At 43.2% G+C, this 117,404-nt stretch overlaps 2 protein-coding genes across 3 annotated transcripts; one reads left to right on the top strand and one right to left on the bottom strand.

Moving 5' to 3' along the window:
- Positions 1-42,000: 42,000 nt before the first annotated feature.
- TXNRD1 (thioredoxin reductase 1) lies at positions 42,001-84,558 on the bottom strand. The gene is made up of 15 exons (XM_086479526.1): positions 84,480-84,558; positions 71,005-71,114; positions 68,672-68,794; positions 63,933-64,005; positions 63,699-63,818; positions 62,775-62,917; positions 62,540-62,655; positions 60,530-60,755; positions 57,683-57,775; positions 55,877-55,953; positions 54,201-54,357; positions 51,201-51,308; positions 49,148-49,243; positions 46,840-46,974; positions 42,001-43,671 (listed from the first exon to the last, which is right to left on the bottom strand). Exons 1-15 carry the CDS (start codon positions 84,556-84,558, stop codon positions 43,603-43,605), a joined length of 1,725 nt encoding a protein of 574 aa, XP_086335652.1. The 3' UTR covers positions 42,001-43,602.
- A 12,148-nt stretch (positions 84,559-96,706) lies between these two features.
- NFYB (nuclear transcription factor Y subunit beta) lies at positions 96,707-114,228 on the top strand. 2 transcript variants are annotated; one of them, XM_086468312.1, is made up of 7 exons: positions 96,707-96,739; positions 106,297-106,390; positions 106,891-107,021; positions 108,891-109,088; positions 111,130-111,211; positions 113,589-113,668; positions 113,882-114,228. In XM_086468312.1, the coding sequence occupies exons 2-7, from the start codon at positions 106,297-106,299 to the stop codon at positions 113,912-113,914; spliced, it is 618 nt and encodes a 205-aa protein (XP_086324438.1). In that variant the 5' UTR covers positions 96,707-96,739; the 3' UTR covers positions 113,915-114,228. The 2 variants fall into 2 exon arrangements, with proteins under 2 accessions (XP_086324438.1, XP_086324443.1); XM_086468317.1 differs by lacking the exon at positions 96,707-96,739 and adding an exon at positions 96,745-96,767.
- Positions 114,229-117,404: the final 3,176 nt, after the last annotated feature.

Raw genomic sequence — 117,404 nt, 5'->3', positions numbered from 1 at the left:
AGCTCTTTTACTTACACGGATTTCTCAGTCAGCAATTCACTGTACGCATGAATAAAAGGCCACCCGCCTCCAGGAAGCTACCACCATAGAAAACTGAAAGACAGTCCTTTCTGGAGCTAGGCAGATGTCTTGCCCCCTTCCTCTTCCCTCCAAATAAGAAAACCCCCAAACCTAACATGTTCCCGAAGCTGAAGAATCTGCTGGTTTTCTGAAGTACCTTGTCCTGCATCTTGCATTTTCTATGGTGATGCCTTAGATAATGAGGTAATGCCTTAATGCCTTTATACCTGTGCAACCTGAAGTACCGAATTAGAAGGAAAGCCCATGTTCTTGCAGCACGTAACTCTTGATTCCAGGTAGATCTCCAGTGCCCTTTTTCAAGAATATACGGGTTATCTTTTTTTTTTTTTCTCTGATTCTAAAATACTTTGTACTAGATGTCAGTCTGCTACCCAGCTGGCTTCCTCCTGTATTTCAAAGAGGATTTCATCTGTCTTCATTCTAGATGGAACAAGTTTATTACTTCTTGGGCTGCATGCCTCCCAGGTGATGCAAACCAGACTGACAAGAGGCAGTATTTCTAAGAATGTGACGTGTATTATCTGAACAGTCATATCTGAAAGGCAGTGTTGTCTCCACCTCCCCTAGACCACAGGTTAGTTTTTTGCTTTCTTTGTCCATTAAGGAATTACAGCTTCCTCCCTCCCTCACGAAACTCACTAGTAGTTTTGTCCTGTGACAGGAGCAGATTCTTCCCTTCTCTGAGGAGAGTTTGAGAAGCTGGGGAGCAGGACAGCGCTTCCAGGGCTAAATGTGGAGCCACTCCCATCTCCGAAATGCATGTGGTACCTTTATTATTATCTATCAGTAATCTTTATTATTACCTTTATTATTGACTATTTGTTATTATTATCCTCAATAGAAAAACATCCAGGCAAGCCTTAGGAAGCTCCTCTCTAGTGCAGGCCTTTGCAAGAAACATTTTTGCCACAATGGCACATACCTGGTCAGCAAGCACAGTAAACTGTGCTGCTAATGTCAATTTGCTGACAAGACCAGATGAACATGCTCGTGTCTCTTAAAACCAAGAGCAATGCTGTAGGTTAAAATGACTTCACAATGCTGGCAAAAGTTTCTGTTCTAGAACTGGCTTGATTTAAAGATGGCAGAATACGGGACCATGGTTAAGTTAAACAAGATGCATGAAAGGACAAGCACACATTTGGCTTAACTAAATTCGTAAGGAGAAGCAATCAGGAGAAACCATATATGATGTATTTCAAGATTAAAGTAGGACCTACAGGCAAAATCTGTGGTTGATGCAATACTAATTGCAAAGTTCTTAGTTAAAAGACTTGGAGGAGATAAGCACAGAAGCAATTTTTTAAGCTTTGCTTTCAAAGGTGCAATTTCTAGAGGTGATGGAGGCTTACGCCTCTGCCCATGGTGATCAACAGCTGTAGTCGATCAAACCCAGTGGTCCAGCGCTGTCCAGGACAATGTCACTGGCTTCAGAGGAAACATCAGTAAGCCCTGCAACAGGTAGCAGTGGCCAAGCCTGCCAAAAGACTGACGTTTGCTTGCGACATTTATTAACTAGAGCTTGGCTTTTGTCCTGCAATGCAAATGGCTGCACGTGGGGAACACCTCCCTGACAGTCAAATCCTAGAAAAGTTCCAATGCATCCCTTCACCACAGCTACAACCAGAGCAGCCAGCTCAAATTCCTGGGCAAAGCAGACGCTAAAGTATTTGCCAAGTTCCACTGAAGTTCAGCGCTGCTTTTTTTTTTTTTTTTTTTTCACCCTATGTACACTTCCTTTGCAGTTTTCCCCATTGCTAGTTAAGGACACTTTTTATGAAGTGAAATTATTGGAGTCAAACTTAACAAATGTAAGGGCCAAGGCAGCTGCAAGGCAAGCTGTTCTGCCCATGGAAATTCCCCTTGTATTAATTGCAGTTGTTAAAGGGACTTTTAAATGGACAAGGATTTGCCCCAGCAATAGTGGTGCACCCTTAAACTGCCCTGAAATTCAGACCTCTTTTTCGACTGACCTTAGGGCATCATCTGAAGTGTGACTCAGAGCAGCACACAGAGGCTGAAATAAGGAGGAATTACTGGCTTTTCATAGAGTTGCTCATCCTAATTCTATTCTCAGACACCAGGGATTACTCATGCTCTTCAGAACATATTGCTGGCATCCTGCTATGCTGCTCATTAGACACAAGGGTCTCAGAATAAAACCTAGTAGCCAGGAAGGCAGGATGCGGTAGCTGCTGGCTAGCAGAAGCAGCACACCACCAGATCAGTACAAACCGCATATACTTTACAAAACATAAGCGTGCTTGCTCCATTCATCCTGCAGCACTTTCTCAGCTAAAATCCAAGCAAGCTACTTCCAAGAGCAAATTGATTTGTCTCCAAGAGTGGCTTATATGTTACTCTGGGGGAAATAATCCAGCTGAATAGAAACACACACACATACTTAAAAAAGAAAAACCATCGTTGCAGAGGAAGTGAAGAGAATCATAGAAAAAAATATTATTGGGGGGGAAAAAAGGAATAAGGAAAATATCTACCCCACCCAAAAAAAGAAAAAGGAAACTGGGAAAACAGTTACTTAGATTGTCGCCATTCTACATTTTGAATTAAAGACAATATAATGTGCTGTGTTTAGGGATTTTAAAAGTGCCTTAACATGACTGGCTTTTCTGAAACAGCCTCAAATTATTTATGATTATGTAAATAAGTTGCAGGTGTTTTCCGTAAAGTGTTTCTTTCCAAACAATTATTATCGTCACTTCTGGAGTAGATCCATCTTACCAGCTCTTATATTCCATCCAGCTGGTCTCCAGCTGGTCAAATGTCAGTACCTGGTTAGTCAACAGAAAAGAATACACATTTACATGGCACGATTCATGTGCCCTATTTTGGACACCTAAAGTGCAATGAGATGAATCATGCACTAAAAGTGCCCATCGACTGAAAAGCTCCTGGATGTCTAGCTCCGCTACAGACACCTATGTTGTACATGGGGAAGGTTGGGTGAAACAAATCCCAACACAGGTTTCTAAATCTCTTTTTGTTTGAGGGAAATGGTGCCCAATCTCCTGTTTTCTGTACTCTAATGTTCAGCATTATATCCTGTTTTCTTGTCACCTGTCTTATAAAATACCTTGCAGTCAAAAATGGCAGCTACATTCTTCATTGTTACTTGAGCATGTTATTTTCAGTAGAAGTTCTTTTAGATAAATAATATATCCCATCTTTTCCTATATTTTTTCTACACAAAAAAAAAGTCCAACTAGGTACAAAGATAAACATTTTCCTTTATAAAATGTTTCCCATTTAAAGTTTTAACCCTAGCTCAAAATTCAGTACTTCCATGCAAGATTTTAGTTCATTGTGATCCCCAAAAAATCCTTTTTTCTTTCCCTTTTTTTTTATTTTTTCTTTTTTTGTTTTTAAAACTGAAGATAAACATGTATCCTGGAACTTATTCAGAAGACCATTTTAAGTCAATAGGTGCTGGGAAAATCCTTTGTTATTTTTCAGTAGTGAAACAAGTGCTGTGCATTTTTTCATTCTAGTTTACATGTATAACTACTACATGTTCAATTTACACACATATTTGATTTAAATGTGTGCTTAAAGTCCTTAGGACTTACGTGTGTTGAAGATTTTCCAAAATCAACAGCAAGTCAACATGGTCTTACATGAAAAGTCACATACCTCTTACGTTGTTTTGCTTTTCCTACGTCTCATTCCTCTAATGTTTGCATAGGAGAGAAAATCCACTGAAGCCAGAAATACAGGTGTAAAAAACAGATCCAAGGTTGAAAACAAGCTTTTTGTACCCAAAGGACAATTGCACTACTGAAAATCATCAGTCTGAATGGGAGAAGCAGCAATTGATGCTTACAAATAGGACTTTTCTCACTATCTACACTACAGTGACCTTAGGCTTAAGAAGTGCTATGAGGTGCTTAACTGAAAAGCACTATGGGATTAAAAGGAGCAGTTTAGAAACACATTTAAAAGAAAAGCATTTTCTAGAGCTAATTAAATGCTATTTTTTTTTCTCTTTCACCATCCCTTCTCAATTAAAAAGTGTGACTTCAGGGACTCTTTCTATTTAAAGGATGTCTAGGTGACATTACCAGAGAGGGAACAGAGATAATAAATCACACAGCAGCTGGTGAAATAATATTATCCAACCTGTAAAGACATTTTTCCAAATCACTTCACACATTCGTCACTCCACCAGTATTACATCTGTATAATGAGTTTCTCCTTACCTTTCCCCTCTGGTGTGGCTCCACATTCTTACGAACCGCCCACACCGGAGTTACAATTCCAACTGCGCTACGAAGACTCTGCAAAGGAAAACACAACTCAGCTCCAGCAAAGAGACCCTATAAACCCTGTTGATAGTTGACTATGGAAAAAACACGGCTTTCATGGTAAAGTATATCTTGACTGAAGGAAGGGAAAAGGTTTGAGTTTACCACTGTAACTGCATTAAGAAAAATCAGCACAATTAGAAAGGTTACTCAGTTTTAGTAATTTGGTAAGTCTTCCTTCAGCACTCTGGAAGGCAGAAAGGGATATTTATGTCACCTTTCTTCTGAACAGCAAGTTAACAACTTCTTTCAGAGCAACATCAGCAACTACAGCACATTTTCTTGATCCACTCTGGTATGGTTTCAGATCTGGTTTATGAAACATGAGCCATAATTCTGTCAAAGCTTATCTCCTCCTGGAGATGGGCTAGGATAACATATCCATATTGACTCTGCAACATCTATCAAAGGCTGATGAGGAATGAATACCATTAAGCTGTCTGTCTGACCCTGCACGGGAAGAAGAATGGCCATTTTCTAGATATGATTCATTGTTCAAATAAAAAAAAAAAATCATAAATGCTTTCTGGAGGCTCCATGCTGCCTCATTACTTTCTTGTAGTCAGTACTTAAGTAAGACCAATAGTGAATGCATATATGTGGTTTGGACTGCAGAAGTTTTACAGCTTTGATGACTTTCAAACATGCGTTAATTCCCTTTTCACTGGTCTCAAAATCAAATAATGTTGCAAATGCATGGGTCCCCCAGCAAAAAAAATAGCTAACCCTGAGAAGAAAGTTTCTGACAATGCAACTGCAAACTATCCTTTTGAATGGCACAAAAAAGACTTCATATCACTTTATAAATAACAACTACTGGTACAGTGTCCGTTTGAGTGCAAGAACTTGAAACTCAGACTATTGAAAAGCAAACTGATCTACTGACAGAGTGTCACCCTTTCAGTAAATCACGTGATACGATTGAGCCAGCATTTGGGACAACCAAGGAGAGTGAGTTTTTGTTAGAGATCAGCCACTGGTGGACCGAGAGATTGCTGTGTTGTCGGGAAATCCGTTCAAGGAAGTTTGCATCACCACGTGATGCTAGTTGTTCCTTCTCACCAAGACTGGAGATTTCTATTACTTTTGTGTGTGTCATTTACCAAATCAACTTCCTATGTGGCCATACTGTAACTGAGTGGGATGGGTTAGCCTTGGCCAGCTGCTAGACCCCCACCCAGCTGCTCTGTCACTCCCCCTCCTCAACAGGACAGGGGGTAGAAAATAAGATGGAAAAGCTCATGAGTTGAGATGAGGACAGGGAGATCACTTACCAGTTACTGTCATGGGCAAACAGACTCTGCTTGGGGAAGATTAATTTAATTTGTTGACAATTAGAAATAGAGTAGGATGGGCAGAAACAAAGACGGAACTAAAAAAACCCCCACCTTCCCCCCAAACCTCCTTCTTCCCAGGCTCAACCTCACTCCTTCACTCCTTAACTTCCTCCTCCCTCAAGCGGCACAGGGGGATGGGGAATGGGGGTTGTGGTCAGTTCGTGACAGTTCCTCTCTGCCCCTGCTTCCTCTTCACATGGATCCCCTGCTCCAGCGTGGGATCCTGCATGGGCTGCAGTGCAGATATCTGCTCTGACATGATCCTCCATGGGCTGCAGGGGGACAACCTGCTTCACCATGGTCTTCTTCATGGGCTGCAGGGGGACAACCTGCTTCACCATGGTCTTCTTCATGGGTTGCAGGAGGACAACCTGCTTCACCATGGTCTTCTTCATAGGCTGCAGGGGAATCTCTGCTCTGGTGCCCTCAGCAGCTCCTCCCGCTCGTTCTTCACTGACCTGGGTGTCTGGAGGGCTGTTTCCTTCCTTTTTTTTTTCCTCACTCCTCTCTCTCACAACTGCTACACAGCATGTTTCACCCTTTTGTAAAATACATTGCCACAGAGGTGCCACCAGCTTCACTGATGGTCTCAGCTTCAGACAGCAGTGGATCTGGTTTGGATCCAGCTGTGTCTGGCATGGGGGCAGCCCTCATCTCGTCTCACCTCTCAGAGGCTACCCCTGCAGCCCCCCCGCTACCAAAAGCTGGGCACATAAGTCAAATACACTACAGAAGTAGATATGATCATCCTTTGGTTGTTTGGATTATAAACATTTCCTCCCCTCTGTTCCCACATTACCACCAGTTTGTTTGTGAAGTAAAAGATTAAACAGACCTAGTTCAAACCACAGCCTGCTAGCCCACCATGTAACTAAGGGATGGGATTTAAGGGAGAAAAAAAAAAAAGAAAAAAAAAGAAAGAAAAAGAAAAATCCAAAACACAAAACCATCTGTGATTCATTCTAAGAAAAATGTAAACCATGACCAGAAAACACTTTAGGGAAGTGGAATTTAGCAGTGTGTGCACAGCTTTGGATACACACAACTTTTACTGAAATGAGATTTGAGGCTTTAGAGAACTGAAGCAGTAGCAATCCATGCCACCGGCACAAATCCTGCGTGAGCTGGGGAACCACACCACCCCTTCCTCCAGAAGGGCTCAGCAATAGCAACCAGTGCTTCTGGTCTTCTTTAGGCTAGCAGCTTCCCTCCAGAGCTTTTCCTTTTGAAGGCCAGCCACAGGTTTCTTCTGGCATTGAAGGCAAAGAGTCCTCTTTAAGGTGTACGAGCCATTATGGTAAAACATGCTCACAGGTACTCAGGTATGGGCAGCCACCGCTGTGTTTCTGAGGGCAGCTGACCACAGGGGCTTTGGTCCTCGGTGAGGAGGGAATATACTGCAGCATGCTAGGAGATTGCCTTTCCCCTTCCAGAAGCAAGTGAGAGTAAAGCGGCAAGTGGAGGCTTGTGATGGCACTCGCTTTGAAGAGTGTCTCCTCTCCATTCGGTAGGGGAGATTTCCCTAAAATACCTGGAATTTTGTTTCTTTGGTTTGATGTTAAACTTGGTAGTTTCAGATTCACCACAAGGTAGAGGTCTGATGGAAGAAAGGAAAACCAGGTCATTTCTTCAATAACTAAGTCCAGTGCCAGGCCCTACCTTCAGCTGAAGCTGCAGTTGTGCTTTTGATGACTTTATTTACAAATAATGTTAATTTTTTTAACTACCTCTAGCTGTCACAATGCTAGCAGCAGGTGCCAAATCCCCATATACTAAAGCAAATATCAAATAGCTTTGCATTTAGGGCAGGAAAAAAAAAAATAATTCTCTCTCCAGGGACCCAATCATCCTGACAGTTCAAGTTGCAACACACACCTGATGAAATGATTATGCCTCAAATTAAGCCTTCTAATTTGTGTATAAAACTGGGTCACAAAGCTTATTTCCTCCTCCCTCACCCCCCCCCCCCCAGTTCCTATACATGTCAGTGCACTATATTACACAAAGCAAAAAATATGCTGAAGGGCAGAGCTTTGTAGATGGCTCTTCAGCATATCTCCGCTGTGTGTTAAAAGCGCGGCTTGCGGCCAACTTGAAATCTGAATCAAAACAAAGTGTATTTTACCGAGGTGCTCTTTGAATCCGTGATTGTTATGCTGCTCACTAACCCTAACGCTATCAGTACACTAACTTCTATCGCTGCCCAACAGCAGCAGACTCAAAGTGCTTGAAAGTCACCATCTGACACCAGGAAGAATGCAGTGATCTTACCTCCGTCTCTTCCCCGCTCCCCGCCCCCCCCCCCCCCCCCCATTTGTGTTACCAACATCACAAAAATCTTGTGGGGTTTTTTTTTCAAGTATTTCTCAGTCCCTTGAGTTATGCAAGCAGTTTCTAGACCAGAGTTTGTCAGCTAACTTAAACGTTGTTATTTGTTTGCAAAATGTCCATTACAATGTGCAGTAGTCACAGAAGATTTCTGTTGTGTTTTTTTTTTTTTCCTCCTCCAGGTACAGGTAAAAAAAAAGGATTTTTTTAAAAATAGATCTAAAGTAATCTGTACTTGTTTAGAAGAATTATCATTATACTGTAAACTGGGAGAGAAAACGTTTGTCACACATACTGACAAAGACCCCCAGCCAAAGTCTCTTATCACTCAACCCTCCAGACAAACAACTGATCGTTTTATCCGCCCAACAGATGTTCCAGCTGCTCAGGTTAGTGGAATACCCACTTCCATCTCTGCCCAACAGCAGCAGACTCAAGCTCTTGAAAGTCATCATCTGACACCAGGAACAAAAGGTCAAACCATAGTCTAGACAGAAGCTGTAAACTGGGATGCTCAAAAGCCATCAGTCTGACAGAATGAAAGAGGAACCCAGTGAGTTTTTTGCAACAGATTATATGCAAATTAGGCATTTTATCAAACATCCCTCCCGTTAATTTAACAAACAATAAACACAAGTCAGATTTTTGACACACACTACAATCTGTATAATGTCATAATTGTTTAGGCATCTTAGTTTATCCAAAAAAAAAAAAAAAAAAAGGCAGTTTTCTCTCTTTCTTTCTCAGTACAGAACTCAATCACCTTATGTTAGGAAAGCAGGTCCAAAAGCATGAGTGAAATGCACTAAAGATACACACCTTGATGAAGACAGGATCAACTTAACAGAAGTTACTAAAAGAGTTCTGGAGATTCATTTAACCCTGGGACTAAATTCAGGCTTCTGTTTGGAAACACCAAGTTGAAAAGCCATGACAAAACAGAGAATTAAGCTATACATCTGTTGCACTTCCATTCTTTTTCTTTCCAAACCCATCACAACACTGCTAGTATCACGCCAGCATCGGGTAGTACAGGCGTCCCAGTCAGATCTCTGACTCTTTTTATTTGACCCCCTCAGGGCCCAGATTTCACCCCACCTATTTTACGGCTCACAAGTAGAATAGCAATCTGAAGGTGATGAATGAAAAACGCGGCAAAGCATTCAAGATTTACACTCAGCTAGTGCCTCATCATGTTTCCACTTGCTAAGCTCTGCTGTGGTGTCACAGAGCAGAGTTGAACACCTTCTGCATTTTGCTACATAGCTCTAATATGCATGCAGCTCCTATGCCCCCTGCCTACTTTGATTACTCCTGCTTTTGGCAATTAACACCAGGAGATTAACAATTGGCTCCAGGACAATTGACTCTGGAGGCAATTAGCCTCTCACAGGCACCTCACTAGTTGCCAATTTCATAGAGGTGAGAGGTGCAGGGGCTATTAATGAAATGCATCAGGAAGAAATAACTGAGCTGTCAGTTAGTCTTGGGTCTCATCCATAATTCTGCTGAAGAACAAATGCCATAATTCTACATCCCATGTGAATCACAGAAGGCTAAGTAAAGTCGCCTTAGAAGGACTGCTTTCCTTTGCCACCAATAAGGGATTCATTGGATGCTCCTGTTATGGTAACACCCATTTAAATTTTTCCCTGTTTTATACAAATTAGGTGGTAGCAAAGTGAAATGACTAGGACACGGCTATGCCAATGTGAAGTCATACCATTCCTGTCCAACTTCTAAAACACTGAGTAGACACATCTCTCTTGCCAGACTTGCGTTGTGTATAAAAACAGATATCTTCGCAGATGAGTGCTGTTTGCAATGCTGTGGTCAGTTTATAACCAAATCCAAAAATATATGAGCTGTTTCGGAAGCAGATGGTCTACTTGAGCCGTTTAAATAGCAAGAAAAAATGTAAGAGGTTTTTTTTTGGTGTTTGTAGTACACTATGAGCTCAGTTCAGCAATCCTTAACTGTTTGAAACCTTATTTATATTGGTAAGAGTTGTGTGTGCATGCATCCTTTGAGAATAAAGGAGATGGCTTCCAGGTTTTTACTGTTCAAAGCGCAAAGAAAAACACTCCATTCAGCAAATCCTTGTGTTGGAAAACCAGGTAACGTACAAGTAACACAATGTTAGCACAGCTGTATACCAGAAGCTTCTGGAGGGTAAATCTGTGAAAGGAATTAGGCGTTTTATCCCTGCAGAGGGATCCTCATGCTCCCAGGGAAGAGAGAGAGATGCTCAGGGCTGACAAGGAATAGAGTGCTGAGCTGTCCTCAGAGGATGCTGCAGCGGAGGCTGCATCTTACATCTTGTCCCTTTCCATGACTTCATTTTGCAGCTATGTCCACCTAGGACGCTGCAGTTAAGTATATTATCCAATAGTAATGTAGGTGTTAACAACCCCTGCACCCAGGACTGGAGTTTAGGACACCTGTCAGCTCTAAACACCAGGGTTAGAAGTCTCAGCCCTTTATCAGCTTGTCTGTGAGGACAGACAGCGGGAGGTAGTGTCATCAACCTTATTAGAGTTGAGATAAACAGGGTCCACCGCTCTCTGCTTGTCCACCATGCCAGTCATCTCATCATAGAAGGCTGCCAGGTTGGGTAAGCATATTTTCCCCTTCATAAATCCACGCTGACTACTCCAAATCCTCTTCTCATCCTTCATATGTTGGCAAATGGTTTCCAGGATCTGCTGCTCTATTCCTGTCCCGGGTATGGAGGTAAGGCTGACCAGCCTGTAGTTCCCTGGATCGTCTTTCTTGCCGCGCTTGCAGATAGTGACGTTTGCTTTCCTCTAGTCTTCAGGAACCTCTGCTGATCAGTACGACCTTTCAAAGGCAATCGAGAGACACCTGCCAGCTCCCTCACCACTCCTGTATGCACCCCATCAGGTCCTATGGATTTACGAATGTCCAGTTTGCGTACATGTTCCCTAACCTGATCCTCCCCTACTGAGAGTTAGTCTTCGTTGCTCCAGACTCTGCCTCTGGTCTCAGGGGGCTGGAATTCCTGAAGGCAACTCCTACCAGCAGAGACCAAGGCAAAGGCATTGAGTACATACCTCAGCCTTTTCCATGTCCTTTGTCCCATTCAGCAGCAGGACCACATTTTGCCTACTCTTCCTTTTGCTACAGATGTACTAGTCGAATCCCTTCCTGTTGCCCTTCATAGCCCTCAACGGAGCTTTGGCACACTCTGTGTGTCTATGTTCTTCCTGGGTCACCTGCCCCTGCTCCCACATCTTGTACTCTTCCTTTTTATATTTGGGGTTTGTCTGGAGCTTCTCATTCATCCATGCAGGCCTCCTGCCACCTTTGCTTGACTTCAAGCGTGGCACAGGTGTGGGCGCCGCCAGTGAGGGAGTGCTCCAGGAGCAGAGTGGGTTCCCTTTGCTGAGCTCAGAGAACATCTCCCATGCCTGACCTTCCAGATATATATTTAGACTCGTCTCTGCACAGCAGCCTGGACATGCTCTTGAACAAAATGGGGGAGGAAGGTCACTCTGAACTGAATGAAGAGCAAGGTAATACAGTCTGCCAGAGAGATTCCTTTGAGCAGGACCAAACGGTTTAAAGAAGCTGAAACACCTTTTGAAAGAGCAGTAGCAATTCTGCTTTTCCTGCTAGCTGCAACACAAGGGACAGCAGGATGCTCCGGCTGAGGAGCTCTGCTGTGCAGCAGGCGAAAGGGGCAGAATTTGAACAGTTTGAATACACATTGCAGAGGAGGATGCACAGTTAAGGCTGCACCCATTTGTCCTATGCATGAGTCTGTTTCCTGGAGTTCATTGCCTGCTATTCCACTTTCTCCCACTCTAAAAATGTCTCTTAGTTTGAATAATCCTCCTTCAATAGATTTTTTCCTGTTAGCAAATTAAAACTAGTGCTCTAGAGGCCAACAAAAAGCTGTCTCTTAGTGCAGGTGGGGTTTTTAAAAGGTGCTGAGCATTTTATTTGAGAATTGGAGAGGGAGAAACAGTCACATAAAAATTAAATTACACCTATTTGATACCAGTCATCATTTTATTGCACATAAAACCTGAAAAGCAAAACATTTAAACTCTTCCACATTTTCAAGTCAGTTATCATGTAAAATATTGTGTTTAGCATAAAATATATTCCCAAACAAAATATTGATCTACCAGTTACCCTAGACAGAACCGGCATTTCAGTTTAAAATCTTTCAGTTACAAAGATAAGAAAGTGAATTCAGAATCCCCATATGCATGCTGGGCTGGATCTTCTCCAGGCCACAAGCAAGGGGTGTACCTGGGTCTGGTACCTGATCTGCACAGAGAGCAACAAATGAAACCCCGCTGCCAGTGTCCTCGGATTAAACTGGTTTGCCTGCACCACAGCAGGAATACAGCAGCTCTTCATAGCTTGATTTGTCAACCATGGTATTGCCTGTGAAGTGGACGTTGAGGAGCACAGTATAAGGTGGGGTTGCACACAGGTATAACACGGATGGTTGAAAGGGGCTGTGTGGCTGTTGCTGCAAATCACCTTGTTAAGCACTTGCTAAGGTTTTCATCTACGTAAAAAAGCCAGCCATTACCACCCTCTAATCTCTGCCAGAATTCATCCCCTCAAGGAAGGTGCTTGGGAAGCCTCCTTCGTTTGTGACAAGCAGTTCACCTAGGAATATATGGACGATTCAAACTCCTCAGTGACCAGTGCTAAACAGCCTTTCACTATACAGCCTAGAAGGTCAGAATTTCAAGGCAAGACACAGAGCTGGAAGGAAGCATGGCAGCACAGAGAACGGCAAACATTCCCCTGAAAAGTATATAGACGTATAACCAGCAGTGTCTGTGTTATGTGTTAGCTCGTCCGAATAATTGACTGGACAGAGTTAGCTAAAATCCAATTCAAGTTTTATTAAATTCAAGCAAGCGATAGCAAGCAAACAGCGCTGGGCGGCCGGGGAGTCCTCGCTCCACCAACGGCTCACGCCTTCCCCCCTGGAGTCCTTGTTTTTTATACTCTTCTACTTCCTTGTACCACGTATACTTCTGCTGCTTTCTGCGCCTGTGCATTGTGTTGCTAGGGGGTCTTTCTCTGCCTCCTGGTAGTCGTAAGGATGAAGGCTGAAGGTCTTCCTCGTTGCCCTGTGGGTGAACTTTTGCAAAAATGTAATTACTCAACTCCCCTCAACTAGGGGGTCTTGTTTACTTTGCCGGATGTCCTTCGGTTAAGCTATCAAGCCTTGCGAGCACATAAATCTTCTATACATAAATCGTCCACACCCTCCCATACAGGTTTAATGAACAAAGCACAATATGTTACCTATTACATCTGGACGGAGGATCCATACAGACCTGAGAGGAACTTGGAGCAAAGTCTACTGAAAACCTGTATTCCCACAGAAACAGATACAGGTACCCATTACCTGACAGAAGGCACAATATACCACACTAATTCCAACTGATCAAAGCTGGCTCCCTCTATAGAAGACCATCTAGAAGTAGAGAACGGGCATGTCCTTTTCTGGCATGCAGAGCTCCCAGGCAAGGGTGCTACCAAAGAACGATAGCTACCCTTCCATGTGTGCTGGTATTCCAGCACATCTGTGACACACAGTTTCAGAACAGGAGCACAAAAGCAGTGACTGAAAAATAGAAAAAAAAAAAAAAAAAAGAAGGGTTTCAAAGTGTTTTAATACAGCCAAAAGTAAAGACCTTTCTACAGAGTGGTCAGTGTGTGTGAAGGGAGCAGGATGCCTCTCGTAATAAGAAAAAGTTGGTGTGCATTTTTATACCCAGGAATCAGTATAATGCCTGATTGCCTCACAACAAAAGTCATACCAGAAGCTTAAGGGGATGGGGCAGGGAAAAGCCTTTGAATTTGACCCTGGTCAGAACAGGATTAGGACTTCAAGGCCACATGTGTGGCTGAAAAGCATAATACTGATGCATACAGCACTGGTAAAACAAATAGTCTGAAGAGCTTTGAAGAGCTACTGCTGCCAGTAGAGACCAACTTCTGTCTTCTAAGCGTATTAACCTTTTGAAGCTCTGATCCAGGTGCTGCATCAGTTCTGTGATAATTCTTTCTCTCACCATCACATGGACATTACACTCACGCTATTCCATTTGCTAGCCAGGTCACAGGATGCCGTGGCTCTGAGCTTGTTTATGGTTTGATTTCACACACCCCTCCTCCATTTTTTCAGTCTTAAGAAAGCTCAGCTCCTGTAAAGAGGCCAGATTTCTTTCAAAAGCGCTTAAGTTCCCAGAGTCTCTTCTTGTTCTCAATGGGAGACGAGCCCTTTAGAAAATGCCAGATCTCCATTTAGAGTGTGCAGCTCTGTTGGAAATCTGATCCTTAGCATTTCAGATAGCATTACATACCCACATGCTATGCTTGTTGCAATTCGTTTTGCAGCTGAAAAGAAGCCAAATAATATAGGACTGCATTCTTGATGAGTGGTCTGAAACTGGACAAAGCATGCTCCCTTTTATCAGCGAAAGGAGTGCAAACCAGCTATCTCTCAAGAAAGCAATTGTATTAGCGCCTGCTTAACCTTTGTATTTAGATAAGAAATCTTAGGTATTTTGTGGTTGTGAGTACAATAACACCTGCACAATCTCTTGATTACACTTATCCTCATGTCACCCCTGTGGGGTAGTGTTATCGCCTTCATCTTACCGATAAGGAGTTGAGACAGGGAGATGGATTAAGTTCAAAGTCACCCAAGGGAGGCATAGGAAGTCTGCACTAAAACTGACAACTAACACAGGATTCTGCTCAGCACTTGCCGATGGATGTGGACTCTACACAGAGGAACTACAAAACGCTGAATCTATGAATTTTTATTCCAGAATTAAAAAACCAACACATTGACCTCATTTGATTACTTTAAGGAACATATTTATAGCTAGTGCCAAGAATGACTACTGCATTCTAGAGAGAATCCTAATACCAGATACAAATACGGAAACCAACAGGCAGATGGAGAACTGCAATACGGGTCTCTAAGAAACCAGCAACAACCTTTAGTTTAATACCACAAAGCTGCTGTGTTTCTTTATACAGCATGTCAGTAGGAAAATCCATTGAAAAATGGTTTTGTAGAGTTGCGAAGGGAGAGGGGGACTGTTGTTTATCCGTAATGCCTTTTAGGCACTAGTCCTATGAGTCCTTACACCCCTTTTCAGCCCAACAAGCAAAGGTGCTTACAAGTATTTCTCAAAGAGATTCTTCTTTCATGTAAAATACTTACAGAATTGGATTCTTTGAGACTAGAAACTATGATTTGTGAGCTGGGTAATAGTAATGGATTTTTTTTCCCTTGTGTGAATGAAGCAAGCTGATATTAGGAGGACATTAATAAACCTTACTGTCTTCTCCAGAAAAGCTTTCTGACCTAACTTATCTAAGTGTTCAGCCCCTTTCAAAACTTTTTATACCTGCCTTCACCTTTTCCTTATTCATCCCCCTGAAACTAGAACCTACCACACTCTAAGGGCATAGTTGTTATCATTGCTGCAGGGCTTCCTGATCTACCAGAGATGCTGTCCTTCAGGAGTCTTTGTAACAGAGGTCCGGCCCTGGAAATGTTTTTCCACACATGAAATCACTCAAAAGCATTTGCCCATTCCACTTTCACTACTCTGTTTCAAAGAGCATTTCCTTCCTCCTGCTTTATGCACGGGGAAGATACCACACACTGCTGCCAGTGTGACTGTAGCCCTCTGGGGCTGCTGTTTGCTCACAGCAGATTACTTGTCTACAAAGCATTTCCTCACCTGGGTCACCTCTTTAAAGGGAATCTCTCCAGCCTGGGTCTGTAATGTTTCTGTATAACATTTATTACATTGCTATTCACCAGCATGAAATCCATGCTCCATATGAGTTCATCAGCTATAGCACAGCAACTTCCTAGACATCCTGCTATGCCCAAGGTCCAATTCTTAAAATCCAATTTTCTCCTCTTTAAGGCTGGCTGTCACAGTTTCCATTTGAGACTAATTCAGTAGCTCAATTTTGGAATCTGTTACTCCCAGCAATTTTATCAAGACTGGTCTAATAAAGGCAATCTTTCAAAGGCAAGTTGGTGCAACCCTTTGTTTCTCTGTCAGATTCGCAGGCAAATTATTTATGTTCAGTACACACTAAAAGGATCTCCAATTCCGGACTAGCACAGAGTGAGATGTTATCATCATGCCCTCCAGGTACTGCCTTTTCTCGCCTACAGAAGTATCATTAGCAGGCTAATATTGCTAGTACTGTCATCAGCAGACTTTTATTCTGCTTCTACCTCTGCTACTAAGATGCTATGTAAGGCCAGTGCTTCACCTTGTGTGCCTCAGCTCCTTGACTTCCAAAGTACAGATAAGGTGGGTATTGTCATATGTGGCCACCAACGCCTCAGGAAGACTTCTGGACTAACCAGAAGTGGCAGAGCAAGTCAGAAGACAGCATTTAAATGTTTCCATCCCAATGAATTTGCTCGTGTTAACCTTAGCTATTTCTCCTACAGCAGCAGCTACCTGCCTTCTCGGGCTATTTCAGTATCACCCACTATCAGTAGCAGCTTAGAAGCTCTTTATGATCTGTGTCATCTGCTCTCCAAGTAATACTGAACAGAACAAGTTTCCTGTCTGTTTTCTGCACTTTTGCAATCAATGTTCATCATTGCTAATAACCCATGGTGTCAATACAGATTTCTAATCAGTGAAAAAGACCACCACCAGTGTCTTGCACTGGATATACCTTGAACAAAAAGACAGACTCTCTCCCAGCAGGTTTACAATCTATGGGTGACCATAGGTCAATATGTGGATGCACAGAATTCCAGGTAAAAGATGATAATTAGGTAAACGGCTCTCCCCTCCCTCTTCCATACCTCATGTGTGAATTGTGAAACCCCTTTCTTCTCCTGAATATCAGCCCTAGCTTGATACATACAACACGCCAGACAGTTTTAGTCCTGACTTCCTCAGAAGGGACCATCTCAGCATGTTCCTGACACCTACACAACCTACTTAGCTCGGGGCAGATGGGCCACGGCAGCTCCAGGACCAGCAGCTGCTGCAGCGATCACATCACCTTACGATTAAAGCAGACAAGGGCGGAAGGGACTGACTGCTCTTCTCTCCCCACCAGAGAGGAAAGTGAGAGCTGCAGGGCAGCAACACCCATGCAGCCTGAGGGGATGCTATATTAGATTTAGATGAGGTAAGGAGAGTTGTGCTGCCCCTTCATTTAACTTTTGATGACCTTGACTCTCGAGCAGCTCACTATCTTCTACCCGCAAGCAGATACACACTTACAAATGGGGTGGGGGGAAGTTCTGAGTGCTGCTTCTGGGTCTTAGCGAGAAACCGGTGCTGAACTTCAGCTGGAAAATCTGGCTTACTAAAGAGATCCCCACAAAGGCAGGAAAGTGTGATGCTTCTATACCCGTAAGGCAGTTGGGATTTTTCTAGGCTCCCAGGGCCAGTCCTACATATAATGAAAACCATAATGAAGACCAGAGACCCTAAGGGTGAAAGATCACAAAATAAGGACTCAGGCCTGAAAATGAACTTGGTTTTGCCCTCTTGCCTACGCAGAGCCAGATCTGGTGGGACAGGGACAGGAATTCCCCTACATTGAGCTGCTCCCAGAAGGGCGACCCTGGATCACAGCTAACTGAGCGGCCTTTTGCCAAACTGCAGTTCCCTCCTCCTTTGCAACTACAGTGCAGCAGGGTCAGATCAAGGCTCCTTCAGCAGCAGGTACAAGGCTGAATTTTGCAGCCCTGAGGAGCAGGAGGCAGAGGGGACAGCAGGGTTTCCCGCCTCAGAGGTGCTACGGGGCACAGAGGAGGTGGCACACGGCCTGAGGGAGGGGGCAACCCCCGTCCCCCGTGCCCCACACACCCTTACCACGGCCCATTTGGCTCCCTGGGACTCAGGCACACGCTGGGGGCTAGAGGATCAAACTATGGCCATTTTTCTTCCTCCAGTGGCTAGCCAGCTGCCCTTGGCAGCTGCTGGCATAGCAGTTAACAATAATTTGATAAGAAACCTGCCTCTTTTTGATCTGTTTCCCAGTTTTTGGCGTGCTTTTGGTCAGGAGTTGCCTGAACAAGCAGCACAAAAAAAACCTCTGGCAGGGCCAGGCTTCCTGCAGGAATAAGCCAACAGGTACCTCAGCTGGATGGTAGCAATCAGAGAAGTTCCCAAATCTCCTGCTTTATTTACTCACACTTTTTCCTTTGTATGAAGCACAGTTAGAGGAAAAAAGAGCTGCAGGTGAGCGCTGCGGCAGGGGCGCTTTTAACAATTTGCCTCCCGTCGCTGTCCTCCCTTCGGTGCAGCTTCGCTTGTGTCCCCCCCCCCCTTCACAGCGGGCAAAGGAGCTCTCCAGGCTTTTCCTTCCGCCATGGCAAACGAACTTTCGGGGGGAGATGTTCACCTTTCCCCTCTAGATTTATAGCAGCTTCGTTATCATCTCGAATTATAACCGCTCGGCCGGCTGAATCAGCTGAACGCGTGTGGTGCGTAACCCGAACACCTCTGGGGCGCGGGAAAAGCACACAACTACCGGAACGGTAGGCCGGGCCGGCCGGGCGGCGGCGGGCTCCGCGGCGGGGATGGAAGACCTCGGGGGAGGCGACCCGGGCCGGGGCCGGGCCCCGCGCTGTTGCGGCGCCACCTGGCGGCCCGCCGGGGCGGTGCTGGCGCCTGCCGGTACCGCTTCACGGCGCTGCCCCCCGCGCCGCCCGGTGCAGCGGGGCACCGCTCTGCCCCGCCGAGGGGCTTGTTAGCGACCCCCCTGCAGGCCGCGGAGCTGGCGTGTAAAGGCGCGTTGTACCGACGGTTTAATAGCGGCGGTAACGCTGCGTGTGCCCAGCGCGGGGAGTGAGGTGCCGGGGGGCTGCAGGCCCCTGCCACTGAAGCGGACCCACCGCCGCCTCACCTGTTCCCCACCTGGCTCTGGGAAGTCACCCCAAAACCGCCCGCTGGGTTTTGAGTCCCACCGCCAGCCCTGGCCGTGCGCTGTGGCAGCAGGTGACAAGACATCATCGGGTCTACGAGGTTCACGTGTCGGTGGCAACCATGACGGGGGTCCCACCGGCCTCTCGTGGGAGCGGGGTTGCTTACGTGACAAGGGTGGCTGCGGGTGGGGACAGCGCACGGCTGTGGGAGAAAGGCCTGTGGCGAGGAAGCGCTGGACGTCCTCCGCTCCTGGACGGTCATCGGCGTGGGCTCACCGCCTGCGAGGGGAGGCCGGCGGTCGAGTGCGACCACCACCTTGTTCTGCGATAAACTCATGACGGTCCCACCAGGAGGTGGAGAGAAAAGCCGGTAATTCAGTGTCATTCGCTGGAAGGTTTCTCCTAAAATCTGAGTTGCTGGGCAAACAGAATGAACGAATGAAGAAGGGAGGGGAAAAAAATAAATCTCATCTGCTTTCACCTCCCTGCATTCTGAAATAATTATCCACAACCTGAAGCTTATTTCAGTGATACAGGAGCTTTGCCTGCTTGTTTTACCTAAGTAGTATTTTACAGCAGGGAAGACCTGAAGGCTTTTTTCCACTTGGACAGAGGCTGAAGCTGCAAAAGCAGTGGTACAACAACCCTGTGCAGAAGGTATCTGTATAAACAAAGCTTTATAGTAGAAACTTCCCTTAGCCTGTCTCTTCTTTTTGTCATTTTACATTGATAAATACACTCAGATGGTCCTTGCTGTCACATCAGAGCAGCTCAGAGTCAGCATAGCACCAATGATCTTGTGCTCACCTAAATCTGAGCAGACTACCAGCACCACCACATTTCAGCTGCTCCACACCGAAGGCACAGAGGCACTTACCAGGCTCCTCAACAGGTACTGTAACATTGCTTTAGAGCTAAGGGGCTTTCTACCACATGTACAGCTCAAAAAAGGAATCGGTGGGTACTCCCTGTACTTTGAGAGTACACGTTCTCTTGTATTGCCAATTTAAATGTGATCACCCAATGTGGCCTTTGTCTGGGAGTTTTGGTAGGGGGTGGGGTGAGGGGGTTGGCTGGAAATACTTTCTTTCTTGCCCCAGACATTACAAATCCCTTGAAAATGTTTTCTTTTTTGTATTTTTCTCAGGGGATCACTGCAGAGATCAGGAAGAGATGCCCAAGACGTATCTCTGTCCTGGGGCTGTACACTCTGCTACAGTCAACTTGAGCTCAGAGCACATGAGCGGGCTTTGCCCATAAGCCACAACCAGGGCAGAGGAGCACAGGGAAACACAACGCCGAGAACTGACATGTAATGGCTTCAGGATACAGAAAGGGGTGTGGGAGAAGCCCACACCAGAGTATTTTAGTCTCCCTGGCAGTTAGTCACCTTTGCGAGAGAGCACCCTTCATAAACAGAATGTTCTCCAAACCACACCATCATACAGAAAACACACATTTAACAAAATGCCTTTCTTAACCAGTTTGCTGTTCCCACCTTTACCTTTTGGCAGGGGGGAAGGTAGTATTTCTAAGGTAGACTACTTCTACTGAAAACTACAGATGAGCCCTTGTCTCAGCAGAAACAGAGAAATGTCATTGAGAGGGATGTGTGATGAGTTACAGAGGTTTATTCTGAAGAGTGGAAGGTTTTTCCAGGATTGCCATTTCTTGTCAGAGATTTTATTTGCAGGGAGGCTGCAAGACAAATACCTGCGCTACAGTGGGCATCCCTGCATTTGTCTAGGAATTTTTTTTACGTAGAGTTCACGAATGCAGAGCTGGAAAGGACCTGATCCTTGCAGGGATGGACTAGATATACACCATGTTTGACGGACAGTTTTCTAGTTGTTTCTTTAAGACCTTTTCCAGCACTGAAGATAATACAAGTCTTTCTGGACAGTCTATTGCAGTGCGTCTCTATCATTTAGGGACAAGTGTTTCCAGATGCCTAAGCACAGTTGCTGGGACAGAAATAAGTGTGCATGCATGGTGTGGCCAGTAACAGTGCATGGTCTTGCATCCAGCAAGGCTCCCGGCCATCTCAAAACTCCAAACAAATATGCAACATTTTCAAATTCCACTTGGCAAAATTTCTGGGCACAAAACCTGTAAGGATGTGAAGTGCACGCCATACCTATCCCTGCACATTTCCATTGGCGCTGCAGAAAACCACAATGCCAAGTCAAAAAAATTGCCGTTTTACCCAGTATTATCCACTTTAAGGAAGAGATGATACAGTTTTCACAAGTCTGTGCATTTGCAGCATAGGCTGAGTGCCTGCAGACTGCAAGCACAGTAACTCCTCTTACCCGCACAGCACAACTCCCACGCAAAGGACTCCTCAAGGCCGATGCAAGTACTGCTGTCTGGTCCGAAGCCTTAGCAGTGGGGGGAAGCGAGCAAGTAGCAGCTCCTGCTGCCGGCATCACCGGGTTACCCTGTCCCTCAGCTTCATGCTCTGCCTTATGTCACCCTGTGTTAGGGCCTTAGCGGTGGTCCCCTGTGAGTCACCTCTGCCTAAAGTGCCTTCTCCTTTCAGCACTTTGAGCTACTTGGTTTTGCCATCCTGTCACCAAGACCTTTTGAGTAGCTGTAGGTCCCGAACATACATCACTGAAAAACAAGGGATGCTATGTAAAAAGTATCTGCCACATCAAAATTTCTATCATATCACCAGCAATCAAAGCAGCTGTTTATAATACCCACCCCTCCAAAAGCTGTATATTTATTTGTGTTTATACAGACACCTATTTTTGCTTGTTCATGAAACAGGTGTGGGAGAGAATTCAGTTATAATGTGTGAAATTCTCTACAGCGTCTCAGTTTAAACTCTGAACTGACTATTCTCTGAGGCTACATTGTTAACTGGAACAGCAGCCATGCAGGAAAGGTAAACTGTTCAGCTGGCCAATGCTTGCATGATCAAATAATTAATCAGCTCGAAGGCAAAGTTAGATTTCCAGGAACCCTGTTTATTTGGGATTAGATTTGGGAGCGGAAAAGGTCAGACAGAGCTACCAGCTCTAATAACTCACTATACTTTCTTCTGTCATTTTTATTTAATTTGTAGCAAGAAAAATAAGCTTCCATCTAGAGCAAGGTAAAGGCATTTTCTCTTTCTTGTTAAGGTCCATAGGGCAAAATCCTGACATACTTTCTTAAACCTGCAGTAATTATTTTTGGCTTGGTCCCAGTTTGGTTTCTAGCAGATATTTGCCTGCAATACAGAAGCCCCCCTTGCCAATGGCAAATGTATTCACTCTCTCTCAAGAATCACCAGGCTGGATAGTCAGGACCCCCTAACTTGCCATTTATCATAGATCTGACCAAGGTAGGACTTCCACCAAGATCTGACTGTGGAGCTTGTATATAGCTGCTGAATCTGGCAGGATCTGTCTCACATGAAAAAGGAATCAATCCTCTTATGGTATTTAGGATGTGGAAAATGGGTGCAGTTTGGAACAGCGAGCCCAAAAGCAGTTGACCCATCCCTGTGGAGATTACAAGCTGTGCTGGCGATATAGTAAGCCTCTGGTCCACAGAACATGCTCACATGATTAGTACCTCTACGTTTCCTCGGGATGCCAGTTTCTGACAATGACTTACACAGATGTAGAGTGCAAAGCCTGTTAAATGCAGAAGTTAAGCCCAGCTTCAGATGTCCTCAGCTACTTTGAGAGCAGAGATGAATAGGAGAAAACCCACAGCATGCAAACTCCCTAGAACTTTTCCTTCTGTTCAGGTGACACCTTCCATCTCTTCCCAGCACAACTTTGGCACTGTCACCTGTGAGTGGCTGAGTCCATTACTGATGCTTATATACGACTGTACTGTTTGCTCCAAAGGGCAAATCCCCCATGACTTCCATTACTAACAATTTGAGAATTATTCTTCTTTTTCATAGCTACTTGATTAAAAATATTTATTATTTCCTTGCAGCACTTAAAAGCTAAATAGACAAGACAGACCAAGACAAGGCAAGGTATGGGAGCAGATTGAGATGACTCTCCATGGTCACCTAGCAGGTCAGTGTCCAGGCTGAGAGGATGCCCATATCACCTTTAGAGCACCTCCAAAGAAGCAGCTCGTGTGCAGCAGGCAAGATGGTGAGTTACAGGGCACAGGCACACCAACTCATGACACGGTTGTGCTTGAACTGCACGAGGAGTGAAGTAACCTGCCTCCCAGACACACGGAGCGCACGCAGTGCCTGCACAGCAAGCGAACGCAGAGCAAAGCGGATGCTGCAAGTTCACAGCTTAGCTTTCCTGCACGCTGACTCCCCCAAAGAGACAAGCCCCAAACGGCACCGGTGCTGACATGCAGGTCAGGCAAAACCCAGAATGCAACACTCGGAGCTCATGAGGATGCCGGAGTGGATCTGTGGCCCAAAATGTCCTCCCCTCTGTTTACTGACAGGCACAGCCTCATAGGATTCTTCCTTTAATATGCAAGTCCCTTAAGATGCGTATGTCAGTGGATAAAGAGGGCAAGGTGGGGGTGTAAAGGAAAATACTTTTATCCTACAGCTTGGGAGTGGTCCAGCTAAATAGCAGGCTTCTGTATATCAGATACACAGGGCATCAGTAGAACTGAATGTAGTTCACGCATTTCCTACCAGCACTAAGCTCAGCTCTCACTAGCACGTTCAGTTCTCTCCTCCCCTGAGAAAGAAATCTTTCCAGTTTGTTTGTTTTCTAAACAAAAAATAAAAACTAGGAAGAGGGATATTTCTAAGCTCCCTATTCACTCCCAGTTGTTTACAACTATGCTGCTGGGACAGCAAAGTCTGGTTGTAGTGACTGGTTGCACTATGAAACTTCCCAAAGACAGATATCTCTTTTGCCAAGAATAACTTTTCTGTACCAAATTAATTTCCATAGTGAATGTACAAGAAGGAACGGAAATTTTAGGAGTATGCTTGAGAAATTAAATTACAGACTCACAACAGTTTTTGGAAATTTTTTTTTTGTCCACTCACTCCTGTGTTTTAAAAGTATATAAGGCCACAGCATAACCAGAGTACTGTTGCCATAATTGTTAAACTTCGAGAATGGCAAGCAGATTGTGTCTTATCAGGAAACGCCTCTGAGGTTATATGTAAATGATATACGCATAGAGCTCGACAAGATGTTTTTTGACGGCAAGCTCTCAGCTACCTCTTTTCACTCTTTATGGTTCCAGCTAATGTCATTATCTTTGAAAAATAGCCAGAAAAAGATAAAGTGTATTGCTTAAGGCGCCCAGCTGCAGTAAAACCAGGAGTCCTTCTCTCTTTTGCCACGGATCAGAATCTTTTCCACTTCTTCCTCTAATTTACAAATTCTTTTTTAGCAACCCTAACTCCATTGTATTTATAGAATCGTTAGGTTGGAAGAGACCTCTAAGATCATCAAGTCCAGCTGTCAACCCAACACCCTCACGCCCACTAAACCATGTGCCGAAGTGCCACATCTACACCTTTTTTCGAACACCTCCAGGGATGGTGACTCCACCACTTCCCTGGGCAGCCTGTTCCAGGGCTTGACCACTATTTCAGTGAAGAAATTTTTCCTAATGTCCAATCTAAACCTCCGCTGGCGCAACTTGAGGCTGCTTCCTTTTGTCCTCTCACTAGGAACAACCAAGAAACAGGTTGCTTGCTATGATCTTCTAGTCCCTTTCAAAGATATCTACAGTTGGCATTTATATGAAAGGGAAGGAAATAGAGGGTCATCTCGGATCGAATTCATAGCTGGACAAATTTAGGTGCGTATCTGCAGCTGCGCTGCTGAAATGGGTTGAACATGCCTGAGAAGCGGGATGCTGTGAAATGGTGATTTTGTTTTTGGTTTTGGTTTTGGTTTTAATTGATGTCTTCCCCTTGAAAAATACAGAAAAGTTCTTGTTTATCTATCACTCAAAACAAAAACCAAACTCAAAATGCTTTGCAGAAAAGTTTACCAATTCATAACAAACAGCAGGTCTTGATCATTGGCTAGGGCAAATTGGTCTAAATTCTGTCATTTTCTATCAGCTTAATGTAAAGTTTATATAATATAACAAGGTACTGTAAAATTTCTTCAATCTAAACAAAACTATGGTCAAAGGAACAACTATTGCGCTCCCTCTTCACAGGTGGAGAAATAGAGCACCAAGACAGCGATAGCAGTGAGTTCATGGGGAAAAAGGTCTGCCTTGAGCTAGGAAATCCGCATGGACCAGCTCTTCCTGACTTGAACAGAGCGCTTGGTGCTTCTGGATATGCGTGTGGGGGCTTGCTGCAGTGGGTGAAGATATTAAACCACTGTTTACAGTAAATGTGATGCAGGGAGAATGTTCCCAATGTTGTGTTGTATGTCTCCCACCCTGCTGAGTGATGTGACCTCACGTGAGGCTCAGGACACACATGCTGTTTCAGGTCACGTTGTGGGTATGACTCACAAATTATTTGACTGAGATTGGTGAGTTGGCAAATGCCTTCTGTGAGGGCTGAGAGGGCCAAACAGGAAACATCATGTCCCAGTTGGAAATCTGGGACAAAATAGCATCTCAGAAACTAGTGAGGATGGGAAACAGTATGTTCCAGGGTGCCCAGGTCCAGCCAAGAGACATCTGGTGACCACAGTGTGACAGGCTGGGTGGTCCATGTCTGGGATCCCAGCGGGATCCCAGCTATTCACACCACTGGGCCTAACAGATTCCTTGCACCCAACTCTGGGCTGCTGCGCATGGTGATAGTTGGATGTCCACACAATGTCTGGCATCACTACAGAGATTCCGAAGTCACCCACCTGACTAAGGAAGAGCAAAAAGGTCTCTCTTCTGTTCTAGTCCACTGACATGGCCACAGGGAACCATCCTTCCTCTGAAAGGAGCTAGAGAAGCCGAGAGGTCTGGCACGGCAGTATGTCAAAGGCAGTGTTTTCCCTGTGATTTTTATGAGTCTCCGAAAGAAGGAAATTAGAAACTGAAGTCTACACTCTCTCCCATTTATAAATGTGTCCATAATGTGTACATTGTGTTGTAGGTTAATGATGCAGTTCTCAAGCAAGATTAACTGCTGCTTCAGACAGCCATCAATTTTTTATGATTGCAAGACCATTTCCCTACTAAAAATGAATGTTACATTCCCCAAGGGATGGGCTGTATTCAGCATCAGTCAGGTGTATAGGGTGGGAAGATGAGAACAAAAAAAACCCAAACAAACCAGGAAAGCAAAAGACACAAGCTAGTTCCTCAGCTCCCACACCAGGGAACAGCTACGTGACTTTCCTCATTGTCACGTCTTAGCATCCTGAATGAGGTTAAATGTGCAGACATGTGTATGTGCTACTGACCCTCGCTGATGGGGCCAGCTCCCTCTAAAGTGGTGCTGTACGTGTTCAGTGCCCAATACCAGGCAACAGCGACTTTGCACAAGGTCAGCACAAGTGCCATCCTGCCTCAAGAGCCTGGGACATTGTTCATGCCTGAGAAAGACGGTCCAGGGATTACTTAGGGCTATAGTTGATGTTTTTATCAGATTTAGCCTATATTTGGGGCAGATTCCAAGAGGCTGCCTGTAGCTGCATTCGCAGAACATGGGGAGTCACCTCATCCACCAGTCTATTTTAAGACATCTGTGTAAGAAAAGTGGGAAGAATTGTCCTTTGTAGGTGCCTCTCTCTCTCATCCTTTCTCTCTGTCCGCCAGCTGTAGAAGGGAGCCTGATGCCTAGCCTAGATTAGAAGCACACTTTTAGATGTTTCAAGCAAGGGGAGATGAATCCTCATCTGAAGTACGAGTCTTTGGCCCAGTAACTCTGACCAGGTACAACTGGTGGGCCTGAAAGGATGCCAGTTACCTTCATTAACAATAATCCACATTTTAACCTGATAGGTAAAACCATTACGACTCAGTCTGAACCTTTTCAGACTAAGCCAAAAGACCACAGTGTCTTTGTAACTATGTGCTTTGATTCAGCTTTGGTCTGGCTTGTCCTCACATAGCTGATTTTGACTGTATGTAGAGAAATAAGTTGTGTCTGTGCAAAAACCTTGTATCCTAATAACCACATCTTTGTTTTGGTTTTAACTAATGAAATGAGGCAAGTTGAAAAAAAAATAAATAAAAATCAGGCTTTGTATCACTGACCAACAGTTATATTGCCATTACCATATGTGCAGCTGAGATCTATATTAAAAATGGGACTGGAAAAAGTTCACTGTGAACATTGCGAGACTAAATAGGTTCCTAATTAAATGCAATCCAGCTACTCTAAAAACTGTTCTGGTGTTGGTTCACTGATATCAGCTGAACGGCCCTCTGAGAAAGCCCGTGCTTAGGCTCATGCTTAACTGCTTTTCTTTCACCCAACTCCCACCCGTGCTTGCAGATCACAGCTGAAAACTGGGCCTCAACAACACGAACATTTTCTAGGCATCTCCCATTGTTCCACAGTCGCAACTGCAGCTATAGTTGAGTTTTGCCATTTGCGACTGTGTTGAAGAAAGCATTTCTGGGCTTGCTTTATTGCAAGGATTTAGGATGGGAGTGTCCAGATATGAACCCTTAAATGTATAGCTGCCTTTTGCTACAAACCACAACAGCCACTATTGAGTTTACCTTTCTGCTTCAACATCTGCATGGTGCGATACAGCTGGATTATCTTCCAGTCCCCTAAAGCAATCTGAATGTGTTTCTTAATAAAGCAAGGATGGGCCTTGAATTACTTTGCATAAGAAATGTTGTTTTCCAGACCGAAGTCAACAAGGACCTTTTCCGTTAAGCCTGAGTTAACAGACTATAGATAAAAGTAAGCTGATGCATCTACTAGTACTGCTTCCATTAAGCAAACAATTCAAATATTTATGAGGAAGGAAAATATTCCAGTCTTTACCACAAATATGCTAGGTCTCCTAACCTTCTGTAGGGAAATACAGTAAATTTTATGAGCATACATACATAACTGCTCTGAGCTCCTACAGAACAATTATTTATGGGGCAGAATATCACTCAAATACGCCACATTTGGCACATCAGAAGTATTTCCAGTGAACTGTGTATAGGCCAAGGACTAATTGTGCAGGTTATTTCCCTTTCAATAAAACCCACAGACCAATTATTGTCTATTTACTATGGGTGACAATATCGGTAATGTCTGTACCTTCAGTTTTTCAGAAGAGCCAGCTTGCGTATTGGATGGTTGGTATGAGTCCCTCATAGGAGACACGATGGCTTTCAGGGCTGGCAAGCACCCACCGCATCACTGGACTGCTGAATCCTCGTAACACCAAGCAGCCAGGCCAGGTCATAACCACAAAGGCCGTGGACCACCATGGAGGAGCAGGGTGATTCACTGCCTCCTTCTTAAACACCCCAGCAAGGAGGAGGGCAAGGCCATAACCAGCCAGACCATTTCTGAAAGAGCAAATATTTATCACTGCTTGTGCCAGTACAGCCTCAAAATACTGACACAAGAACTGGTTGAAAGAGGCATTTCTTCCCCTGTATTCCTTAGCTATTTGGAGAACAGCAATCACTATATTTTAAAAAGCTGAAAAGCTTGACACAGTAATATTTAAATGCAGGAAGGGTGCCAAAATGATAAGTGCAGGGACTCAAGCTTTCCATTCATATGCAGAACAGGTATAGTGCAAACTGTAGCAACACAAACTTCATCTATCTCTGTGGTCCTGCCATCTCCAGAGTATGGCAGCTCCCCCCAGGTGCTCCGACACAGCAGTAACATTTTCTTATTTTGCAGCACATTGGAGATAAAATTTGATTAATTCCAAGCTTGTTTGCCTACTCTGGCTCTGTGTTTGTCTATGTGCATAAAGAAACTCAAGCTTACAGAAAAAAACCAAACCCTAATGCAAAATAGACATACAAAAGTCCACAACTCCTGAACTGGCTCCCTTCCATCAGCCTGGAGGGAAGGGAAAACGTCATTCTTGTGTACAGACGACAAGAGTTACTCTCTTGTTTGTCTAATAAATACAGGCAAATGCACAATACAGGGAACTGAGACCGTAATACAGTTTTGAACAAGCTAAAGACATCAAACTGCACGTGCCACATGAGAACCACGGCAACTGCACTAGTAATTATTTTCATGTTTCATGATTATACCACAAGATACTTATTCCACTAGCTATTATACTCAAAAATTGTCACCATGCAGGGGGAAGAAGGGAATAGCTTGTATATCCATAACGTGATCACTGCTGATATATCAGTGTATGAAAACAAATGAATGTATTTTCCCTGAAGTATCAGAGTAAGAGCCTACACATCAAAACCATTTGACTTAGTCTTATGAGGAGAAAAGCTATTTTTAAAGAAATAGCATTAGGAGGCAGAAAAGGAAAACAGAATAACTTTACGGTAATTTCAAAAGAAAAGCAGAAGGCTCAGGTGAGGATATGTCTCATAACACACTGGCTGGTCCTTGCACCAGCAAAGAAAGGAACAGGAGAAATATGTCCGATTTCTTCTTTGTTGTACTTTTAATTAAATTATTTCCCCTGTACTTTTATTTAGGCTATAAATATTAAATCTTGGCATGCTCTTTGCTGGAGGATCCTGGCACGCTCATTGTGATGTCGCATAAGCTTGTAACTCAAATGGCAGATTCTTTCCTCCCCTTCAAGTAGCAGATCCTTTCCTCCCCCCGCTCAAGTTACAGGGAAGGCATACTGGAATTCAGGCCTGTTTGTCTCTTTCAGATGAGCCCCTGCTTTGCTTCTCAGCTTGCTTGGAGTATAAGAGGTTTAGTCAAGGAAAGACAGAGAACTAGAAGGTTAAAGGGGAACAAGGAGAAGAGAACAGCTTGATTGACTGGTCCTTCAAACACTTTGGCTGTTCTGAATTCTAAATATAGCAAGGATTAATGAGTCAGAACTGTCCTTCAACATTAAAATTGTCATTAAATTGTTAATGCTCTATCACTGAACACCACAGAAGAAACACAAGGCAAGCTCACGCATCCACCTTCACATAGCCATAACCTAACCAGTCTCCCTTTCTGACAGGTAAGTTTAAACTTACTTGTGATGGAGCATGCTGGTGTACCACCACGAGGGACAGGCAGGATGCTCCCAGAGAGCAGCTAACCAAGCCAACAGGGGATGGCAGTACAGGGAAGGAGAGCAGAAGAAAGTTCTTTGAGTTGTAACCATGTACCTGGTTCTTCCAGATCAAGTAGGAAAGGGCACAACAATGATTTTTACCACCAGCTCACCATTTCTCGCTGTCATGTAGGTTCTCAGCAAGTATGAAACACTTTGTGAGGGACCTCAATGCTTCTGATCCAGACAGTTTCTGAAACGACAAAAACAAGCCGGGCTGCAAAGCGGTAGTTTTCGGGCTGGTCTCACGTGTCTGTGAGCCTGAATACTCCTGGGTCTGGAGGGATGGCTTAGGGGCTCTGCTAACCAAGCAGCAAACAAAAAATTAACCTATTTCACCCAGAAACTATTTTCTAAATGAGGAAAGAGACTAATGTGTTTGTCTTTAAAATAATCCATATAATGTATTTTGAAAAAAAAAACAAAACCCCAAAATCATCAAACCCAAGTGTCACAATTACAATTCGTGTACGATTGCATGTAATCAATCCTGATCAATGCCGACTTAACGCATATGTGCACCCAAAGGCCGCTGCCTTCATCTTCTTCTTATCTTCTTCTTCCTGATATGAGGAGCAACTGAAGAATATCCTTGCAAGGGAAGAAGGGTAAGTAATCTTGATGCTTTTTTCCTCCTAAATCTCATACTGGTTAGTAGGTTTATTCAAAGCTCTCCTTGCTAGGATTCAACGTGTCAGCTTTCAGCACCAGTGAAAACTGGACTTACATAAATAACTTTCACACGGAGTTCAGTCTCCTGTCAGCTGCCTCATTACCATGCCTTACAATACCGGGCAGGTCCATAGGAGGCAGGACCAGAAGGAAGTTCCAGAATCACCAAATCCAGGCCTGTACAGCTGTAGACCAACAGCTCATACACCATTGAGAAAACATCTATCCTGATCTCCTACTAGGGACAAGATTCAGTATCTAAACATGGATGCGCATTTTGTACCTTCAGAGTCAACAGCTGTGGTATTCAGATCCAGACCCCCTTGAGTTCAGGGAAAAGCAACATTGGACTTAAAGACAGCCCAACTCTATTTCTGGCCACATCTGCCCAATTCACATGCGTTCAGCTGGACTGGAGCATATTCCTCACTGAACACCATAACCTGGCACTGCTGTGACAAACAAACACCGTCACAAAGAAATAAGCAAGGAAGACAACAGATACAATCTGTAGCAGTACAAATGATAAAGTCTGTCCCCAGATACATATTAGATGACATTTTAAATGTCTAATTAATTTGTATCCTTTTCTTTTGACTCTGAACCTGTGAAGGGAAGTGAGGCAGAGAGAAGTTGAGAAGGAAGAGAAGGTTTCACCATGGATGGTCCATGCGCTTGACTTGTAAAATCAGCCAGAATTCTCCACCTTTGCAATCCAGTTGAGGTAACGTACAGCATCAAAGGTGGGTTTTCATATTTGTCACCATTCTGTACTTATCACTGCAGAGGAAATGGAAATACAATAATGAGCAACATAGCCTGTAGCCTTGGAGCTAATTACGCACCTTCCTTCACAAAGTAAGTGGAAAACACATGAGCTTGGAAGATATCCACAGAGCAATTAAACACACACTTGTCAACATGTCACAAGTACTGTGTTTTTACAGTTGAAATGAAAACACAAAATGCCATCTGATTGAACTTCGGAATAATTAGCACATCACAGCACACAACCACGACAAGTACCTGTCAACAGCTATCAGCAGAGCACTGACATTTTCCACTGCGAATAATAATATAATTTTCCACTTTTGAATAGTAATGCTATTTTTTGTCTTTTGAAAAAGCAGCATTGTTTAAAATAGATACAAATATATCCTCCATAAAACAAGATTTCATTCTGCTAATTTAACACTCAAACGGAATTATTTCATAGGTTTTGTAACCAAAGTTCTAATTTCACGTGCAAAAACAAATGAAGATCTAATTCCATGTAGCGCCTGGAGGGAGAGAGGATGCTGCCTGTGGGACGCTGCCTTTGTTAGCCAATACCTAGTGCTCTCAGAACTCTTTGTCTGTATGCCAAGCTGCATAACCAGGAATGCTCTGGACTTGTACTAAACTGGTGATTTCTCATAGGAAACACACCAATATTAAAATATACCAGTCAGGTCCTGTGGGTGATTTTCAGCAATTTTCAGGCAAGTTAATAATGACAGCTCTTCTGTGCTCCTAGAGTAGCTTGTGAAGAGAAAGGTAAGAAAAAGCCAAAAAAAGTTTCTGTAAAGTTTTATTAAAGTTATAAACTGCTCTACTGGTCCGTTTTCTGTAAACAAGTTGGTTATTAATAGATGTGATTTGAAGTGCATGTTGAATTGCACAGACTGGCAAGTACAGTCTCACCTTTTTTGGGTGGCTGTGTACAATTTTACACTTGTTGACTATGACTTTAATTAGCAAATCATATGAGCTTAGACAGTTTGGTCTTTAGAGTCCATTAAAAGACAAGATTGTCTCTTACCAGCAAGAAAAAATAATCCCACAAAGACAAGTTCTGAAAGAAAGGCTGGAAGAAATCAACGTGGTGTCGGCCTTGGGTACTGACCATAGGGCAGGACTGGGCAGGAGTCAGATCTCTTATCTGATGCAGATGGGAGTGAAATCAATACGTTGATTTGCCTGATGAGGATGTGGTTTTCCTAACTGCAGCGCACTGCAGCCTTCCTCTCTTGCAGCTCCGCCTGTGCTGTGAAACAGCACAGCACAGGGAAGCACCAGGCGGAGGTACCAAAGTTAGCTTTGAGAGCCCTGGGCGTGGGCGGTAGCAGCGGTATAGACACACTGGCTGAAGACGCTGCCCAAGCTGAGAAGCAGGTGTAATTTGGAGGGAACTGGGTATTTCTGCATGATGCTCTGTTATGACATATAGTTTTGCCTTACATGAGAGGTAAAGCAATTCCTGTAGCTGTTCCTAACTTGGCTTGTCTGCCCACCGGAGCGACAGCTTTTAATGCCAGCTGGAATGAGATTGGTGCCATCACAAGAAAAATTCTCTATTTATATTAACAGGATTAAGTAACTGATCCATGGAGACAGCTCATCTCCACTCAGTGCGCAGAAACCCGCCTCCACTGAAATATGTACAGTTATATCACAGTCCAGAGCAGTCAGTTCTGCAGCGGCTTCACACCCCCTGGAGTGGGATTTGTCCTGTCTTTAGCCATTTAAAAGGTAGGGGTTCAGTGGTAGTGGTGGCTTCTGCTATAATCTGTGGAAAGATACCAGTATCTCCAGACAGCAAGACATCTCACCTCTCTCAGACATCTGCATCTGCAGTTTCCAAATCGTGCAGAAAGCACAGGATGACCTAGAAATTTGGATTGCACTGGTACTGTTGTATGCCAAGCCAGCTTGGGTCTTGGCTGACACTGGAATCGTAACAAAAATAACACAAAAATCTGCATTGTCTTTAAACGGCTCCCACTTCTGACTCACCTCAGTGCGAGAGAAGGCCTCTCCCGACTGTGTAAGTTTTATACCACTGGTGCCATTGAAGGAAAAAGCAGGTTTGCAGTAGAAAAATTGAGACTCTTAGTACAACTTTCTACTAAACAACATCATCCTCTGAGTATTTGCTGTCAAGTTTGGTGATTGGGAATGGGCATGGATCAGGTGGATACAGCTGGTTCCCTGTGCCAATCTCCCACGTCATGTAAAGTTCAGATAAAATTTTATTTAAAATGTAACAACAAAGGTCTTCAAGGACAAGATATGTGTCTCTGTGTCTCTATCCCCTTGAGCACTAATCCACCAGAAATAAAGGGCCAGATGGTACCAGAAGACTGTATCTGTGGGACTTTAGGCTCAACAGTGACCATGAGAAGAAATCACGAGGAAACAAGCTGTTGAAATTTCCAGCAACTCTCCACAAATCTGCAACGTCCACAGAATTTCTGCAGTGACTGGAGTTCCTGTTGTGGTTGCCTGCCTTGCAGCCTGGTGTCCCAGAACAGAGATCGCCAGCCCCACCTGTTGAACACCACCACCACCTCTTTGAAATTGTGGGGCAGGGCCACCATCTCCTTAACTCCAAGTCAGCAAGAAAACTACCACCTATCCCTTGGCTGAGTGGTAGGAAAGCAACACTCAAAAACGAGAACCTCTGCTCTACAGTAGACATGCTGATTACAGATGGGGCCTTAACCACACCAGTAGAGATTTCCTATTTGTTTTTTATTTTAGAGCAGTGCAGATTTAGAGATTCATGCCGTATGGCGTCAAGAAGCTTTTGTGGAAGAGCTTTCGAACAAACCAGTTACTGAGCCACCAGGCTGTGGAGCCATAGTCATTCTGGCTCTAGATAGCCCACCCACACTATCCTGGAGCTGCAAAGAGTAATATTGTTCAAGTTAAATAGCTTGCTTCCAAACCACTATGAACTGGAAGACAGAGTAAATATTCCTTAAAACTAAAGTTAAATGGGGATGTACTGGCATTCCACCAGCCAAGGTAAAGAAAGTTCCCACTGCACAGGTGTTAAGCATTGAATTTTGCCCTCTCTGGAGGTGAAATGGGCTGAAGTGATCTTTTGGATTAGTTCTGTCACCAAAAGTGTTGACCCTATGCTCCTGTCCTCTCACTTCAGCACTTGTTCTACTGCTCATCTGGCTGCTTGATGAGCTATTTCAGTCCTCAGACAATCATCCTGGGAGAGGGGAACAGAGGGCAGAACACAGCTTCCTGTTAACAATTTGTATTTTTCATGGATTTGATTCTTAATCTATTCCACTTTTTTTGTTTGCTGGGGTTTTTCCTCTTTCAGAAAAGAAGGGAAGGAAGACCAAAAAGAAAACCCACCAGATCGAGTAATAGATGAACACAGAGCCAGCCGGGAAAAGCCCCTTTCCCCACAAAAGCACGTCAGCAGTGAGCTCAGTAGGTAACCGAGCTTGCAGTTTCCAGCACAAACCACCCTCCAGAGACAATTATTATAATCCTTCTGTGTCCATGGTGGTTGTCGTCGGCAACCGGGGCAGGCAGATGGGAGATTCCCCATCAGCCGCATACAAGAGCTTCCGCATGTAGAGGCAGCATTACAGCTCTCTTGGCTGAAATATCTTCGGCTGGATAATGCCATTTTTGCATGCCAGAGCTGTCAATTCAGCTCATGGCAATGCTGGAGAACTGAATACTCTTTAGCAGCAGTACAAACACACCTTGCAACATCTGCGCCGTACTAGAATGACTCCAAAATGTAAAAAAAACCACCTTGTGCATAAACTGCAGGGCTCATAAGCTGCATAACTCTCATAGGAAGCAAAGCTTTCATAAACTCCAACACTTCACTAAAAAATGCTTCGTATTATACTTAAAAGAAAGAGCCTTGTCAGTATTGCGTGTTGCAGAGATTTAATGAAAGACATCATTTAAACCAATTTAGTTCAACTATTCAAAAAATCCTGGGGGGATATTTAATTAAATTTCAATACAATTTGCACAGGTTTAGTTTAAGTTCATCCCTTATTACTGTGGGCTGCTCATTGAGAATCTAAAAGACATGCTCTTGCCTCGGTTGAGAGAGGCTGAAAGGTGGGATCTCCTGTGACAGTGCCCCAGCTCGGGAAGTTCAATGCTGACCCTAGGAAGTGGCAAGCAAAGATGCCATCTGACGGACGGAAAGGTCTGAGTGGGATGGAGGTATCTCCTGGGAACAGGCATAAGTAGAAACCTTTATGGTTCAGCCATCACATCACCCTCCCTCCAACTCATCCCCCAGGCAGATAAGACAGCATGGCAGAACTTGGGAGTGGAAAGCTGTGAGACATGAAAACTTTAAGCCTCGAAAAGACCAAGGAATTACAAATCTGTTTTGTGAGGCTTGAACAAACCAGACCTCAAGGAGGGGAATCCTAAGCACGGAGAGCCTATGTCACAGGTTCCTTTAATGTGATATTCTGTCTCCCAGGACCAGGCGATTAGTTAAATATTATATAAAAATACCACAGTGAATATACAGTGATACTTCCTGTAGGTTTTCCTCTCAAGCTTCCAGCACTTAAGAGGTTTAAGTGCATCCTGCACCATAACCTACAACCAGATCATTATTTTACAAACCTCCCACCCTGCCTGCATACGATTAATCTCTTTTTCGACACAGATGTATTTTTAGACTACAACATCCTGTGGCAATGACTTCCATTTAGTTAGTGTAATGCAGAAAAAATCCCAGCCTTCCTTGACTGCTTTAGCTGTAGCTCTCATATGGTGAGAAACAGCGAATCATTGCTCCTTGTTTGCCTTTCCCACAAGTTTTATGATTTTAGGACTGCTAGAAACATGTGCTAGGAGAACTCCCCAAGACAAGTCTAAAGCAGTAAAAACTTGGTAAAGAAACAAAGGGAGAAGATAGAGAAGCAGATTAAAGCAAAAGTAAATATATACCAACACAGAGTTTTAAAGCTCTGCAAGATTTAAATACGAGTCAGCACCGTTCCTCTTGTTCTAAGAAAATCTGTAGCATCTCACATTTCCTGAGTGCATCTCTTTTCTTCTGTCTAATTCATATGAGGCAGCATGTCTAAAACAGAGACATTACTTTAAGGTACTTCATTGCAACTTCCCCACCAGTTTTGTTTTCAGGTTTCTTTGATTTCCACCATGACTTTTACCTTCAAAGGTACTTCAGAGCATACTCAGCTGATGGTTCGTGTACACATCCCCAGCCTAGTCAAGAGCCTAGCTCTTGCTTTGACAAGTATTTTTTATTTTTATCTTCCTAAATTGAAAGGCACACATGCACACCCCCCGATGTATTTCCCATCTAGCATCCCAGCCTAACGACTGTTCTTTAATTGGCCCAAGTCATAAAACCGAGCCAAATAGCTGTCTGAGCACAGAGCTGTGGCTCACATACATTTTCCATTGTTTTCTTTTAACATTGCACCTGAGACAGCGGAGAAGTAAACGTAGGCTGATACCCATCTGTTAGACACATAAAAATAACACATTTAATGGGATTAGCAGTATCTCTGCTTCATTTCCTCCTCTGGCCTTGCAGTAAGAGCTGCTCAGAGTGGTCCTGAGGTGAGGTTATCGCAGAGGTAGCCTCGATAGGCCACCTTCACCCGTGCCAGCCCTGGGACAGATTCTGCCCACCAAACGTCCTCCAGAAATAACCCACAAGTCCAGCACTGAAGCCCTCAGGGAGCACTGCTCATATCAAAGACAGGCACATTCCTACCCTTCCTGGGTTGTAGCTGACCCTGCTCCAACATGTCCCTTCAAGGGGAGCGTCCCACCATGCACAGGAGACATTACACAGCCCGCAGACCAAGGGATGGAGAGGTGGAGCCAAGAGAGACCAGCACATTGGCCAAGGGCACCCCAGAGTCTTGGCCCAGCCTCCACAAATGCTCCACCATGTTGGGTCAACATGGCATGTACTTGGGCTGGAACTACAATGGCCATTACTCAGCCTGATTAAATGAGAAGTTAATGGTGAAGCGGGAGGAATGACTCCTCCAGAGCAGGAGGGAATTAAAGCCCGCTGCTGGAAGCAAACATTTTGAATCAAACACCGCATTACCCCCCTCAGTTTGACGTGCGCTTAACGAGGCACCTCTTGGGAGGAGAGGAACAAGGCACAGAAACAGGAACTTTCAGCCCACGTGATCAACAGCCATCTCTTGCCCCTTGTGAAGCACTGAGCCCCTGTGCCCCCCAGCAGCCCCAGGGGCCAGGCTGGGAGCAGATCGAGCACCCAAGGGGCAGGCACCAACCTGACTTTAGGGCATCCAGATCCATGAATCCTGCCAGAGCTCCGGGAGACACAAAATGCTTGTAATTTGCAAGCTGTAAAATCCAGCTCAGCTAAGCTGAGGTTCTTTTGAATTAGAGAAAACACTGTACTAAGAAAAAGCAAACACTTGTGCAATCACTATTACCCCTCTGACTTCAGCTACCAAAAAGAAACCTCGAGGAACCTCGCTTAAGCTATAAATGTGCAATAAGCAGCAATTTCAGCGTGCGGTGTTGGTGTGACCAATGCAAGTTTAACAGTTTAATGCAAACATAAGCCATTAATTTAGGGTGGTTATTTTTAGCAGCTCTACAGCTAAGGGAGAAACCGTGCCTGTGGAGCCAAGAAAAACACAGCCAAGGACACTGCAAGCCTCTGCATCCTGCCTTGTCACTGCCACCACAGAGCTGAACTGCCGTGCCCTCTGCCGCACCCGGCTCCACCATGGTCCCCTGCACCTCAGGGGAAGTGACTACAAGTCCTGAGCTTTTATTTTCAGATACACTGGTGGTGGTGGGACAACAAGGCTCCTCATAAGAGGCAGTTATGCTACAACGCTAAATGGCGTTCACTTCTGTCATGCAGTTTCTCTCTCTGGGATCTTCCTTCCTTCCATGACGCAGCAACCCCAAAGTGTCACACAAGGGAAAATTTGCCCGGAGAAACCTTGTGTCACCCCATCCCACAGTCCACATATAGATATATACATATAAGTGTGTGTGTATATATATATATATACACACATACACACACACAACGGAGCAGAAGCCCCAGAGTAAGAAGACCAAGTCTGGGTCAAACCCAAATGCATGTCACCACTTTTGTTTGCCTCGTGTCACACCACATGGCACACGTGCACTTCTCGTTCTGGGTGGTATTGCCTGTCAATTTACACTGCCATTAAAAGGGAAATCAGATCTTTAGGCTAAACATGTTACCATTTGGTTTTGAGAGCAAGCAATAGGCAGAGCTCCATTTACTCTATGCCTAACCTAGAGTAAAACCTATTTTCAAGAGAAGTGCTTGCTCAGACAAGTACACACAGAAGAAAGAAGCTGGGTTTTAGCAGCATATTTGTCCTATGTGCCCAGGTCAGCTCCCGTTAAAGCCTAAAGATGGGGATGGACACTTGTCTGGGCCCGTGGCGGCTGGCTGCAGCACGGCATGGCCTCAGCAGCAGAGGATGCTCCATGGAGGGGTCTGGCCACAGCATGGCCTCCTTGGCACAAAGCAACCACTTGTAGGCACCTGATGGTCAGCCAACGTGGTGGGACAGGTCAGGAGTCACTGGTGGTCCTGAGCAAGGCCAGTCACACAGCTTTGCCAGGGGAAGGAAAGCCTTCCCTCTGTCCTCGTATATACTCCCCCTGTGCGTCAGCTTAGCTTGTAATTTGAAGGGGTAAAAATGGTGTGGGAGAACTCCCTCAGACTAGTCTGTAACTAGGAGGATTTCACAGGAAGAGGGAGATAAAAAGGGCAATCGAATGAAAAAGAAATCGCATGTATAAAGTCAAATTCTGCATGATGGAACATGGGTCAAGAACATTTGGCAAACAAAAGGAAAACAAACACATAATTTTTCCCTAAGATAAAAAGAAAAACCCCAACCCAGCAGGGCTGTGGCTGGAGCAGGGGAGCAGAGCGAGAGGGATGGGAACAAGGACCATACCGGGGCGGAAGCGAGTCCCCATGACCTGCTGACTCCCCAGGTCCCTGCAGCGGGTGCAGCTGCTCCCCCACCGAGGTGCAAGCTCACCTGTCGGCAGCATCTGGCATCCCCCGGCACACCATTTCTGCAGCAAGGTGACCCTTGTGGGCAAGCCGTAACCTCGCTGTGCGGGGCTGAGCGAGGCCTGGGAGCCCACGGGCCATGCATTTCACCAGGACGACGCAATGGGTCAGCAGGTCACAGGCATCTTGCCTTGGCGGACGCGGCCGTTCCTCTGGGCACCGGCGGTAAGTCCTCGGGATCAGCCGTCTGCCCACGCCACCTCCGAGACGCCTGGCCCCGAGGCCTCGCAGTCCCTCAGAACAAAGCCAAAAGGGCAGCTTTCACCCAGCGCAGGGATGGAAAGGGGCTTCCCGGTGAGCGCACCCCAGCAGCCTCCCCCCACCCTTCGGCAACAGGCACCTTCTGGAGCCACCTTTGGGTTCGGTCACAACACCCCCACCTCGCAAAACGCGCGGTTCGGATCCGCAGGCTCCCACGAGCCCTGCAGCACGGGCCTGGCCAAAAGGCAGCCCGTCACTGCAGAGACCCTCCTGCATCCCACCTCACACCACGGCCCCCCACGACACCTTCCCAGCCTCTCTGATACATGCCTGAGCCCCTGCTCCGCTCCCACCTCCCTACCAGCACTCCCCAAACCAAAACCCTGTGCGGACACAAACTGTGCCTCCGCGATGGACATCTCTCAGGACCCTTTTGCCATTTCATGCATGCAGGAGGGAGGCTAGTGGTGTGGCAGATCCCTTGGCGCCTTCTGTTTTGTTTTGTTTTTTTTTTTTTTTTTTAGGTTTAATTTATCTCTGGAGGCCAAACAGGCCTTGGCAAGAAAGCAGTCTCACACCAACCCACGCAGAGGACAATCAGAAAAGCCAATTGTCAAAGGGAAAGGGCTTCTGAAATGTCACTCTCAGCAGAGCTGCCATTTTACCACTAATGTTTATACCGTATTTTGACCTGAAAGGAGTCTGTCATTGTACGTAAAAGATTCAGCCATCTGGCCCCTTCTTCACGCTCTTGCGTTGCACAGCGTGCACGAGCAGCACACAGCCACGGCTTTTCTCCCACAGTCATCCAACAGCTGCCACGTGACATCGCAGAGCAAAGGACGTGCACGGCCAGAGACACAATCACTAGCAGGCTTTACGAGTGCGAGGTCTTTCCACAAGGCACAGCAAGACACCTACCCCACCGTGAAGCCTCCAGCACCCTTGACATCTTCAGGAGATCCACCTTGTCTGAAACTGGTCCTACCCCATCGTACGGCTCTGCAACCAGAGAGTCTCCTGTGCTGGGACTCTGGGCAGGCAACAGGTCTTGAAGGAGGGAAGGCAGGATGCAAATTGGTATGTAAGACTTACAGGGAAGTTAGGAATGCTCCAAGAACTCGCAACAAGGGGAGAGGGGTAAAAGAGGAATGATCAGCTCGGGGAGTGTAAAAAAAAAAAAAAAAAGAAACCACCAACAAAAAACCCCCAAACCAGTAATTCTTGGCACCATCAGTGAAACTCTACTAATTCCCTGATAAAGTTTGTGAAATTTGCTGTCTGCATTTGTATCTGTAATACCTTAGCATGATTCTCACAATCTGGTAGGAGTTCCAAAAAAATGTTAATAACTAATGAATATGAGCTGAACGTAAATACCATTTAACTTCTCAAATTTTCTAGTATATGCTTCCAAAGCAGGCATTACCCAATGTATGCTTAATTTGATAAAAACACTAAATACTTTGCTTTGGCATTTAATACATCCTCATGTGATGTTCTAATAGATCTCTGTCATCATGCACAGACGACAGAAGTACAGACCTGAAAATGTTTTCCTTCTGGAAAGATAAAAGAAAAAGCCCTACAAAACTAAGCCTCAAAATTTTAAATTTAAAGTAAACCCAAAGTAATTAAAACCAACAACTACTGAATTGCAAGCCACTAGTGTAAAAACGCACATTATTAATGATGACACAACCCACAGGAACAGACACATGCGGGTCCAACCTTGCAAAGCCAAGCTCATACAGATCTTTATATCCAACACTCCAGGATCTGACTTTCCTACAGACTTGCTTGAAAATGCTGCTACCCCTGTGCTTAAGTACGAGCAGCTACACTGCCGAGCAGCTCAGGAACCTGTACTCTTGGGTTTTCAGAAGTTGTATTGATGTCGGCTACTGCAAATAGTGGAAGGTTGGTTTCCCAATTCATTTCTTATTTTTAAGTATGTCCTTATTCAACACGCAAAAAAAATGCACATAAAATAGCCCCAAACCCTGTTTCTCAGAGAAATGTCTCCCTTTAAAATTTGAAAGACAGAAACAAATCACAGGTTTATCAAGGTGCCCTCTTCTGGCCTTTAAAATAAAAGCCGGCTTGCTGTCACCTGGCTTCTCTGCTTGGAAAAGGCATCAAAATGAGCATCTGTTTGTGCAAATACTCAATTTATTTAATAAACTGGCCAGAAAAATGCCACCATGGACCGCCTTTAATAACACACAAAATACGTTTAAAAATCCTTCAGTTATGTATGAGTTTACAAAAATAACTTACAACACTATTCTAGAAATCTCAGTAGAAATACATTAATTTGTTACCGGGTAGAAGTTCAGGCATAAGGCATTCTGCTCAGAGGGCCGGAGAATTTACCCCCTATTCACACAGCACTACTAAACTCCTGAGAACCATTTAATAAAAGTAATCCAAACCTTTTTGCTCAAACAGAGGAAAATGAAAAAACAGATCAAAAAACACATTCATTTCCATTACAAAGAGGCATCTTCACCATTTCTTGATAAACATGTACGCAGTTTATCCAACACAGAAGGAATATTCAAGAATTTGTTATTTTCTGTGGAAACTTCTGTTTTAAAAGTACTGTCTTCTTAATTAAATATAAACCACAGCGCATACAGAACCATATACAGCTTTTAGGCTGTATCTACACAGAAGATTTTTCACTATTGGTTTTTGGAGGTTGGGTGGGGGTTTTTTTCGCTGCTTTGTTTTGGGGAGTGTTTGGTTGGTGTTTTTGGTTCTACAGGCCCACTAATCCGAGGGAAAGTCTCAGTACTGCTGTGTTCAAAGTGGCCAATTTAGACCTGAAACAGTGCAGCGTATGATAGCTCACCTGGAAAGGAAGAATTTATTTGAATTTAATAAAGTTGCATGGAACTCCTGGAAGTATACATCATTCCACACCGGAATTCTGCCAGTTCCAAACTGGATTAACCATAATCACATAAGCTGCAAGATAAAGCTAGGAATCCGTATCTGTGTTATATGCATGGTTGTTACTGTCAGGGAAAAAAATAAAAAAGCAACTTTGTGTATAACAAAGCCTTAATAAAAGGTATTTTCCATTCTCACTAAGGAGAACATTTTCACAAATAAGTTTCTCTAAAATAAGTCATGGTGGGGTCGGTTTGGAAGCCAAGAAATACATTATTCTAGATGGTACGATACTTTTTTCCATGGGTATCATCTTCTTCATGGTCAAACACGTAGATACAATTTCCCCTCCACAGGCGGGTGAGCCGGCAGGATGCACGCTCACGCGGAGACCTTGCAATTGCTGTGTTATAACCTAGTGCACAGGGGCACTACACAATTATCTGAACTTGTAGTAATTTTCTTGAGTTCGGAAGTTCTTCGCTCAGGTAAGAAACTAGAGAGGAATAAACCCAAAACAAAACAGTTGTTGTGCAGCTGTGCTAGCAGTTCTTCCATCACTGCCCACCAGGCAACGCAGGCTTCAGGCCATGACTTCATGAAGGCATTTCTCAGATGCCCTGCTAAGCACCAGCTCCACAGTCAATACTCCCATTGCGTTGCTAATTGCCAGCCAATCACCGCAAGTGACCAGCTCCCACAGCGCCCTTCTCCTCGGGATGGAACGCCCTGGTTAGGATCCGCACATTTCTGCGGCCGTGGGAGGATGGCTTCTCCCCAAACATTTCTTCTGAACTGCGCGAGCCAGACACTGCGATGAAAGTCCGTCTCTGGCAATAACAAGAATGGGAGGTCTTTAACCTCAGCATCCAGTCTGAAGGATACTTTCACCGGAACGCTTAGTCACGGACAAGGTGGTGAATATCTGAAGAGAAAGAAAAAAAAAAGACTTTTAGTATGGCTAAAATTAATCTTCTTTTCTGGAAGATCAACTTGGGCATAACGCTCGAAACCCCAACCATTTCTTAAAGTAACAATAATGAAAACATACATTTAAAATCCTTGCCACTAAATAGCACACACACATACAAATACCCTCTGTTCTCTTCATTAACCTTATGGTCTTCCTTTTACAGTGGAAAAGAAAGAATTAAGGAAGTCACATGGCTTTATACCACCTTTTATCTTAATTCTTCTAAGTTTTTACAGTGGGAATGAGCTCAGCAACAACAAGCTCTAGTCTGTACAACTAATGAGTGTCTTTGTGGCTCAAAAGTAACTTTTTTGTTGGGACAGCGAAGTTAATGGCATTTGGAAAGAACATAAATTTTGCCTCTGTACCTTTCTAGATACTACAGAAATGTGGAACTGATTGCTGATGTAGGTATTTTGTCTGCAACCTGTACCCTCTGGACAACAACTAAGAAACACTTAGTAAATCTAGTTTGAAAGAGTCCAATCCTTACTGCTTTGAAGGCAGATTAAAGGAAACAGATTCAAAAATAAATTTTTTAAAAGTTAAAAGGTATAAAAATTGAAGAAGAAAAATTCTACAAAACTGCTTAATACTAGAACTTTACCATGCAAATAATTGCATAGTTTTGCATAGATACAATATAGAGAGGAAAAAAGGAAATCAAACCCACTTCTATCTAAATGGTTCAAAGTTGCAATAATTAGCTATCATCAAAGCCATCTCTCAGGGAGAATAAACTTAGCACAGAATAAAGTACATACACATTTCATTTATGCAAATAACACTGAAGTACCTAAAGATAATGGGGATCTGAAAGCCCTACAGTAGTTCTCTAAGTAGAAGCTTTGCTGCATTAAGGCTGCTAGCAGCTCTTCGGAGAACAACATCAATAAATGATATACCTCTTCCACTTTCTATAAGCACGGAAGGCATTACACACAAATCAGGAAGACAAATGCATGTCTCATACATATGGCAGAAGAACAGCAGTATATTTAAACTATAGTGCATGACTTGAGACAGTTTCTAACTCTTCAGTTCTGATCCACAGACTAACAACATACAGGCATCTTCATTATTATTATTTCACTTTGGAAGACAAAGATGAAAAAGCACAAAATTTATCCGCTTTCCTCTTGGCCTGACTGCAAGCTCCGGGTGTGCCAGCCAGTTCCAACGGCTGCAGGGACCACACAGCTCCCTAATTCTAGTAAGTCAGCTGGGGAGTCATTTGATAATTACTGGAAACATGAGATTTTTGACAGAATTCACTAGTTATTCAAGCAAAAACAAAACTTTAGATCCAATGGCTGGAAAGCCACCATTAGCTAACGCAAAGAATCATCCCAGCTTCCAGAAGACAATTCCTCTTTGTCACAGATGCTCGATTATACATGCCTGTATTTCACACAGCACAGCACAGTCTAGGCTGAGAGGCAATTCTCTGTAAGGCTGAGGTCCTACCAGCTCTGTGCTTGCAAGAGTGTGCTTTGCCTTGCAAGAATTTCCATTCAGAACTCATGTTTTCTGCAGAATAAAACGCTGCTCAAATAAGAGAAGTGAAATCTGGCTCTAATTTGTAAGCAGTGAGAAATGGGACCTTCAGTCTTAGTCTTCTTCAAGTTGAGTAACACCATGTTTCACAGGAATCAATTAGTACTGATGTCAACATTTGACCCTGCAACACTGTCCCTTTCCTGCTCAGATCAGACTACATTTTCCTCAGCTTTTACAGGGATGCAAGATAAAAATAATGCCGATATTATCCATCATTGTATTCATCCAGATATACACAGTTCCTACAAATTCCAAGCAATTTTAAAGCATTTTTTTAATCAGAGTACCATCTTGCACTTTGATTTTTGCTTACTGCTGAAGAGATTAAATTAAGTAACAGGCATAAAAAAAAAACCCTTTTGAAGACTGGCACTAAAAATGATTGCTGTTCCCTGGAGCTTTTAAATAGTGTATTTCTCCTGAGCCAATTTCTTCCTCCCCCACTCAAACAAATATGATTATCTGAAATTACCTCCCTAAATTATGTCTAATCATCATTCTATTCAGTTTCAATTTTAGCAGCTCAGATGTCCAGAATAAATTATGACTATCATCCCCTCTTCTCACTGCATATGCTAATATCCCATTTGAGTTCACAAGTCTGAATGCCTCCCTCAGAGTTTCCCCTCCTTGGGGCCCCTGGTAAGATAAGGACCTGCTACCCCTCTTCAAAGGCTTCCAAGAACACCATTAGATGATGCTACAGAAGAAAAACAGAATCTGTATTGAGGATGCTTTGAAGATGACTCAGATTGCTAGCAGTCCATTCCGTTAATGGAGTTCATATTACATGGCTTATACTGTATCACTTTGGAAACACAGAACAAGAGAAGAGGACTTTACTTCTGCAGATCAGCATCTTGGTAGCTAACACAAGCAGGTAAAAGCCTGAGGGATTCTGTACAAAGATCTACAAAGGTCATAAACAGCTTGCAGGGATCCTCAGCTAACATAAACTGGTCCTAATGGTACTCAAATCAGTGGAGCATCTCTGATTTACACCTGAGAGGAGCTGTCCCCCACCTGCTACAGAAAATTAAGTTCTTTAATGAAGAGGAACAGTAAGACAAACACAAAAAGAAATGTTTGTGTGGCCTCATGTACTTCACTTCAAAAGTGAAGGCCTACAGAGTAAAGGAGAGATCTTTAAAAGGGCAGAATTTAATAGAAAAATTGTCATGTAGCTGGTCCCCTTCCACAGCACCAGTTTATAAGCCTATTTTGAGTACATGTCTAAGAAAATTAGCTTTGACAACCACTTTAGCCAAAATAGTATTTGAAGACTTCATAAACGATCTTTGAGTAGGAAGAAAATTCTGTACTTCCCAGTAGAGAGCATACAGGATTAGGGGAGACCATAAATATTTCACAAAAAAAATCCCAGATTAAACCTAAATGTTAGATTTCTAAGTATCAAAACCAGATCATTTCCTCTCCTTCCCTCCCCGCTACTTTCCTCCAAATTCAGACCTCTCTAATAGGGCTCTGCTATTCAGATACCCAATACCTTACCCCAGAACGCTACGGAAGCTGGGCTATGAGGTGACTTTATATACAAACCTCTGCACAGACGGGATGAATTCCTATGGTGCTGTCCAGCTGTGCTTTTGTCATCCCACATTTAATAGCAGCTGCAAACCCCTGGGTGACTTCTCCAGCATTTGGACCAAGGACATGGAAACCAATGACTCTCTCCTAAATACCGAAGACAATCAAATGCAAGCACAGTCAAGCATTCAGTTCTCTTTAGACAACGTGTAAGGTTTTCTTACTTGGAGTATAGAACTTAAAACAGCCCACAAAATGTACCAAAAATTAACGTAACCACACGAATGTGAACTATCATTAGCGCCAACAGGTGGGAGGTAGTCGGTATAATTTTGTTCTCTCTCTGGAAAGATTCAACTAAGAACTCAAGAATCAGCTTCATTACAAAGTTTTGTGCAGGAGTCCTCCATTTACATCAACAGCACCCAAATTTAACACACACCACAGTCTATGCTTGGTTATTGTGTGCGTCCTAATTGCAAACAGGATTCAGGTTTTACTCAGGCAAGCCATTCCGCTCATTCCAACAGAGTGCTTGCTTAAGTAAAAACGCGCACCTTGCACGAAGGTTTGTAACATCAGGGCCCACGCTAGGTGGCTACGTGGCGTGCACCTATTGAAGAATTCCCTGTTTGATAGTTGCTTACGGGAAAGGGGCACGAGCTGAAGTTCTGGCTAACGAAGTGTATTACAACCAAACTGATGACTACTCTTGTTGCAGCGTTCACTGTCATTGGGAGATAATAGACCTAGAGACTGGCAAAATAAACTGAAAGCCCTCCAGTTACAAGGAAGCCACTATTACTTCACACTTCTCATACCTCTACTACCGTTCAATTGCAAAACACGGCAAACTGCACGTATATCCTCAGCAAACACTCAACAGAACAAGCTGTACTGACTTGATGTGCTTTTCTTAAAGAAAAGCTTGCTTCTCTAAGAAAAGCAAGTCTCCTTTAGCAAATGCCAGCTGTCGCGGGCTTTAGTGGCTTTCAGGGCATTAATCAGGTTTTGCTGAGCAGAGACATAGCCCACTTGGGTATCAAAAGTTATCTGCTCGTCCCACTAATGAGGTTATTTGTCTTTCAGTAAGCCTGAGACTTATCACAGGGTTTATTTACAGAAGAAAAGCTATAATTAGTTAATAAAATGGAATTATCCTTATTTTCCTTTAAAAATATGGACATATAGAAAAATAAAACCATAATAATGATAGCAAGATAACAACAGTTTAAAATAGTTTCTGAAGTATTTTTCATCCAGGGTAACTTTCAACTCTTCCCCTAGATGTTAAAACATGTTCCAAATTTTCAGGAGAAGAAATGGAAACAAATTAATGAAACACTTTAAATCACCATTAAGCCTTTTTATTTCCTTAAGGAACTTTGAATTAGGAACATTATAGACCCATGGTTTCAGCTTCCACACTATGCAAACTCCTCCAGGAAGAGGAGATGGGCAAAACCAGACAGATTCACATTTTACAAAATGGTGACGTGATGCTTAGAAAGACTGCAGGAAGCTAAATCTGCACGTAATGATGAAAGAAAACAGGTAAAATAGATCAAAAATATTCTTAGGACTAATAATTCTATGCCACTGTCTTAACAGGAACACATTTTAACAGCATATTATCCTTTGTATAATTCATATTATTCAAATAAACTGATTTTTTTATTAAACAGATGATGATCATCAGAGAGGGGCATACCAATTCTTTTAACCAATTAGTAATTTTGCTTGTGCTTCACCAGGTACTGTACATTTCCACTGCCAGGAAATTTTCTCCTACTCCAGGGATAATCCTGGCATTATCACCCTAAATGAGATTTGTGCAGCCAAGATACATTAATCCTGTTAGAACGAGCTCAAAAGTTTTATAGACATACGTGGATTTGCAGAGGTTACAAGCTGTGATGGTTTCTGAGTGACCTCAGTTTCAGAGAGAAGAATCTCCCAGAAAAGAATGTCCCAGTTTGGGGAGAATAAGATAAACCGATAAAACTTCTAAACAATTTTTACATGCATTGATTCACTCACGTTTCAAAGTTAATGAACAGTCTTAGAGATGTGTAGTTCTTATGTTACATATATGTAAGAAATACCATATAGCAATAGCAACGTCAGGATTTTCCATTTTACGAAGGGTCATTTTTGTATACACAAAAGTATTGTAACACTATAAAGATTTATTACATTTCAAAAGGTAGAAAAATTTAGATTAATTTTGTTAAAAATAACCTATTTATAGCAGTGGTATCAACAGTCCCTATGATGAACGTATAGCTGCTGTTTTCCCTAGAAATAAAAAAGCACTTACATTATCTTGAACATTGCAAATTATCTTTGCATAGCATTTGTTGTTGTCTCTGGATGGCACAGTCCATTCCAGTGGCCAGAAATGGCTATGGTAGACCTAGAAATGTAACACAGGTTAAAAAAAAAAGTTGTGTAATTTCACAGCAGAGAGCACAATCTTCCAAAACCTGCCAGATTATCTCAAACTTGCCTTGTCCACCTCGAAAGGCAGAGCTTTACAACTGACTGTAATTGCTTTTGGAAATCACACATGTAAAAACTTTCAACAATTGTGACGCAGCCCAAGGATGAACCATTATCTAATAACTCTTCATTAGCCAGGCACATAAAATTTGGAATACTTGAGAGCAGGGTGAGACTCTTTCCGCTTGATGAACACCAAAGCACTAGCGTCACCCAAAAATTAAAAAAGAAAGAAGCCATAAGTGTATTACACTTCCAGGATGCAGTTCACCACACTCTCATTAAACTAGACAAATACAAGCTTCCCTCACAGATGACTGTATTGTCTCTGGGTCTACGCAGGACCAAGGCAAAAATTTTTCTCAGAGCAGAAAAATGGACAAAATAGCCTCAGAGCTCGGGCTCAGGAGAGATGAGGGCATGACTTTGCATGCTCTCTTAGATTATCTATCATTGCAAAATGGAAAGTACATTTAAAAAAAAAAAAACACAACACCCCCCCCCCAAAACAAACCCACTTTCTTCTGTCTGCCCCAGCCAACACCACTGGATTCCTAATAGCAGGCAAGGTTGCTCACCCACCTGTATGGCACGTATCTCAGAAAAAGACAGGGTGTTTTGAGGCACAGCTCTACCCAGAACTCTCAACTGCTCCCATGACAAGCTAACGTTAGATTGATTACTATTTGAAAGATGTTTTTAACTGATCACAACTCCAGTAAAAATATGTCCCTTCACAAACTGGGAGAAACAGCGCAATGTTTTTCCATATTAATGGAGTTACAAAGCATTTATAAGCATTGCTCTCTGAAACTGAAATTTAACAGGTCTGAATGACAGAGGCAACTCCATAACCCTACTGAAGCTCGCAAAAGCCAGTATGGTGACAAGATAGAGAGGTCAGTATAAACTAAATTAGGACTTAGCCACAATACAAACGCTTCTGGATGCATTATTTTCAAAAGTGTCTTTGAAAATGGGAAGCGCATTTCCACAAAGAAGGGTCCAGTGTCACAGATGTGACAGCAAGAATTTGACTCAATAACAAAAATTTGACTGTGTATATACAAACTCTGCGGGAAGAACAGAATTTAAACCCCTGCCCCGTAGTCAGGTTAACAGTACTTGACACACTGCCACTTTAAGTCATATTTACGTCTTTTCTCCACAGTCTAAGTCAAAAAATATAATTGACAAAGCTAAGAGGGAGACAAGTTCTCAACTTTATGAGCCACCACTTATCCGCTTATTCCCCAAATAATGCTCCTCAGGTGATCTTCATGGGACATAAAAGTTCAGTTTATGGTCAGCTTCCCTCACGTCATGCTCTATGTGGTCTATTTTGTAAGAACAGCCTTAGGCACTAAGTGCTTATGTACGTCTAAATTTACTCTTGACTAGCAATTCCAGTGAATCAAAATGGATCACTCACGTGAGTAAAATTAAGCACATACCTCCTTCCATAGTCAAAATAAACAAGAAAAAAGAAGCATAAAGACATTTGGCTTTACTAAGTAAAAATCACCATGGCAAGGAATTTGCCACTACAAGAAACTCCACTTTGACACCAAAACCAGTGTATTGTTTCCAACAAATAACCAGCTTTAATGTATCCTGAACTATTTGCAGAATATTCCACCTTTAAGCCCTGTTTGCTAAAAGTAGAACATATCTACAACTAGAGCTATTGGAATTGGGGACTACTTTTATAACATGTCTAGGAACTGCCAAGGAAGACAAAAATGTACTTTTATTGTACAGTCACCTCCTGCCCTTACATCAGAACACAGAATGCTATTTCAATCGACTCTTAACATTATTTTAAATTACAAATTGGGAACTTAAAATCCAGATGAAACTAAGGCATTTACCTCAATGTTTTCCTCCCCGAACTTCTCCACTGCTGCCTCTTCAGAATACCCACAGGCTCCATACTCCAAAGGAGTGAATACAGTAGTTGGAACATTCACATAGTCACACTGTGTGGCATTCAAAACAAAACAAAACAAAATCAGCACACTGAGTAAATATTCAGCAGTCTGAAAGACAGGAAGAAAAGTTGGATTATTCATAATTCTGAAAGCTACTTTTTTTTTTTTTTTAAATTGTTTTAAATTAAGCTACAGTTTCAGTTTTTTTCCTCTCAGACGTGTTAACTAGAGCAAGAACAGAAAGACAGGTTAAAGCCACGCTGACATTAGTATGCATAGATTAAAAGGAAGAGGAAATTTAGTGCCCTGTTTTAAAAAAATGTGCCAGATTACAGGTCAAACTGGAGATAAAAAGCAGGCTGTTCAACTGCTTCTACAAAGCATGCTCTTTTTAGCTGGGGATGCTGCAAAGACACCACCACCATCCAAAACCCATCATCTTTCTTATCAACTGCGGCCTAGGCGATGCCAAAGAACCAAAGACATGAACTACAGCCATTTGGAGGGGACAGCTAGAGCTAGAGCCGATACCGTGCGCCCAATCACATACAATGAGAGGCAAACGCTGACCCCTGACTTCACCAGAGCTTTCTTGAGTGTTCTTGAGGTTCTCTCTCTGTGCAACCTCCGGGCCTGACCACCCTCACTGCAAAGAATTCTTTTCTTATGTTTAAATGGAATTTTCCTGTGATTCAGTTTGAATCCATTGCCTCTCGCCCTTGCACTTTATACCACTGAAGAGTCTGGCTCCATCTTCTTTACTCTCTGCCATCAGGTATAAGTACTCAGAGATGTAAGAGCCCTCCCCCCCAGCCAACTCTTCCGCATGGTATAAGAATTCCCAGCTGTCTCAGCCTCTTCTCAGGTGTCAGATGCTCCAGTCCCTTAATCATAGTCATGGCCCTTTCATGGACTTGCCCTGTCCTTCTTGTACTGGGGAGCCCAAAACTGGACACAAAATCCAAACCTATCTCACCAGAGCCAAGTGGAGGGGAAAAGGTTGCTTCCCTCCACCTGCTGGCAACGCTCTGCCAGGATGCGGCCCAGCATGTCACTGGCCTTCTCTGCTGGGTACATTGCTGGCTCATGGTCAAGCTGTCCTCTAGACCCTCCAAGGTTTTCTCCGCACAGCTGCTTTCCAGCTGGTGGGTCCCCAGCCTGTGCTGGCGCATGGGGTTACACCTCCCCAGGGCAGGACTTGTGGCACTTCTCCTTGCTGAACTCCCTGAGATTCGTGCCAGCCCATTTCTCCAGCCTGACGAGGTCCCTCTGACTGATTGCACAAACATGGCGTGCATCAGTCACTTCCTCCCAGTTTTGTACCATCTGTAAATTTGCTGAGGGTGCATCTGTCTCATCATACAGATCATTCATGAAGATGTTAAACAGTACTGGACCAACGTGTGGCACACCACTAGTGACTGGCCTTCAGCTGGTCTTTGTAATTTTGGTCCCTTAAACCTGGCAGTTCAGCCAGTTTTCAATCCACCTCACTGCCCCCTTATCTACTCAGTACTCCATCAGTTTGCCTATGAGAATGTTACAGGAGACAGTGTCAAAAGCCTTTACTAGAGTCAAAGTAAGCAACACCCACTGCTCTCCCCATATCCACCAAATTAGTCATTCTTCCATAGCAGAGTAGCAGGCTGGTCAGCTCTATTTAAGTACTTGTAATTTTAATTTCTATGGATTTCAACACTAATTAATTTCCTTTGTGACTGAGGATCAGCTAAGATGCTGCTTACTATTCTTTCCCCACCTATCGATAACAATTCATTATGTTTCATACAATCACCCTTTCAAGATTTGTTACAACAGCAATGTAAGCCAGGTTCCCATCTAAGTAATTACTCATTTCTTGGATTCACTGCAAGAGATGATGCTTTCCTTGGCAGCATAAGGATTTTCATACCTTGACAGACAATTATCTGGCATAAAATGTAAATTAAGATATATCCATAGTATTGCAGCAAGAAAAAAATTCTGGCTCCAGCTACGGTTTTCTTAAACTTTGCCCTGCTGATGTAATGACATCATGCACGCTGATTCAGGATTCTGTTACCGCAATACCTGCCAACCTAAAATAAACAACTCAATCAAGCTCTAAATCTGGCCGACAGCTGAAGTTGATATGAATACAGCAGGTTCTGAAAGAGAAAAACCTTTATGCTCATGCCCTATGGACATGAAGGCAAGACAAGCATCCACATCAGTGGTGCCTGGATAATAGTTCTTTAAAGGCACTCTCCTTTCCTCCTGGTTTAAAGGTAAGGTGTAAACGAGTACCCATGTTACTCCTACTTAGACTCGCATAACTTGACTGAAACCTACAGTTGCACTAGTAAGAAACAAACACTGAATCGATTAATTCAACTTCTCAGATATAAATAAGTGCTGACTTATTGGTACACTTGATCTTCCTTCGTGTCCATATTCAGTTATAAGCAGAATTATGTGTTACATTGAAAACACATGGATGAGAAGTGAAAAAACTAGTGGAAATAACATTGAAAATTAAAAGCATCACAAACCCCTGTTACAATTCTATTTAGGGACTGTAGGTAGGCTTAGTAAACTTCCTATGAATTAGAGCTAAAGCATTTAATGGGATGGGAATGATTTCTGACTTTCAGGGAAGGTGGCAGAATTCAAAACAAGTTAAATGATCTCAGTTAATTTTATTATCATTACACTCAGAGAGAAAAATAAAACCTCTTAACAGGGAAAAAAAAAGAGACTATTACTTAATCCATAAGGTATTAATTTCATTCTACACAATTAGCAGAACATATGTGCAGTAATATCTTTGCAAGGGGAAAATTAAAGTGATCATCAAAGCTAATCCTTAAGAGCCTACTGAGTTTTCCATAAACAAGCAGACTTGCACTCTGCACTTAGAAGTAGAGCAACGACAGTGTTTTGTGGCAACTGGTTCCTTACCTTACTAGTTGCCCCAGCATAAAGCCTTTGAACCAACAATCTTCCTGCCTGGATTGCCACTGGTGTGAGTTCCAGCTTGTCCTGCAGTATATCTCCAACAGCATAGATATACGGCACGTTTGTTTGCTCCTCATCGTTGACAGGAATTTTTCCTGTTCTGCAATTTGAATTAACAAGAAACAAAGATCTAAGTGTTCTGCTGTGAAGACTGGAGGTGTAAATAACCTTGCAGAAGTTAGGTCCTTTCGCTTTAAGAGGAAGCCACATATTTGAAGTATGAGGGAGAGAAGTCATATTCACAATCTTACAATCTCAGGCAAGAATGTAAAGTAGTGCAAATTTGACGAAAACTACAGGAATTTACACATTGGATAAGGAGGTAGCTTGTGAAGTTGCAATTCATGTCCTGAATCAATTCTTTGGTGAGGCATAAATCTTTCCTCCAACACCTTCTACTACCAGCTGAGCTGTGTACTGGCAACCTTGAGGAATGACAGGAAGACATATTCTCCCACTCAAGCCGTAGGATAAAAGAATTTCTCTACTACTGAAATTCCATTCCAGTGGCTGAAGCAGTTTCTATAAACTTACCCTTCAGGCTTCTACACAGAGACAGGTCAAGCTGTTAGACACCCTACTTAAGGGACAGCCAGCAAGCTTTTTAGCTGTAAGTGTACTGAGCTAATGGAAGTTTTTAATTATTAATATTTCCTACCTCATTAATAAATGAGATAGTGCATTAATCACTGCAGAAAACATGTGTAACAGGGAAACCTAATCAGACAAGCACAGAAACAGTCACACAGTTACTTGGGGGACTAGCGGTGACTCCCATACTAAAATCCAACTTCCTCAATTTTGCTTTTGTTAACAAATACACAGTTTATGCTAGTAATTTTATAGTTCATTCTATTAAGCTAGTAATAGGTGTCCTGATGTCAGAAAGATGTGTACTAATCTACAAGACAACATGGGTCTGCCAAATTTGAGTGGACCAAAATTTCCACTTATTTAGAACATTGCAACAGTTCCCTTCAGCAACATCAGTCACTGTGTTCATAGATAAGCCGCCCTCGGCGCTGTTTTTCCATAGTCTGCCAAGTCGAGTTCATGGTCCCGTGTCTTCAAAAGGAAGATCGTCTAGGCCCCTCACGCCTAGAAGATGTTCTAGTTACCAACACTGAAAATGTTACCGATAGCTCCGCTCCCTGGTGCAACGACCTCACTACATTAAACATGAAATGCTCCTTCTACAGGACACAGACTGTTCCAACGAGTTGCTCTAAGGCAAGAAAGAAACTCCTCCAAAACCTGAAACACACCACAAACTCCAGCTCCGAGTTTAAGGAATGCTACTTTGGCCTTATATTTAAAAATAAACATATAGTAGCATTTACATTAAAATACAAACAAAACCTACCACACTGAAAGCCTGTATGAACAAACAGATCTCTGCCCCAAGAGGTGGTAAAGATAAAAACAAGGAGATGGGAATAAGAGCACAAGGAAAAACTGACAGATCCTAGAAAGCCTCGTCACTGGAAGACGCTGAGACTGATCTGTGAACCTTGACAGAATGGAACTGACACTTTCAACTCCTGGTATTTAGAAATTGACATTTCAGTATCAAATGCCACAAGCTCAGTAGTGAGTGGTATACAGACATTTGTCCTTACTTTTCATTGATCTTCACTCCAACTTTGTCCAAACCAATTTTTCTTGTGCATGAGTCTCTTCCGATCGCTAGCAACACCTGCAAAACAGCAATGCACGTTACTAATTTTTTAAAACGCCAAAAGTGCCCGTGCATGTGGCTATCTATTATTTTCATTATATTCTAAGGATTAGTATCTAAGGCTTGGTCACGTTAAGATGAATACGTTTGTTACCCAGGGTACATTCATAGAGTTCAAGAAAAGCCACACCACCACCAAGACCTAACAACACCAGGTTTTAATGATAAGATGAAATACAAATAGCTTTCCCTAGAAAAATACCCTAAGAGTACTCTAAACAAATTGATTAGGGTCAGATTCTTTATTTCCTCACACTTTCATACCAAAGTGTTATACCATATCCCTACCAGAGCAGGTGACCCCAAAATGCTCCATAAGGAAAGGGCTTTTTAGGAAGGAAACTCAGATGCTTAGGCAAATAAAAAGACCATAAAATAATATTCATTTGGATCCGAAAATATAATTTACTCATATAGGCTTTAAGCCAAGTCACTGCCAAGGGCGTTATTCATGGAATGTTATTTGTTTGAACATTTGTTCAGAATGATGGACAGACCAGGAGAAATTCTTACCCATCCTATCAACCTGGCTACCTTAACTAGCAAAACAAGTTCCAGCCTACACTATCACATGGAAAAGTGCTACGTGCTTAGCAGGTCTTGGGCAACTGCCCAGGTTAACCACACAATGCTGAAGGAATTGAGATCTCCTTCCAGTCTTTTAGATGACCAAGCATGCCAGATCTTAGAGCTGAAGGTCTTAAAATGCATCACACACAGCTGATAGCTTCTATGAGGAGTGACAGCATTTCAGTGAAAGATGTAGTAACAACAAGAAATCAGAAGTTTCCATAATGAAAAGATGGCAGTGATTTGGTAGCTAAAACGCTTTCACTACCATGGACCAGGAAAAACAGTATTACCACACAGCAACAGCACTGTTGTTATTGTCAAACTTTCTCATAATATTAGCCCTCAGATGCACTGAGGCGTGTCCTTATTATGCGATGACTGATGCGCTACACAGGTAAATGAGGTCACTAGCACACAGTATTTGCAGTCTAAAATCCCAGCTGGAAAATGCTTGTCTTTATGCATCCTGTGCAGTTCCAAATACTTTATTCACAACCTTTTTTTTTTTCTTCCTTTCAGCATCAAGGCCTAAGCAAATCAGTGGGGTGAGGGGTGATGGAAACAGTCAATCAAACATATAATGGCACACCTGCACACTGCAATTTTACTGTTTTAAGTACATAATGAAGTTCCTTGACTGACTTGCCATAGGGCATTAGTTGTTTTTGTGAAGATGCTAATTCACCATCCACAACAGGTCTGAGAAGACACAACACCTGCTTGTTTAGCTTTTGCACAGATCATTGTTTTGTGCTAACTCCAGAACATGCTTTAGTTATGATGAAAGCTATTCTAAATCATCACTTATCATTTATGACAAACATCCCAGTGGGGAAAAATCCTGCAACTGATTCCACATGACCAAGCTCACCTACATCCCTAAGCTAAGAAACAGGTTTCAAAAGCATGCAAATGATTTGGAAAGGCACATGGGACTCATGCCCATGGATTCTGGGACTTTTGTCACATTAACTACCTGCTGATTGTCTGCAATTAGCATAGTGTAGTGACTAAAATAATTTAAAAAAATTTAAACGATGGATAAAAACACCCCACAGAACCTCAGCATCACATGGAAGGCTATTTTGCATTCATGTACATAGACAGGACTCACAGTATTGTATTCCCCTTCAATTATTTCGTTCCCCTTTGTGGATTGGGCTGTAACTTTCAATCTTCCAGGAGCTCCTTCCTCAATTTGCTCAACCTACAACATTGGGGGAGGGGGGTTAGAAAAAAAGAAAAAAAAAAGGGGTTAGTTTCAAATAAAGAAATGCAAATGTATCTCTGTCCCATCACATATCTTTGAGAGAGTTTAACCATGACCTAAAATTAAGCATTTATTCTAAAGATACTTTTATCTTTCTCTAGATTTGTGATTATTACTTACATATTTAAACATTTTGTTTTACCTCTATGCATTTATTCTTATGACCAACACAGTAAGACCTCATTTCTGTTTCTAAAAGTTGGTTTATAGCTAAGTTCTTGTTCAAGCCCACCATGTGAGCTGCTGGTATCAACTGGGAACAGAGCAGATGAGGCGAAAGGGGAACTCTTGGAGAACCTGGAAACACCGTCAGATGTTTTCTCCAACCACACCTAGAGGACCATTGTGTCTTCCACCCATGGAAAGCCATTGTCATAGCCCAGCCCTCAGCAGTACAGGCCTTTGTCTTATTTCAATGACATTAGTCCGATATATAAAGCTGCCATGGCCTTACAGGAGGCCAGCAGCTGGCTCTAAATGGCTGAAAAAACACCATCAGCTTAAGTAAAAAAGCTCTTCAGAGTTTCCCAGAGCCAGCTGAAAAAAATATTCCTGATTTTAGCTACGGATCCAGCTGCATGCTCGCTCTCAAGGAACGCAGCAGCTTACTGTCTATTCCAGCAAAGGAGAAAAAAAAAAAAAAAAAAAAAGGCAAAGGTGAATCTTTTTGCAACTCTGCACTTTATTCAGAGTAAAAAAAAAAAAAGCAGGTTTATTTAAAATAAAACCCAAAATACACCCCGTTCCACGCCCCACTCCCCCATATACCAGAAAACCATAAAGCAAAGAGAGTAATACCACTGGCTTTTTTTCCAAATGCTCATTTTTCCTCTGATAAATAAATCAACTAAACAAGTGATACATAGGCAGGTTCTTTTTCATCCTCATTAACATGCTCTGGACTGCGAGGAAAGGACCAGATATCCTCAGCTACAGTCCTCCCCTTACCCTCCCAGGTAATGGCGAGGTGCCCAGCTGCTTCCTATGGCTGGACATACAAGAGACACGTAACTGTGCAGCACTTAATTCTGGGAAATGTTAGTGTTCCTTCTACAGATGAAAAAGTACTTTTCAACAACTGCCCTAGTTCCTACTACATATTCAGTACTGAGAGACAGAAAAAGCAAAGCATCTGACAAAGTTCTGGTTTCCCTTGTCCTTTTTTTTTTTTTTTTAATTAAAAAAAGCCCAAACCTTCTCTACCGTCCTACCAACTTTAAAGGATCTCTGTGTTAAACTGCTCTGGTTCAAAGGCACCATTACTTATAATAATTCATCTTCTGTCTTCAAACATCCCAACGAAGGGTTTTAATAAGCACAACAGTGCATAACTTCAAAAGCAGTATTTGAAAGAGATGAGAAAATCTGCTAAAAACATATCCAGCAATTTAAGTTTAAGGATATTCTCAACTAGAAACAGGGACAAGAATTTATTCCCATTGAAATCAAAGACACGCAGTGAAGGGACAGGGTAAAATACACAAAAGTGCATTTTGTGACTCGGGCAATGAACTGCTCTTTGCAGGGTGCATCTGGAGGAGCCCACTTGCCATTTAGTTGAAATGATCTGCTTGTAAGAAAGCTTCCTTCCTTATCATCCCCCATGAGAGCTGATAAAAAGCTATGTCTGAAACAAAAGCTGGATAATCATCCCTGCTCTTCACACAAGACGGTATTTCTGCAATGCAAACGTGCTAAAAACAAAGTTCCTTGAAACATTCACTTTGACTTCTCGCAGCAAATCTCTTATGCTGTGAGAGACAGTCAGATCCACACCATGGTAACTGGCAAGAGGAATTTTAAGCTACTCTTGATATTTCTAAGGGTGCAAATGAACAGTCTTCACTTGATTTAACGCTTTAATCCCCAAAGTGTTAAACTCAGTAACATGTTGTCTTAATGCCAAATTGAAAACTGCTTAATACATTATTTCCCATTTCATAATAATTAAGTACTAACTATTGTGAAAAAACATTTAGCAAAATACTGTTAGCACCCTCTGAAGTCTTTGATAAAGCAATTTTACATTAGATCTTATCTAATCTGCTTTTCAAACTGAATTTGCCTATACATGTACGTAACTAGCTGCACAAGTACACCTACTGAATTAAGTGAAAACTGAGCAAGTACTTAAGGACTCTGCTAAGTAAAGGATATAGATGGATACTTCGAAAGCCCATCTACTTTTCTGGATAGTCCTGTGCTGGTCCTGGGCACATAAACAGTATTTGCTGTCTGAGAATTTGAGAACTGGCAATGAAAAAATACGACTATTTGTGATGCACTGGCCCTGATCTTACAGGAAATTACATACCTGCTTAATTATGAGCCTGCTGGAAGTTTCACAGATTTCAGGAAAACTGCTGAATTTAAGTATACTCAACATTTGCAGGACCAGGATGAGCAGGACTAACAACATTTTTAATGCAACATATACTAACTCATCTAATTCTGATAAAAACAGTGAATTCTGGAATTTCACCAAATTTTAATATTACGACTAAAGTGTACATTCCAATTACCTAAGATTCATGGACTTGTTCATTTTAAAACAAAAACTAACCCATACTATATCGTAGTAGATCCTGTATTGCAAATTCAACCTTTGCATTCACTAAAATAATTCACATCTTAAACCATTATGATAGGTATATTGCAATAAATTGTAGTCATACACCACTTTGAGCCTACCTTGATCGGCACAAACTCTCTAATAAAGTTGATTCCATGTTCTTCCATATATTCGCCAATTTTGTTTGCAATATCCTGGTCAAATCCTCTTAAGAGAATGGATCTCACCATTACAGTGACATCTAATCCAAGACCTGCAAGAAACCCTGCACATTCCAAGGCAACATAGGAAGCTCCAACCACCAGGGTTTTCCCTGGACAGTAAGGCAGAGAGAAAAGATCATCACTAGTAAAAAAAGAGGGAAAAAAAAAAAGAAAGTTAGAGACAACCAGAAGAATGTATTGTGCTTTATATCTACCTAATTTCTTCTGTAAGAATAGAACTTTATTCCTCTTCTTGCTCACCAAAAAAACCCCAACAACATAATTTTTTGGAAATTCAGCTGGAATACAAGATCAGTACATGACAGATTAAGAGTTCTAATTAGGAGTACACACACACACTAAAAAAAAGTATGAAAATTCTGAATCAGCACAAAAATTTCAAGGTTTTTTGTAGAAACTTATGACAAATTGTTAAAAAAAGGTACATTAGTTTTTGTTTCTCTGAATCTTGCTTCAAATATTTTGCTGCAACTTTTAGCTCCTGAGAGCTAAAAGGAAGAGGAAGGGGTTCAGCTTTAAGACAAAAATACCATTTTCACTTTGAAGTCTCATCCTTTTGCTAAAGCACTACACACAGTGCCAAATATACACAGACAACAAAACAAATTAATGCAAACCACAGTAACAGGCACAGACAGAAGTATGAAATTATGGAAAACATGTTTATTTGCTTGCTTTCCATTTCTTTCAACTGCTTCATGAAGCTCCGTCAGTTCTACCACACTTTAGACCTAGACTATAAAACCAGGGCTTCTCAGGGAAGCAGGGGCTCATGGAGGCATCACGCTTGCTCAGCAGAGACTTAGGCAGAGTTTGGCAGTGCAATTGTCCAAAGATTTAAATCTAAAGTAAGTGTGTCTTTCTCAGCCAACAACTGCAAATGCTAAACAAAGATGCTCTCTGCAAATGTCGTGATGGAATAAAATGTGATTGTGTAATTAAAGGCTACATCACAGTTCCCATCCCCCAGGGAACCCAGTGAAGATTACACAGACAGCCTCCACCTGACAGTCTGTAACTCTGGCATTCCTGACTCTTCCACCTGAATGCTATTTTAAAGCACCCCTTTACAGGCTATGTTATCTGTTACCTTTAATTTCATTACTACTTATTAGAAGGGAAACATACAACATTGTGTTTTAGTTTCACAGGATTATGCCAGTTACTTATTTCTTTGCTATAGGTTTGCAACCCTGTAATTCCAGCCTCTGTTTCTACATCGAGTAACTTAAAAGTTATTCTGATATGAAAACATACTTCTTCTGTGTATCACCTTTTTTTTTGGTCAAAATTGTGCTAGAATTGCTTGGTCTTATCAATTAACCAGACATTTGAAACTGGTTTTCCCAAAAGTTGAATTAACTTCACTGAGTAGCTGGAAAAAAAATGGACTGAGTTTCAAGTCTGCCCCAAAGCATGAAGACAGACACATTTCTACTGGCTTCACAAGACCAACTGCTTTGCAACTCCCGCTTCCCCTGATATCTGAGGCTTCTTCCAAGCAGACTGTGCTTGTCATTACTGAAGAAACTTCAGTAGGTGAACTGAAAGACCATAAGAAACAGAGAGGAAGCAGGTGTACTGGTAACTGGGGCAGAGCTGATGAATTAAATTTTATGATGGACACTCAGACAATTTACAGTATTCTCAGTTACTGCTGTTATCAGTCAGAAACAGAACCATCCTGGCCAGCCACCCACAGTCCCGTGGTGTCTACCAAACACCAATGTTTTTGGCATCTTAAAATCTGTCTATAGCTATTCTTCTGCACTTACCTTCCCCTAACAAAATGTTACATAGGAAAAAAACCAGCAACCAAGCAGCCCTGTTCATGCTTCACCTCTTTCTCTTACAGGTGAAGCATTTACACATGGAGAGTGACTTCATATTCCTCCCCATTTTTACCTGCTAATGCAGTATTCTTTGTCTCCAGGTATACCCAGGTAGCGTGGTCGTTCACCAGTGGCAATGAGAAACCTCTCAGCTGTGTACAGCTTCTCAACTCCTCTTTTATTTGTTGCCTGTGGACAAAGTATTAGTCCAAAGTGAGTATTTTGCAGTCCTACCGAGGGAAAAATTATTCTATCTGAAAAGCATCTCTACTCAGAAAGTACTATAAGAAAACATGGCTAGGGAGTACCTTCACTGTGTGTGGCCCAACAAATTCTCCATATGCATTCTCATAGGTGACTTTCTTCTCCCTCAGTGCAACCCGATAGCCCCAGTTCAGTGAACCAATGTAATTCTGAACAGATTCTGTCATAGTCATCCAGTTGTGTTCGACTGTTAGAGACAAAAGAGAAAGGTTCATCTTTCAGTCTGTAAGTTCTTCTTTTTCCATAGCAAACCTTGTATTCTTAGATTTTTTTCATGACCCAGTCATGTCTTACTCCTTTTTTATTCCAGGGTAACTCTACTGAAATGCAAAGAATTACATCAGCATAGCCAACATGAGAGATCACAGTGGAACAGATATGACTCAAATTTAGACTTACTGCATTATTGATAGTCTTCCATTGATATGTGCTATGAGCAGGTGACATTGCCCAACAAATGAAGACTATGCAACTCTGAGAGATGCTTCCACATGTTCCCCACTACAGGATTACATCATAAATAAATCCCAATCCTATAATATGCACATTAGAGCGAATATAAAGTAAAATTCCTCTTCTTATGCAGGAGTAGTGACAGAGACTGAGGGAAAGGAAATCCTTGCCTGCAATTATGAGGAAGTTTCTAACAGGGGACATTCTGGGGTATGCCCTTAGATGTTGTGCTGCATTCAGAAATGGAGTAGTACTGTATTGCTTTTGTTCACTACAGCAATCTTATCGAATACTAACATGATCAGAAGCTATTAATAAACAGATCAAATGCTGCAAGGCAATAAGCCCAGTGGCTTTAAACTTGAAAAGTGCTTAAGTTTATGTGTAATCTCTCTGAAGTTGCCTCATATTGTCAAAGCCAACACATGCGTAAGTGTAACAAGCACTTGATTGCGGAAAAAAACGCTTGATTTTCAGGACAAATGACAAAACGGCAAAAAAGTGTTTTCCTTTACCTTCTTCCGTAAACTGCCATCCAAATTTGCGTGAATCTTGCAAAGCTTGTCCCAGTAAAGCTGCCTGATGCATCAGTTTTTTAGGTATACAGCCCACATTTACACATGTTCCTCCAAGACCTGATAGAAAGGAACAGAATGTGTTTTTCACATCAGCGTGGCTGATCTCAAAGGATAATCAGAGTCTCTGAGTAAAGCTGCTTTATAACAGGTTTGCAACGAAGAGAAATTTACCCCATGAGTTTCCCAGAGGTGTAGGTGTGACAAAGTCCAGCACCATCACTTTTTTTTCATATTTGGCAGCTTCCTGCAAAACAAATTAAGACAGACATGTATCTAAACATTAGAGGTTAAATTTGGAGTAGATGATAACATCATGCATTGCTTAAAAGCTTTGTGACCTTTAATTAAGTAATAATGAATTATTTGCAAGGGAACAGTCATTAATCTGAATTAATCTGTTCACTCAGTAGGAAAAAAAAGATGAAAGGAGAAAAATAGGCATTCATCCTGCTACACAACAGCATGTCAGGAGTCGATACACAGAAGACTCTGGGAGTCAAACCTCCTCTTCTCTCCTCCATCCTGTCAGTTTGCTCACACTATTTCCCAACATGCCATTTACTTTTAACATATTTAACAAATTCTTCATTAATCCAGTTTTCCCTTCAAAGATGGTGTCTCAAACATTTGTCTGAAAACACATCACACAATGACATAAGCAGTCACATGGCCAAGCATCACAACTGTGCTTATCCAGTCTTTTTTCTTGTTGTACAAGGGAACACTCAATTCTGAGTATAATCTATAGTTGTCAGGATCAGCTCTTCAAGCTGTTCAACCTGCAGCAAGTTGACTTTACTGTCAGGATGTGGAGATGACATGCAGACTAGAAAGTGATGGTTTATTTCATGATATTTCCCCTGAGAAGTTTCATTAACGAATCTACAATCAATGTTTGTAAATGATATTGAGAACTGGGATTTCTATACTGATTCCATTGTTTCCTTTGTGCTTTTTACGAAAAAGGCAAAAATCGATGGTAATAAGTGGTACCAGAGAAAAACATTTAAGCACTACATAGCTGAGAAACAGTGATGACAGATTCCCCCATAAGATTCAGCAAAATAACTTTGATACTTGGAGTAACCACAACTGTGTTGCAACACACGATGAGTTCTTAGACATACAAGCAATAACAACTATAGGCACAGGATATTACCCTAAGGCCTTGGTTTGGGAGGAGCTGGACAGCCTCCAGCATTATGTTACCAGTCATACTCGTTAATCCAAACAGCTGACAATCAGAATTTCAATTCTGAATGCGTATCTTCATGCAAAATACAAATCATATTTCAAACAGGCTGTAGACACCTTTAGAAAACATTAATGTACTGGATTCCTGCTTCCAACAAAGGTCAAGGTGGGCCAAGCAGCTGATTTCTATCCATTGGTAGCACCTCTGAGAAAGTTCCTCAGAAAGGCGCTTAGGGACTGAGATGTGTTATCAATGCTCCTTTATAATTACAGCTCTCGTACCCCGCTCAAAAGAGCTTTACTAGTGTTAGCTAACTAGAATGCACGGATTCCCAAGCTTACACTCAGCTGTACGCTCGCATAATACAGCACAGCACTGCGTCACCACCTCGGTAGAGACCACAAACAGACATAACCACTTCTGCAGAGTGAGATGCCCACAGTAACAAAACCTGCCCCTTAGGCTTTCAAATCTTTCTGGGTTCAGCGTCGTGCTGCACGAACACAACAAAGTGGCTTAAGGCTGGAGCTGTTTTGTGTGAACTGACAGTAGTGGCCTGGTGCTTTGGTCCAGGTCTGTGGTTGGGTTGCGCAGAGACAGCCTGGCAGCATTTGCGCTCACCGTGGAGACATGCCTCCAAAATAACAAGCTCTGAGCACAACACAGAGAAGAAACGGAAGACGTGTGCACAAACGCGCATGTGTCATAGTGAAAAGCACGCATTTAATCAGCCTAGTTAAACTGCTGCAAACCTGAGCGCAGATATCTGGAACTTGGTGTAAGAGTTGTGTAGTTGCGGGGTTTTTTTCCCCTTTTGCTTTGTTTTGCTTTTTAAAGCACTGTTTGTATCCTGGTTTCATCTGCAATAAAGTTAATTTTCTTCCTAGTGGCTGGTACAGTGTTGTGGTTTGGATTTAGCATGAGAATACTGTTGATAACACACTGATGTTTTAGTTGTTGCTAAGCAGTGTTTATGCTAAGTCATGGACTTTTCAGCTTCTCATACTGCCCTGCCGGCAGAGGCTGGGAGTGCCCAAGAAGCTGGGAGGGGACGCAGCAAGGACAGCTGACCCAAATGAGCCAAAGGCATATTCCATACCATAAGACATCATGCCCAGTATATAAACTGGGGGGAGTTGGCCAGTGGGCACCACGGCTCAGGGATTGGCTGGGCATTGGTCAGTGGGTGGTGAGTAATTGTACTGTGCATCACTTGTTTTGTATATTCTATTATTATTATTACTATTTGCCCTTCTTTTTCTGTCCTATTAAGCTGTCTTTTATCTCAACCCATGAGTTTTACTTTTTTTTAACAATCCTCTCCCCCATCCCACTGGGGGTGGTGAGCACATGGCTGTGTGGTGCTTAACTGCTGGCTGGGGTTAAACCAGGACAGTCTGTTAATTCACTAAAAAAAAAAAAATTGAATAATCAAAGTATAAGTCAGAGGTTTATGCATGTAAAACAGTTTCACTTCAACTTCATGAAACTGATTTGAAGTACACACATTACTACTGATAGTGATGTTGACTTTATTGATCTACCATCTTCTGCTCTACTCTACAATCACTTGAGAACACTAAGAAGCAATACACTTTACACATCAAGTTGAAGGAATAAGGCAATTTATATGCCTAGCTACACACCTCTTCTGTTCCACATTTGAAAAATGATGCAATAAACATCACTGCTGTAGCTTCACAACCTAGCATACTTATACAACAAAGCAGTCTCCTTATGGAAATTTCAACAGATGGCTTTTTATTACTGCAAACTGTTTATGCATTACTGCAAGCTCCCTTTTACTCTTGTTATTCTGTCCTAAAACATACCCATCCTCTGAAAACCAGTGTCTGCTTCTCTTTGCAGGTTCTCAGAATTTTTATAGATCTGATCTTATCTTCCATCCTATGCCGTGACAATAGTGCCCCTATGGACTGGGAAGCAGTAAACTACTGAAATGGACATAACAGCACATTTCAATCCACCACTCAGCATTCCACTCTTCCATTATAGCAGAAATCCTTCTGAGGAACCAAGGTTTAGTGTGAACCCAATGCTATGCAGAAATATTTTCTCCTCATTTTCTTTCACTTTTCAATGACCTCCTTCACTTCTCGAGAACAAAAGAAATGCCTCCTGTCTGGAGGAATAATCCAGCTGCAGGTCTTGAGCAACAAAATAGTTTCATTTCTAGGAATGCTCAATTCCCTTCTGAATAGTTGACTCTACCACAGCGAGAAGAGGCAAAACCTGCCTAACTACTGATGTAAAGAAGAGTTACTGACTTATATTAAATTTCAGCAAGTTTAAAATATTTGGGATAATGACAACTCTTAAGAGCTGGTATATTCTGCACCACTGTGGATTGTTTTACTTAATTCTAGATATGCTTCTGAAAGCAATACCCTAGCCAAAACCCATAAATTATTTGCTACAAGCAGGAAGTACCAGACCCTAGAAATGAAGGGCGAGATTCTAACTGTGCTTAAGTATAGGCAAAATCTCCATTTATGCAACTATATAAGCTCACAAATCACAAAATCTCCCTCATTGTCAAGAATTAAAACAACATATGCAAACTATTTCTGAACAGATCATAGACTCATAGTACGGTTTGGGTTGGAAGGGACCTAAAAGATCATCTAGTTCCAACCCCCCTGCCATGGGCAGGGACACCTCCCACTAGACCAGGTTGCTCCAAGCCCCATCCAGCCTGGCCTTGAACACTGCCAGGGAGGGGGCAGCCACAGCTGCTCTGTGCAACTTCTTCCAGTGTCTCACCACCCTCACAGTAAAGAATTTCTTCCTTGTATCTAATCTAAATCTCCCCTCTCTCAGTTTGCAACCATTACCCCTCATCCCATCACTGCCCTCCCTGATCAAGAGTCCCACCCCACCTTCCCTGCAGGCCCCCTTTAAGCACTGGAAGGCCGCTGTAAGGTCTCCCTGGAGCCTCCTCTTCTCCAGGCTGAACAACACCAACTCTCTCAGCCTGTCCTCACAGGGGAGGTGCTCCAGCCCCCTGAGCATCTTCATGACCCTCCTCTGGACTCACTCAAGCAGCTCCATGTCTCTCTTATCCTGGGGGCCCCAGAGCTGGACGCAGCACTGCAGGTGGGGTCTCACCAGGGTGGAGCAGAGGGGCAGAATCCCCTCCCTCGACCTGCTGGCCGCGCTTCTCTTGATGCAGCCCAGGATGCGATCGGCTTTCTGGGCTGTGAGCGCACGTTGCCGGCTCAGGTTCAGTTACTTCATCCACCAGCCCCCCCAAGTCCTTCTCCCCAGGGCTGCTCTCGATCCACTCATCACCTAGCCTGTATTTGTGCTTATCACTTTCAGATAAAAACAGAAACCTCCTGATGTTAATTTTGAACAGTTTTTAAAACTTTTTCAATTATGAGTTGAATTTTAATTCAACTACTAATAAATATTGTTGTTATATCTACCTGCTCTTTTCTAACAGCATTATCTCCTGTTAGTGGGGACCAAGTTTCGTTCTACTAACACATATACCATAACATTTTTATGTTTTTCTTCTTCAGAAGATAAGGAAAAGAATGTTGTATAACTGGGGCTAATCTCGAAAGAAATCCCACTGATCAGGCAGAAATGTTATGCCCCTACAGTGTTAAAGATACCCAGATCCAAGACGTTGAGAATGTCACCCACCTATTTACAAGGAAAGTATTAATCTGTATATTCTCTATCATACCTTGGCAGCCGCCAGACCACCTGAGCCCCCACCAATGACAATGAGATCATAGTCGTAGGAATGCGGCACCGGCGTGTGCCCGTTCATTTCTAGAGGTTTCTGGTGCTTGCTTTCCTTATGTGCCTGAACAGGGAAAACAAAAAGGATTAGGGAACATTGAAACATTACCCACAGTGCTCAAAAATCAGTATTTTCAGCAGCAAATACTGTGATAAGGGAACATAAGTGCATCTGAATTTTCTGATCTCTGCTTTTAAGCCGCTTTTTAAAATTTCATCATCTTAATCCATCCTTGGATAGCTCAGTACCCATTAGATACTGAACCATGAATTTTCTTGTTCATTGGAGCCCTGGGTTTCCTTGCAGAGCTTAGTTTTTCCAGATCAACGCAACTGTAGCGCCTCCTCATACTATGTACTCGAGAATGAGACACACACCTGCTGACACAGGCATTCCATTAATTTATCTTATTCTTTTCATCTGCCCTGGACATTCCTAATTAGTGTTTTTCCCCTCCTCCTCCATATATCAGCAGGAAAACACAACAGTCATATACAGCATTGTAATAATCTGCAATTACCAGCCTTACCAACTGAATGAACAGAACTAAATGAAGGAAACAATTTCTGAAAACTGTATTTTTGTAATAAGCCTGTGTTTATTATTGCTTTGGTTTAACATTGTAACTAACTTTGGCATTAAATGGATCAAGTGTGATCACCTACAGTTTCATAAGAGATTTTTTTTTCTTTTTGATCGAACGACTACTACTACAGAAAAATAACCCACAAATCCTAAAATGCCTTTGGACAGCTGTATGCCACAAAGAACACTGCATTTTCGTCATACACTCTTTCTAAAATGAGCCTTTGTACTTAATTTGCGAAGTTCCAATTTATCAGGGCTTCAGACCTTCAAGCCTTTGGAGTTGCTGGCAAAACTCCCAAAGCCTCTCAAACTGCAGGACAAGATCTGGAGTGAGTAAAAATCAGATTCCTCAGCTGAAGTAAATCAGTGAGTACCAATAAAGGCCATGACAGAACTTTTAAGACCAAAAAAACAGATAAAGAAACTCATACTTAGTCACTTTACAAATCTGCTTGCTTTTATTTAAGTGTTTCTATCTGCCTAACTAGGTAGGACTTGATTCAGTACTAATGGAATAGTCATGGCAAATAAAAGGAAAGAAAAAAACCCAAGAAGTTTCTCTTCTCTTTTCATCTTAACTTTGTTTTGCATTAAGCAGCCCTTTGTGCTCAACCCATTTTAATATCACCTTCCTCTAAGGTTAGGTTATTCCCTCTCTATAACTACTTCTGCCCTAGAGACTGCTGCCAGCGCAGCCGTATCACTGACAAAAATCCCCTATCCCTCCAGCAAATTACACAGCAATGTCAGCTGAAATTCAGGCTGTGCATCTGCCTGTAGAAAGTCATGTTTTAATAGTATTTCATAACCTGAGGTAGCATGTTAATAGCAGAAACAAAACCTAGAAAACACCTGTGGCTGTTATGAAGACATCCAAAAATACCACAATCTTCCTTCCTCTTCTCTTCCTGCTCCACCACCCCAATATATATCCCTACCACTGAATCTACTATGAGCTCAGTTCCCCTTTTTTCTAGTTTTCTAACACGGCCACTGGCCAGGCTCAAACTTCCTACTGCAATCAGAGTGAAAAGGAGCATATGTTGTATTATGATACACAGTTTCACTTTATTCGTATTTAGGGATATAAAATTAGAGAAAGTGCGCCGTTCTCTTCCAAAGCATACATTCTTGTTCGCTCAGCGGCAACAGGATGGTGTGAAACTTAAGGGCAGACTTACACCCACAGAGTCATCAGACCCAGCTACCAAGAACGGTATCTTTATGATGCATAAGAAGAAACCACAATACCTACTCACAGAACTTGCTTAGATCACTACTCACATCATGCTGCCTTTTTTTTTTTTTCTTTTAAGAAAAGTGCTTTATGTTTTCACATTGATTAAGAAACTTCAGCTTTTATTCCCTACTGTTTGGTTCATTTTTCACTAGTTCTTCATAAACATTCTTCATGAAAACATATTAAAAGTTTAAATGAGACAAAGTAGATCACAACCTTCCCCTCTAAATCCACCTCCTAGAATCCTGCACCAAAGCGAACAGGATCTTGACAAACTCTGCATCCCATTTACCAGGGGAACTTGCTCATGACCACGATCCCATCCTGAGAACGAATCTCTTCCTTTCTTCACCCAAGAACTACAAATTTTAAAAGAAAGCCTACATTCTTACTCTTTTTCAATGTCAAAATTAAATTATAGACTTTAAAACGTATCTCCCCCTACCTTTAAAGCTTTCTCATGATCTCTTATTTGCTTCTCCTGCACAAAAACAACTGGCTGTGAAGTTTCTGCCGTTACTTCGCACTGCTCTTCTTGCAGCTTCTGTGCTTCCTCTGTGAAATAAAGAAGAAAATAACATAGTGTCTGCAGAGACGTCCTTTATGAAGGCTGCACTCTGCAAGCGAAATTCTCTGGGGGAGTGGCCTGGTGGCTTCACCCCTTCCTCCTCAGCAGCCTGCCTGTCTCAAGGGAGTGTTCATTTCCTAAGGCAACTGATTAGTCATTTGCAACGTTAGGATGACTTGCTATATTTTTCTCTTTAATAAAATCCCATATGAGAGTTGGCTGGAATTTCAGGACTTTTTGCCAATCTAACAATACACTTGGAACAAAGCAAGGAAATAAGTTTTGCTGTAGCTAAGTCTGAAACTTCAGCCTTAATGGAAAATGATGATTTTTACCTTTCTGGGCCAGAAAGTGATTTTCTTATGCTGATGCGCTGCCATTTTCTTCAGTCTTCTACTTTTTAAACTGAATTAAACATTTTTATTTTTCTCTTGCAATTAGTTCCCTGGAAACTTCTTCCAGTGCCATTTATTGATAGTTGTTCTTTCCATGCAAATCTCCCCCCTAAAATAAATTCTGCCAGATGGTATTGCTCATACTATGATATCTTCTAAATAAATGTATCCAAAAGTCTGTAAAAGAGCTGTTTGCCCACTAGTCATAACTCATTTCACATATATATTTGAGATACATATTATCTCCAATAGAAAAGGTTGAGTGTATTACTGGAAAGGAAAAAATTAACATCTTTACACATGGTGATACTTTATTTGATATGGCATGGAAAAAGAAAAAAGAAGACAATCTAACACCTTAATGGAATCCATTGTCAGCTCTGTCTTCCTCCACATAACTCTGAGTTACGTTAAGCTTAATTTCCAATAAATGGGTCAGTACACACTTATTTGTACTTAATCACATACATACTTTGCACTGCACAACCAGCATCAATTAGCAAACTCTGGCACGTGCACATATTTAATACAAACAGCCATACTGAATGCGTATACATTCCTTGGGCACTGAGCCTGCAAACGTGAAGAGCATTCACACACACACACAAATGCAAAAAGGCAGTCATTGAAAGTTGTAATCTTGTCATCTCTGATTTCTTCTCTGAAACTTGGTGGTAAAACTCCTTTATCTCACAAAGGTATTGGGAAGACTACTGTACTGACGTTGGTAAAGGGGTTTAAAGATGAGGATCGTTACACAATAGTTAATAGTAATGTTAGTGATGGATAATACTTAGCCTAGCTTGAGGAAGGAATACAGGAATTAATCTATGTATATACACATGCACGTAAAAAAAAAGAAAAGCAAGAACAAAGGTCTTGAACACTGGTCACAATCTTCACAGAGGAGAATTTTTTTCTTTAATATATTATCAAAGCTACAGTCCTGCATGTACCTGAAGCAACTGAAGCCTTATATTTTATTCCTATAACAAGTCTGAACAACCTCAGGAATGTTCACCTAAAACTATATCTTCAACGAGATAAAAATCTAGTCGTTAGACAACACAGGCATTTACATAAACATCTCTAATTATTTTCAGGTAGATCTGTGCTAGAGATGCCTAGCTTCAGCAATAGCCACAAAACCCAAAGGCAACCATAACCCCTGGCAGAGACTTGAAAGAGTTTGTATGCAGGCTGCTGCTGCTAGGGGCCTCTCCCTTGCTGGTTCGGGCAACCTGCCACAGGCAGGATGACAAAGCAGAAAGTGCTCTGTGTGTCACGTGCTTGCTCTCCATAAAATTCCATCCATTAACAGCAATTACAATAACCCACAGTCCTGGTGAATTGATACTTTCCAGATATCAATCAGCAGATATCTTTTTTGCAGAGTGAGACCGCCAAGGAGAACCTGGATCACAGAGCTGCTCTGGATAATCCTCAGACATAGTGGTGAGGATGACTCTCTTTACCTGTAAGCTTCAGCATTACTTCAGCAAGTCTGTAGCAACTCACAGCCACTGCAGGAAGATCCAGTGAGGCTCTTACCCTGCACTACCAACATCTTTGGGTTTTGTTAGTCCCAGTCAAGAAGACAGTGGCTGTTGAGTGACATAACATTCTTGTCTCTAAACTGAAGAGATGTGGAGTTGATGGATGGACCACGCGGCAGACAAGGAATTGGCTGGATGGTTGCACTCACTCAGAGTCACAGTTAAGAGCTCAATGTCCAAGCACAGACCAGTGACAAGTGGCGTTTGTCAGGGGTCAGCATTGGGACCGGCACTGTTTAACATCTTTGTCAGCGACACGGACAGCGCGATCGAGTGCACCCTCAGCAAGTTTGCCCATGACACCAAGCTGTGTGGTGCAGTCGACAGGCTGGAGGGAAGGGAGGCCGTCCAGAGGGACCTGGACAGGCTGGAGAGGTGGGCCTGTGTGAACCTCATGAAGTTCAACAAGGCCAAGTGCAAGGTCCTGCACCTGAGTCAGGGCAATCCCAAGCACAGATACAGGCTGGGTGGTGAATGCATCAAGAGCAGCCCTGGGGAGAAGGACTTGGGGGGGCTGGTGGGTGAAAAACTGAACATGAGCCGGCAACGTGCGCTCACAGCCCAGAAAGCCGATCGCATCCTGGGCTGCATCAAGAGAAGCACGGCCAGCGGGTCGAGGGAGGGGAATCTGCCCCTCTACTCCGCTCTGGTGAGCCCCCACCTGCAGTGCTGCGTCCAGCTCTGGGGCCCCCAGCACAAGACAGACATGGACCTACTCGAGTGAGTCCAGAGGAGGGCTGTAAAGATGCTCAGGGGGCTGGAGCACCTCCCCTGTGAGGACAGTCTGAGAGAGTTGGGGTTGTTCAGCCTGGAGAAGAGAAGGCTCCGGGCAGACCTTATAGCGGCCTTCCAGTGCTTAAAGGGGGCCTGCAGGGAAGGTGGGGTGGGACTCTTGATCAGGGAGGGCAGTGATGGGATGAGGGGTAATGGTTGCAAACTGAGAGAGGGGAGATTTGGATCAGACGTAAGAAAGAAGTTCTTCACTGTGAGGGTGGTGAGGCACTGGCACAGGCTGCCCAAAGAAGCTGTGGCTGCCTCCTCCCTGGCAGTGTTCAAGGCCAGGTTGGATGGGGCTTGGAGCAACTTGGTCTAGTGGGAGGTGTCCCTGCCCAGGGCAGGGGGGTGGGAACTAAATGATCTTTTAGGGCCCTTCTGACCCAAACAATTTTATGATTCTATGATGAGTGCTACCTCCCTACGACCTGCCAAGTGCTCCTTAACATGGGATGAAGCAATCTAACAAATCACTACTATCAAAAGTGGACAAGCCTACTCTCTTCCACCATGATTCTTTTTCTTCTTGCCGTCTGCACACTTGGCACCAGCTCTGGCAGCCAAGAGACCCTCACATGAGCTAAATCAACTCACTAACCTAGGAGAAAACTAACCCAGGAGAAGAAAGATATGGACAATTTCCCACCAACCTAACAAGCTCAGTCAGCTCAACGAAGGATCTCATGTGCACCGCAGATGGTGCCAGGCAGAAGGCATACCCATACAGCCCAGCAGGGAGGAAGATGAGGCAGCAACATTTCTCTCACTTGCAGCAGCAAAACTGCCAGTTTTGCTCAGCAGCTTGTTAAACCAGCAAAAAACCCCACCTTTTTAGCATTTACCTCAATCCATTTGTGAAGCAGACTACACTAAACCTCTTTGCCACTTCTTGAGCAGAGAAAAAAAAAAATACATACACTAAAACAACTATGGTATTTTTAATCCATATCCTTCCTTATTGGGAGCTTTCTCACAAACCAAAGTCCTTCCTGCTATCGAGGCCTCTGAACTTTTGACTGTCAGTTGTGTAACTTCTGGCAGGGGTAAAAAAAGGTATGATTAGTTTCAGAGAGCCTTGACCAGGTGAGAATGTGATCAGCCCAACACAACTGCCCGGACCAGCTTTGTGAGCAGAACTGCTCCAGGATAAGAATTACCTTACTCTGCAAAAGAGTCCACAGAGGGATCCGATGGGCTGCCGAGGCAGGACGTGTGGACGCATGGAAAGCACCTGCCCCTCAACTGCTCGCCATGAAGGTCTGTAAGCGGCACTTCAAGGCAAAGGTCTTTGCTGATTTACCTAGATTTTCTGTATCACACAGAAGGACATTATCAACAAGAACAAACTCCGTATTTTTGACAAACAATGTAATTAAAAAATAGCTGTGTCTACTCCAGTTCAGAAGGTGCCTCTAATTTGTAATGCCTATGAACAAGCATGTAACTTGCTTTACTGCCTTATCTTCAGGCATCTGAGAAGTACAGGCTATTTCATATGAGAATGAAAGTTTACCTTACGCTCAAGTTGGCTTTTTAGGTGATGAAACTTTCTGTTTTTCCTTCTCCTAGATTTGCTCATTTCTGCCCTTTCAACACAGGTGACTATCTCCTCCATTGTGTAAACTCAAACATTTGGAAGTGATGGTAACAGAGCCATTGTATCATTCAGATTACGACAAGGGAAAAAACCCAAGCCTTTAAAACACATGCCTCCAGCCTGGATCATATCACAAATCCACACCGAGAGGCTGCCTTGCAGTCAGCTGAACTGACACAAGTGCAAAGGAGTAGAAGCCTAGGGCAGGATGCACACAAGGACGAGAACCTCTTAAACTGCCTTTGCCCCTACAGCACTCACACGTCCCTGAGGGCCAGGACCAGTGCGTGGACAATCAAAAATAATACTTAGAAACTGTACTTTGGTGTAAGTTAGACCTTCAACCTACCTCACATGCTTTATTTTTTACTGTGACAGAGACACAGTGCAGCCTTACAGCTAATCAAGAGAAACAACAGAGCTGGCTATTGTAGATGTGTCAGGGCTTGCTTAGATAAGGGCTACATGTGCTGTGCTCTAGTGATCCTGGCCAAGAACCACTGGTACCTTTGACAGGATAAACTAGCACAGCCCTGTGGCTATTCTCTTCTTTCCAACTGCTGATTCAGTGCTTGGCTGCCCTGTCAGAGGAAGTATAAAGGTAGCTTAGAGGTACATTTGCCTCCTCACCCGAACTCAGCAAAAGTCTGAACTCATAACAAGTCAGTAATGTTAAGATAGGCCAGCCCAACATAATTTACACACACAGAATTCAATGCTCACTGACAAGGGTTGTTAATCAAGAGTGAAGCACTGATGTTGCATGAATGCTACTTCTGAAGTCTGGTATATGTAAGCCTTGAATCCTGGTGTCTACACATAGGACCAAGACACATATTACACCAACTAGAAGTACTCTGGCCTTCTCTCTGAAATCAGCTACTTGTTCTTAACTATGTGTAAAGCACCATGTGTGATCACTGCACAGGAATTACACAGCTAGAGCAAAATCTTTACTTTCCCTCCTAAGTGTCAAATATCAACAAAACAAAACCCAGGTGAAAAACACTACCTCAGAGCATCTTTTGCACCTACTTATATAAGCAGAAGCTTACAACAGTTATATATATACCCCGTATGGTTCATAATTTTAGCCTGCAAGGAGAAAGTTCCATGGTGACTGAAACAAACAAAAATACTTCACCAACACCACAAAAACATGCATCTTTCCCAGGGCTAAAGGCTGTTTTTTCCTAAAGAATCTTACGGTCTGCAGATCCAAGCACTGAGGAAGGAGAAGTTAAGAAAGTCTGAGCTATGCATTCAGTCCTTAAGACTGCTTGCTTATCTGTTTGGTGCAGTTCAAGCAAAAAAGGAAGAACTTCGGAGCATTTGAACAGCTCCTTTACCTGCAGAGTGCACAAACATTAACAGATGAGTCGGAACAGTGAAATCACTTTCATTCTCTTCTCCCTGGATCACAGGTCTGTTTTATTATCTGCTGACTTCCCACACATGCAGCCTTCATGTAGCACAAAGAAAGCACCATATGCATAAGTCCAGAAAATAGCCTTGATGCTCCTCTGGTTCTGCCAGTGACTTGCTTGACATATTGCTGAAATGTCCAAAAGGTGTTTGAAATGATTGCGATAGGAAGCATCCCTTCAGAAAGTAGATGCACAGGCTTTCTGGGCTTTATGCTCTCTCCATGTCTGACCAAGAAGCCCTCAAAACCATTGGCGACAGTTACTTCATTAAGTTATCGCATTTTTCTTCGCAATCCCTGACTACTGATGTAAATGAGAGCAGATCCAAACCTAACTTCACTAAGAGACTGGTTGTGTAATCTGGCACATTGATGCCCTTTTCGACGCTCATTTCCCTAAGCCTACTAAATTAACAAACAAACACGAACAGCATGTTTCATACAAAGTTTGATTCTGCCTCCCTCTCAAATTCAAAACCCACCAAGCTTCAAGATTGATAAGTAAAACAGTAAAGTGTATTTTTCTAAGAAATCGTAAGTTTTCTGAACTATGTTATTGCTTGTATTTATTCAGTGTGTTGCTGCAAAGTGCTTTAGTTTTCACTGAATTCTTGTTAATCTGCTTTTCATATCTAAGCACTCAAGACTTCTGCCATTTAAACAAAGCATAGCTTGAATGGGATCAACATCAAGACATACTGTGGAATAACTTAACTTTGCACTTAGTTGCAACAGGGTACACAAACAGAAACTGGGGGGCTCTACTTTGGCACACATTTCTGTTAACGCAGTCCTGGACTGTAGATAGTAGTGCCACTCCAGAACACCTATCTCCTCCTAAATTCTTTTCTACCACAACTATTGATGTATAGACGGCATTTAAAAGCATTTTCATAAGTGGCAAAATACGTAGATACAAATTTTCTTCTAGGAACTTTTCAACCTAAGTGTTAAGTTCTCTAAGACAAAGGAGAAAAAAAACCTCATCATTCTCAGTAAATCAAATGCAGTTAACACAGGAAAAAGGCAGAAAACGACAGTAAGCTTCACAGCCCTGTTTTCTCAAAGGACAATAAAAATCTACTGAGAACTTTTATCTCTACATAGCAGGGCAGGAATTACAAACCAAAGACAAGCCAAAGAAGAAATACTGACAGAGGAATGACGAATGCCAGATCAAACAAAGTGACTTCTATTTCAGGGCCCAACTCAATGCTCTCTAAACCCAATGGAAAATCTCCCACCCAAACAAAGGCCTTAAGTGACAAAATTCACCCCTTTTCTAATGAACATCTGGGATTGATTCAGCAACATCCTCCAATTTGCTTTTCACTCAAGATGGGTCAGCACTGTGTTTTGAAGGCTGCAATCCACCACCATTGCAGCCAAGAAGAGTGAGAAGAGTTGCTAACATAGAGCAAGAAGCTCAACACTTACATACCTCCTCCTCAGCCTCTACACAACCATGCACTCAAGCTCATAACCTGTCATATCCTGACAATCTGCAAAAGGTGTTCTGAAATTGGCCTTAGTTCCTAGTTCCTAACAAAAGATGTAATTCCTACTTCCAGGCATTTCTTTTCCTTTTGTTTTTCTAACTATCGATGCAGCTACCACGGAAATCCAACCGTAACACGAGAAAGTATTTTACTTTACTGATTTCAACAGGGAAATCATTGTACTCCTTGGCTTATTATGAGAAGACCTGTTTCTGCCATAGTAATTATGGAACTTGAAACCCCACCCCAACGAGATCCGGGCTGTCTTGCAGACTGTCCTAGGAGCGCCCTCGCCACCAAAGCCCTTAGCAATTGCTACTTGCCCTAGAAAGTCTTCAGCCTTTACTCTTTTCTTATGTAATTGTTTACAGTAAACTATGCAGGAATTAGCCAGGTTGCTCTAATTAGCGCTAATAGGGATGTTTTCTGTGAGTATAACATCACATGCTGACCTCAAATATTTCTACAACATCTACAATACAAACTCTATTGTCTTAAACAAAACAAGCTGTATAAATTAAACAAAGGTAAACTTCAGATTATCTCTTCCTCAGTGAAAAGGCAGGTAATGCTAAATTAATTAAGTATCTTTGACCACTTCCATCTTCCATTTTATTTCATTGTGAGCTAACTTAATTAGGTTATGAAAAACATAATATAAAGCTTCTCTGCCTCTGGAACTGTAGTAAAAGCTGTAACATCTCATATAAAGATTTATAAGCAATCTTTACGGAAAACATCATCTTACAACACCGATAATTTTAACATGGATTTTTGTCTATTCCCTTCAAAAGTCACTGCTGGTTTTGGATTTACCCGTGTTAGTATAATGCTTTGTCTAATCCAAAACAAAGCAGAGGAAGGTGATTTCTGGTATGACTGCCTGTAGGTGTATCATGCTCTCAGTGCCATCTGTAGTGGCTCACCCTTCATTTGGGATGACCTGAAAAAGCCCAGCTTCCTGATATTTTTCTTGAAATTCCTGCAGCCAACACAAACCTGTGGCTTTCACAAACTGTGCTTAATACTCTCATACTGCCTTTTTTTTTTTTTAATTTTCCTAGTCAGTAAATAAACAACTCTCTGACAAGAGGAGGAAGTATTACCAGCCACACTTGAACAAGTGTGGCACCTGAGGCACAGACAGGTGAAACACTGCTCAGCAGGGTTAGAACAGGATCTCCTGGTGCTGGTGCCATTCATTAGTCCCTACCACCATTGGCCATGCCTTTATTGTCTCTGCCACAACTAAAGCCATTTATTCATTCCCACATGTCTCTTTGTAATCCGCGTTGCATTTGAGTCAGAGAGAACACAAAAAAAGGTGGAAACCAGCTCATATACAACCAGGTTTTTTGTCAAACAAGCCAGTATTAAAAGTGAAAACAGTTAAAGGAAAACAAGCTTTTTGCAGGCAATCTCCCAGAATGGGCATGAAGTTTAAGGCAGGTGCTGCACTGTGGAAAGTACTTGGGTACTTGGCTCAGAAGCCTGTGATTTTTTTTCCCCTCAAGCAGGACTTTTTTAAGTGAGGGCTGGGGGTGGGGGACAACACACCACTTATTTTAGTTCAAAGTAATCGAAGTTACAGTCTTTGAAAAACTAAAGGACATGAGTGGAACAATTTAATCTTGCTTGTAGCAGCCCAGCAAAGAATGACATAGCATTTCTACGAGGTGAGCGAAGCAGGGTAACTTAACAGGTCATTGCCTTCCAAACGGTCTTGCCACCTAAGTGATATGACAAACCAACCCGATCCCTACAGGTTCTGACAAAGGTCGAGCTGGAAACGATTGTGAAAGATGGGTGGAAAACAGTAAACACGTTACACTTGTGAGCTAGAATTACAGACACGTGCTTGCTTTGTATCAGGCTGTGCAAACAGTGGAGGAGTTAGGGAAGTTAAGAACTTCCTTCCCCACACACTGGGGATGAAAAGCCAGGACACAGGCGAGGGGACCATGCCAAACAACACTTTCTTCTCTAGACAGCTGACCCAACAAGTAAAACGGGCAAGTTTGCTGGAATAGAAGATGTAATGACATGATATCTCAGTTCACTACATAAAACCACTTCATTACCAGATTCTTAAGAAAAGCTAAGACTACACTAGACTAAGTTACTACCATTTTCTATGGATATAGAAGTATTGGCATGCTTTACTTACTTCCTCCCTTTGTACTTGTATCTCTTATGCAAATAAATGCTGGGTCACATAGCATTGTAACAGTCAAAAATTAGAGGCTGTTGCACAGTTCCACAGGGTTTAACATAAATGAGTCCGACTACATAATCAACAGTACAAGGCACAAAGAGCACATATAAGAAAAGCAATATGCTAATGAAAGCAACAGCTGTGCGCTTTTGGGAAGAAAAATAGAAGGTAAAACCAAATTGAAGATGAGGAAAAACAGAGATGGCATCAGACGTAGCTTGGCAAGTTAGAGGAATATTCTGTGAGGAAGACACACAATGCGACAACACATTCAAAAAAGGAAGTTACTGAAAAGTATGAATGAGGAAAACAAGTACTGGAAAAGAATTACACAGGAAATACATAAGTCCAGATGCTACAGACCGGAAGGCAGCTGCATTACAACAGGTAGGTATCAAAAACCAGATATCAAAACCAGAGGAGGCATCAAAGATAAAACTTTCTCAGGAGACAGCAGTGGTAAAGTGCACTCACTTTAAAACAGTGGAAAAAGAAGACTTAAGTTACCACTTCAGCATATTGAATAAGCCACAGTGCACAATTTTATCCGGTATTTGGATTTACTACAAGCGCAATCAAAATGATAGCAAGACACCCTACCAAAGGATGTCCAAGATGGGCTTAATCAAGGAGCAACCTTCAGACAGGAACAAGCGGTGAAGTTTTATCTCTGTGGAAGTCTTGAAAATAGAGAAACCATAGCAATGGACTGGAAAAAGGGGGACCAGTACCATATACTGTGAAGGCAAAGCACTGTTCCTGTTCACAGCGGAAATCAAGGGGATGGCATAACTGTTAACAAGGGTAGAGGAAGTACATGAGCAACCATGACACCATCTCCAGGAGTCAAGTCCACTCTACCCTCCTCCACAAAGAGTGCTATGACACATCTGTTATTGTTACATCTGAGCGGTGTACATGTAAATTATACAGTCAAAACATTTTCAGGAAATACTACAAAAACAAAAATATTTGGGGCCTCATCGCTCACACACTCACCACATGTAAATGTCAACACAACTTAATCACCATTGGTGTTTGTACTCCAGCACAGAACTAGGACCACCAAAGTAGATCCCCTGCTATTCTACCCCACAGTTATTCTGTATTTGGAGGTTCTCACATTAGCACTAAAAATAGGAAACAATGATTTTAACCATACTTTGTTAATTCACTGTGTAGATTCCAACTCAAATTTCATTCCAAGTCTGCTATAACTTTCCAGGCCCATCAGCAAGCGTGCGCTGTGTCCTGAGTGCCCAGTCCTGAAAGGAGCCGAGCAACTTCAACGTACATGAAAATCAAACTGAACTGAACACAGGGCTGCTCTTAAAATTCAACTAGCATGAGGATCTGTGGGAAAAAAAGCAGCACTTGAGGTGATACCAACATAGGGTCCCACATAAACAAACAATACGCTTTATAAAGCAAAAGCTGCAACTCAGGCTTTCCTAATTCTAAGATGTGTAAGTTCAGCCCCTTATTGTACAGCTTCAACTTTTTTTCATTAAACCTTTCTGCAGTAAAATGCGTGTTTATAATACAGAAAACTAAAGTAGTGTGGAGATAAATTAACAACAACAAAAAAATCAAGAAAAGCATTATCTTCTGAGTTATTCCCAATTTTCATACCTTTACACCCACAAAATGTCATAACTACTGCACATGCAAAATGCAATTGTTGAAGTAAACTGAATGCTATTTGAAGATTGTAGGATAACATTTTGAAAGCACAAGCTAAGGACAAAAGAATGTATTTAATAACTATGTTATGCAAAATATATAAACCCTGTATCCTAACATTTTTACTTTTTCCTGTGCTAGCCAACATTTTCCTTGCCAGCTTTGCTCATTGCCAGCTTGCCACTGTTTGCTTTTTTAAACATCCTTAGATCTTACAGCAAATTAACAACTCTGAATTTATTATTCCCATTGACAAAATGATGGAAGGGTGGGAATAGATCCAGAGAGTAATTAAGAAATTCTTACAGCTAGCAATGGCCCAATTTCTTCCTCCTACTACACACGTAAGTTTAAATATGCCTTGTCTAAGAGATGTATGTAGATATAAAAAACCCCCTACTGCCTAGTATGACTAACTACGGAATGGGGTTAATTTAAGATTGTTCATGTTTTACAGTCGCTTAAAGAATGAGTAATTAGCTTATTTGAATTATGTTTTCGTTTTAAAGTAAATTACATATTTCTATTTGCATTTCTGTAATTATTTGCTTTTAACCTTCTATTTATCCTCTTCAACAGCACCCACAACTCCCCTCATCTCCTGTCTTTGATGGACATTAGAATTTTTTAACCTGTTCCTCCAGGAAATGGATGTTAGTTTTCAGATACTAATCCACTGGTACACGACCATCCCAGAAGCAAAGCTGCCTAGATGCTGAAACACGAACCTTGACGTCACAGTTTAAACCAACTTTCCTGAAGAATTACTTTAAGACGCTCCCAGAGTTGTAGAATGGGCAGCAGGGAGTAGTAATGTCTTAAATTGAAAAAACAAAGATACAGCAGAGCATATAAACTGAAGCCCAAACAGTGTTCTTTTAAGTCATTTAGCCTAAATGAGTCAGCTTCATAACGCTGAAAAAGCTTGTTAAGATGCAGGCTTCACTTCTGAGTTTGTGTCAGCAGACACATCATCGTGTGGCAGAGAAACTAGGTTTGGGTATAACTCCAGCAGTTTACTCTGCCCCAGACTCTGCACTACCACACCTGCCTAGCTTTCAGTATCTGATTTAAAGCTAAATCCTGTATTTCTAAATCATAACATGGTAGTGGTAGCAGTAGGTAAGGGAACTGTTGTGAGTTAACCCCAACTGGTCTCAGGGCATTGCTCTGCCCTGAAAGTACAAGGACAACTGGACGCTCTTGACGGTGGTTTGAGAGTTGTTCTTTTTTCCCAGACCTTCCTGTTAGGGTCAAGGAACGCCAGGCTTTTGACTCAGACTGGAGGATTTTATGTTGGTATAATTGAAAGATACTACCAATAAGCCTATTTCATGAGTTTTAACTGTTACAAACTTCATCTTTGTATTTGCCAACTCCTGCTGTGCTCCTGCCTTACACAAACTCTTACTGCACAGGCATCTTTATTCTTTGTTTGCCAAGTCTGACAATTTCCATGCTGCATAATAAGACTTAAAATATCATATAATACCTTAAAGCTACCAAGGTGCTTTAGCTTCCATATTCTCAAATTATTACATATATAAAAGTATCTCTAAGAACAGACCCCTTTCCCGAGGATTTTGTAGAGCTTAAAACACTCCCTCAGAAGTAGATGGTTAATTAAATACTCTGTCCTAAAAGTGCTTTCTCATTTTTGCCGTGCAGCGCCAGATGTAAACACAGGTTAATTTTCAGGCATTCATGACTTCAAGCTCATTATTTCTCTTTTTTCCTCGGTTTTTACAGACCCAGCGAGAGCACGATTAATACTACGCCCAAGGAGCATCAGAGACAAGTTCTGACACCGAAGAGGTACAAAGCAGACAGCCGAAACACGAATTTCCCCCTTGCTGTTGCAGCCACATGCCTCAATCCCGGCAGGCAGCGATCACTTCCACGGACCAGAGGGCCGTCCCGCTCTTTTTCCCTCCAAAGCGTATGCTCTCCCCTCAGGCAGCAGCCTCCGGGCCGGGGTTCCCCCTCACCCCTCTATGCGAGATGATGGGCACAGCCCTGCCCAGCCCCGCTGCCGTCTGCGCTGACCAGAGGGCCGCCCCGCTCCGACCTCCCGGCTGTTTTACCGGGGAAAACAAAGCGATTTTCTTGGGACGCCCTCCCGCACCGCCGCACTCGGAGCCCACCGCCTCGGTGCGAAGCGCCACCGCGCAGGTGCCTGCCCTGCCCTGCCCTGCCTCCCTGCCTACCTGCCGGCCGCCGCCGCCGCTCCGGGCCGCCGCCGGGCGCCTGCCGCACCGCTTTGCTCTTCCGCAGGGTGCTCCCCATGGCCCGGCTCTCCGCGCAGCACCGCGCCCGCCTAGCTACCCCCTCCTCGGCAGCACCCCCTGGCGGCCGCGGCCGCCCCTTCTCCCGCCCCGCCCAAAGCCCCGCGGCCCTCGGTGGCCCCAAACCGGTTCCGTCGCGATGGCGACGGACGCGGACGCCGACCCAGACCCGGGGCTGGCGCGACCCCTTGCGGCTCGCGAGGCCGCGCTGGGGCCGGGCCGGGCCGGGCCGGGCGGGGAGCCGGGGGCGGCCGCTGAGCCAGGCCGGGCGGGCTGAAGCGGTGCCGAGCCGGACCCGCGGGTGGGGAGCGGGCGGGCTTCACCGGAGCTCCCTTCACCTCCCCGGGTTTATTTCTTCCGTGAGGCGGGCGGCCAGGGGGGCGAAGCCGGCCAAGCACCGGCCGGGGCGCTTCGGAAGGAGGCTCCCGGCGCTGAAATGCTGCCAGAAGGGAGCGTTTTCTGCTGCGGGGACGGGCGAGGGGCTGACCCTCCCGGCGGAGCCGCAGGACGGCCGGGGTCGGCTGCCACCGCCGGGCGGAGCGGCCTGCTGCGATCCGAGGGGTGCTGGCGTCAGAAAAGCCTTCAGCAGGTCGTTTAGAAATATTTTTTTCCCTCACAATTAATGGTTTATTCTAAGAAATGCCGATATGTAAAGAACACAGGCTAACTGAAAGGTTAACTGCGAGGGGCAGAAAGTCGGTTGGGGCTTATCATGCTGCTCCCTCCTGGGACATTGTTGTCATTATCTCACGGTGCTGCCCAGGCTGTGGCCCCATTTTGGTGGCTTTCAGGTGAGAGGAGTGCCTACCAAGAAGGATTTCTGGCGTAAACCAAGAAGACAGGGTAAGATGAAAGCCATGACCCTATAAACCACCAACAGACCCGTACGCAAACGTTGGCTGCTGCTGTCGGCTCCAGTTTGAGCTTTCTTCATGTGGAAGCGTGTGACTTGTTACACCAACCATGGCAGCTTATCTGCTCTGTATCCTCGCTTACAGCAAATACCGACGTTCGTTTGAAAGGTTTTAAAAAGACGCTGAACCAGCCGTTAATGTTTTTGGCGGACGGATCTTCTTTTCAGTTGCCCAGATTGACTGCTGGGCCGTACGCTGCGCGAGTGTGATGGCTGCTGCGACGCTAACGCACCATGACGAAGCACAAGCTACGGCCTCGGGAGCTCTTAGTCCAATTCCCAACACGGCCATCGGGCTGCTCTGTGCTCCTCCGTCAGTCATTCCTCTCCCAGTGTCAAATGTAAACGTCATGGCTGTTCATCCCATAACCCTCTCAGAGTCGTGATTATCTCACTAACGCTTTTCGTACAGGACCCCGGCCATGTGGGCTCTTGATACTTGGCCATAAAAGTCACCATGAGTGAAGCATCAAAACAAAGGGAAGAGAACGGGGTAATAACTTTGAGCCTTGAGGTTAAAGAGGCATTGCCTCCCCGTCCCCGGCTCTTCTGCACAGGGGACATCAGCAATTCCTGTTTCTGTTGCTGTCTTCCTCTCTGCAGTGGTACCTACAGTATCAGCTGGAGTTTCTAATACACACACCCCCCACACCCCCCCCCGCCCAAACAACTAAACTTACAACTGTCAATGGAAAAACAGTCTCTGAACTCACTGTGGGAATGATCACTGTGATTTCAGGAATTATGTCTTCAATATAAAGAACTGTAATAGCAAAAATTATTACGATAATGAGGATAATAATTGTTACAGGCATTCAGGGATTATTATAGCTTCAGAAATAAAGTTATTAAAATAATTTGCTGAACAAGCTTAGGGAAGGAATTCTATTCCACCAAACCCCATCTCAATATTTTCATTAAATGGGGACCACCAGCTGGCAGTTCAGTCAATTTGAGAGAAATCAAGTTTAAAAAAACACCTTGGAGTGCTGTTACTGTCCTTTAAATTGTTCGTAATGTTTCATTTTGCTTATTGTTTCACAATTATGTTCTAATCACATTTCCTTTCATTAAGAAAAGAAGAAGGTCTGATGTTGCTGTGCTGAAGATCCACTGAAGCAATGGAAAAAATTAATCATAGAATCACAGAATGGTTTGGGTTGGAAGAGACCTTAAAGACCACCTAGTTCCAACCCCCCTGCCATGGGCAGGGACACCTCCCACCAGACCAGGTTGCTCGAAGCCCCATCCAGCCTGGCCTTGGACACTGCCAGGGAGGGGGCAGCCACAGCTGCTCTGGGCAACATATTCCAGTGTCTCACCACCCTCACAGTGAAGAATTTCTTCGTCATATCTAATCTAAATCTCCCCTCTCTCAGTTTGCAACCATTACCCCTCATCCCATCACTACTCTCCCTGATCAAGAGTCCCTCCCGACCTTCCCTGCAGGCCCCCTTTAAGCACTGGAAGGCCGCTGTAAGATCTGCCCAGAGCCTTCTCTTCTCCAGGCTGAACAACCCCAGCTCTCTCAGCCTGTCCTCACAGGGGAGGTGCTCCAGCCCCCTGAGCATCTTTACAGCCCTCCTCTGGACTCACTCGAGTAGGTCCATGTCTGTCTTGTGCTGGGGGCCCCAGAGCTGGACGCAGCACTGCAGGTGGGGGCTCACCAGAGCGGAGTAGAGGGGCAGAATCCCCTCCCTCGACCCGCTGGCCGTGCTTCTCTTGATGCAGCCCAGGATGCGATCGGCTTTCTGGGCTGTGAGCGCACGTTGCCGGCTCATGTTCAGTTTTTCACCCACCAGCCCCCCCCAAGTCCTTCTCCCCAGGGCTGCTCTTGATGCATTCACCACCCAGCCTGTATCTGTGCTTGGGATTGCCCTGACTCAGGTGCAGGACCTTGCACTTGGCCTTGTTGAACTTCATGAGGTTCACACAGGCCCACCTCTCCAGCCTGTCCAGGTCCCTCTGGATGGCCTCCCTTCCCTCCAGCCTGTCGACTGCACCACACAGCTTGGTGTCATGGGCAAACTTGCTGAGGGTGCACTCGATCGCGCTGTCCGTGTCGCTGACAAAGATGTTAAACAGTGCTGGGCCCAATGCTGACCCCTGACGAACGCCACTCGTCACTCGTCTCTGCTTGGACATTGAGCTCTTAACTGTGACTCTGAGTGAGTGCAACCATCCAGCCAATTCCTTGTCCACCGCGTGGTCCATCCACCAAATCCATGTCTCTCCAGTGTAGACAAAAGGATGTTGTGCAGGACAGTGTCAAATGCTTTGCACAAGTCCAGTGGATGACATCAGTTGCTCTTCCCTTACCACCAATAACATAACCCCCATATCCACAGCATAACCCCCATCGTAGAAGGTCACCAGACTCGTCAGGTATGATTTGCCCTTAGTGAAGCCACGTTGGCTGTCACCAGTCACCTCCTTATTTTCCATGTGCCCTAGCATAGTTTCCAGGAGGATCCACTCCATGGTTTTGCTGGGCACAGAGGTGAGACTGACTGGCCTGTAATTCCCCAGGTGTTCCTTTTTTGAAAACGGGGGTTATGTTTCCCCTTTTCCAGTCAGTGGGAACTTCGCTGGACTGCCACAACTTCTCCAATATGATGGGCAGTGGCTTAGGAACTTCATCCGCCAGTTCCCCCAGGGCATGTAGATGCATCTCATCAGGTCCCATGGACGTTTGCACCTTCAGGTTCTTTAGATGGTCTTCAACGTGATCTTCTCCTACAGCAGGCAGTTCTTCATTCTGCCAGCACCTGCCTTTGCCTTCTACAACTTGGGCAAATGAAGTCCTACATTTGAGATGTTCAGTAAGTTTGAAAACCAGTGCATTAAAAAATCAGAATTATCCAAGATCACTTATAAGCAAAGAGTCTGTCACTGCAGAACAGAATCTTGATGCTGCACCTGAAGACTAGAATTAATTTTCACCCTCTTTACCCCATTCCTCCAAATCTGTTGCTCCTTCCTGCAGTTTTACTGGCCCACATCACCCTCTTACATTAGTTATTACAACTCCTCACAAACACCACCTTCAGGCCATGCAACGTACAGCCTGAGAACTTATGTTCCTTAACTCTTATTTTAACCAGACCACTTCTGATGTTTGCCTCTCAAAAGATAACTCCTTCCCCATTTCTCCATAGGCTTCACGCTTTCTCCTGAATCACAGGTTGTGATCAACTCCAAGGTCCAATGAAGCTCTTCCCTTTTGGCTGATTTACTCTTATTATCTTGCCACATATTCCTCTCTCCAGTTTTACCTACTTCTTTACTTTATGTGCTTCTCCACAGAGGTCTTTTGTTTGCTTTTACAGTGTTGCCCATGTTAAATTTTTTTTCTGGGCAAATCCAAAAAGTATCTTCCTTCTTTTTATTTAAATTTTGTCTAGAAATTACACTTTTTATGAGGCTTATGAAAAGCCAAGTACATTCATGTATAATTTATTCTTAGCTGACTGAACTGCACACACACATGAGGTCCAGTGTTGGACCACTGAAATGTAAGCAGAATACAATGACAAGAAGAATGGAAAGCAGAAGGAAGAGGATGGAAGAAAAATGCAGTATATTCCTGTTATTAATAATGTGATCTCCTGATGCCTTGTCTGTATGTTGCATACTTTTTTGTGAGTCTTTGCCTTTGTCTCCCCATTCAGATTCTTTGGGAGAGAGACTTTATGTTCCTCTTTGTTTATAAAACACCTGACATTTCAATTTCTACTGCTGTCCTCCTTCAGTCCTCCAAACTTCACGCTCTCCTTTTCCAGTAGCAAGGACACACATAGGAGAGCAGTCTTCAGGGTCATACAGTTGAAGGAGACTCTGGATCCTGTAGTAACTCCTTGATACAGACACCACCTTTAACCCCTGTTGGAGTCAGAGGTAAGGCTGCGGACTGAAGTCACTGGGAGCCCAAAAGCCTATTTCAGTCTGATACTAAAGCACTGATTTAAATATGCTTTGGGTTTGTCTGCTTGTTCCATCTACATGAAAATTTAGTGCACGTTTTCAGAGCCGGAGTGTTAAGAAAGAGGACAGCAAAGATTGTCTCATTAGAAATATCTGTAGAACAAAGGAAAATCTTGAAAATCTGTCACATTGTGTCCTGTTTTCAATATCGGGCTATTATAAGGCATAGACTGCATAAGATATCAGTGTTGGGATTAAGACATCAGCTGTAATAAATTCAATTTATGTGTAAAAAGTCTATAAAATACTCAAATAACTAATAAAAATAGTAATTACATTAAGGTATTAACTGATAACGTTCTTTATAAAGATTAAATGTAAGGTGGTTTACTCTGTTTTGAAATCTTGATAAAGGTATTTTATAGCAAATGCATCTGGTGCACGATTGCTGCTGAAGAGCCCCGTAACAGAGCTGCGATAATCTAAATGGGATGTCAATGGGACAAGTCCCTCTGTTGTTTCTGAGTTAATTGATTCCCAGCTCCCTGTGGCTATTATAAGAGTGATCATTAAAATAATATTACAACTTCTGTTCCCACAAAGATTTGTATATATTCCTTCTATATATAAACGGGGAGAAAGGCTGTCTCAGTAAATGGAAGAGCCCACAGTGCCACCTTCTTATAAAGTACAGAATTCTTGGTGCTGAATGCAATCACCTAAATATTACAATTAATAAAGCTGACACGGTCCTTGCATTTGCAGAATATTAATGTCATTGAAATACCACCAGTCATTTTTGCAAGTTTAGATTCACCTTACATCGGCCACCTAAAAGTTTGGCCTCTTGATCAAAGCTCCTTCTGTAGCCAACAGAGACAGGCGTGTCCAGATGGTAACTCATCCTTCCAAAGACAGGCACTTCTAAAGAGTGAATCTGTCCCTAGCCCTTAGTTTGGACAAATTCAGTGAGAAGAATTCCAGCTTTCATGTTTAAGTTGACAGAAGAAATCTGTCTCAGCCCACACTGCAAATGTGACAGCATCTCTCAGTATCTTAGTGACAGTTAAGGGGCACAGTGAAGATCCACCCAGTGCAACAGATTCAAAGAGAACAGTTTTGGTTTAGTGATGCTGCTGGCACAGTGGTAATGTGGGGGTCGGTCTCTTCTCCTGAGTAACAAGCGACAGGACAAGAAGAAATGGCCTCAAGTTGCACCAGGGAAGGTTTAGATTGGACATTAGGAAAAATTTCTTCATCGAAAGGGTTGTCAAGCACTCGAACAGGCTGCCCAGGGAAGCAGTGGAGTCACCACCCCTGGAGGTATCTAAAAGACATGTAGATGTGGCACTTAGGGACATGGTTTAGTGGTGGACTCGGCAGTGCAGGGTTAACGGCCGGACTCTATGATCTTAAAGGTCTTTTCCAACATGATTCTATGATAACGTACGCAGGCCTTTGAATCAGCACGGTTTGGAATCCCATATAATTGCCTCTACAGGGAGGAAACTACAAATACTGACAAGCACCACAGCCTCTGGAAACCTCTGATACTTCCAGGAAAGTCCTGAATCCCTCCAGTCACGCCAAGCAAAACTAAGTAATCAAATCTATTACCATTGTGCAACTCAACCAGATGGACAAAATGCGAGAACACAGGCTTTACGAAAAACACTTTGCATGATACAGAGCAAAACTTAGTTCTGTGGTCCTCCAGAGCCCCTACTCCGTAACTCCGATACATCAGCACTGACAGTCTCAAGCCTTTCATAACTGTAACTGCAACCAGAACCGAACTGGGCAATAGTCCACATTTCGTCACTTCCCATCTTCACCTGACCTGCCTTCCATGCTCCCTCTGCGGTACCCAAAACAGCTGTAATGGAACCCGTTTTCCCCACCCGTGGGAGATGTAGGGTTTCACTGCAGAGCCATTAAGCAGCTGCTTGTCCTCTTGCACAGTAGAATTAAGTAAGACATCTTTCACTGTACTTGTGCTACTGAGAAATTTCAACCCCACATGTAGCTGATAACAGGAGAAAACACAGAATGCAGCTGAATGCAGACGATAACAAATAAACCCATGTGAACGACACTTGCAAATGTGTCATAAATGTAGCCACAAAAAATAAAGTTAAAATTTTCCTGGAGCTACTTAGGTTTTTCATTTTATACTCTGTATTATTTGCCGTAAGGTTTGAAAAAGCTAAATGATTTCATCCTTTTCCATTTAAAATGAGCATTGATTGTTTTTCCCCTGTGTTTTGAAAGGAGCCAAAACCAATGCAAATGTTTTTATCTAGGAGGCTGTAACGGCACAATTGCAAAGCAAGGCTCCTGCCAGACTGCATCTCAAAACTGTGGCATTGCTTTGTTGAAAACAAAGCAGAGAAGATATTGTTGCAGTTTCACCTCCAACTGTTGCTGTATTATTCACGGACAAGTTAGAGGCTTCTGCCAAGATCTCTTCTAATCCTTCAAATGGTTCTGTCTGGACCATCATCTAGTACACGTGTACTTTGAAGTTCTTTGTTGCTCTTGTGGAATGTTTATACCTGATGTTTCAGACATGTTTTAACATACACATTACCTGATTACAAGTCAATTCTGCTCCAGGTACATTTCAAAGGGATTGCTGCCAGCCACATTTAACCCCACCTGGCTGAGGTTAACTAGCACATCTAAACTTCAAGAAGTACCTTTGGATCTACTTGCTTGACTACCTGATCCACTGGTGAAAACAATAAATTGTTTTTTCTTTCATCTAAGGGAACAAGACTTAGGCATTAGTCTGTCTTAGCTCCTCCAACAACTTTTGAAACGTTGGCCAAGTTTAATCAAATTTAGTGGAATATGTCTCAACATACTACATTTCTGTACATCTTGTGAAAAAAAAGGCAGTTGAGCAGTGGCAAAGAAAAGGATCAAAAATTAATTTAGCTCTTATTAGAGACTGGACACAGGAGCTCAGTCTCAAGTTGTCTCCAGGAAATGGCTTCACTTGTCATTTGTTACCTGTGGTACCCTTACCGCTCCTGTTCTCCTAGTAAGCCATTCACAGTTCAGCTCAAAGTAGGAAGGTAATATTGCTACTGATTCAGCAGACAGGGAACTGAGGCACAATATGATTAAAATTCAGGTATTTAAGGTATTTAAGCACCTCCCAACTGAAATCCGATGCCCTGGATCTACAGTGATTTGTAGAGCTGGGAATCAAATCCAGGCTTGCACTTTGCTCTTTGGACCATGTTTCCCAAATGAGATGTAGTAATTTCAGTATCGCACTCTGCCCAGCCCCCTCTTTGCCTGGGTGCCAGTCTGCTGTGCACAAACCCATCCTTTGGTCCTCGTGGTGTGGATGTCAGAGCTGGCTACCACTACAGCTCTGCCTCTGAAGCGCACTGTCACAGCACAGACCCTACACGTGACTCCCTTTCAGAGCTGTGGGATGACACAGGGTGAAGGCCACCAGAGTACCTAGTTCCTTCCAAGTGCAGCAGAAACGTTACTGTTAAAGGGGCAGTATACTATCTAAAAGCAAGGTACACCTGGGTAGCTGAAGAATTTTTCAAAAGAAGTGAGAGCTAATGATCCTTGGAAAAATGTTCTGAACTTCAATTAATTCCATCTGATCTCATCCTGCTGTGACTTGGTTAATCACCTGCAGAAAACGTCTTCTGGATTTCCGCATTCAATCTTTTTTCACATCACACTGTCTGGCTCTGTAGCATCTTCCAAGTATCTTTTAATTAGGATTGTCTGATACATAATGAGATGCTCTAATGTACAAAAAAAAGAGATAGCAAGCATTAGAAAGATCACTGTTAAGAATGAAAATAAATTCCTGAAGCACCATGGAGTTCATAGTTTGACAACAGACCTATTTCCAGTCTGTTACACTCAGAATTTCACAGTAATGAGAACTCTGGAGAATGTTGGATGAACCTCCCACTACCATCCAGTGCTATTTCTAAAAAAATTGTAATTTCTTATGTCAAACACATACTTTTCCAAATGACAGAGTCCAGACTACAAGTAAGGCACATTTTGGAGCAGGCTGATGTATCTGTTCTGGTTTAAAAAAGCATGTTTGCTCACCTTTGACAGCTTTCTTAGCTAACACCTACTAGGTAGAGCAGAAGATATCTGAAGATTTTTATTTCCTTACTGTAAATTTCAGACACAAAATGACAACTTCACCAAATAGATCACAACCTCACAAAACTCTTACATCTTACTGCAGTTAACTCCACCTGCTCTTGAACATTCTTCCCTTCTTTTTGTATAGACAGAATTCGAGCTGATCTAAAAGGAGAGGTAGGTTGGGTACAGAATATGAGGAACACACTGCAGACTGGAGAGATTATATGTGAACCTGGAGAATATAAAATCTAAATGACATGATGGGCAATTGGAGACTGTAACTGATAAGCACCTAGATAACAAAGCAACAAGCACTATACTAGATGATAAAATTACAGAATCACTAGGTTGGAAGAGACCTCTAAGATCATCAAGTCCAACCACCAACCCACCACCCCCCTGCCCACTAATCCAAGTCCCGAAGCGCTACATGAACATGGTTTTTTGAATGCCTCCAGGGACGGTGACTCCACCACCACTTCCCTGGGCAGTCTGTTCCAGGGCTTGACAACCCTTTCAGTCAAGAAATTTTTCCTGATGTTCAATCTAAACCTCCCCCCCTGGCGCAACTTGAGGCCGTTTCCTCTTGCCCTATCACTTGTTACTTGGGAGAAGAGACCAACCCCCACCTCCCTACAACCTCCTTTCAGGCAGTTGTAGAGAGCGATAAGGTCTCCCCTCAGCCTCCTCTTCTCCAGACTGAACAACCCCCGTTCCCTCAGCCGCTCCTCACCAGACCTGTTCTCCAGACCCTTCACCAGCTTCGTTGCCCTTCTCTGGACACGCTCCAGTGCCTCAATGTCGTTCTTGTAATGAGGGGACCAAAACTGCACACAGGATCCAACGTGCATGATTTATCAAGGTTCACACAAGACACCCCTGGTATTGTACAGAGGGGAGATGCAGACCAGACATGTTGAAATAAACCTTTTCAGGATATACAGTATGAGTAGAACACACAGTGCTTCAAATACACGGAGCTTGAGAATATACTTAGCATATGTATAAAATAATAAACCAATTAAAGACTGCACAATAAATGTGCGACAGCAATTGTTACTAATGGAGGAACATAAGATAAAATGCATGTAATGGGGAATGCTGGCTTGGATTCCCTGGCTTCAGTTGGCTGACAAGTTTAACCGCTGAGTGCTGTTCTGTCACCAGTAACAGCGAACACTTGTTCCCACTATGCTATCCTAAAGAAAAGCGTTGAGTAAAGTAAGCGGATAAGCAGTTTTTCTATCAGTACCACACTGATAAATGCCAGCAAACATGCCACAGGAGAAACAATATTTTTGTTTCAAGTTTGAAAAATATGCAGTAGAAAGATTTGAGGGCCATGCTTTCAAAGAAAGAATCAAAATATTGACTAGCTGCTGAAAAAAAAGGGTACTGTCTGCTCTGTGCCCTGAAGAACCTGCACACTGGTCAGTGTTCACCTTTCTACTCACTTGTGAAATTCTGGGCTGAGATGAGAGAATCCATCCAAAGATCTTAAAACTGCACAGCAAGATGTATAGTGTATTGTCACGGTATTCTATTTACTGAACACAAGCTATAAAATAGATAAAGGGGAAAATGCATTCCCTAAGGTCCCAAAGTTCTTGCTTTGCTTTACATCTTCCGGGCATTTTCAAAAAAATAACTAATAACTGCTCCCAGTACCCAGGGGGCAGAATCAAGCTGCGTATAGCACTTGCAGTAAAAACCTGAGGCCATGCAAAATTTGCCTCATTTGATGTTTCAGTTTAAACTTGAAACAGTCCAAATACATGAACATTTTGAGTGAATCTGAACCATTATGATATATTGAAACATACGAAACTAATGTTCTTATGTGAAACCAAGTGGAAGTGTGTAAGGTTTACTGAGTTTTGCTTTGTCTAAAGCCAAATGCCAGAGGAAAGCTAGGAGATGAATGTACTGTATTTACCAGGTATTAACCAGAAGAAGAATGCTAGCAGAGGCCATTGTGAAACATGAGTTTCATATTAGTTTAGGTAAAATATTTACAACCCTCAAGTAATGAAGAATGGCAATAGGTTATTAAGAACTCCACAAAACAAAATTATTCTTGCTACCTCTGTTGTGGAGATTGCACACACACGTGTGTTGATGGCAGATGTGTGGAATGTCTTTCACTGCCTTCACCTACAAGAAAAATCCATCTCTCCAATTATAGTGAACGGCAGGATCAGCGGGTTATGAAGTGTTTCATATAAATGCTTCATAACAGAGGTTTATAAATCTCAGTGGAGAAGTCAGTCCAACTATCCTCTTCACCCAGCAGCTCGTATTTCTTCAGAACAAAGCCTAAAAGCGGAAGGAAAATGTGCTCTTCAGGGCCTGTGTCACCAGGGGGAAGCGATCCTTTCAGGTTTGCAGCAAAATTTTATTTCTGTAGAGGGAAGGGGCAACACAGATCTGCCACAGAGAGGCAGACCTTCTCACCCAAGGTTTTATTCCCCTGGATGGCTGGTTGGGAGCCAGGTCCCATGGGCCATCCTCCACCTTCATTGGCCTCCTCTTCTTCATCAGCCTCTTCTTTCTCAGCCTACGTGAGACCTAGGAGGTCACTGGGGGATGTAACAAGAGGCAGGTGTAGCTCTGAAGAGAGCTGAGGGACCTCTTGACCCTCTATAAAAACGGTGCCTGCTCTGCTGCCACCAGATTCCTGTCGCTGAAGCAATCGGGGGAGAGGATGGGGACAAAGCCAGCGGGACACAGCCGGGAAGGCCACTCTCTCCCCCGTTCCCCACGTCCCACGGTTTCCTTTACCACCGCCCCGGGGAAGAGCTGCGCCTGGTCAGCGACCACCGCCACCAGCCCTGCACCCCACGGCAGACAGGCCTTTTGCCGAGGACAGGCAAAGGAACCTCCAGGCGCACCCCGACAGCCGGTTTTACCTCAGCCCAGCCGCGAGAACCCCTTTGCCGCCAAGCCGGGAGCCTCCGTCCGCATAAAGCAGTCGGGCAGGGCCGGGCAAGGCCGGGGCGGCGGCGGCGGCGGGAAGTAGGGAGGGAGGGAGGGAGCGCGCTGAGGGGAAGAGCCGGCGCGCGTGGCGGGGTAGGCGGCGCGGAGGGAGGGCAGCCCGGCTGCGGGAAGCGGGGCTCCGCGCTGGGACTGGTTCCTTCGCAGCCATTTTCTGTCCAACCAAACAGCCGATTTGCGGAGGGAGCCAACCAGGGCCGCACTGGAGGTTTGTGCCTGGCTCCGGCCAATGATTGGTAACCGGTTCCACTGCAGGCTCGAATGAAATGTCCGTCTCCCTCCCCGGGCCCCGGCGCTGCCGCCGCGCCGCCGCCGCGGGGACCAGGAAGTGGGGGGCGGCAGCCCCCGGGCCCCGCCACCGGCCGCTCGTCTCTTTGTGCGACCGGAGGCGCCGGGGGCCGCGCAGCCGGGGGAGCGGAGCGGGCAGGCGGGCGCTCGGGGAGGGGGAGGCGGCGGCGCAGGCGGGGAGGCGGCGGGGGGTCTTGGCAGGGGCGGCGGGGCGGTTGCCCCCGCCGGTGTCCCCCTCTTTCTGCGGCGCCGGGCGCGAGGAGGTGTCGTTCCCCCCCCGCTCCGGCTCCATTTTGTGGCCTAGGCGGGAGGCGCGGGGGGGGGGGGGGGGCGCGGTAGGAGGCGGAGACGGTAGAGCGGTTGCCTGGCGGTTGTGTCCGCTGCAGGCGGGTGCGCGGGCAGGCGGGTCGCCCGGCACCGCTCACCGCCCGATGAGGTGGCGGTGGGGCACCCGCGGGGCGCGCGGCCTTCTGCCGGGCCGGCTTGGCGGCCGCCGCGACCCTTCATGAACGGTTTCTCTCCGGTCTGCTGTCCGTGCTTCATCTGCCCCAGGGCCCCTCTTCCCGGCGGCGGCGTGGCGGGCGGGGGGGGGGCTTTGTGGTGGCCGCGCCTCGCCGTGCGCGGGTGGAGGGGGCTGCGTTCTCTTTTGTTTTTGCCCGTCCAGCGCCGCAGCCCGCTGAGCCCCCTCCCCTCACCGCGGGAGCGAGGGGCCGGGGCCCCGCCGCGCTTCTGGCGGGCCCCCACCACGCCCACGGCCCCATGCCGGGCCGGGAGCCGGGCAGCGGGGCGAGAGCCACCTGGGCCCCGCCGCCGTTGTTGATGAGGCTGAAATTTCCTTGAAGGTCTGGAGGTGTTTTGCAAGCCCGAGAAGCGTAGGGCGAGGCTGCGGGGTGTGATGAGAGCGCCCCGGTGGCGGTGTGGGCAGCCCAGGGGGCAGCCCGGTCCGGGCACGACGTTTTGGGGAGGCATTAGCACGCAGTGGTCTGCAGGAGGGCCCCGGCACAAAGCTCCCAGCCCGTGGGCAGGTGTGCGGCCTCTCCTCCCCGCAGGCACGAGGGGGCTGCTGCCTTCGGCACGGGGATCACGGCCAAGGGGATTAACAATAAAGTTGCTCAGTAACTGGGGACGCATTGTCTTGTTTGATTTGAAAACAAGGGATGGCGATAGACTGGGTATCTATCAGATGCGAGCTGGGTGCAAGGAAGACTTCGAGGCTTTGTGTGTAGGTAGGAAGGGTTCCCTGTCGTGCCCCTGCGCTGGCTGGTGTTGCATCATTGAAGGGCATGAAATCAGGAAGTGAGATCGATCGGCTGGCACAGCCGAGCAGCAGCGGCGGCCTGTCCCGTAACACACGCGGCAGGTAGGAGAGAGGCAGGACTCTGTTCCTCAATATCTACACAACCGTGGTGTGTTCGGCGAGTGTTCTTGGGCATACCTGTGTGTGCCAGCCACTGCTCTGTGCAGGAATTACGTAGTTGGTGATCCTGAAGAGTGTCGTGTAGGTTATTCGCAGACAATCATGTTGGAAACCTGCTGTAGGTGAACCTGCTTTAGGAGGGGGAGGTTGGACTAGATGATCTCCAGAGGTCCCTTCTAACCCCTGCCATTCTGTGATTCTGAAAAAAAAAAAAAAAATCGTGTTCTAGTAATGTTTGTGCAGCTATTAAGATAACTGGTTAAAGAAGCCTTCCGAGGTTCTGCTGCAACACTGCAGCAACAGAAAATCAGTCAACTTAGCTTTACCAATTTCTTTGAAGCTTAACCAAAAACATTTTGTTCTGCAAAGAACTGTCATGTAAAAGCTATGTACTGTGCTTGGATTGCTTTTGGGAGTGCAAAATAATTCATAACAATGCCCCAAACATTTCTAAGTGAGGGACTTAGAAATCTGGATTTCAGCCCTTGAATGGGCTCTCGTGTGTATATATATATATAGTAACCTTTGCCTATCTTGCTGATAGATGGAAGTTATTGTCAATTAAAAAAAAAAATAATTGCAGCTTTCTCAAAAGAAGCTCAGGCAAAATAGTGAAAAGCGAAATGGAAGGAGCTGCTTTGGGCATTATTCGCAGTCTGGCTTTAATTGGCTTGCAGGAATGGAGAAATGGTGTTTATGCATTGTCATTAGCATAGTGTTCCTACACAATAAGCTTAGTGATTACTTTCTTTTTTTTTCTTTGCTTATGTGGCCTGTGGCGTGACAGTTACAGTTAAGGGAGGATCCATCTGTAATTCTCTGGGAGACCTAAGATGGTTTAATCTGAATCATTATTTATGAGGTCTGCGTGAGTTGCTTGTGCTCTGCATTGAACGGGTGGTTATATATGGTCTTGGCTCCTAGCATTTACAGCTATGAAATCATATTTGAAAGAAAACAAGACTACTGGATATTACTCTTTAATATTTGACAATTACAGCAGTTCAAGTTTAATAGATAACTCAGTTATAAAAGTCAGTTATCTTGTTTCATCAACTTTTAAAAAAGGCTTGCAAGGCCTTCCTTTAGTGCTTTCAAATGCAAATCTCTAATGTCCCTTCACCTTTAAAATTTTGCTTACAAAGAAACTTGACTTTTCAGTACTGAGTTTCACAATAGTACTTTAGGGAAACATGGTATTTGGAAATCAATGTTTTAGTGGCAGGATGCCTGTAAAAAGTGCAAAACATGACCCTGTATATAAGTGTACTAAAGAACGTGTAAATAACATTGGTAGAATAAAAGGAAGTGTCAGCAAATTTGGTAATTTTGACTGAAAATACAGGCCTGGTCTGAACTAGCTTTGTAAAACTTCCTTGCCCTATTGCTTGACAGAAATAAGCTTCTTGGCATACTTGATATACTACCACAGTGAAGGAAAACCACAACCAACTTACGAATTGTATCAAACTTAGAAAAGAACAAGGCAGGATTTATGGATTGTTGCTTTAATAAACAGATAAGCTTAGCTTTTCACAGAAAAAAATGCTATGAAAACATCGAAAACTTAATAATGGAAAGGTAATAGGGGGCTTTCAGTCAGTGTTGCAGGAGGAAGGAGGTGCTGGTGAAGTCTGTTCAGCACTGTTGCCCTCTTCCAGCTTGTGCAAAAGCAACAAAACTGCCTCTGTTCCTCTGTTCATATCTTTCCCCCCCCCCCCTTCCAACTTCTCTTTTACTGCCAAAAAAGAGAAGGCATGGAAACTCCGTTTCTCCTGTTTGCTCCGTATCGCTGATCCACTCCTACTTGATGTAAAAATATATGCATTGTTAGTCCACCCATATACATGGCAGCTAACCATGCTTATGAACGGTGAGCCAGCCCAGTAAGGAGCCACCACGTACGCTAGCACAGCTGAATCCATGCGGAGGGGACTTGTTGGTGACATCAGGGTTCCTAAGATGAGCCATAAAGTTGGTAATACTGGTACGTGGAGGCGGAAGGTGGAAGGGTGAAAAGGCCCTACTTGGATTTCCTAAGGGAAAGGTCTCCTCCCAGTGGTCCAGGGGAAGGAGCCTGGTACAGCTGAGATGCTAACGAGCCTTAGTGACGCTGTCAGGTCCTCTCAGCATCAGTCTGCTTCTCCTAATGTTACTCTGCTGTGGGGGAAAACACTGAGTGTGAGAGATTAGAGGAGCCTGAGATTGAGAGAGACAGGGCAGCATCTGTTTGTGTTCTAGGCACGTGCTAAGGGGTTTTAACTTTACATTTTTGTGGATCTGCTGGAACAATGTCCCGTAAGTGCATTTACCAGTCAGTGTTTCTTACTGCAGGAGACACTGCTTTGCTGCCAGGTGAGAATTTAATGGGAAATTAGGTTCTCCAGAAGTCACTGAAAAATAAAAGGAAATTAAAACTGTATTTTCAGTTCAAAATTCTTGCTGTATTTCTGTTTAGGAGCAGCAAGTGAGGGTCCAGAAAGCTCAAATAAAACTTTATCATCCCTGCTGTTATGTACTGCTTTACAGCTTTACATCGCTTGTGATAAGGTATGGTGGCAAAATTAATCTACAATGCCTGATGTGGTCACTACCTGCAGCTTTAGTTACCATTTCTGTCCTGCTTCTGTGGCAGGGACAACTGCGTGGAAAGTGCACCAAGTGCTTCAGTTCATTGCATGTTGTTTTCTGCTGTCCCTGTTGTAGGGTAGTAATTTTGGGAGGCAGGGTGGGTAAATACCATGTGAAGTACTTGAATCCCAGGAGGCCTTTGGTTTCCCCTCAAGAGACCAGTTTGGCAGATCGTTGCCAGATGACTTCCCCGTTCTGAAGACAAAAATCTTCTTTGATTCTGTTTTTGCCTTTTATATACTGATCTAAGTTTTAGACCCTTCCTCTCCTCAGTGCGAACAGGTCTGGGCTTGCATTCTTTAGTTATCATTTCGCTGAGCCACTGATACAGCTCTCTTAAGAGAGGTCTTGAGATTAAACAGGATGTAAGATTTACTGAGGTCTTATTAATTCGGTATAGATGAATTCGAGCAACAGTCTGAGTTGTGGGCAGCTGACAGGAGCAAATTTTTTTTAAGCAGCCTCCAGAAAATTTTCTGCCAGATGTAAGTGTAAACCTCTGTGTTCATTCATTTGCATCAATCGTATTACTGAATTTTCTTTGATGCCCTTGATCTGAAGTATTTCTCATGTAACATATTTCTCAGGTTAATTTCCCTAGATCCATTAATTTGTATATTCCTGGTAATATTATTTTTCATTAGAAAAATAAACAAACAGAAAACCACCACCAGAACACTTTGTGCTGTTGCTCTGTATCCGAATGCTTTTTTCAGGTAACGCTGAATGCTTGGGTTGAGTGTCCTGTACTTACTTGGTTTCTCTCCCTCATTGTTGATAAAAATCAGTTGGTGGCATGGTCACTTTAGAGACTGACATTGTGTCACTTCTGATACGCTTAGCTCTCAGTCTTGATTCGGTCAGTATGTGTGTGTGTGTGTGGAGCCCTAGCACCAAGGGCCAAGGATGGCGTACAACATGCAGTAAGTGCTTCTTGCAGATGTGTGCAGGACGTGCTACTAGACCAGCGTGTTGGAAGCCCTCCTCCCTCGTGCGATTCGGTAGCTGCGCAGGTGTAGGAGGCGCTGTCTCACGTTAAAAGGCTTTGCAGTGTCTGCATGCTGAACCTGCCATGCAAATGGGATATGTAACCTGCAAATAGGTACTTTGCTTTAAAGGAAGTTCTAACGGCTCCAGGGGCTAAAGCAAAATCTGAGAGTTCTTGCCCATCTAAATCTTTTAGGATTAGATCTTCCAGAATCTGCCTGTTGATGAAATTTAGCATCTACTTCCATCCAAAGAAGTAGCTCTTCCTACTAAATGTGCCAGCTAAGAACTGTTGTCCTTTTAGTCTCCCAGTGACTGCAGTTACTGTGGGCAGGGTGTCGTTTCTATGCTGCATTGGACTGCTGCCTTTTTAGAGTAACTTCAGGGCCACTGGAAGTTTAGTTTATTCATATTTTTTGTTTTTATTTGGAGATTTTTTTTATTTCAAGGGGGGAATTAAATCCCAACAGTGTATTGAGAGCAGTGTTTTCTCATTTTCTGAGTACTGCATTGTGTTGCATGTATTACGGTCCTTGTGCTGAGCTGCCAATCAGATATGTGGTGATCGGCTTCAGTTTTGAACATCTGAAATTAAAACCATAATACTTGAACGTGTAACTGTGTGATGAGATGACTAGGATAGCAGTCGCCACGTTTTTCAGGAGGGTCGTGTTTGTGTCATCCACCGGGCTCAAAGAAATACTAGTAGGGTAACTAGATGGTGTATTAATTATAGTTGCTATATTTGGATGCCTAGATCTAGATTTGAATGAAATGACAAATCTGACTGAAATTCTTCCATCAAATTTACTTGAAGTAGTGTGTAGAGATGCCTCTCCTCTCACTGAGGCCAGCCAGGCTGTGGAAGAGGCTCGCAGGACGGCTGGGCAGGCTTTGTCTGTGGAGGTCTTCGAGATGTGGCTGAGTGACCTGCTCTGAGCTCAGAGCTGACGCTGCTTTGAGCAGGGGTTGGACTAGAGACCTCCTGAGGCCCCTTCCAACCTGAATTATCCTGTGATCCTAGATTAGGACCTGGTTATGCTAAGTGTTATGCAGAAGGGTGTCACACTGTCTGTAATCCCCTGTCCTAAGGTTGTACTGGCAGCTAAAAAATCTTTCTTAAAGTAATACCCACAGAAGTAATTTCAGTTGATGTTAGGCTGTCAGTGCCTGTTTTCTGTATCTGGGACAGATCTACCTTTTTCTTTTGCAAGCTTTTTCCTGTCAGTTTTGCTAATTGCTATTTTAGATTCATAACGTTGATAAGCTTACACTCCAATTCTCACTAATTGTGAAATAATACATACTGTAAGTACATATGGAAATGTGCACACAGAAAAGAATAAAAGCAAAGGTAGTACCTTGAGGATGCATTAGTCTAGTATGGCCAAAACTGTCTACAGATGCAGCAGAGGTTTAAAAGAGATTCAAGCAGAAATTGTCTTTTGAAGGTGAGCTGGGCTAATGAAAGCAAAGTGGTTTCTTAAATAATGTTGCTGGGTCTTGGCAGTAAAGATTCAAATGGGGTAACCTGCAGGATGGATGAGCAGAAACCAGTGAATTATCACATCACTGCAGAAATCTGAAGAATATTGCAATCCTGGAAGAAGGAAACATTTTGTATGTTTAATAGAAGACTGAAAAAGGAGAGGGGAAGAATCATCAAGGCATTTAAAACTGTGCTGGGTCTTAGTGCTTAAAGTCTGCCCAGTTAAATTCCGAGTTAAATTTTAGTAGGGATCAGAGAGACAAAGTTGAGAACAAGGCTGCTGGAAAAGCCTAACTTAATTTTGCAGGTAGCTTTTGGGATTTACCAGACTGCAGATCATTAATTGCTTCAAGTTCCAGAAGGAAAAGAGAGACGTATCTCTTGATGATGGGTGATGTCAGTTTTGGTGATCTTGACGTGCAGGATTGTGGTGTCCTTGCATTGTCATTACAGCGAGCTGAGTAAGCAAAGTGCAGACCCTTTGGAAAACTGAAAAGCAAAGTTAAATCTCCCAACAAAGAGTCTGCAAAATGCAGACAAAGTGAATTTCCGTGAAAGTTGCCACGTGGAAGGCTAACACCTAAAACGCTACCCTTCTTTGAGCAGAGCTGTTGAGTAAGAAGTGAAAAAGCCCATCCAAAGGGGCCAGAAGTGCTTTGAGAAGAGCAGTGTGTGTGTGTAATATTTTGTGTGATGAAGAGGTGGTGTTTTTTGTTTTTTTTTTTTCTCTTAAGCAGCTCCTAAGGCTACGTCCCACTGTTGTAGTATTGCCTTGAATGCGAGCAGCGCTTGGGTTACGTGTGCATCTGTGGCCAAGAGTAGCACCGGACGTTGCCTAAAGTTTTGAAGCAAAACCCAGCCCTGTGGCCACAGGCAAAGTGCAGATTAGAGAGAGGTTAAATTGCTCATATTTCTGGGTAGGTATAAAAATAGCACAAGACTGTTTCTCCCTCCCTTTCCCTCTTCAGGCTGACGCTTCTGGAAAGAAGTGAGCTGCGTGGTCTCACCAGCAATGACCACGCGACCCTTTGGGGCAGAGGTTGTTTTTCCAAAAGCATCGGGGTACCTGCACAGCTGGCGTAGGTCAGCGAGTGAATCCAGCCGGGTCCTGCCTCCCGCGGGGCTGCCTGTGTAGCGTGTCGGTAAGGCCGGCTGCTCTCCTCAGAAACAGCTGGGGTGAGAAGAGAGAAGGGTGCAAGTGCTGGTCCAGCGAAGGAACTGCATGAAGTGTAGAACGGAAGAGCTGATTTTCTAGCAGACAGACTTGTTTGATGTTAAACACAGCCAAGAAGATTCGGGGCAAAGGTGAATCTGGTGCTGTGCATCTAAACACAGTCAAAAATACCTTTAGATTTGTGCGCCAGGGTTGAAAGAGTTTGCATGTGCTGGGAACCCCTTCTCCCTCCCTAATTTTTGCATTGTTTCCTCTCTCCAAAAGAAGCATTATTAAAGCACGTGACTTCAAAAACACCACTTTACATGAAAAAAAGCATGGGAGCTAAATGTTCTGCAAAAGTTTATTTTTAATATACTAATTGTCAAGACACCTGTAACTGGAAAAAAAGTCAAGATTGACCAAAGGTTTTAAAAAGCTGGAGATTTGAATTCAGACTTATATTTGGCACTGCTAAAATAGCCCCTTTGAAAGTGGAACTGTTGTCCGCCATGATTTTTTTAATAGATCTAAGCTTTCTATTGAGCACCTGCTGATACTGTTTAAGGACATTCGTTATTCCTGTAAAAAGGCAAAATGTGACATGGTAACAGGTTACGTGGGCTGAAGCATTTGCTGTTGCAAGAATGCAGGTTTATCTGTGCATTGTGTATGGTGGCAAAACGTGGATGCAAAAGGCAGTGATGTGTTGGGTTGCTGTTGTGGCAAGTCCTTACTAAAGAGGTGTGAACTTCCAAGGGATGTGGGAGGCATTTTCACCCTTTTCACCTCCGCAGAGTGAGAAAGCACAATACATGCGATGTCTCCGAGCGGTGAGACAGCAGGCTGCTGAGAAGCCTCTGGCTCACAGCCTCTGTTTGGAGCAGCACTGCGAGAGCGCTCTACTTGCTCCTGAAGTAGGTTTCCTGCTTCAGCAAACGTTGAGACATGCCAGCAAATGGCTGCTGCTGATCTCAGTAGTTTTGCCCTGTTTGGAAGGGGAATGTCAGTCTTCTCCTGGACTCCTCCAGCTGACATGTGGTCGGTGCCTCCCAGGACAAAGGTCCCTAGCCAGGGAGGGAAGTGCTCGCTCTTTGGGCTTCCCTCTTTCTCCTGGCATTCAGATTGCCTATTAAACTGTGACCCTGTCTCTGAAGCCTCAAGCAGAAGACTTCTTGTTGGCCACCGTGTCAGAACATTGTCAAAGGAGCACTGAAGGATGCCCAGACGAGTGAGGCAGGGCAGGACCAGGGAAAGCAAAGGAAAAACATGACTCAGGAGGTACCTAGGAGTGACTGGTGCCTCAGGGAGGATGAGGATGAGAGCTGCTCCTGAGGTCTGGCTAGGAGGTTTGTCAGGGGGCTTGACAGAAGCTGTTTGGGTGGAGGGTGATGGTGAATGAAGGATGCACTCTGGGCAATAATTGTACATAAAGCATTCAGTGAGCAGTGGGTTGGTGCAGTTTTTGAGGGCTGTTCAGGGAAACACATGCCTTGACCTGTTCTGGTCAGACTCTCACACAAAGTTGCTGTGTATGTGCTCTGTGAACAAAATGTTTCTGTGCATGGCCTGTGCCTCTGGCTGAATTTGTGGGGAAGCTTCACAAAACAGTTTCGCTGTTTCCATTGTCAATCATGCTCAGTAAAGAGAGAGAGAATACTATTCTCAAATGACAAAATATTTATGCTTTGTATAAATGGTTCTCATACTTCTAAGTTGATAAAAGAGCTGTTTTTCAGCAATAGCTGCACTTAACAGTGTAACAAAAATACCTGGAAGGTTTCCTTCTTTTGGTTGTAGATGGATGGTGATAGCTCCACAACGGATGCTTCTCAGTTAGGAATTGCTGGAGATTACATCGGTGGCAGTCACTATGTGATACAGCCTCACGATGGTAAGAAATGTTACGGTAAATACTACCATTTCTCTGTGTGTGTGTGTGTGTATGTATTTCCTTCCAGTTCTTGTATAGTTCTCTGCTATCTTCTCTCAAGCTAAGAATTTGCAATTGTTTGTATTCATAATGCCTCACTGTGTAAAGCATTTTTTCTGCAGTTGGAAGGTGGGGGTTGGATTTTTCAATGTTGACACCAAGTCCTTTGAGGTGATAACAAAACCCCCTGATGTTCTAGGAAAAAAATTTGTGTTTAGACATGTTAAGAATGCTTGGTGTTTAGCAGCCCCGTATATTTCTGCACGTAATGTGATATGGGTGGTATCGAACCACCATAAAGGTACCCTGGCGTTGCATCTATTTTTTTAAATTATTTCTACAGTGTTAATACACTGTGCTTTCAGAGGTCTTCATCCTTCAGTGTAAGATTTGAAATTGACTTAATTATTGCCAGCTGTCTATCAAATGCAATTTCTGTTAACTTTTCCTTATTTCGTTAGACACAGAGGACAGCATGAATGATCACGAAGATACAAATGGCTCAAAAGAGAGTTTTAGAGAACAAGATATATATCTTCCAATTGCAAATGTGGCAAGGATAATGAAAAATGCCATACCACAAACGGGAAAGGTAATACCCTTGTCTGGTAAAGAAAGTGTGTTAGTAAGTTTTATTCCTTCTTCTGAGTGAACTTGAGCTGGTAGAACAATATATTTTTCCAAATGATCCTGGTTTATTGGAGAAAAGCCTTAGAAAAAGAAAAGAAAAAAGAAAAGAAAAGATCTGAGCAGGAGGTGATTGGGACCAAGTCCATTTTTCTTAGGTTTCTGAAAGCTTTTAGTAACTATTGTTAGCAGAGTATCCAGAACAGTGCTCTTCGCAGGGCTTTCAGGAGCTTTCTTTTTCAAAGATGTGTTTGCTGAAATTGTCATAACGGTTCAGACTTGGTGACAATCCCATATCAGTAAGAATATTTTCTGTGCAGTTCTGTCTTGTGAAATTTAATCTGCTTTTACTGAGGTGCATGAAATTTGGAATTAGTGAACATTTTGGATGAAATAAAAATCTAGTCCTCATCCTGAAAGAAGGAGAACAGTCAGTCTTCCTGAAGGAAAGAGAATAGTCAGTCTTCCATTGCCCGAATCTTTACATATCCAAATGCCAAAAGGGCCTAAGAATTCTGCCTTATACCATGTAGCAGATAAGACCAGATATTGAAAGACTTATTTTATTTCTTACTTCTAAGAATAGACTTTTTAATCCATTCCACTGAGCGGATGATTGTGTAAGTGTTTGACCCTTCTACCTGTTTATCTTAAACCTTTTGAAGGGCTCCTGTTACTTGCTGTTTCTCTATTGTATTCCAGTACAATTCTTGCCCCAGTAACATTTCCTCTAGCTAAAGCTGTTGTTTTTTGTGTTTTTTTTTCTTTTTTTGAGATCACTCTAAATAGAAGCAAGACATAATTTACTTGCATCTGCTTGTACTTTTGTAGTATTCAGGGCTTTCTGGAGATCTGGGTGTTACATTTATATCTTTGCTGCGAAAATCTCTTCACTAGTCCATATTGTCATAAATTTTTAGTGATCAAGATGAGATTTTTCTCAAGAATTTAGCATATGGGATGTCGAGCTGTCTTGAAAAAAAATCAGGGAGGTTTTTGTGAAAACCTGCAAAGGAAGCTGCTGGTTGAGTACTTCTGAAAATCTCGCCCTATGTGTCTGAAAATATCAGAGGAGCTAGTGAAGATTCTACATTTTTTTAAATACAAACACATTCTTCTCATGTGAAGAATAAGAAATTTAATTATTATAATCGTTCAGTGGGCTTCTGTCAGCTTCCTAAATCATGAGTAATGCTTGCTGTTATTTTAAGTCAGGTAAATTACTTTTGTCCAGCTGAAAACCATAATCAAATTTACTTATTTAATTCTTGCCAGGGGCATTGTTTCTTCATTTGACTTCTCCTTTGGAAAATTTATACCCAAATATTAGAGCATTAGAGACGCTTGCTGCTAGGCATGTATTCTAGTCCCTGAATCTGGTCAGAATGAAAATATTTGTCATTGCTGAATTTGTGGGAACGTACCGCAGTGGGGTTGGAACTGCTGGGCCTATGAAAAGGACAAGGGAAGTGGGCTATGACATTGTAATCAGCAGGTTTAAAGAGAAGGTGTAAGTAAGCAAAGTAAGCAATACTGAGATGCATCTATGTGTAAGAGCTTGTACAGAACATAGGATTTTAGGAGATGCTAGCACTTGGCTGTGCTGCTTGAAATAGTAAAACTTGGGTTAAAATCATGTTGCAGCTGTGCTTACATAGAGTGGTGATGACATCCAGTGGTTCTCTCACATACAGGTGTTGCCTACGTGGGTATTATCATCAGGTTTTGCGATGTTTCCTTTATTATCTAGTATATTCTTTGGGTTTGTTTGTTTGTTTGTTTTTTTAAATCTTCTGTCTTGATTAATTATTCTGTGATACTTCTTCCTTACTAGATTGCTAAGGACGCAAAGGAATGCGTGCAAGAGTGTGTAAGTGAATTCATCAGCTTTATAACGTCAGAAGCAAGTGAGAGGTGCCACCAAGAGAAAAGGAAGACCATCAATGGAGAGGATATTCTCTTTGCCATGTCTACCTTGGGGTTTGATAGCTATGTTGAACCTTTGAAGTTATACCTCCAAAAATTCAGAGAGGTTGGTATATACTTCAGTATTTCCTCAGTTATTTAACCTGGTTGTGTTTATCCTTAGCTCCCTGTCATTGTAACTGTATAATGGATAACTTGCGCAGTATCTTACGCCTATTGTCAGGGACTAATGTAACGTTTAAAAGCATTCCAGAGGATATCAAGAGAAAAAGGAGTAAGTATGCATTTTGATTAGACTTGCTGATTCAAAGCAGTTAAAGCTTTCAACTGAATAAATTCTCTAATATATTGCTGGTAGTAAATCACGCTGTTCTTTAAAGGTGCCTGTTAAGAATACTTAATTTGATCTTTGGGTTCAATCAATAAAGCTGTACTAGACTGCATCCTCTGAGGAGCTAGCCTAATGCCTATTATTTGTCTGGGCTTCAGAACTGCAAAAGAAAAAGTTGTTTTTCCTCGTGTTGGAATAATGATTCACACGGAAGCCTATCTGCTTCAACGGGGTTTTTTATTCTGTTATTTTTCAGCCTGTCCCTCAGTTTGCTTTTGATACCTAGTCCATGCTAGGTGTGTGATCCAAGGAGTTTAATTTATCCCTTCTCTAGCAGAAAGTGACTTTTTTTTTTCCTTTCAGCAATTTAAACTTTTTGAAAAAGAAGCTGCTTCTGCTTGGATTTTTTGTTCTGATCCACCCCCCCATCTCCCATGTCTTGACTGAAGAGAATTACACTTGCTTGCTTCTTTACTTTGGTGTTCTTTTACCTCAGAATACCAGATGTAACCAAACAAATCAAAAGTATTTTTATCCAGTGACCTCTCTTCCTTATAGTCCTGAATTAAGAGAGATTAAAATAATCCTGGGAAAAAACCTCAAAACATTAATTTTTTTATTATTTTTTTTTAGATGTGGATCCCTCTGTTGGTATGGCTGCTTAGTTTTACTGGCGTGTGTGGAACAGCTATGTCTAAATCGGCAGTGCTGTAGATAGAGATGCTCTTCACACTTTGTTTGTTCTGTAAACCTAAGGTTTTTAATTAATGGGGTCAGACTCACTGATGATATTTAATGATAGCACTTGAAGCTTCCCCTTCCCAGAAGGTCGTTTTCTGTGATAACAGAGTAACAGGAGGTGTAATCTAAAAGCTGAAGTGCTGCTGCGTGATGTCTTTTTCCAGTTCTGTGTAGCAGTTGCACACACCATCAAAGTGCTCTATGGGCTGCCATTAAAAATGCAAGTTTCTGTACTTCTGCAGAGGCCTGAAGTGGGTCTATGCTACTTTCGTTCTGAAGTGACCATTATTGTGGATACATATGTTGTGGTAGCAGAGTAGTGGGATTGGTTTTAATTGGATGGATGAACTGGATGGTTTTTCTCATCACTTCTTAAACCTCCATTCGAGCTAGTTCTGTCTTCAGGGTACTGCATATAGCGAAATATTTCTGGTTTGTAGCTTAGTATTTAGCCTACATCAAACAGTTGCAGAGAGTACATTTTAAACCTGTATTATTTTCTCAGATGTTCTGATGTAACAGCGTAGAGTATCAAACTTCATACTTGTAAAACTGAATGCAGATGACTGGGAGCCTTGGCTTTCTGCACTGATACCCCTTCTGGCTGTAGTCCTTGGTGTAGGAAAAGAAACCAAATTTCTTGCTTTTAAATGTCAGCTCTTAGTGCTATGATGGTGGCACTTATGTGTGGTTGTAAGCAAATGTTGCACATTCTCAGTAGTTTTGAGATTCAGTGATTCCTTATAAGTGCTTTTAACTGCCCCTTCTGGATTACTGCAGATCTTTGACTTTCTCCAGGTGGTGAAAGCCTTTCTTAGAGCTACGCGATCCTAGTTTGCAGAGGTTTTGTTTCTGAGGAGTGTGGCTAAAATGAAAAACACCCTTTCTATATTCTTGTACTATGCATGTTCTTAAATCCCAGAGAGTTTTACAGGTCTTGGATTTCAAACCCCAGCTGCTGCACAGGGACTCTTCTGCAAGTTCCAGACCTTGGCTAGAGCTCCTGGGGTCTCAAAACAATCTCAAGCCAACTGTACTCCAACATAAATTCTTCCTTCTCCCCCCCACTCTGCAGGCAATGAAAGGAGAAAAGGGAATTGGGGGAACAGTTACAACTGGAGACGGTCTAAGTGAGGAGCTCACAGAGGAAGCATTTAGTAAGTAATAACTTTTTAATTTATTATATTATTACTATGGCTTTTCTATTGCTGGTGTTCTTGAAGCTGACACAAGAATTAGGAGGTACAGCTCTAGTCATAACTACTGACAAGATTTAGTTTTTCAGGTATCTGATAAATTTTCTGTTTAAAATCACTGTTAAACTACTGAACTAGCAAAAATTTGAAGCCTGAGGACTGAAATGACCTATTCAGGGTCTGAAACACACTTTGGCTACATAAACCAGACTCTTCATGTCTCTCCTAGCCTGGAAGATAATTTCCAGCCAGTTTTGTAGTTTAAGAATCCAAATGTAAATATTCCAGGGGACTTATAGAAAGCTGCTTTTTTGGTTTTTAATATGACTATTTTAATTTTATAGTTAAAGATTAGGCAATGCAAATGGTAAACCCTGATCCATGCTCACTCATATGTAATAGCTCTATTTCTGAACAGATCATAGACTTATAGAACAGTTTGGGTTGGAAAGGACCTTAAAGACCATCTAGTTCCAACCCCCCTGCCACAGGCAGGGACACCTCCCACCAGACCAGGTTGCTCCAAGCCCCATCCAACCTGGCCTTGAACACTGCCAGGGAGGGGGCAGCCACAGCTGCTCTGGGCAACCTGTGCCGGTGCCTCACCACCCACACAGTGAAGAATTTCTTCCTTGGACCTAATCTAAATCTTCCCTCTCTGTTTGAAACCACTACCCCTCATCCTATCACTAAATGACCTTGTAAAAAGGCACTCTCCAGCTTTATGAAAAAATTATTTTATACCTCCAGCTTATAACAAAATTATTATGAAATTACATAATAGGCTGACGATCTGCTCCTGGTCACTTGTTCAAATATCTCAGGCCTGGGAGCCTCAGGGTGCTCCATGAAATAAGCCTTAATTTGCTGTGATTTGAAAAGAGCAACTTTGGAAGCGAATATTAAGACTTGGCAGGATGCAAAGGAGATGTTGCATTAGTAGAAGAAGAAAAAAAAAAAATTCTGTAAAATAACTGATGATGTCAAGTGCTGCAGGTATTTCCTTCTGTAGGGGCAGCTGTAGATCTGTTTACAACGGTGGTCTTGCTGCAGTAGGAGCAGTAGTAGCTGTGCTACTGTGGCATAACCGTTAGCTCTTAATAGATATGTATATATATAAAAAATATATATCTTAAAGATAATAATGAATTATCTTTGTCTTAGCCTAATGCCAGGGATGGGTCAGAGGCTTGGCAGTAAACTGTTGGAACACACGCATCAAAGGGCACTGAAATTTTGGACCTGCCAGAGCCACTTCTCACTGTGGTCTTAGTGCATCTGTTACCTTGCAACTTAAGTATTTGAAAATCAGTACAATGAAGGTAGAGGAAAAAAGCCCCAAAACCCCTGCAATTTAAGTTATACTGTCTTGTCAGATTTTTTTTTTTAATGGGTTTTATGTCTTATTTATACATAGTAACAGCCATACATCAGAAAGAGACTCTGGTGGAGAATTTTATGCTACGGTGACTTATACTTACACCCAAAGAGTTTTGCTACTTTGCTTCCAAGCAGCAGTTGTAACATACCTGCTCTGAATGTCGCAGAGGTCAGCGTAGATCTTGCTGTAAAGGTTTATCTCCTGTGGTTTTTTACAACTTGCTATGTTTTCCCTCTAAATCTCGGAAGTACTTTCTACTCCGTTCATTGGCCTCCTCTCTCCTCTGTGAAATTCAGAGCTCTAGTGCGTACCCTGAAGGGCAGCTGAAGTCAGGCAGCACAGCGTCAGGCTCTGGCAGTGCCTTTTTTTTTTCCCCCTCCTATTGTTGCCTGTCTCCGTTCATCTCTGCTGCCTTCCATGGGGCTTCCACATTACAGAGTCCCTGATGGATCCTGTTTCATGAAGAAGCGCAACGATTTCATTTAGTTCTTCACCCGTGTGTATGCTCAAGTGCTAAACAAACTGTTATGTCTGAACAAAGCAAACTGAATTCACCAGGTTTCTTGGGATATTGAATGCTGGAGGTTGCCGTTGTGACCACTGGAAAAAAATCAAACTCCACTGCATTTGCCAGTGTACAGCTGTGTATGTTCTGCTTCAGATATGTACAGGGGAAGAACAAGGTGCAGTCTTAATTTTAGATTATCTGATGCAAAATTAAGTTGAATTTCATTTCTTAAGTGTTTCTTCTTAATGGGAATAAACTTGTTTACTTGCAACGCTCAGTAAGGAGTGTGTCTGTACGCAGCGTAGGATGGCAGCTGTCAGGAGAGGAATGGCTCCTTAGTCCTGGCATGGACCATAATTAAAGGTTATTTAGTGGTGACAGATAGTCAAACGTGGCTCTATGTATCCTGCAGTTCCCGTCTAGCTTTCTTAAAATGCTCTTTCTTTCAGCTAACCAGTTGCCAGCAGGCTTAATAACTACAGACGGCCAGCAGCAGAATGTTATGGTCTACACAACATCATATCAACAGGTACTATATCCCATCCCCTGCTCTCCCTTCTGCTGGTAAAACTCAAACGCTAATTCAGCTGCCTTGTTCTAAAAGACGGGAATGAATTTTATTTAGTCCTCTGGTGGTGGCTGTCGTGATACTCCAGCACTGTGACAATTCAAGGCTGCTAGCTGCAATGCAGTTTCAGAAAAGGTGCATTTGAGTGTAAGCTTGCGTTTTTTCTTTCTCTAGATCTCCGGTGTTCAACAAATTCAGTTCTCATGATTTGAAGAAAACTTTGTATCTGGAAACACGAGACGGAAAAGCGGTGCAACTCTAATAAAGAGGCAGTTTTAATGACTGGTGAAGAGATTTATCTCTTTGTATATTAAATAGCTGTAATGTAGCTACCAGAAGCTTGACTAATTGAGGTGTGAGTTCCGACTCAAATCTTTTTCATGATGATTTTAAAAAAAAAAAAATTGGATTTTAAAGGTATTAAAGTATTTTTGTTTTGTACAAGAGTTTGTTGCTCTGTATAACTCCTGTATGCATTGTATATTGCAATTTATTACTGTCAGAGATTTGTAGACAGTTTCTTATTTTCATATTGAATCATGTTACTTTTGTAATTCAGGTAAACAGCTGGGTTAATTCATGTTTACCCTTTGAATAAAATTGTAAGGGTAAAGTTCATTTTTGAATGCAAGTTGCCTTTATTATAAAGATTGAGTTGGTCTTGGTTATGTAACTTGTCTTGCATGACAACCTCAACTAACTCTACATGTCGGCATATTTATTGAAATTTCAAAAGGGACTTTTTCCTCGTGAAAAAAGCTGATTTTCCTTGCAGCTCAAAAGAATTGCTACAACTGGTGGTTTTTTAATGTAACTTCAGAATTAAAAGTTAATCAAAACCAACCAATGCTCTACTACGTTTAGAGACCTGGAGCTTATCAACAGTGTTGGTGAAAACACTGACTCTGTGCGATGCAAATCTTCATTTATTTATTTTTTTTTTTCAGTTGCATTAACTCTCCTTAGACTTACTTTGAGATATTTAAGGTAGTCCTTGTGCTACAGAAATAACACTTCCATTTTATGTATGGTTTTTAGAACCCAAAACTTAGAAATTCAAGGGGGGGGCGGGGCGCAGGGATTTTATAGTCCTTATGGTAAAAGATCTCATTTTAACTTTTTACTGAAATGTTTAAGGTTTTCTTGTGAGATTGTGGGAACTCAAATGTGTTAGCGACCTTCTGCGTACAGGCTGTGTGTGTGTGCGTGTGCGGGCGACTGAAACTTGAGCAAGTGATAACGAGTCTGAAACAGAAGACAGCCGTCTAGTTTGCTGTCTCTGTCCTGGTTTTGCAATAAACTCTACCTAGGTGATGTACTTCTGTATATTTAGTGAGCTGTTCTTAGTAACGTCGCTGTTTCTTTAATAATCAGGTGGGTAATTTTGTTAGATGCAGCATCTTCGCCTGTTAGGATAGGGGTGGTGGTTTTAGTAATAGATCTTACTCAGACTGAACTTTGGGACCTTTAATATTTTTACTGTTTGCAGTGGACTGAAATGTAATATAATAATTATCTTTCCACATACCTGTCATTAATTTAAGCAAAACACACCTTGAATCTGTTGCCATATAACTTCTTGCTGGTTTTGTCTTTTAAAAAAAAAAAAAAAAAAAAAAAAGAAAAAGGAAAGTAGCAGTTTAATATTGGGAAAACAGCTTAAGCAAAGACATCCCGGAAGCCTGAAATAGCCAGTTCTTTGCTTAAAAAAAACCCCAAAATTATGTATATGCAGATTTGAACAGTGTTTCTTACAAATCAGCCCCATGCTGGCAGAGTCTCTGGAGGTGATCCGGTGTATTCTGTGGCGATCTGGACGGACGTTCTGGGTTTCGTGGCAGTCTGTCATTCTTCAGCAGCTATGACTGAACAAATGGAGTTTTTCAATTAAATGTAAAAATGAATAACACGGTCCCTACACGAGCCCCTTCTGTTTGTATTCTGTTTCTTTCAGGCCGTCATACTCTGTTCTTGATGCTCCCAGACTTGCAGTGGAAAAGGCTGTGATCTCGGCTAAGGAGACGCTAGGAGATGGGTGGCAGTTGGGCATGCAGAAAGGGGGCTGAGGTCCTCCGTCACGTTTGCTTGAATCCAGCCACATATTTCAGCCTGTCGCCTCTTCTGTGAGTTTAGGTTGAGGTGCTGCAAGTTGGTGGTTAATGCACCGTCATGTGAGCAAAGGAGCTGATACTGCTTTGGTTTTAGTTTTCTTTCTTCTCTCCCTCACCCCCTGACGTCCAGGGACAAAACTGTACCCCACTTGCTCGTTCACTTTGTGAAAATACATATGTAGAAGTAATTGTACAACAGGTTGATTTCTCTGTGAAACCATTCACTTAACAAAGTTTGCAGGTACTCTAGTGCTGGTAAAACAAATGTGGTCTGAGGAAATACTTGCCTCACTTCTATCAGCAGTAGCAAGAGCGGCAAACCACTGTAGAGTCTGTATTTTTGTTTAACAACTGATACGTGTTTTCACCTTTGTAAGTACTCAAAGTTTAAAAGTGGCTTACACCCAAACCAAGAGTGACCATTCCTGCTCTATCCCAGCTGCTTCTACAAAACTGCCATCTTCGGTTCTCTGAATGTTCTGTTTGAACTAACAGAACCCCACGTTCAGCTTGAGCTTGAGACAGCTGTGGCAGCCGGTGCTGTAACTTGGAGAAAGGCCGCTTCAAATAGCAGTGATGCTCAAACATCTTTTTCCAAGCACAGCGAGGGCTTTTTTGGGGTCTTTCCATGACACAAGCAAGTTTAGCTACATTTGTTTTTTGAATTAATTTCTGTGCGTCTTGATATTTCTGATCTTTCTTTATGGAGTGCTTGTGCTGTCTTTAAAAGCACAGAAACATGGTTACCTCTAGTCAAAATACACATAGTTATCGTAGAATGGGTTGGGTTGGAAGGGACCTTAAAGATCACCTGGTTCCCACCCCCTTGCCATGGGCAGGGACACCTCCCACCAGACCAGGTTGCTCCAAGCCCCATCCAGCCTGGCCTTGGACACTGCCAGGGAGGGGGCAGCCACAGCTGCTCTGGGCAACCTGTGCCAGTGTCTCACCACCCTCACAGTGAAGAATTTCTTCCTGATACCCAATCTAAATCTCCCCTCCTTCAGTTATGAGAAAAGCGAATTTAGATGGCCTTCTTCCACATCCCATTTTCATTGCAGGCTTAATGGGAGCTGAGGCTCTGCCTTTACCCATCGTGCTGATGTACGTATGCATCTTTACTGTTTCATTTGTTCCTCTGTTCTGATCGTTACTGAACGCTAAAATACGCAGCTGGGTGGTGTAGCCAGAACACAGAGGGAGTCTTGGCGTGAGGCAGTACATCCTAAATACCTACTGACCCATGCTTATCTGCCTGTAGCTAAAAATCACTCTGAATTCTGTGGGCTATACTTGAAATAGCCATCTTCCTTGAACTGCACCCTGGATGCACTGTGAATCATGTCAGATTGGTACGTGGTCCCTATTGCAGAGTTTTAAGATGATGCTCATTAGCATGTTGTAAGCATACGTAGGTGATTCCTCTCTTGCCCTTGGCAGGAGGGGAAGCATATGGGCAACTGCACATGCACACAAGATGCCTCGGTGCAAAGCAACATGGAGAGCAAAGGGGATGGCCAGGGGCTAGTATTTTCCCCAGCACCTTGCTGTCCTGATAAGAGCTGACAGCAGCCATGCTTATAGCT

The sequence above is a fragment of the Leptosomus discolor genome, chromosome 1, assembly GCF_034619465.1.
Source record: "Leptosomus discolor isolate bLepDis1 chromosome 1, bLepDis1.hap2, whole genome shotgun sequence".
In the NCBI taxonomy this organism is placed as follows: Eukaryota; Metazoa; Chordata; class Aves; order Leptosomiformes; family Leptosomidae; genus Leptosomus; species Leptosomus discolor.
This window is presented reverse-complemented; position numbering and strand designations above follow the sequence as displayed.

Coding starts and splice junctions, on each gene's coding strand:
- NFYB (XM_086468312.1), top strand. CDS start 106,297: ATGGATGGTGATAGCTCCACAACGGATGCTTCTCAGTTAGGAATTGCT. Junction 106,391..106,890: donor TGTGATACAGCCTCACGATG/GTAAGAAATGTT, acceptor TTATTTCGTTAG/ACACAGAGGACAGCATGAAT. Junction 107,022..108,890: donor CCATACCACAAACGGGAAAG/GTAATACCCTTG, acceptor CTTCCTTACTAG/ATTGCTAAGGACGCAAAGGA.